Below are 144,179 nucleotides of genomic sequence, written 5' to 3' on the forward strand. Positions count from 1 at the left end.
CGGAAAATAAATTGCAAAGTCTCAGGCCATTGACAATTAAAAGTTTAACACAACTGGAAAACAATTATTTGAAGCTTAAATATCTATAATGTATTACATTGATCTAAAGCAATTGAAATAAGAGTTGTTTCAGGTTTTTGTCCTTAAAAGAAAATGTTTAGTAAGAAACACGTCTCTATAAGATGTGTGTGCTTTTTTTGGTACCATGTATCCCGGAGTTGCCCTGTGATGAACTGACAAGCTGTCCAGGGTGTATCCAGACAATCTTCAGTTAGTATGCACCAACTCTTCCTGGTTTTATGACAAAAAATAGTTATAAAACTTTGTGAATGTCATTGTTCGTCTTTCAAGTTTTTCACGTTTTCAGATTTCCTCTAAAAGGGATAAGTAACTGCATTCAGTGAGCTTTTCTAGTGTGTACAATGAATACTTCCAACCATTGCTCAGATGAGACAACATATGGAAACCCATAAGGCATGAAATCAGAATTAATCACATCAGTTTTTGAAGAGCCATGGGTCTGTAAGCAAAATTAACAAAACAGATGAGAGGGTCAATAAGAGCATGTCCTTTTGGAAATGAGGCATCATTGTCAAAATGGCCACACACAGAGACATTACCTCCTTGGCATTGTATGTCTTTCTGAGACCCAAGCAGCTGGAGTTATATTAATTAACTTGGCATTAGCAATGTTGAGCTTTTGTCAACACCAAGTGCGCAAGGGTGTTTTACGACTATTAAATTATGGCTGGAACAGGGGAATGCCTGCACCAGATTCAGGGAAAATTGGAGCCAGCTTCAGCCACGAGGGAAGAGGCGTCCTCTGGTAGCTCTCAGTAATTTAACACGGCTGTCAATCACTGTTTGTAAAGGGCCCCTAAATCCCTTGTCTGGTGTGTGGATAAAACAACAATGGCATGGTTTGGCCACAGCTCTGTTTTTCAGTAAATATTCAGCAAAAACCCTAAAAGACAATTAAACTATAAATAAATCTTAATGGATGAAAATGTCCCTTGACAGAAATCCAAATGCAGAATCATAATTACGTGTATGAAGCAAAGAGATTTATAACAAAACTGCTGCAAAAACATACTTCTACCAATAACTGCTTACCACGTGATAATTTATTTTAATAGATTTTTACCTGATTAAACACTGGTACGCTCATTACCTTTACTAAATCATTAACACGTGTTTATTCTTTACGTTCTGTTCTGTTTTGAAAGATTTGGACCCAACAGGATGTTTGATGTAGATCAGTTAGTTAACTGACTGTGATATGCTCCCGGGAATACGGATCCACATTAAAAGGTGAATGCTATACATTTTTATTACAGTAAAAAGAAATACTAATTGTTTTACAATTGTTTTCTTGTTATGGGAAAATTTGATAGATTTACGTGATAAATCAGAAGCTCATTGAAAAAAACTTGGCTATAAGGTACTCTGCAGACTTGAGCACAGAAGCTCTTTGACAGAGCCCAAAACAACATAGATTTAGTTGAATGTGATCCATTTTATACCAACCCTTTCAGGGAATAGGATGCAAAACTAAAGAGAAAACTTTTGTTGCATAAAAAGCTGTATTTACAGGATAAAGAGTTTAATACCTCTCTTTAAATCTGTTCAAAGCTGAATTTGAAGTTCTACTAATTGATATGAAGTGGTCCACAAGCCTAAAAGAAAGGTCCAAGACCATTCAAGGACAAAACAAACAGCTTCATAAAAATAAGTGGATATACAAAGTCTAAACAACACTGCTAAAATGGCAGTTCTTTTAATTAAGAAAAAAAAGAACATGAAAAAATTATTACAAAACTTTGTCCAGCTTTAATGTGATACATCTTCTGTGCAATTAATCTGAAAAAACAAACATATGTCATAGGACAAATATAAAAATACAAAAGTTGCAGCAGTCACGTAAGTGGGTGCAGGCTTAGATTTTTGCTGGCAATCTGTCAGCATCTCTCATGATTTCTTTTCAATATTTCCCAACTCTGCTTCATCAAGGTTGTTTAAAAATCTCAAAATTTAAGGACATCTCTTCTCCACAGCACTCTTCGGTGGCTCATGGATTTTCTGTCAGATTTAGCTCAAAACCCTGGCTAGGACATTTGAATTTTTTTATTTCTTTAGGGGTTGGATGCTTGATTAATAAGTATTTCTCAATAGGGCACGCCCGAAAGGAGTGGCGTGAAGGCGTGTTGGGAGGTGGGGGTGAGGGGCGCAAGAACAGCCAAGAAAAAACGGTCTGTGGGGACATAGATAAAACCTGTTAATTCAACAAAAGAACCATCTGCTGGTTCCTCTGTAACTTCAGTAGGTAGTATTATAGTGGCAAAGGATTGTGGGTAATCTTCAGAGCAATGGCACAACTGCATTAGATGACGTAGCTATGAATGTCTGTGGACAAATAATATTAATACACATCTGAAAGAGAATAAAACTTAATCGAAATGTATTCTATCATCGGTCTTAGTTGCTTGGTAATATTGTTGCAATATTTTCAGCAAGACGATTTTAGGTCTCTGTATTAATTTATTCTTTGTACATGATGACTAAAAGCATTTTAATACTATATTGTTAAAATAATATGTCAATGTTTTTAAATACCAGTTGTTAGAAACCTGTGTTGTTATAAAATATATATAACCATTTTCAAATATGAAAGGGATTCTTGATAATCATCATAGCAATGGTTTCTCTGCTTTAAGAGAAAATAAAAAAAAATAAATTTTTGACCCATTTTGTTGAAGTTTTGATGGAGGGGGGGGGGGGTCATTTTTTATTATTTAAAGGGGAGAAAACAGAAATTGTTTAGGAACCACATGCTAAAATGAAGTGTAATGTTAAAGGTTAAATCCCGTTTGTCTGTATCGTCATCCCTGCCTTCATTGTTCATGTTTAAAACAAAACTCTGGTCATACTTTTAATTTTATGTAATCAGGAGTTGCAATCAGGAAGCAAATAATACGTATATAATATTTCTATCATTGATTGTCTACTTTTTGCTTCTTTTCTGTTTACTAGTGTGTGAGCACTTAGTTTATCTTTTTGTCAATATAATTTTTTTTCTACCTATGCAATGTAAAACAACCACGGGGGAATTCATCTCAGGCCCTAATTGCAATATTGATCATTTATATCACTACACACATAAATGTCATGCTTAAGCTTGCACAGGCTTGGTACCCTCCCCCTCTAGCTGGTTATTTTTACATCTTCAGTGACACAGGTGGACTCAGCAGCAGACTGGACAGATACTGCAGCAGTAAGTTCAAATTTGACAAATTAACTGTGGACAACACAGTGCCAAACTCATCACATCTTAGACAGCTTAAGTAGTCGTAGGTGTAATGAATGATTCAGTAGACCCCAAAAAATAGTGTCAATTTGTAATGTCCTCCAAATGTCCAATCACCTCAGCCTGCAGCCACGGAGCTTACAGATTCGTCTGAAACCCGCTGTAAATTAAATTTTATTGTTGGGACTTCTTTCGCTGACTCATGTACTTTCCCCCCATCTTTGCTTTCCCCCACTTCCCTCTTCTTATCCCAGTGCTGTCACAAAATGGTCTTTCTCTCTGCTTTTATATTATCGCTGTCAGCAGAGGACCCATGGATCTATCAAGCCAAGCTGGGAAATACAGATAGTGACAGGGGTAATGTGGACCGGGTCACTTCACATGCCTTGACTTGTCCGTTTCTACAGCACTCAATCCCCCACAAAGCACAGGTTGAGAATTTATCTCCATGACTTCCTCTTACCGTTGTGTTGTTTGTTTTCCTTTCTAGCTAAACCAATAGAAGGGACAGAAAGAATGAACTGAAATACTGTTCTTGCGAAAGAGATCCTAGTCCTTGACTTTTCCCAATTTTTGCCACAAACCTCTGTGTATTTTATTGGAGTTTAATGGGGTAAACTAGCAAAATGCTGTGTGCAGTTGTGAAATCAAAGGAAACTGATGCATGTTTTGTAAATTCTTTGTAAATCAGTTGCATTTAGGTTTGGACTTACAGTGCTATTCCAGCACATGGTTATACATCGATCTAAGCTATTCCATAGTAGCTTTGGCTGTGTGTTTACTGTTGTGGTGCTTCTTGAAGCAAGTCCCAGAATAAAATCTTAAACAGCCTTTTAACTGGTTTCCTGTCAGGATTGCCCTTTATTTGGCTCCATTTATCACCCCCTTTACTCTGACCAACTTCCATGTCACTGCTAAGGAAAAGTCTCCACTAGTATAATGCTGCCAGTACCACGTTTCACCATGATAGTGATTTCAAGTGAATGAGTAGTGTTAGTGTGCTTCCTAAAAAAATGAGTGAGCAAGCGAAGGAGTGAACGAGCTGGTCAGTCAGTCAAAGTTATTTATATGGCCCCTTTCATAGACAGAAATCCCAAAGTGCTTCACAGAGAGTATAAACCTGGGAACATGGTTAAACACAAATATGAATCAAATACCAATATCTATTTTAACAGATTATCAATAACATATACAATACAACCAAATGGAATCTACCCCTAACCTCATGAAAAAAAAAACATGACAATGCAGAGAAACCAATTATTAAAGACCAACATAGCAAAGCTCATTTTGACAGAGGAACTGTTTTTATTTATTTTTATTACTTAAAAGGTACTTACGTTTTCATATAGGGTAGGGCCAGGTTGGTTTGAATATTTTTTCCATTGTTAATTTAAATAATCATTTCCTATTTACTCAGGATATCGTTGTTAATAAAATGGGTATGATAGCAGTAGAGCAGGTGCACCTTATAATGAGCCCACAGTCCTCTTTTTCCCAACATTTACTGAATGTCTTCCCCATTCTCTCTCTGTTGTTCTTCCTGTCAAGTTACTGATCAATAAAGGGCAACAGAGTGCTAAAAGCCTCCAAGTAAGAAAAAAAATTAAGAAGGTGTGAGGGGATAAATACTTTTTCAAAGCACAGTAATTGGGTTTGAGTTGGACTGGGTGCAACTGGATCTGAATCCAAATGTGCATTTTGTATGTTGTATTATTATAATATTATGATATGATAATTTATTAAATTGATTTGAATAAAATAAATGAAAAAAAGCTGTTTGTTTCTTAATTTCTGTTGAATTAGGTATTACTGGTGTTGATCTTGAAAATATCAAAAAATTTTATGTATCCAAGTTATAATTTTGAAGGGTTGAAAAAAAATGACTAAACATGTTCGGGCTATTTATGCTTCAAATTGGGTTGGTTATTATTAAGATGTTATGTGAAGGTCATAGCTTAGATTCATGTTTTTAATCATTTGCAGAAAATGTGGTACATTATTTGATTATCAATTTTAAAAGATTGATGCCTGCAGCATTTCAATTCTGGAAAAGCTCATTAACGATTTCTTGGCTTTTATTTGACTAAAGGTCTACTCGTTTATGTCGGTGTGAAATCAAACCAGGTACGGCTTTTAGAAGTTAGAAGTGAAGATGCACCTCAGCTGCAGTATGAGATTGGCCTTTTGACTTCACCCTCAAGCTGTTGTGGAGGGACTCTTCAGCCCATGTGGAGACAAATTGTGTGTTTTTTCTTCTCTGTCAGCGAACATACACACCACCCCCAACAAGTAATAGTGTTGATATGAGTTCCCTTGTACACAGACAAGGGCTGCCTGTTGTATTGAAAAGAGGGGGCTCTGTGTACTCTCATGGCCGTGGGGGAGTTTTTGCTTTCATCAACGAGGTCAGCCTCTCAGCAAGAGCTTGTTGCTGCCTAGTCATTTATCTGCAGTACATTACATGTGATGGATGGGTAATGGAGAAGCCATAGCCTTCTTATTCACAGCTGTATACTGTTTCAGATAAATCTTTGCGCTATATGTTTGTTTTTCATTTTCATGAAAAGCTTACACTGTTATAACAGTTTGTCCAAAAAGATGTCATGATGTGTCAGTGTAGCTCCTGTTATTTTTTTCTTTATCTGAAAAAGGAGGCATTTATAATGTCTGCATTGTCGTAACATATTAGACACAAAGAACCGTCAAATTCTAGATCATGATCTATAAAAAGTTATTTTACAAATTAATTTCATTTAAAATATACAGGTGTAAGGAGAAGTTTAATCCCCTTATCATTGTCATGAATGTTTATATTTATTTTGTGTATTTGGGATATAAATATTATTTTTATTATAATATACATTTCAACATTTTGTTTGTGTGAACAGAGGTTATGCGTTAGGTCACAGAAAACCGTGACAAATTGCAAAAACCTTATACTGATTATTTGTTTTACAAAAAAGTCTTTACTTGTTTAAATTAATTGTTTCGGTGTTTGAATGTATTTACCTAAGTCTTAGACTGGTAATTCTTAGCCAGATAATGCAGTATTTGTCTTCACCCAGATAATGCAGCATTTCACTGAAATGATTATTAAAAAAAAATAACAATTGCATTCTAAAGTTTGAATTTATAGTTGATATCCTCTAATTCACACATGGGTAGAGTTATACATACAGAGAAATACACCTTCACTCTTTTTTGGACCAATGTTTCTTGCAAACTAATGTATGACCACACACCGCAGCCACCAACAAACCTCTGACATCGTTCTTCCTGGTTGCTTTTCTTTTTTTTAACTTGTTGGTTTACTGATATAAACCCAGCTTGTATGGTCTGTACATTTTTTCAATAATTATGAGGTGGGACATTTCAAAAAAGTTAATGCTTTTGTGACTCAGATCAATCACTTTATTGTGTTAAAGTTAAAAAAAAATACTTAGCTTTTGATTTAAAATAAACTTAAAGAATCTGCAGGTAGTCCCTGTAACCCCCCCCCCCCCCTTTCTGTCATCCACCTCTACCACTGGTATTAAATAGTGATAAAAACAACAAAAATCTTGACTTCAAACATATGGGATGATGATTAAAGTTGGATCAGTACCAGGAAATAAACCACTTAATTTCAAGGCTTTCTACAAGCACCTTTTTATTTTTACCACAAATAAAACACATATAACACAAATACAGAACAAAAGTGTGGGTATGTCAAAAAATATTATAGGCCTGATGAAAATGTCATGGGGTGACAAAACCTACTTTCCTAGAACAGGTGTATTGAGGGATTGTGATTTTTTTATTATTATTATTTGCATCATTTACAAAGATATATGTTTTTCTTAAACTACACTACACACAGAAAGAGATGTATAGTAGTCAGTTAAGAGCTTTAAGCTATACAAATTCTGCCAAACAGAGTGGTCAAAAACCCAGAAAGAAGTTTGGAGGTTGATGGCTACAAAAACATGGTCGAGGTACAATTTGCTAATGGACATTGCATTAAATATTGGAAGGTTGTTTGCAAATTGGAGAAAATTCACAGAAAATTCAAGCATGTGCTAGTTATAGCTTTTAAAAATCTACAAAATTGTATGTTGCATCCCCATTCCACCATGAGGAAATAAGTCTCAATGGGTCATCAAAAGATCAATCTGTGACATTAGGTTTTCACTGTAATAGCACACGATGTGGTATAAAACAGTTTATCACTGCTTAGTTTTAATTTAATTAAGCTTCACATAAGTATGCATTAACCTGCCACAAACATGAAGCAGCTGTGTTATCTATATAGTTTTTTTATATCATAGCTTCATGCATTGAGTGCTTACATTATTTTATGAATTGCTCATGCATTTTCAAAATGTTGTTCACCGATACTATGGCAATGATCTGTGTGTACCAAAGGCTAAACAAAGCCCTCTCAGTATTCAAAAGATTAAGCTGCCAAACTATAAAACACTGATTTTGGTGTACAATGATTTACACTTTTTATCAGCAGTAAAAACATTGATTTATATCAAAGTATTGCTGTTTACATGGTTTATCTCACCTTGATAATGCTGACTCTGGAATCAATTTAATTCCTCCTCTCATCAGGGTCATCGCTAAGCCTTGTGTTGGCCATTACACAAAGTGTTGTTTATTTTATAGTAACCACAAAGCTGCAGTTTGGGAACTATTTATAATGTTATCATTGCCTTTTGGTGGATTAAAGAATACGCTCTTTAAGAAAAAAGTATTGTTCAATCATTTCTTTTTTTGATTGAAAATGAATAACTTGAAATATGTCACTTTAGTTAAACATAACCTAATTGAGTAGTTTAAGTAAAAAAATCCATCAGAGTTTCTTTATTTTTCAGGGGTGTGGGGGGGGGGGGTTCAGAAAAAGTTGAATGACCTTTCTGAGAAGTTTAAAAAACTTCCTTCTGTTCATAAACCTTTTGTCCCAGGATTGCAGAGATAAGCCCATACCATAATAAACAGGGCAAGATATTGCTGCCTCTGGTTTATATTCTAATACCGAATCTGTGCTGCAGCAATAGAAAGAAGGGAACTTGAGATAGCTTGAGGTAATCTGTATGAAGTATGGGGTATAGTCATCCCAAGCACCAAATAATCCTACCTGTTTTAAATATAGAATAGATAACTGCTAGTGCGACGGTATTCTGCTGGAGATGATAGACGGTGAAATGGAGTCAAAATGAATGGGCCCTTAGTTGAACAGACCTAAATTCATTCCACAGGCCCAGTGGAATAGAGTTATCTGAATCAACTGTCCTCCATGGCTGCCTGAGGGATATTGAAGACAGCTAAGGTCAAATTACAGGGGAAGTCAGCTTGTGTGTGACTGTGGTGAAATTACCTTAAGAGTTTACCGGAGCCTGACAGTCAGCCACTCTGCTACGTGACAATTTACAGACAAATGAGCCAGGCTTTTAAAAAAAAAGAGATGAAAATATTCCTGTTTTGAGTAAAAGCCAAATCATTGACTAAAACATCATCACACACTGATATGTAGACATTTTCTTTTTCTAAATAGGGGTTTTCCAGGTGTGACTTGTCACTGGCCTGAATGCAAATGTCTTCCTAAACAAAATACTGACATCAGAAATTAAAAGTAAAACAGCCACTGACATATGAGATTGCTTTTGCTGGGAAATTGTCTAAACTCATCCACACGGTTATAAAGCTTAAATGACCATGATTTTCTCTAGACACTCCCAGGTCCTCTAAAGAGACTGTGCTAAAGGTGTAAATTAGTTACACATCCTCACTCATTAAAGACACCAGAGCAGCAAATCCACTAGGTTGCTCCAGTTCCACTATACATGATGGAGATCCATTTAGGGAACATCACTCATTATTATGTTAATGTATATCAGTAAGGCTTCATGGTGAAATTAATACAATTACACAACTTAGTGGGTCATAGCCAAGAAAATCATATTGGAGTGGAGATGGCTTCCAACACAGCCATGGCTATTGCAGACAACTTTTTCAGGTAGTAACTGGTTTTAATTATTTTTGTTAAAGAACGATTAATTGGATTTGCAAATGCTACAAAAATATGTTCATACACCTTGAACATTTATACTGTTTGACACATTTTGATCTTGAACCTTCATGCATTTTAGTGGGTTTTATTGTAATAAACTAGCACAAAAGGTGTATAGATTTTAAATCTAGATTTAAAAAATTAAATTGTGGTGTACATTTGTATTTAGTCAATCTAAGTCAGTACATCATAGAATCGCAGCTGCAGGTCTTTTGAAGTATATCCCTACCAGCTTTGTGCATCAGACTGAATTTGTATCCCTTCTTTGCAAACATGTTCAATCTCAGTCAGATTGTAAGGATATCATATGTGAATATCAATGCTAAAATCATGCCACAGACCTTCAATTGGATTTAGTTCTGGTCTTGGACAGGGCCCTTCTAAAACACGAATACTTTCAATTGCACCGTTGCAGTCTTTATTGATTCTAATAGTTTGACCTTGTCTTTAGCTAAATTCATCTTCCCATCAACTCTAACCAGCTTTGCAGTCCTTGAAGAATAAAAATAATAGCCCTATAATGACGTTGCCCCTACCATGAAACACAATGGGAATGGTGTGTTCAGGGTCAAGTGCAGTGTTATTTTTGTGTTACACAGTGTTGCATTTTGGTCCAAAATGTTCAGTTTTAGTCTCATCCATCCATTTTCCAAGACGCTTATCCCTATTGGGGTCGCGAGGCAGTTTTAGTCTCAGATGAACGCAATACATTTTCCCATGTATTGCCTGTGGTATCGTGGCACACTTTAAACCTGACCTATTTTGACTTTCTTTAGAATTGACTTTTGTGTTTTTGCTCTTCCATGGTGCTCTTCCATGAAGCCAGATTTGACGACTGCACATCCAGCACTTGTATTGACAGATTCTCCCATCTGTGGTGTGGAGCTCTGAATCTCCTCCAGAGTGACTATAGGTCTCTCAGCTACCTCACTGATTGATTCTCTGCTTGTGTAGCCTGCCAGTTTAGGTGGATGGCCATGTCTTGATGGGTTTGCAGTTTCGCTATACCATTTTTTTGTAGATGATGGATTGAACAGTTTTCTGTAAGATATGAAAAGTATAGGATCATATTTTATAACATAGCCCACAACTTCCTCCCTCTCAATGTAGTGTTTCTTTCTGTTCAAGGTGTCTGTTTACTAATGTTCCTTAAGAAAACGCTTATGTGACCTTTACAGAACAACAATAGTTATGGAGATTAAATTACATGTGTGGACTCTAGTTTGTAATTTATGACTTCTAAAGACTATGGGCTCAAAACACAATTAGCAACCACCAGCAAACACTGAACAAGAATGGGCTAAAATGAAAGGTAAACGGTCCATGACAGGGACTATGATGTTTTGTTCTTCTTTTGTGGTAAATAGATGGATAAGGTCATTTGAGGAAATTGTTGAATTAACTAAATCTATTGCCAACCTTTTTTAGGTTTTCACTATATGCCCCTCTGTTCTAATCAGAGTTGTCACTTAGGAGAATAAAACGAAGATTGTGTCACGCCGGATCAGACGTAAACCTCACTAGGGACGCGACATAAATCAACTTCAGGACCACGGACAGCTTCGGCCCGCCACAGCATACTAAACGGAGACTGCAACACACCGGCAAGCGGGTTAATTAGCGCCACACTGAGACCGCTGTGCCTGAAGAAGAACTCCGGAACCCGATTGCTCTCACAGATTAATTTTAGTCGTTTCCGGGGAGATTTGGTCCCTTTCCTTCCGCCTCAGCAGAATAAGCAGATGACCCGAAGACTGCACACCCGTGGCACGTGTATACGTTTTCGGTCTCCTGTGTAATTGAGTTTTTTTTTTTTCATTATGGCACTTTTAATTAATCTATGGCTATTCATAATTAGTCAAATGATAATCATCTTTGATGTCTGTTAAGCACACATCCCTGAAATATACCTGTCAAGAAAAAGTGCCTGTGTCAGTGAATGATGCACAGTCTCTCTGATTTAATTCCAACGCGTTCCTGGCCCCCAACTGCACATTAATTATTCCCGTGAATAAGTTCAGCGAGGACCACTAAGAAGGCAACAGCTTCCCACTCTGACCAGTCGGCATCATATATTCTCCGGCGGTGATTTTGATCAACGCAATCTAAAATGAAATAATGTGCCTGGTTACGGCGCTGATCCCAGCCGCTATAATGTGTACTGTCATGCTCATTATGAAAATGCCAGCCCTCATTCGTTCACTCAGTGGCCATATCTCTGCTGCATGATGATTTAAACAGGGCTGCCTTTGGAGTGCCACTTAATGGCTCATGGTTCATGCATAGGCATGATCAAGAGGATTAGAGGTTATGCTCAACACCTTTTCTCGCTTCAAAGTAATGTGACAGCTCCAACAGATAAGGACTTAAATGTTGACATGTTCTCTGGGGGTGGGGAGCTTTTTATTATTATTTTTTTGGAGGGTAGCAATGAAACTGTTCAGGAGGGGAAATCAGTTAATGTCATTGTTCAAATCTGAAGAAGCAACTGCTGCATCGAAAGAGGCATATTAAACTTAAACTCAATGTCATTTTCCACGCAGTTCAACGTTTCAGCCAACGGGAGGAATGAAAATGACTGTTCACAAAGCGCTTCTTATTATTCCAGCCACGTCGCCTACCTCTGTCCACCCTCCTTTGGCAGCTATTACAGAGAGCTACTTGTGTTTTAAACATGTGACAAAGTGAGAGAGGGGCGCAGGGGGAGAGCTGGGGCGCTCATGCCTGCTCTGCGCGGAGCGCTGCTGACAGTTTCCTACAGGATCCGGATCCCGCGCTCCTCCACACAGCGATGCGGAGTAGGCGGATCAAGTAGCAACATACGCGGCGACCAGACATAATCCGCAACGGGATATTTAGCAGTCTTCTTCGGGTGAGCGTCTCTCCCCGCGTCCTTGCATTCCGCCACACCAGTCCGACGCTGGACCCCGCCGATTCCTAGCCGCAAAAAGTGCACCTAGAGGTCCTTCTAATCTAATCGTCACCTCCTTTCCGCTCCTGGTGGCTCTCTCTTCCTCCCCTCTTTCCTCTCTCTTCGCCCTCCTCCTTCACCACCACCCCCTCCCGCTACTCGTCTCCTCTCTTGACTCCATCTACTGCTGGACGATTTCATTCTGTAAAGTCATTATCCCCAAAAAGGTCAAAGCCTCTGCTTCCTGGAAGCTCGTTTTGGTTCGGGATAACCCTGAGAGTCACCGTGCTTTCTGAAAGTTTGTCAGTGGTGAAGAGCCGCTCAGGCTGCTGCGGCTGCTCCGTGTTTGCAACCTTTGTTTGCAAATCACTTTCACCTGTTTTTTGGAGCCCTGCACGTGCACTATTTTTGGGAAGCATTTTTTTTTTTGTTATTATTATTTCCATTATTCTCCGTGGAGTGGCTGCATACTGCCAAACTGTGAAATGAGTTTCGTTGGCATTCTGACTGCTGATAGCGCTGAGATTCTGCAAGATAATGGGACGTATTGAGTTCAACTTTAAGTGTTGTTCCAAACCTTGGTAAGTCACTCTAATTATGAATCTTTTCGTATGCTTTTAGTTAATTTTACTGTATAAGCGGCATCTATGTGGGTGATTGCTTTTCAGTTTGTTGGAGTTTGACCTTATGCATAAGATACTATGTTGCTGGTCGCAATATAAGCAGCATATTTACAATTCTCTCCATATTTGCTCCACTACGGTCTCACACATGTGCACAAACTTCTGTATTTCCTGAGGTTTTTAGAAATGTATCCACACATGCTATGCTCTGTCGATATGAAAAACACTCCTTTTCTATCTCCCTTCCTACCTATCCCCCCCCCCCTTTCCCCACCCTCTCCCCCTCATCAACACTGCCAGCCTTTATCTGCCTTTCCAAGAAACGTCTCTAATCTATATTACTTAGGGTGTATTGGCATTCTCCACTGGAGGAGGATCAGATCTCCAACACTGATGTGTGGACAGAACTGGGCTTGCAGAGTATCATCAGGGAAGGGAGACAAGCTTACTGTTATTCTAAAAAATAAATGAATGCTCTAGCTGATTAGATAATTATACATGTCACCCTTAAGCATCCCACTCCAAGGCGGAATATGAGTCAGAATAACCTCATGAGATCATCAGTGGAGGCTGTGATAGTAAGCCAAAAGCCGTCAAAGAAAGTAAATATGATTTTTTTTTTTTATGTAATCATTCTGGCAGAACAGCAGTTTGGCTTAGTTGTTGTTTGGAGTATTTTAAATTTGACCTTAAAAAAAATAACACAACATATTTTGGATACACTGTTTAGTGCCATGGTGGAAAAGTGGATTGTTGTTGTTTTTTGGTAGAGCTTTGTAACATGAAAAACAGAAACATGTAGCAGCTCTCACTGCAGCTTGCTGGGTTTGCACCGAACTGCCAAAGCCTGGTCCTCTCTTCTGAAGTGTCTGTCCCTTATCCATCCCAGGAGACCAGTGAACCTGACCGCGTCCAGGCCTGAAAGACAAACTGTCTCCTCCTGTGTTGAGGCAGATTTCTCCCATATGTGTCAGTCACCTAGACCACAAAAAAAGAGGGCTGTGAACCGGTCAGCAAATGTCTTTATTATCTAATTCCCAACTCTTAAGATATGAGGTGGGGTTACATATGTTTATGTCCTACCTTCTTGTCAGATTTGTTGTTTTTTGTTTTGTTTACTAGGGAGCTATAGACCATCTACTTGAATTTAACATAGTGTACACATAAGAGGAGACAAATTGAGCTGGCTACTTTTGCATTTAAACTGTGACTGAATTGGTAAGCATATATAGGCTTTCAGAGTAGTGCTAAAGGCAGGAATTACATGCCTGAGAGGGTTCCTTGTACTTACAGCTTAGTGTTGGGAGGCTGATAGAGCCAAATGTAGCATCATTTGTACATTTGATAGCTGGGAAAAATAAGGAAGGAATGGGTGGAAACAAAAAGGAGCTTTGCAAGCCTCCTCCCACAGAGGAAGCAAGTAATTGGAAATAATGCTCTGCAAGAGGGTTCTCCAGCTTATTTTTGGATAGACAGGTCAATACGTTTTCCTCTTCAGTGCGGTGAATAACAGCCCCTGCTGAATGCTTTGAATTAAAGTTAATCATGACTGATGTCTAATTGTATGTGGGAGTTAGAAGCCTGAGGTAAAAATGAAGCTTAAAATGGGAGCTAAATGGGGGGAATATTGGAGTCATACAAGCTTTTGGGTTGGGAGTTTATTTCAGGGTCACTTTTTTAGGGATATAATCAGTGTCCACAGCCCATTATATTATGATAATGAGCAAGCCAACAAGTTTTACTTCATTGTAAAATTGAGATGAGAGGCTGCAGGGAAAGAGGAAGATATGAAGATATGAGTAGTGAGGGAAAGGAAACATAAAGAGGGGAAAGAAGAACATCTCACTAAGGTATTTGAGATAGACCAGGAATTAAAATAGATTAGTTCATATTAAGAACAGCTGAGGCATTAGGCTAGATTCTGTCTCTGTTTACAACTGGTAATTGATAATAGAGAAATATTTTTGGAAACCAACAGAAACACACATATTTAAACTAAAAGAACAACAAAAACAAATTCATAAACGTTATTTGTGTCTGATGGTTTCTAGTGGACAGTGGACTAGCAGGGAATAACAAAAGCAAAGCAGAAACACAAGCAAGGAGAAAAAAAAGAGAGAAAGGAATCAGTCCCTGTAATTTAAGATGAACCTTTGTCCCTGTTCGCACAAGGCCACCACTAGAAGAGATCTATTTGGGATTCGCTGTGATTTATAGAAGTGTCACACTCTGTATGCTCTCTGCTGCTCAGTGATATGCTGCTATATATAAAAAAAGCACGCAAGTAAGAAGTTTACAGTCTGAGTTGCAATTGTTAAAGCGATCTTTTTCCCTTTTTGTTTTTGACTGCGGCTTTTATGTTCCATAACCTTATGATTTACAATACACTTGCGGGTGTAAACGTTGAATTTTAACCTGCTGAAACCAAATAAATAAATAGAGGATTTTCTTTGAGATCACACAAGTTATTACTGATAAAACTCACAAACACTTCTGCCTGTATTGATATAATTGACTTTGACGTTTATCAATACATAAACATTGTTCTGTCTTGGGTTTGGGATAAGAAGCAAATTTAATAAAAAAAAAAAGTAATGAGATGAAAACAAAATGAGTTGATGTTTTCTTTTGTAAAATTTCAGATTTTTCCAGCGAACACAACACTTTACAATATTCCTGATAAGTGATTACTTCATTCTACATTTCATGTGAAAAGAGCTTCTTTTTTTCTAATTTGCACCATGTTTCTTTGTTGGCCCGAGAGTTGTCTGCTGTCAAGTTTCTGACTCTTAAAGGGGAATTCTGACATTTTCAAGATCAGATTAGATTTTTTTTTTCAAAAGCACAGGGTGTTATGCTCCTTAAACACAATGACACAGTGTGCCACAGCAGAGTCACTCTGTGGATTTGTGAAAATGACGTTCGCGTTGGGTTTTTCTGCTATCTGACTCCATCTCTTATGCAGAAGTGGGAGTAGACATAGCAGCTACATGAACAAACAACACATGACATTATACTTTGCTTTTACTTCACCCCAATCTTGGTACCACCGTCACACTCAAGAATAAAGGCTTAAAAGTGCTTTGTCAGTGCAGTTGTTGATATTTCAATATGACAGATTTTGCCAATTAGTTAATCTCCAAAGAACTATTTGCATCATTGTGAAGCAATTGTATTGTTATCAGAAAAGAAAGTCTCGTTATTGGTGTTAGTGCCATAATTCCATTCTCTTTGTCCTACATTGTGGAAGCCAGGCTAAATCTTCATTTCAATGTGGTTTGCTGCATCCTCAAATCCTGCTCTGGCTATTGAGTGTAAAGGGGAAGTCCATGACCTCCTCTGTGGGTCTGTGTGTTTTTCATCCAATTTTATCTAACACAAAAAAAGATGAGACCAGAGTGATAACACTTCTGACACGAGTGCTTCATGCATTTGGAAAACCTCATTATTTCATTATTATAGAATGCTCCAAAAAAGAAATAATATCCAGTGATCAACAGTTGCCTGGATGAAAATGGCTTGTTGATATTAGAGAACAAATGAGCTATGGTAGACTGGGTGGAGTTGGTAGAGATGCAACAGTATTTAAACAATCAGTTGTTACAATGGACGCATGTGTTATACCACCTCACAATGTTTTAAATCTTCAATTATATAGGCTGTGGCAGCAGAAGACCACAATGGATGCCACTCCTGGCCACTTTGAGCAGGAAACTGTCTGTATAGTATACACAGGTTCATGAGAATTTAACAATAACATATCAAAATAATGTTGCCTGGTCTGATGAGAAATAATTTGTTGTTATCACTGTCTGACCTTAAGAATCTACAATATACTTAGCTTTATGAATTAATATTGGCTTCATTTATCATTTTAACACATTTACATAATTAGGTCACAGAAACGTTATTTTAAAAATCTTACAATGAAGTAATCATTAATTTTGTGAATGCTAGCTAAAAAAATCCACATTAAAGGACTAGACAGTGTGGTTTTTCAGTCAAGGGCTGTCGACTTCAAAATACATTACCAAACTGCTTTTTGAAATAAACCTATTTAAGTAATGGCACCTGATCATAATGCAGCAGAAAATCTGAATTATACTCTAATAATCTCCAGTATACTTGGACTTTCAACAATAAGTATGTTGAAAGCAACACAGCTATAACAGGATTTGATGCTCTGCAAAAATGTCTTTGTTTTGTCACATTTAGACTCACGCCAACATACATAGTAAGTGAATTTTAAGTAAAATCTACTTATATAGCACCTTTTTGCAAACAGATGTCACAAAGTGCTTCACAGAAAGGGTAACCCAACAATATACATACCCTAGCCATGCACAATACAGAAAACGGAACACAATGAATCATAAATGCCAATTATATTCATACAATGCAAGATAGGAAACAGTATTTGAGAGGCTTAAAGTTCACTCTGCTCCGTTTTTTAAAGAACTCGCCTTCATCTGTCCTATTGCTAATTAGATTCACAAAAACTCAGAACGTCCAAAAAAAATCAATTAGAAGGCGAAGAGTCATTCCCACACAGCTGATTGCACGAAGATCCTTTCATCCCACAACTAAATTGTTCACATTAGACTCCAAACTTTCGTTTGACCTTACGCTGACCCACATATCACTGCTTCATATCTTCTTGCTTTGGGCTTCAGTGTGTAATGATTATAAATGCATGTTGCAGCTTTGTAAATGTGTGTTTATCTGCCTGCATGTGAGCGCTTTTAATGGTGACATTTCTTGCCTTTGATGTCTTCCTCCCAGGACACCATGGCAGCTCATCCTTTGTATTTTTTGTGAGACAGCCGGATGAGTGCAACTGGCAATCATATTAGAATTTCACAAAGGCTGTGTTTTACCCCTGGTGCTGGTTTGAGAGGTATTGTTGACAGTTGTAGGAGGGAATATAACTGGGTTAATTAGGGCCAAAAACCTCATTAGTCAGCACGGAAGGAAAGTTTTAAAGTTTATCTGTTCCTGTTTCCCCGTTTTGAGGATGGTTTAAGGGCTGGCTTGCAGACAAGTTACAAAGAGGATCCTGTTAAAAAAAAAGATTGAAATGAAATATTTTAATCAGATCCCCTCCTGCAAATCGCTTGCCCCACAGTCATCTCATTTTCTATTATTGTTTTCCTTTAAATGTGTTCCAAGTGTGAGATATCACAAAAAGTGCCTCATTTCAATTTGCCCATATTCATGCCAAACAAAGACGGTCTGCGGTGGGGAGTGTTCCAGTCATGGATATTGACACAGAGAAACCACACAGTCAGGTAGATTCACACACAAACAAAGCTCTGGTAGGTGACCATCGCAGGGCTGGCATCCTCCAGTAAGTGAGCAGATGTTTAGGGGCTGAATGCTCCTTTTTGTTTCAGTCTCCAAAGAAAACGGCTGCTGAAATTTTCAAAGAGAAAAAAAAAAAGATTGGGCTTGGGAGTTCCCTCATCTCATCAAGCCTACTGTAACCTCCAGAAGACAGGCCGAGAGTCAGGACCCAACACTTGCAGACGGTAGCCAAGCTTTTATCTCTGGAGGAAACATGTAATTTTGGCTGTTACACATAGGTGTTGGAGTTGCTTTAGTGGAGCTGAAAACACTTGCTTCGAAATTTGGCTAACGCAAGTGAATTTGACTATAAGCATTGCGGGCTGTTTAAAAAAAACAACACATCATAATATATTTTAGTTTAATTCAATTAAAATGACAATATTATTGACTGAGCTCAAGAAATCTAAAGCAAACGCTTTAGGAATTACCACCAGTTGTCAGGTATAACAGCAAACCGACATTCATCAAATCTGAATTGTATTGAATGAAACGGTTTAATTTTTTTTTACTACAAGATGCTGAAACACAATTCAGATGTAGCTTTTGAACTCAACCTGGAATATATATTATTACATTTGTTTTGATCATTCAGAATGAAGACGTTACATCAACAAAGAAATTGATTTTTACACAGATGTTTCAGATTGCCGGAGGACATGTCAGCCTCGTACGGTGCACGTCAAACCAGTGTGTAACTACCAGCAACGCTTCTAATGAAAAGTGCCTTTGGCTCAACATCTTATCATTTTATTGACTTTCTTTTAATACATTTTGCCTCGAGGAAAAACATTTTCCTTCGGAAATCATCTATAAACATATTTTAATGTTTGCTCTTTTTCATTTTGAGGTAATAATAGCATTTTGGAGTGGCCCACACAGAGTCCCAAGTCAAATTCAACCGTCAATCAGTGGAAGGGGCCAAAGTTAAGGGGGCGTTCAAAAAGAGCCATTCAAAACCTGATCAGCATTTGGACTTCATGAAAGGTCAAAAACCCATTGATGATATGCAAACAGTTCTTGACTGAAGTCCTTCAAAAAGGGCTTTTCCACAGATTTTTTTTTAAAAAGCAACAAATAATTTCAAAATACCATTTATTTGTTTTCATATAAGTTAAAATTTTATTTTCAGAACTGATCCCCATTGCACATTGTATTGTCATATTTTGGGAGATACCTGTATCATTTTAAATGACAAAGATAACCTCTTGGTTAAGGAAAATGCCTTCTTGAATGCCCATAAGCGTGACCTGTAAATATTGGGGATGTAACAGTATACTAAAGTCACGGTTTGGCATGTATTCAGATTTTTAAATCATGGATAGGTATGATTTCAGTACCATTTATTCAGGAGTCTGATCTTTTGCAGCTTCTGAAATTAATTTGATTTTAAGTTCTGAAATATAAGAATAATGGGAACTATAAAACTAACTGGTTATTTGGTAGAATTTTTTATTTATTTATAAAGTTAGCAGGCATCATCAGTGCCTGGATAGATCAAGTACACAACAATATAATCACTTTACTTTGGAGTTGTTTTGATATTTCGACAAACTGTGTCCCAGCTGTACCTGAATGCAGCGATTGGGGAAATCTCACATAAACAGATATTCCTCCAATTTGCATTTCATACAATGAGCAGAGTTTGGACTGATTGGATGCTTCAGTTAGCCATTTGAACTCTAGCTGATTATTCTCCAGTAACAGTGACATTTATATTCAGCTTGACATTGTGTCAGGTGAGTCATTCAGTTAAGTGCAGACAGTATTGCTGCTGAAAAATATGTATGCTTATATAAAGTTTTGATTTGGTTCACCTTTTTTTTCTCCACTGTAGCTGCAAGAGAAACCTTAATGTTTGCAAATAGAGTTTAGTGATAGCTGTTAGGCCTCTCGTTATTGTTTTGGTGTCACGTTTTAAAGTTGCACTGCAGAATGTTGCATCATGCGTTGCATTATTTCCACACACACAAAAAAAAAAAAAAAACATTGTCCATGTGTTCAGGTAAAGTAAATTAATGCTGTATTTGTTTTGCTTTACTTTTCAATTAGAAGGTGTGTGCTGTTGAACCCCCAGTATATGTGTTTCTACATTATGCTTATGGGCTCAGAATTAAAAATGGCAGCTTTTATGCTAAGAATAGGACACAGAAAAGTATACACATAATTTAGATATATAAAGCAACTCTCTTGTATTTTATCTTTACTGGAAATATTCATAATATTTAATTGAGGACTTCAAACACATAGTTATAATGTACATTTATTCCTTAACCCATCAAGTAGATGGATGGATGGTTTTTCGGGTGGATATGATTAAAATAACTAAAATGTCATCTTCTTCTGCCTATAGTGCCAAAAATATATCTTTAGTTGTTCCTGTCCTCCTTTATTGATGATCATTCATAAGCTGTTCAGGTATAGCAAAGGGCAATTTGACTCCATTGTCATATTTTATGTGAGTAGTTTGTAGGTTTTTCAACTCTTTTGTGTCTGGAAGAACACTGTGACCTGTGCCAAATGGCCAGTCTCTTTTTGGATGATTAATGTTTTTTGAGATGCGCAAATGTGTTTATTGATTTATAGGAAAAGATTTTAACTGCCGCAACACCATAAGCAGGTTGTCTTGGAGGAAAGTTAAACTGAAAGAATATTATAACTAACAATAATTGTATAGCTAAATATTGTTTTGTCCATAAATGTAAATTTAGTCATTACAAAAACAAAATAATAAAAATTAATCTAGCATGTAACAGTTTTATAGTTCTGTATGTATCTGATACACATGAAAAAAATGGCAACAAGGCCTTTTTGCCGTGCCATTGATCTGCTAGGCCTTTAGGTAGAGTAATGACAAAACGTTGCATTAGGTAGAATGAAGAGTAGATTGCTCAATAAGTAACCTTATACTCAGAATAATACTGACTCAACAGTGTATACCAAATAAAGAGTCTTATGATGTGCAGTTGGCGTAGCGGGTCGTAGAATTTGATCCCTTGTTGGCTGTGTGTCACTTCAATTCCCTTTTGTTTCACATCACCTCCTAGGTTTCATGTTGGCACAAGAAAGCATTCCAAATAGATATTTCTTCCCTGTTGAAAGAAACAAGACAATGTCACTGGTGTCATTTGAAGGATACATTACAATCTATGTGGTTTTTCTTAACTACTTTAATAAACATTGTGTTTTTATACTGTGTAAAATACCTCTGTAAATATACGGGGGTATTTTACAAACACGGGGGAAACTATTGTCTATCAAATAGCAAGTCTAAACATATTGTGTATCAATGCAAACAGAAAATTGCTAGAAATCTCTATAATAGCTGTATTATAACCGTTTTCACAGCTAGAAAAAAAATAATTGTCAAGTCTGGCAACTGTTTTATATAATTTCAATCAAGTAGAGATGATTGTTGTTCAGAAACTTAAAAATGTAATCATGTGTGCACGGCTATGAAAAAAAATCAAGGACATAACTAACGCTCCATCTTTTGTTTTTCTGTAACCTTCCAGGAAGACAGTGCTTTTGGACTTTCTGTTTTTATAATATGAATGCAACATTTTTTCATATTGAAACAATGAGGAGATCCAGATTCAGGACACTGGAACTTCATTAAACAAAACAACTGAGCGACTTCAGAAAAAATGTTTAGACACAGGGGAGTTTTCACCTGTATTGTGAATGTAGTTTTTGCATAAATAAATTCAGATTTATCTGTTTTACCAATGTACCCAAAATCAAATAGGCAATAATAAGAAAAGCATCACCTTTTGTCATAGCTCTGCACTGATCACAACCTAAATATACGGAAATGACCTCCACTTACACATAAAGTGCTAAGTCAGGTATAGTGTAGCAATTGGCCTTAGCAAGTAAATCTCCCAAACTCCCAGCTCACTTTTAAAAACAGCTGCCTTTTAACCTGTAATAAACTACACGATTAATTAAAAGTAAGTGCTGGCTCATTTCAATTTCGTTCAGTTGTTCTTATCAGACGATTCAAACAAATATTTCAAGGTACCATACAAGACAAAGTTCTAAGCAAGTATTTCAACCTATGGTATGAAAAAAACGTAATAATTTCAGTGAACCTTTTGAATACTGGCTCTAAGTGCTTGTAGAATAAATGTGATAATGTTTTTCAAACCGTCCAACTGATAATGAAAGCAGTGGAGCCCTTTATGGCTTTAGTGAACAAAAACACTGCTGCTTTTCCACAGCACGTAACTTTTTTTTGCTTTTGACTAAAAATAGTCCTGGCATCTGCATACTTAGGAGATGCAAATCTTCATTATATTTGTGTCTGGGTAATGTCTTCCTCTTCATTTGCACTGTTGTCACAACTCCATTGAGAGGGCCTTGCACCATCAAAAATTACTTTCATTTTTATTCAGAATTTCTGAACAGCCTTGGGCTATTGCTGGCACGCTTAGTGCAAAATCACATTTGAGTGGATCTACAGGAGCCCCAGTGCTTGCTCTGTGCTTCAAATGAAATTTCTGTCCTGTTCTATCCCCAACCTTTGATATGTTGTTTCTAGATTAAGGGTTTTCTTGCCTCAAGGAAGATAGATTGAAATCAGTGTTTGCATAAGATTAAAAATGTGACATAATTCTCTTTCATAGTCCAAACATTACATCTGACATCACACAGTTTGCTGATAAAGGCTTAGTAGATAACTTTATTTGAGTAACAATGTATTACTGTACCGACCTAGACCAGCCTGAATGTTCAATGGGAAAACTGTCGCAGTAAGCGTGTAAAATGTGGTGAATGTGAAAGAAAATTGAGTTTCAGAGGTATTTGAGAGTGCAGAGGAGGAAAGTGGGCTGTTTGAGGAAAGGTGAAATAACCAGGAAAAACAAAGGATATGATAAGTCGAAAGAATGTGTCGATGAGAACCGACATGGCAGAGTTCTCCTGCATCAGCTTTTGGACAGCTGCCTGCGGGCTGATAGGATTAAAGAGTGTTTTAATGTGACCTTTGTGCTCTGTTTTTGATATTAACATGCTTCACATTTCCCAGTGTGCAAGGTCACTTTTTGTACATAACATGCACAATGTAAACCAAAATGGTTTCCACCTATAATACAAAAAAAAGTATATACAGCTACACTGTCACAGTGATTCATTATCATGAGTGTCGTCTAAAGCTAACACTGAGAAACAGTTGCCCATAACGTTGTTGTCAGATTTTGACAATATACACTCCGTGTGGCCCTTTACTGCTAAAGACACAGACATGTTGAAAAAAGATACTTGAGCTCAAGCAGAGAGCATGGCAGAAGACAACAGAAATGTTGGGAAGACAGATCTCCCTCTGTCTCAATGCGAATAAACTATTCAGCATCGGCAGAATGAGAACAGAAGCTGTTAAAGTACTCACTCAGTCTTTTACTGCTCCAACAAAACATGAAGCTAAGGAGACACTGCAGAGGATATGCTTCTTCTTATGTTGAAAAGCATTATTCTTTCCACTGTTATTTTTGATTGCACATCATTCTGTTCTACATTTTATTCCATATTAAAGGTAGGATAAAGGTAGAATTCCAGAGAAAAATGAGAATCCAGACATAAGTATCCTACTCAAGTATCTTGTCATTCACTGTAAGATATTTCCAATGGGATTTTACATATGCAATCAAGATAAGTGGGGGCAATAAGCCGAGCAAAAATTAAATTAATGTGAGTTATCTTTTGGTCCACTTCATAAGACTGATGTGCAAAACCAAAGACAGACAAGCCTCTCTTACCGCTCAGAAACCACAGTTTGTCTCTGAATAAAAGAGTTATTGTCTTTCAGTTTTTACCAACTCAAATTTTACCCCTTAGTGTGAAGTATCCAATTAAATATGGCAATACGAATAAGCAGGAATGTTGCTCTAAAAATGATTGGATTTTTATTGAAAAATATGCAATTAATGACAAAGAATCTTCTATGAGATTTTTTAAAACTTGTTTTTTTTTGGCAATTCAGATGTTTCCATAAAATTCCTAAGTATTTGGTAGAAATGCCTCTTAACCTGAGTGACTTGGGCAAACATTTCAGGTATCCTTCCACATGCTTCTTACAATGGTTTGTTGGAAATTTTGTTACACCAGAAACATGTCAAGTTCATAGGCTCTCATACACCTTTTTCAACTATGCCTGCAGATTTTCCATGGGACTGACAGCAGGCCTTTGTGATGACCATTGAAAACCACTGACTTTTAGCCTCTAGCCACTTTTAACTAATTTGGTTGTATGCTGAGGTTCATTGTGCCTTTGAAATACCCATTATTGACTAAGCTTCAACTTTTGGGCTGATGTATTGGGACGTTGCTTAAATATTTCAATACAATGTTTATTTCTCATTATGCTATTTAATAAGTGTAGTGCACCAATCCCTCTTGTTGCTGCCACCCTTGTTCACTGCCAGCACGGTATTCTCAGGCTTGCATGATTCCCCCTCTTCTCCCCAAAATGTAACAATGGTCATTAAGGCAAACAGTTAAAATCTTTATCACGCATTTACAAACTGTTATCTGGCTTTTTAATTTACTTTTGGAGCAATCCCCTCTTCTTCGTGTTGGCACAGGACTCATTTCATTGCGGATAATGAAAGTCTCATACTAATTTCAGTCAGCATCTTCACTTGTTACGTTGCTGTGTTTTGTTGCTGATAAGCACACCTCACATTAACACACTTTCAACTCTGGGAAACAAAACCTGTCATCTTTCTCTACAAAAAAAACTGCTCCTCATGCCCATCCTGTATGTATATTTAACAGATTAATGTGGTAGCTTCAGAAATCTAAAAAATTGTACTGCAGGATTTGTGGAGGTCAACAATTCTCTCCATGATTTCTTGGCTAATCTGACATTTCCATTGAGTCATATATGTTACCTTAAAATGCATTCACAGGTTCTTTGTCTAACTCAATTGGTTTCTAAACTAACCAATAAGGTTGCAAAACCATGGGACCATCATTTGGTCTTTCCCACATATTCTAAAGTTTTAGAAATCCTACTGTATGTTTAAAAAAAAGTTTTAAAAAGGTTTCTCTATATTTTGGCATTTAGCAACAAGAAGTAATTTCGGTAGTTAAAAGAAAAGAGAAAAGGTTTGTTTTAATCCAACATTACAGAAAATATAGTTATGGCTGTAGTTGGATCTCTTTGTGTACAGTGTATCTAAATAACAAGTCTATTTATAAGGAAGGTATGCTATGATAAAAAAGGAGAATGGTGTATTCCAGATTTCCATGGTATCACCAATTTGTCTTTTCAGTTGTATGGCTTTTGTTCTTACCTTTGACAATGTCTCTGCTTATATGTGATGTGCACTGGGTATAGAAATATTTCAAATGGTGCTTTTGTTGCTGTGAAGTCCTAATATACCATCAAAATATTTAATAGCTGAGTACTGCAAAAATAAAATGCTTGCAAATAAATCAAGATCAATTAAAGGGCAAGGGCAGAGGTAATTACAGTCATATTCGATAAATTAAAATATTTACAAAGTTACATCAGCAACTCAATTTACTAAGTAAAACACACAGAGATTAATTACACACAGATTGATCTTTTCAAGCTTTTATTCCTGTTAATTATGATGATTTTCCTCTTACAGCTAAAACATCACAATTAAGAGTATAGCTTGAAAAAAAAAACAGAAATTTGGGCTAAATGAAAAGCATGTTAAAACCTGATGTTTTCAAAGGATACTTTTAACCTGACAAATAATTTCAGTTTATTGGATGTGAGCATATATAACATCAGGTGCAACATTAAACCCCCTTGCACATACAAAATCAGTATGCAGTGGATTAGGGTTTTGAGTAAGGTCGAAGGGCACTCACCTCCAAGCTGTTCCCAGGCTCAGCTGTGATGGTTGCTCCGGGGTGCTGTGAGTTTTTCAGACTGCAGTTTAAATGTAGAGTGTACCTGTTAGGTAGTTAAAGAAAGGCCCTCAGATAACATTTACATAAGAGGAGGAGGATGAAGTGTATGCACTAGCTGGCAGTGGTCAGAGGGCCCGGTGGCGCTGGTGTATGGCAGCCTCGCCTCTGTCAGCCTGCCCCAGGGCAGCTGTAGCTACTAACATAGCTCACCACCGTCAGGGTGTGAACGTGTGAATGACTAAACTGTAGTGTGAAGCGCATTTGGAGGTCGTCAAGACTAGTTAAAAAGCTATACAAGTACAGGCCATTTACCATTCAGCTCATCGGGGTTCAGTGGCGGCTCTTGTATGAAAGGCATCCTAGATTAGCCTCTTCTTCTGCCACTTCCCAACTAAACAAAATGCATTGTTCTAGGTACAATGGAAAGAAAATGTTTTTTTTTCTTTTTTTATCTAGTGCTTGTGCTCCCTTACCCGGACATCAGCCCATATGACTCACACCAAAAATCAAGACTTTAGGTGTTTCAGTTCTGTAAAGTGAAGAGTTGATGTTTTCTAGAATGTGTTTTTTTTTTACTGCGGACTGTTTAGATGTAAACCTGTATTGATTACATGTTTTTTTCATGAGCTGCAGAACATCAGAACCTATGTGCAATTGCCTCACGAAGTTTGGAGCAAAATCACAGAAGCACTTTGAATTTAATGTGCAAAGGGAGACTTGCAGAGTGTTGCACCCGAAATGGAATTACTCTAATACCAAATTATTATTTTAATCTGGGTGGAGCAAGATATGCTATGATAAAAATGATGGTGGCATATTCTGTTTGCTGTGATCAAAGTGTCCCTCAGTGTTGCTGTTAAATTTGAAAATATTGGTCATTACCTTAGCTGATTAGGCATTTTATAAAACAATAGTATTTGTTTTCCATCCACAAAAGACAATTTAATAGGTTTAGGATTTATTCTCTTTTACTATAATCTTTATTATTTAATATATACTGTATGTCACAGATACACATAACGACTGGCACCTTTGAGTCTAACAAATAAATCAGACAAAAATTAATTTCTAAATTGATAGGTGATCTAATCTCATTAAAACCACTAAATCAAAGCTCTCCTAAATAGTCGAGTTTAAATAATTAACCCCTGTACCTGTCACTGTCAATGCATGGACACATAATGAACGCTGATATATTATTAACCTGTATTTTTTCTCACGATCCACCAGCTGTTGTTCATTCTACCCATGCTGTCAACTGTATTGTGTGAGTGGGGTGATTTTTCAAGTGTGCTATCCCCCCAAGCAGTCACAGGGGTGAGTTAAGTTGACAGATTGTCATCAGAATACTGCAATGGGACTCAAAACCATCCAAGATCAAAACACATTAGTTGACTGACAGTACTCGAAATGGAGATCAAGAGTATCGTGAGCTCTGGACCACAGTCTGAACTAATCGGCACTGATAAGTACACACAGGATAACATTTTACCATATGCATAGCAGCACTGGCTTGCAGAGATTTATAGTTTACCTTGCAGAAGGTAAGAATAGTTATGTATATGTTGAATGAAGAATATTCTGTATCTGAAATTTAGGTTTCAAGCATGTTTTCATGTGAAGCTATCACAGCCCTCTTTGAAATTCACCAAGCATTGATGCCACTGGTGTGTGAAACTTGTGTGTGAAATTTGCAGTTTTTGCTTAATTCTGTATTTTGTCATTAAAGATTCTGCTTGCTGGAATGAATGAGCAGTTCAATAAGTTAAACCAGAAATTAATGAAATAGTTTACTTTCAGCATCTCAAGACAGATTTGCAGTGCCTGTTACTTACAGGTGGTGTGACATTTTTCTCTTTTTTTTAAATTTCTTTTTAACCATGCAAGTTCTTGAAAAACGATATTTGTGAAAACTGGAGTAATATCCTATACGGATGACTTTATTTTGTTATGCTTACACTGGTATCGGTTACATTTGAATAGTTATCAATTTCATCAAAAATACTGAAGGACCCGTACATATGTATGTTTGATGTTTAACATTAGCTTCCCTTTATGCTTAGTTAAATAGTGTGGACTAGCATTAATGCTGTTTGTCAACCTTTAGTTTGATGGCTTGAAACTTTATTTCAATTTGTTTAGCTGACCACTCTGGAAAGAACTTCATCAGTATTTTTCCAGTCTCTTGTTTTCTTCAAAAAGCACAGCACAAGGTATTGACATCCATTTTACAAATTCACAAGGGCAGCTATGGCTTTGTGTATTTTATTTATTTATTTATTTTCAGTACACAGATTTCCCATGCATCTGCAGAGGTAATTTATTGTGCTGAAAGTATGCATGCTTGTAGCAATATTTGTTGTTGGGGACATCTGAAAATACCAAGAATATAGCCCCAATAGAGAAATTGTGGTTGAAATTTGTAAAGGTATACTTTTCATATGTCTGTTAAATTTCTTACTCAACTAAATTTGCTTCAGTGTACATATAAAGAGCTAGTTCAGAACAAAAGCCATCTCAAGGTACTTCACAAAATAAACAGATTAAGTTTGTATACAGAAATATATAGTCTGTTCACTTCATTCATATACAGAGATTCAAGTGCAATTACATACATTACACAAAAGTTTGAGAAGTTTGAGAATACTGGTCCAGAAGAAAGGAAAGGTGTTGGTGAGACCAGCCATGCGTGGTTTAAAGACAGTAACACTGAGGAAGAGACCAGAGGCAGAGCTGGAGGTAGCAGAAATGAAGAGGTTGAGGTTCTCTTAGGGAGTGACGAGGATGGATAGGATCAGGAATGAGGAAGTCAGGGGACAGCTCATATTAGGTTTTTGAAGATAAAGCCAGAGAGGCTGGACTGAGATGGTTTGGACATGTGCAGACGGGGGATCATGAGCACACCTGTAGAAGGATTTTGAGCCTGGAAGACCAGGGAAGAGATTTATGGATGGAAAAAGAGGATCTGAAGGTAGTTGGTGTGAGAGAAGAAGACGCAGAAGATAGGGTTAAGATAAAGACCAAAGGAAGAAGATTGAACCAGAAGCATTTTATGTTAAAGAAAATGGCTGCAGTGGCTTCAGTTAGGAGAGAAACAGAGCTAAACAGCTAAGCTCTGAGTGAGTATTGAAATGTATTGGATAAAAAACAGAGGCCATATACATTAGTTAGTGGCATTGTTAGGTCCTCTAATAACTTAGCCTATAAAAAAAAAGATAACGGAAGCATTGCAAACATGTCTGACTGAAAACAATAACAATCTTCACATTGCAGACAAATGATAGAATGAATCAGGGCATGCATCAACAGTTTTTCCACATCCTGCTGAGACATTAGTCCTTTAATCCTAGAAATGTTCTTCAGGTGACAGAAGGCCAACCTTGTAATTGTCTTTAGATGCTTTTGGAGGTTCAGGTCTCAATACTCCCAGATTTCGGGCCTGTTCAGTGGTTTCTAGCTGAAGCAGCTAAAGTTGTATGCTAACTTTTGATCTCTCCTCTATTGGTCCAAAGATTATTACTTTGGACCAAAACTGTCAACATATTCAACAGGACATTCCTATAGCCAAGAAGGATAATTTAACAATTGTTTCATGGCACTAACAAAAAAAAAAAAAAGACTACAACGCCAATACATAACAATACATGTCATGATCAGATAACTTTTAAAAAAAACAGAGAAGCATCTAATATTGTATTACAGCTAACATAATGTGACATTAGGATTGTTTAATAAAGTTGCCTGGTAAATTTATTATTTTGTTCTGATATATAGACACACACACATAGTGTGAGAAAACCCAGGTGGAGTATTGACAGTCACTCTGAAAAAAGTCAACTGTTTCATGTACTTATGACTGTGATTTGCAAATCATTTTTTCAAAAGGGCTGAAGCAAAATATGGAGAAAAGACTATTTATTTTAGTAGAAGTTTAGGGGTAAAACGTGCTTATTATAGGATACTATCATTATAACTGGATTCCTGTTCTGCTATTCATTTTGCAACAGTGGGGGTCCAACAAATTGATAACAGTGGGTTAATGAGTTCATCATTGAGCTTGGTAAGCTCAAACATAGTGTGCTGCTTAACAAACCTACTGCTCTAGTTTCTTAACTTGGAGACTGTGCTTTTATAGAAGCATTACATTACTAACAGTCTTCGAAGATGGTCCTTTAGTTTCCACACCATGACTTTCCAAAGATTTAGCTGTTTTTCTTGTAAACAAGAAAGATGTGCAGGAGTGACCGAGATCGTGCCCAAACAAGTAAAGGAGGGCCGCTCGGCTCAAGTCAGGGAAAACTCCTCCCACTCCTAAACTTTCCATTATCCAGGGTGAGTGGTAGCAAATTATCAAAGCGGCTCTAAACTACACAAACAGCATGGAAGATTTAAGCAGTTTTATACGGCATTTTTTACCTGTAATATTCCTTGAGACTGTTAACTAGGACATGTCTAGTCTGTACACTTCACAGGTCTGTACACTGTTCACAAGCACAGCAGCAGAACCCATGAATATGAAACAAAGACAAAAATGACATGTGAGTGTGTAAATCAAATACATAGACTTGTTTGTTTAGATTGGTACTCTAGGAAAGGTAACTTTAAACGACTTCTGCCATGATCTAGCACTATACAGCACAAAATTGACTTGGCTCTAAAGGGGGTGGGGTAAACGATAGGCTGTGAGTAACCAGGAAATTGGATTGAGATACTATCGTTTCAAACACTTTCACCTTTATAACTTCTGTGACCTTTAGCAATTCAAGCTCTGTCATTTCTGTCAGGAGGAGGTACCATAGGGAAACTCGATCGAGCAGGCTGAGTATCTTATTGGCAAGCAAAGTGTGCTTTATTGATAACTGAAAATAGCCATGAAAAATATAACACTCCAAACTGTTTCTTTCCCCTTGATATTAATAATGCACTCCTTTGGTCTTCCTCTAGAAATGATGATATATTGTCCAGCCCTTAATAAGAGGTCACCATATTGGTTAGAACACACATTTCATCCTATGTATGCAATGAAATGCATTTATATTTAAGTCTTTCAGCTCTTTATCTGTATTGTTTTCATAACGTCTCTCCTGGCTGCCATGTTGCTTTTGTCTGTAACTGTGTTTATTTTATTTTTTTTAGGTGTTTGGGGGGCATTGAGGTGATGCAGGTCCCTCGGTTATCCCAGTGGAGGAGCCAGCTAATGACGGGTGTATTTGTCTGCTGAACGTCCCCCATCACCACCAGCCTCCATCCCTCCTTCCCTCCTTCCCACCCTCCATTGCTGATGGCTCTATGGGGCATCATCAGCCTCAGCCTTCATTGCTGGGTGTGTTTACGATCCTTTGCAACAGCAACAGCTGCTCCAGCCAGCCTCCCTAATGACAAACCCGGGGGACCTCTCGACTGGCTCCTTTCAGATAAGGGGCCCTTCCACCACTCCCCAGAGTACATCGACTTTGTGGAGAAGAACCGACAGGGCTTCTCCACCAGATACAAAATATACAGGTGAGTTATGCTCATGTGATGAAAAGGTGCTTTAAACATATCTACACCTTCAAATAACATCTTCACCTTTATTAGATATTTGACAAATATCCCTTTAGTTTCACAAAATTAATTCCAAAGTTGCCTTTCAAAATATCCTATGCCTGTCAGAGCGTTTTAACATCAGTAGGTCAGTAAATATTGGAATTCATACAACTTGACATCTTTTTCTTAATCACAGGCTCTGTAGTAAATGTGAAGCCACAGCTTATCCACATCTGAAACCCTCCAGCTATTTTATTTGATTAATAAAAAGAGAAAATGACAGCCAGGGGACTTTGTTCTAAAACATTTAGTTTTTTTTGAATTAATGCAGTCATTTCCACTGAATATGTACTGCCACTGCAAACAAAGTGTAAGCTATAAGACTCTAGAAAAATATATTTTTAAGTCTGTAATATGGAGTCTGAACCATCCTGCGTCCTCCCACTAAGGCTGAACACTTTCTGCAACACTTGCTAGTTATCATCTCAGTGATGCATATTTTAAAAAGTGTAACAGAGAAAAATCCCCTTTATAGACCCCTGACCTTCCAATGTGTATTCTTCATTTTCAACAGATGGGCTACCCTATATTCAACCTTGTATGGCACAATAATGGTGTAACAAATAGATTAATAAATGTTTGTTGCAAGAATATTTAGATATTCCAAGAGTGACTTCTGCTGAAGTAGTCATACCTTCTAAAGTTCTGAAAAAAACAAACTGAAACAAAACATCTAAAAACTGTGGCATCCATATTAGATTAGATTAGATTAGATTAGATTAGCTAATATGTTATTGTCCCCATAGGGGAAAATTGTCTTGGACTACATGCGATAAAAATAAAAACTGCCACCATAAATTAGAATAAATAAACATCAAATACACATATTACACCTTACACCACAGTAAGTACAGAAAGAAAAACATGTACTGCACATTAAAAACATGAAAAATACACCAGACTGCATAAATGCCAACAACCAATACAGCAAACTAAATCATCAAAGCAGCCTTCATAAGTCCACACTCTATATGGGTACATTGTTTATTAATCTGATGGAGGTAGGAATGAATGAATATTTATAACTATTAAATTTGCAAATGGGCACACTATATTGTTTGCCAGAAGGCAGCAATTCATATTGTGAATAGAGGATATGAGAGGGATCAGACTGTACTATTTTAATGCAGACCCCTCACTCAAATCTAGTCTTCAGAAGTCACATAAGTGTTACATTTGATCCACTTTTAAGTAAGTTAACAGTATAATGCAGCTGTTCGGTGAAGGCCTCAGATGTTTAATAGAGCATATGTGAATGAACAGGATTATGAAAACCAAGGAATACACCCAGCTAGTCAGGAAAAAATTGGTAAAAAGTTGAAAGTAGGGTTAGATTATAAAACTAGATCCCAAGTGTTGGGCTGCTCATGAAAAGCATTGTTTGTTAGATCATAAAACACTGGAAACAGAATACCACAACTGCATACCTACCAAGACATGGCCGTTCTGAGTCTAGGCAAGGAGGAAATTAATCAGAGAAACATCCATGAGGGCTAGGGCAACTCTAGAGCATCTGCGGTTAAGATGGAGAAACCTGTTAACATAACTATTAGTTTTGCAATCCACAACATTTTTTATGGAAGATAAGCCAGAAGAAAGCTGTTGTTGAACAGAAGAAAGATGTTGTATTTGCAGTTTTCCTCAAACTACTAAGGCAATGAAGCCAACACATGGAAGAAAGTTCCCTGGTTACATTAGACCAAAGTTCCAGATATGCTCATGCCTCCGGTACTAGACCTGCTTGAAAAGTTTGGACTAATGTCTGGATATAAACTGAACTTTAATAAAATTATTCCCAGTTAATAGTGCAGCTACAGCCTCCCCACTTACTAGTTTACCATTCAAGATGTCACCGCAAGGATTTCAGCACCTGGGAATCCACGTGACTAAGAATTACAACTTTTTTTATTTATTTATTTTTTACTTACAGCACTGGTCCATGCTGCCAATTTCTTTAGCAGGATGGATCAGCTGTATCAAGATGAATGTGTTATCAAAATGGTTACCAATAGAGCAGGCCTCATGTAGCTCTTCTTTTTTGTATTGTCTTTTATGCCTTCCCCCAGCAACATCTCCTGTATCTTACACTAAGAATATAATTGTTAGAATATTGGCTTAGATTATGCAACATTTTGAGATTCAAGGATTACCTCTTTTATCACCAATACAATCTAATCTTCTATTTCCACCTTCACTTTATTCATCACCATTTCCCTAGTTTTCCAACAATTTCTGCTTCCACTTTGGCTGATAGATTGCTAGAAATCAGTCCCACATCAAAGAGTACCATATCAAAACTATTCAACCATCTAATGTCCAATTCAACTTCTGGGTCTAGCCGTCTTTGCGTTACTTGGTCTGACAATCTCAATATTGAGATTGATAATGAAATGTGGCAAAATATTCTAAAACACATTCACTCTTCATCAATTGCTGCACGACACAGAATTATCCACTATAAAGTAGTCCAGAGTACACTGGTCCAAAAGTAAACTGACTCGAATATTTTCTGAGATGGATTCAAGCTGTGTGAAGTGTGGTTTGGGCTCAGCCACTCTCAGTCATATGTATTGGACCTGTCCCTTCTATCCCACTTTTGGAAGTCTGTTTTTGACTCACTTTCTGTAACCACCTTGACCACAGTAGAGCCTTCTCCACTCATTGCTTTATCAATCAAGATCAAACGATCAAGAAGGTTTTTTGTCACTGTGTGTTACCATGGGGAAATCTTTGTCAGGGCATACTCTGGCTTAGGACGCACACAACAAACAATAAACAATAAGCGATGGGTGAAGGTAATAATATAACGAACAATACATACAGTTGTTGTTTTTTTTTTTAAAAAGCAGAGCATGCAATATAGTCTTTGTGGTCTGCTAGTACTCGCACTGAGCTCCCCCTTGTTCCCTAGTTAAAATAGCGTACACCCCCTATCTAACCTATAACAAATATAGTAGCCCAGAATACATTAAGTCCATTGGAAGCTCTATTTTTTTCTGTTTAATTAATTTATATTCTGTTTGTTTTATGTAGCCTCTGTTTGTTGTTCTGTGTTTATTCTTTAGTTATGTACTTCTTATCCATTTACTTATGGAATTTTTTGCTAGGTTTTTTGTGTCCTTTGTTTTATCTGTGGCTTTTGTTTTATCTTTTATTGGTTTGTGTTTATTATTCAACTTATGATTTCATATTATAACATGAATGTCTATATATTGTGTTCATTGTTATGTCAAAATAAGAAATAAATCATGACAAAAAGGAAAAAAAAAAAAAAAATAGACCAAAATGGAACTTTTTGGAATGTATGCAAAGTGCATTTTGTGGCAGATTACTTATACGGATCATGCTGTCCACACAGGGAACTATAGTGGTAGCATCTCAATAGGGTACATATCATGGAAAATCCACTTTTTTGCCCTAAATACATTTTGTTGTGTACTTCGAGTCGCTATGAATGCAGGAATTTATAATGTAGTCTGTTCACGAGCTGCGTAGATATCTTTGTATTGTTTTGGGGCCTAATTTTTCAAGCTGTTCAGTTTTACCTGTTTTCTATTACATTTTTTTAACAATTACATTGCAGTATTTGCAAAACTGCTAAACAAGGTCACAGTCCAGCTTAGAAAACTCGCAAATCTATAATTTTTAATTGTCGTAGCGATTCTGTAGTCCAAGCTGAAGAATGCCGAAACTACAAGTTGATATGTCAAAACGTTTGATTTTTCATCACACCGTCCCCCAGCATACTATAAAAAATGGCTGATCAGGCTAGATCAGCTCTGAAACCTGGAGGGAGGATGGGTGTGAAGTGCCTCCTTTAGATTTAAAGAGACAGTACCAACACAAGTTGCTCTCAGATTCACCTCAGAACAGGGGTAAAAAGGGGGAATGTGGGGGTATATTAATGAGGAATTCCGACCAAAGCATCGCAGTTCCATTTTACATAGTTCACAATGAATGATTTAAATGTGAAAAGGAAGAACTGAAAAGCATGATATTTCCCCTGTAAGCAGAGACAGGGAAGCTGGTCAGAGTTAATGGGAAGATAGATGGAGAAAAATTCAGGGCTGTCCTGAAAGAAAACCTCAGAGACAGCAAAAGACTTAACACTGAGCAATGACCCTTTGCATTCAGTTAAAGCTAAAATGGGATGGTTTATATCAAAGCTAGCACATTTATTTGATACTATAAGTGCAGTCTAATTCCATATCTAATTCAGGCTGAAATCAAAGACTTGGTCAAAAACGCTCTCCATTAGATCTAAGGCTAAACTAAAGTCATCTGCCTAAAGTGGGTAAAAACATACAAGAACAGGCTTTTAGCCATATTTAAGGTATTGGCTTTTCAAATCAGATTTTATTCAACCCAAATTTAAAGACATGGATTGTTTTTATGTACTCTTTAAGATTATTACATTAGATTGTTCCTTCAGATAATATCCCAATAAAATCTGCTGAAATTTATGATTTTAATATTACAAAATACAAAAATGTTCAAGGGTATGATTACTTTTGGAGGTTATTGTACAGTGTGTATTCTCCATATCCAATTACATTTTCTGATACCTTAGTGCCAGAGAAAAGTCCTCTTGATTTGAAATAAGTCACCATTAAGAAAATAAAATAACAAAAAACTTAAATGTATTCTGCATCCAAATGAATAATAATTTAATTAATATGGTGGGAAAGAATCAGGAAAGGAGTGTATTTTATTTAGCATTTTATTAATTACTTTTATTGCACATACATTTTATTAATTGATTTTACTATACATACTATGCACAGAGGCACATTTAGGACTTTCTGATACATTTAGAAATATTTGAATTACCTTTCCTGTGCTTTAAGTGATTTTCCTAATTAATGTCCAACTTATGGAGGCAAAAGAGAATGGAGCTACATTGCTGATATTGCAATGTGGTCAGGGTGCTTTTTAAAACCTCTTTTATGGTTGGGTTGATGGGAGGCTGCGTTATTTGGCTTGGGTCGTCATGCAGAAAAGATTCCTCACAGTCAGGGTTTACACAATCTGGCGCATGAAGACAGAATCATGATGTGTTACATGCATGCATGAGGCTATCAGATGACTGTATATCACATTCTGCTGGCTTCCAGAGCCACAAGGTTTCACGTGACCATGATGTCAAATTAGATTTGTTGATTAGTGCTGTAAAAGAAAAGAAGATTTGTCTCGACAGCAACACAGTCTGAGGTGTTTGAACACAAGCGTATTAGCTGAGATTGTGTCATGAATCATATCCATCGTCACTAAGGAGAATGTTGTCCGGGCTCCTGGAAATGGATGGACAGAATTCTTGACATCTATGGGTCGCTGTAAGGATGCTTTATTGCTCATGTGATCAGTTGCCATGTTAAAGCTTTTTAATATTTCCTTCTCTGGCAAATGGCAGTGGTCCATTGGAGCAGAGCTGCATGGGCGGCAAGATTAATAGTCTTATCATGTGGCCAAGTGATTAGTGAGCTCTTAGTACTTATTACTCTGCATTATCACAGAATCCCCTGAGAGGTTTCTGTCAGCTGCAAGGTTGTGTTTGAAGCCCACTAGATTACCACAATGCGGCACTGATTAATAGTGTTGATATTAAAAGGAAAAACTAACCTAAAAAGTAAATAGCCTGTAAATCTCCCCAAATTGAATTCACTTGGATTCAGTCCCATTCAATCTCACAAACCAAACTAGGCAGCTTTGGGATTGTAACTATTTTGGCAAATAATAGCTTCTTTTAGAGCCAGTGTGGGGGAACCATGGTGATGATTTTGTGAGGTGGACTGAACAAAGAAAAAAGGTCATTTTTAAAAATAGTTTACTGAAAATATATATATATATATATTTTATGAGAGCTGCTCTAACCCAGTAATTCCTGTAATTCTTGGCATTAAAAGTGTAACTTCCTGCAAATACTGCCATTTGCTCTCAAATGGTTTTGACTGTTTTAAGATAATATATTGTCAGTTATACTTTGGTATTTCTCTCATTGAGTTTATAAACAGTTTATATAATCAATTATTAAAACGTACAGTCTGGTTCATAATACAATTTGCACAAACTGAACCCATGAAGGAAACTCAATTGTTTTAAAGCGTCAGACATCAATCCATAATATTAAAAAGCTGTGTTTTTTTCTGAACTGTTGTGAAACAGACTTCCTTCAGTGTCTGTTTGAGATGACTGAGTTGTCACGTATCATGTTTATTGACTACTTGACTAGATTTACTCAATAAGTGTTTTACCTGGGCTTCAGTTTGACTCAAGAGTGCAAGCGTGGCTGTTTTTTAGGAGTGAAATTTGCCATGGGAGCTTATTGCAGCAAGGTCTTTTGCGATATGTAACACCTGGTGTTCCCTACAACCAAAGCCATTAAAATCACTACCTAAAGTGATTAACTTCTCTCTCTGAGTAGGAGGGCATTGCTGACAGCACAATTCTATAATTCTTGGCTGACCAGTCAGGCTTGTTGTGTTTCTTGAAGGTGAAGACATTTGGCTTAGGTGGAAATAATATTTTTTACCAACATATACAATCTGTGTGAGACAGGGTCTGAACACCGTGTTATTTTTTTTGTCTTGTCTGGGCTTTACCAGATGTCTGATTTTAGAATGCTTGTTAACTGCCTATTTTAGCCTTTCCCCCAACATGTCACCAAGTGTCTCTTTTTACACAGCACACAAAATGTTGCCACCATAGTTGTTAAGAATGCAGCTGGAGAACCCGATGTTCAGCCGAACACAGGTCTCCGTTTTTAAAAAGTTTATTGCAGAATGTGAGTAATGGCAGATGAGGCAGGTGAACAGTAATCGACAGCAGACTAGAGGATGCAGGCGGGGTGACTGGCAGAACAAAACTTCAACAGGTGCAGTAGGCAGTGACAGACTTGAACCAGAGATGAAGGCAGAAGCTGACCAGAACAGGCAATGCAGACCGAGGAACCACCAGAAGGGTCAGAACAAGGTGCTGGAACTCATGGGGAGACAGGGCAGACTTGTGCAGCATGCAGACACTGGCAGCATACAACAGTGAAGCCCGAAAACAAATAAAACAGAGGAGTCCAGCTAGCTGGGCACACAGAAACTGGTAGAGGCAATACATGAAACAAGACGAGACGTTCTGGCAGTGAGGGGATGAAAGAGGCAGGCATGTGTAGGCTGGTGAACAGGTGAGCAGAGTTGACAGTAACTGGTGACAGAAGGTGGAGCTGAACTGAGCTGGTTGACTGGAGACTGAGGAGTGGACTCAGCTGATTGGGTGGGGACAGATGGCTGTTGGCTAAGGGGAGTGAAAACTGATTAGTCTAGAAAAGTCCAAAACAAATAAACAAAGACCTAAATTATGACAATAAATATGACTTTTTAACTTTGGTGAGTTTGGGTGCAGCCGAAAATGCCAAAATATATTTAAATATAAATATAATAAATAAATATAAAACATTATTGTCTTGATGTTGCTTGGGAGTCCCCTGGTAGCAGTTCTATGCATGCATTTACTTTGGCCTCATGCTTTCAGTCTCGTTCAATAGTTGTAGGAGTAGAGACATATCCATGTCTGCATTGCTGTACATCTCAGAACTGATTAAATTTCTCATTGCCAAAAATGTTGTTTTTTTTCCTCATTGTACTACAAAGAGAGAAAAACCTATAATTTGGAATTTAAAAAATGTAAGCCTACACACAGACCACATACTTAAATCAACAGAAACTCTATAGTTTACCCTGATTTAGCATTGCATACCAAGATAATTTAAAAAAAACTGTTTGTTCTAAATGTGGTCTAAGCTTAGAATAAAAAAAATCTGTAAGAACAACCAAACGCACATGCAAAAATGGTAGAAAGCTAAAACTCAAAATCAGCTTAATTTGAATCAGTAAGAATGAACCAATCTTACCCAGTATTCTGCCGTGATGTTAAAGTAACAATATGAAACTGTGGAAAGAGAGTTGAAAATTGAGAGGAGAGTTGTGATATTTAAATGATTGCAATGTGCTTGTGGATGGTAATAGCGCACATTTCCATCTAAAGTGCTCTTAAACAATTATAGCTTCACACCTGTGCTCTAACAAGATACTCTCTGTAAATGACCAGACATGAATTTGGGTTTGTTTTGATAAAATTAAAAAAAATTCAACGTGAATCATGATTTCTACCCAAAACTACTAGTCACAGCACTTCTGAACTTATTAAAACAACTTATCAATCGGCCCAATAACACAGAGATGATGCATCTCTGGCAGAATATTTTTGTGACAGCTATATAATGGGTTTATTTTTAGTTGTGAACAAAGTTTTTGGCTAAATCTATAAAATCATCACTGGTACCAATTAAGTGTCCTGAATTTTGTAGTATAGTTGGAAACTTTTAATTGTGTGTAGCTCTTCTAGGAAAGACTGTGCTGGTAATTAAGTTGTTTTTTTTTCAAGCATAACCCATTCTAATGTTTTTGAATTTATTTTCAATCTTGACTAAAAGTGATCTAAATCGGCACTTCTTATAAAAAAAAAAAAAAAAAGAAAATTCAGATATATTCTGATCTTAAATTTTTGGTCCAACTATATCAGAATTTTCACATAGGTGTCATTGGATTACTTAGACATAGTGTATTTTAGACATGATTCCGACAAAAATAAGTGCTTTTTAAGAGGATTTTTTTTTTTATCAGTTATTCAGTAAGCACTATGCTAAGCAGAGGCCCTTGATAGAAAACAACTATGTTCGGCATACATCAATTGTAATGAGTTTGCACAAGAAATAATGATTTTAGACTTGTAGAACATTAACTTTGATGTACCTCCCAAGGTTTTAACAAGTGGCTGTGTCTTTTTTTTTCATATTCACTGCTTGCACATCAATAAATAATGAGCTAAAACAGCAGGATTCCAATAATTCACCTGAGACGATTTATTTTACAAACCTGACCACATATGGTACGCCCTCCCTCTGAGGTTGATGAGATCAAAACGAAGCAACTTTCTGTTTGATATAGCAGGCACTTCAAGTACAGTGAACAACAGCAGATTTCCTAAACCACAGGGGAGTCTGCAGAAGCTCTGAACAGAGTTGAGGTGAGAGTTTTAGAGCAGACTCTCCCCACGGTGCTTCTTAACATCCCAGTGCTACATTCTTGCTTATGTTTGTCATATCATCTCTTTTCCTGAAATCCCCTCTGAGGGTTTTAAAAGTAGTAGTTGTCACTTGAAGCAAAATGTGGTCCTAAGGGTTCTTTAAACACATATTTGACCTTAACCTTAAGACCACTTTTCACCCAATTGTTATTATTTTATAAACCTGAATAAATTATATCAACTCTTTAGATTTTAGTCACACTCACTAATTTAGTTTATTGTTGTAGGGAATGAAAGATCAATATTAACATTACAAAATACATAAATATGACATTATTAATCTATTGTACTGTTTTCATAGTTATTTAGATTCCCAGTGGTTCAGTCAGTATGAGTGACAGCGTTGCAGTTCCACACACTACTCTTAAAGACTGCACAATATTTCAGACTAAAATAATGAAATGGACTGGATTTAGTATAGACCTTTCTTGTCCCAAGGCAAATAAAACCTAGTACTTACTTTGGTGATTCATTAACTTCCCCCTAGAGCTACCAAGAACTTGGCATTTTGAATGAAACCTCCCCACACCTTGAGATTGCATTGTATTGAAATCACAAGAACCTTCTTCAGGGTGTTTTTTTATTTTATGAAATACCTTTTTTGAAATTAAAGATTACCCTAAAAAAATTAATAACATCAGTCTGAGAAATTGTTGCAGTTTTCTGCAAACTATATCATAAAGTACAAAAATTATGTTTTGCTAAATATGGGCAAATTAGATTTTTACTTTATTTAGCTCCTAATTTCACCAAGGTGCTGATGTATGGGAGCATTCAAAACATCCTTTTGGTTTTATACTTGCTTTAATAAGTATATGATAAGTGCTCCCAAACTACTAGTACTAGTACAATGCTGACTAGTATAATATTCTCTTTTTCCAGCAATCCCTATTTTATTCTCTTGTGTTCTAACACCCTGTCATACTATTTCATGTTTATCTTGCATCCAATGGCAAAAGAAGATGACTTTAAATTAATTTCACCTTGTTTGATACTATGGCTTATCCAATTAAACAGGGTCTAAAATTTCATGGTATAACCATTGTAACTTCATATATAATGTCCATAGACATCACTATTATGGACATTTTGGTAGAACTACAATATTGTTGCAAAGATGACCTGATAATCTAATGTGTGGTACAGATGCTTTCTCTTCACTCATGAAGATTTACTGACCTCTGCATAATTAATAGTTCGGTTCTTTACAACAAGAGGACAGCGGTAACTGTCATGGTGCAGCCTTGCTGACTGCACCCTGAGCATTTCCTGGCTCCTTCTTCCTCAGTGCAGCCCTGATTAGGCCTGTCAGGCTCTAATTAACTATGGACTGGCTCCACCTGCTCACTTGGCTATAAGACTCACCTCAGTTTGTTCCTCGCCGCCGGCTCCTCGTCTTCAGTGAATACTAACACCAAGCCTGTCAAGTCCTGTTCACTTATGCCTTCACCTACACCAAGCCTGTCAAGTCCAGTTGTTCGTCCGTCTCTACTCGTCTGCCAAGTTAAGTACTTGTTTTGCTGCGTTGCTGGATCTCTGCTCCTATGTCTTTGTGGTTCTCTCATCTGCTGTCCTGGTTCGGCAGCAGCCCAGCGCCTCCAGATTTCTCTCTGTTGCCCTGTAGGTTTTTCTGCAGCATCTGAGTCCAACGAACTCTGTCAAAGCTCAGTTGGGATTAATTGTTGCCCCTGCGTCCAATGAACTCTCTTTATGCTGCACCACAGGGTTTTCAGCAGTCCGCCTCAAGATCCTGTCTGTCATCTCCGGTCTGTTCCGGTCAGCCAGCTCATGCACTCTTCACTCTCCGTCTGGTAACTGTCTGGCTTATGTCGTCCACAAGCCACTACTTGCAATTAACTCTCAAACCAGCTGTGTGTGTGTGTGTGTGTGTGTGTGTGTGTGTGTGTGTGTGTGTGTGTGTGTGTGTGTGTGTGTGTGTGTGTGTGTGTGTGCTCTGTCTGGGTTCATCTAAGACAACTCATGACAGTAACAGCTTTCTGAATGATTCGGCAAACATTTATTTGACCACTTCTGGGACTTCCTGGACTGGATATGTTAATGTTTGAGTTACTACATATTAAAAAAAAACCGCAAAACATGCAAAGTATTTCCAGCTTTTTGGGATTTATTCTTAAGACACACTTCAAGCACAGATGGACACTGAGTCTGATCATTTGGGTCAGAGGAAACTACATTTTATTTGCCTGATTCTCTGGGTCAGGCAGGCAAAGATTTGGTCCAAGAGATTCTATCCAACTGGTAGGGTTGATCCAAGTTCTCTGGGTTGGACAGGGGTCAAAGCCAGGGAATGCAAGACAGGCACGTAGGTGTCTAGTGCAGGTCAGGCAGGGTTGAGCAGGCAGGGAAAGGTTGGGCAGGTAGAGCAACTGGACAAGGGAGAAAACACACAGGTTACTACTTGACTGAGGTAGATACATGGCCTGAAAGCTCAAAATAGGACAACTACATCCTCCGGAAAAAAAGTCTGCCATCCACCTGCCCAGCAAGGATAAAGGGCACTATTTTGAAGGACCAAATTGTTTTGGACAGAAAAGACAGATGGTTTGAGAGATGGCTGAAGGAAACCAAAACGAGAAAAAAACAATTTTAAACAAAGGACAGCTCATGTTTCAACTTTAAAAAACCTACAACACAGCTATATAGATTTAAGTGACTGAAAAGTCCAAAATTGTAAAAAGACTTTCAGAGGGATACAGCACTCTTGAAATTGCCAAGCTATTTGCGCGTGACCATCAAACCTTTTGCTGCAAATAGTCAACAGGGACGCAAGAAACGTGTTGAGAAAAAAGCTGCAAATTTACTGCCAAAGATTTGAGAAGAATCAAATGTGAAGTTATCATGAACCCAATATCCTCCGGCGCTGTCATATTCCAGAACTTCAACCTACCTGGAGATCCCAGAAGTCCAAGATGTTAAGCGCTCAGAGACATGGCCAAGGTAAGGAAGTCTGAAACCCGACCACCACTGAACAAGATATAAGTTGAAACGTCAAGACTGGGCCAAAAAAATATCTGAAGACAGATTTTTCAAAGGTTTTATTTATGGACTGAAGAGATGAGAGCGACACTTGATGGACCAGATGGATGGGCCTGTGGCTGGATCGGTAATGGGCACAGAGCTCCACTTTGCATTAGACGCCAGGAAGGTGGAGGCGGGGTACTGGTATAGGCTGGTATTATTAAAGATGAGCTAGTTGAACCTTTTCGGGATGCAGATGGACTCAAACTCAACTCCCAAGCCAACTGCCTGTTTTTTAGAAGACACTTTCCTCAAGCAGTGGTACAGTGAAAAGTCTGCATCTTTCAAGAAGACCATGATTTTTATGCAGGACAATGCTCCAGCACATGCCTTGAAGCACTCCACTGTGTGGCTAAACAGTAAAGGTCTTATAGATGAAAGATTAATGACGTGCCCCCTTCCTCTCCTGACCTTTTTTTTCTTTTTTGGAAATGGCTGAAATGTTTTTTTGTCTTACTTTAACAGATGAAAATAAACAAGTAACATGGGTTTCATTTTTAATTTAGTTGTATAAAAATTCTGCAAACTAATAGTTGCCCAATAATTGTTCACACATAGATATTCTCCCAATAAAGCCAAAATCTCACTTTTACTTTCTTGAAAATTCCGGTTTGAGGTTTATTGACATTTTGGATAGACCAAGAGCAAAAGGCTTTCCTTACAAAAAAGCTGAGCAAAAACAAAGCATAAAACACCAAAATAACAACAAATACGGCAGCAGGATGTGATAGTCTTTCATAAAAACGAAAGAAACCAAGGTGAGCTACTGACGTATACATTTAAAAAAAGTCAAATAACATGGCTATGCACCTTTAACTGTGGCGTTATAACATCAACTTAAAAGTTTCAGTCAAGTGGTATACATTTTTCTTTCAGGGATAAGCTGAATTTTCATAATATAAAAACTGTGGAGTGCTCATAAAAATTTAATAAAAGACATAGAACCAGAAATACATAGAAAAAATGTAGGCGGAATTTATCTTTACTAAGCTTTATTGATAAACACATGAAAATATGATCTACATGGTCTACTTGAACAATGTGAGATTTTTTTTCATTTGTAGCATATCTACGAATTTGTTCTCCAACAGAAATAAAAGGCACCTGTTTTTTTATGCAAGTATCTACTTAATGCTGATGGTAGTCAAAAAAGAAGTTCCTTTCAGCTATCAGGTACAGGAGGACATCACAAAAATGCCTTTCCAGGGTGTGGACTGCTTCTTGTGCTTGGTCAAACAGAGCACACACTTCCTCCTCCCATAGGATGCACACTTACTGGGATCATCCTGTGGAGTACAGTGCACTGGCAAATGTCCCCTCGATGCTTTGGGCATACCTCTGGTACATCTGGCACATTACCATTACAAACGAGGGGAAAAAAAGTTATCTTGTGCAACTTGCTGTACTTCACATATAGCAACTTCTCATGTCAAATTCATACAATATTTAACACAAGCCAGTCAATCTAACTGCAGTAAAACAAACTGACTTACAATAATATTATAGGCACCGTTTCTTTTTTTTTGCCAAATGTGTGAAAAAGAAAGCAACAGTGAAACTCCCAGTGAAACCTTAAAAAAGTTTATTCAAAGAAAAACTACTTCTAGAAATTTGAGTTTCACATGGTCTATCCACAAAACATTGTATTTATGTGCACAATGCTTGGATAACCTCAGTCACAGGGAAACCAAACTTTCTTTAATAGATAAAAACGAAACAAAAGAGCATAATGCATCACAGTTTTATACAGATTTACGTTGAATTTATATATTTTACTTTGTTATTTATTGTATATAACAATTAGGTTACTTACTCTTCAACTGGATCCAGAAGCACAAGGTAATCCAGCACCTCATCTCTCTTGGACAGGTTCATCTTCTTCTGCTTTTGGACGCTTCTGTATTAGTTGACCCCAGAGGCTGTGCAATATAATTTCCGGTTCAGCGAATACTTTCGTGAAGTCAAATAAATCAATCCAGTAAATGTATCACAATCTGCACAATTATGCACAATAAACCATTTGTTTTTTTGCTGATTTGATTCAGTTTTTAGCCTTTTATAGCATCTTACAAATTCCTGCTAGCATCTCCGGTCGAAGCAAGCCAATATTTTGTCCTGTAATTCTGTTTGGGATGTGCATGCTGCTCTCTGATTGGAGAACCATGCACTGCATCACCAAGATGCATGCTAGCATTGGACACTGATTTTCACGGGTTAGGGAGAGCAATCAACTTGTCAATGGTATCTGCGAAAAGGCTACGATGATAGCTTTTATGGATCAAAAGTCACATGCTAAAACGTACAAAATACTCTGTGAGGTTATATACGACCTCATAGACACCGAAGGGTTAAAGTCTTCTTGTTGGTGACATTGGTCTTTTCACGGCCCAAAAAGCAGACAAGAGTGCAGCAAGTTAGGGAATGCACATACTTCTTATTTCCTTTTAGGGATCTTCTTGTCCGCCTCTGCAAAGAGCTCATTAGGTGAACTATGTTTAATTCTTTTGGCTGTGGAGGGGCTCACGCATTACCATGTTTCATCATAAGACATATGAAAATGGCAATTGCCATTTTTGACACCAGGTGGCGTATTTCTATGCCACCTGGGGGCCATTATGCCACTGTGTGTAAAACGCAACACATGCTGTTTTCAATGTCAGATGGCATAATTTTGTGCCAGGTGGCATCATTTTATGGCGGCTTTTTATCTTATTTTGCACATCAACAAACTACCCCAATTTGAGTTAAAGACCTTGCAATACATGTCTTGATATCATGACCCAAATAAAACATGTTTTTAGATCCGCCAACATAAATGATGAGATAGTAGAAGTTGTCTTTTTAGCAAAATATGTTCTTGATGCACAATTTTGGTTTGAAGGTCCATCCTCTACTACAGAGGAAAGGTTGATTGGAAGTGACAACATTATTTTCTGTTCTGTTCCTCCTCATGCACAGTTCAGATCTCTGCTAAATTCTAATGAATGCTCAATGACAGGAGAAGATGAATTACCAGATTCAGTTCTTGCAGCTACCTCAGCAGTGATAGAGTAATACATTTTCACCATGTTATGCTGCTACTCAATTTCCTGCATTTCTTACTGATTGAATCTGAAGGAAGTTTAACTAGTGCGTTGAAGTAAATGAAGGAAGGTTTGTGTTTTTGAGGATGTATGAGCATATTTGAGTTTGTGTGCTTTGTGGATTCACTGGAAAGCATCCCCATGGCTTTGAATACAAACACAATGTGGGCCTTCCGCCTGAGCCACCTGTTCACAGCAAATGTTGCCAAGGGAAAGCTGCCATATCCACTCGGGTGAAGGTTGGAGGGATGACATAGATTTGGCCTTTTTTCTAGGTATGCTTTATTGGGATAATATATTTGATAATTTGATAGCAATACAATCTGATATTATATTTCAGACTGGAGTAAAAAGGGTGGGTAACTGTTTAGCTAGAAAAAATAGAACAAGATAAAATAACTCTTGAATGGTAAAAAAAAAAAAATATTTGCTTAATCAAAGGTAACATTTAATTGAATAATTAACTTCTTGCTTGCACCTCACTGAAAGTAGTTGCAAAATGTGCGGCACCTTTTCTTTTAACCAATAATTGTTTTATGTACTGAGTTGCTCTGTTCAGTTAACACATAAATGACCACAAAGGTTCACAGTATAAGTCTGGACAGGTGTAACATGACAATTGGTATAAAACTATGCATTTGTAATTGTTTTTTTATGTAGTATTTAAAAAGTAAACCTCAAGCTGTCTTAAAGGAGCAATAAGCATAATTGCACTACTTGGTGGACTGTTGAGCAGTGTCTGTTGACCAAAACAAGATGTGTGACGAGCCACTCCTCGCTGTACCTCCACTCTAGCTGCAACCCGGCCTCCTCTTTCCCCTCCCCTTCTCACCCATTGCCTTGTATTTGCATTTATTGTTATGCAATTATACTTGTTTAATTATGAAGATTATAAATTAATCATATATCCTTAAAAATCAAAGGATAGCTATAACAACAATAATTTAAAATGGTTGTGATCAAGGGCTATGAGCCTGTAATGATTAGCACTAACAATTGGCTTATTAATTAACAGTTAATAACTTATTTAATCCGGAAAAGGGTTATTTAACCAGTTGTTAACTGGGTTAGACTATACCTTTGATATTTCTTCAACTTTCCTATGTTCTCTTATCCTTATTTTTCCATTGTTTGGGATGGCCAATTTTATCACTTTGTCCTGTGCTGCACAATCTGGCGAGGTGATTCAACTTCCACCTAAGGAATATATATATATATATATATATATATATATATATATATATATATATATATATATATATATATATATATATATATATATATATGTATGTACACACATAACATATATCAACAGTTTCTTCAGTGTTTAAGGGATATTTTGATACATACCAACATACTGTTTGAGTGTTCTTCAGAACTGTGAATAGCAGTCTTTTTTGATTATGTTATACTTGAGTGTTCACTTCTGTTTTAGCATTTTCAAAATATATCATATAATGTGTCTTCATTACATGGCATTATTACGGTGAATATCAGACAGGCACCTGCTGCCAGTGCTGAAACTGTTCTGGACCTGAACAGGTCCACCAATATGTCCAAAGCTGGCTCTGTGCTGGCCCATGTGTAAACTGCCAATGGCAAATCAGATCTGGGCCACCAAAGGCCCGTCATACATAAGTGTGTGCTGAGCCTAAGTGTCTTGTGTGGGGCAGAACTGGGCCAGACCAATTTTGCTATGTGGGTATATATACATATTTGCTTAAGAAAAGAGAAACAAATGTTTATCTATTTTTCCTTTTATATATAGTTATACTTTAAATGTCTTTATTTAGAGCAAATTGGAGCAGAAGTGAATTCTCTTGTTTCTGTAACAAACCTGGCAATTAAAGAAAAAATGTGCATGTGGTTCTTAAAAGAAGTGCAAGCTCAGTTGATTGCTTACATTGAATACTTGATTAAAAGTACCTTTTTTCAGAACAGTGTAAACTGTCTTTCCTTAGACATAAAAATATGAGAAAAATCAACAATTCTAAGAACTTTTCTGTAAGATAGTGCTTAGAGAATTAAACTTGTGAAACTGATGTGGCACTGCAAACAGGAGCAATGAAATTGATAATAATAATGACTTAGGTGGTTGTAGGGGGATTGCAAACCCTAAAATCAACTATGTGGTGAAACCCATTTCATTTCATCCTTTTCCTGCAGGATGAACCATTTGGCCTATCGGGGTTTTAAGATAAGACAGGGCTAGCTTATCACAGTCAGCGATAACTGAAGAAACGAACGACGGCAGGGATTTGCGAATACGCTTTCTGTACCTGTACACCCTCCCACCCCTCCCAACTGCCCTCTCCCTATGTATTCCTCTTTTATTTCCTGCCCAGAACATGCAGCACCTTTAAACTTCTGCCTCCATGTTGCAAAGTGAAACTCAGGAGACACTGTGTCCCATTTGAAGAGGTCATTTATTTGTATAGCATGAAATGAGGTGGAGATTTATAGCTACACTAGTTATGTCTGAGCAAGAAATTAGTCAGAGGCTTTGTTGGAATACTACAGTGTCAGCAAAAAGGTCAACGAGCACCACATATCCATTTAACATCATTATGTTTACTTCCCACACTGCTTAGAGCTCCCATTTAATACCATGTGCACCCGTCTCATACCTTCTTAATATGTAATAATAAATTAAAACTAAAGGTGAAGCAAATCTGTGGTACCTGCTCTTTAGGGTTTCTGTGCTGTAGTTTGAATTCTGAGTGATTTACACCTTGTATCATTTAAACATCTGTGTGTTCTAGCTTTCCTCATTACTCCTGGTTTAATGTGATATATACCCTTTCAAAAGGCCACACTCCTTCCATCCATCATCTGCAGCCAAGGTTGCCCAACCCTTTTTGATTACAGCATTCAAGCTTTTACGGTGACAAGACAGAAGTGCAACATTTGACTGATTGAACAATGCAGTTCATATAAATTTACTAAAGGTTTATTTCCGGCCGCACAGTGAAGTATGACCAAAAACGATCAATCACTCATGATAGCATTAGAAGGCATCCAGATGTAGCCCTTCAAAAAAGCGCTTTTTAAATTAATAAAAACATTTTCTAATATTACTAATGGTTCTCTTAGAAACATTTTCCCTTTCATCTCACATCCAAATGATCATGTAGAGGTGTAGCTGCTTGGTCCCAGGCCGACAGGAAAAACTAATACCACACTTTGCACCTATGTAAGACATTTCGCTACCTCATTACAGCTGTGATATCTGACATTGATTTCATACTAGGAATTTTTTTTACATGTTCATGGTGAAACACATTTGTGAAAATAAAATCCATGATTAGTAAATGATATTAAGACATTTTGTTGTAAACATGGGTCCTACATTGGCACAAATACCCAAAGTCAAAGATGATTGGAAAAATAGTAGATAATGTTGAGAGCATTTTTATTGATGAAGTGGAGAAGAGTGAAGTACTACAAATTGTACAACAGTAATCAAGCAAAATCTCTGATGTTTATGTTGACATGAACATGGCATTTATTAGGAATGTCATTGATTTAGTTATTAAGCCATACACATGTAAGCTGTTATTTATAAAATGGGTTTCCCCAGACCATATGAAAACTGGTAAAATAATACCACTCTATAAAGGTGTAAATAAACAAGAATACTGTAATTATCGATCAATAGCAGTCCTTCCACAGTTTTTCTAGAGAAATTGTTTTGTTACTAGGTTAAATGAATTCAGCAATAGATATAATATTTTAAGCAACAGTAAAAATGGGTTTCGCTCGACTGCAGCAGCAATAATTCAATTGGTAGAAGACACTTCAAAAGCAGTAGATAAAAAAAAATATTTAGTCAGTATATATGTACATCTGCTGGATAAATTATACAAATATGGAATCAGAGGAGTGGCACATGAGTGGATTAGAAGTTACCTGAAAGATAACAGTTTGTAGAAGTTGATGATAGAAAATCAATAGTATACAATATTAGTTATTGGTCCTTGGACTTTTTCTTTTGTTTATTGACAATATTACTAGGGTTTCTAAACTGTTTATATGTATCTTATATGCAGATAACACAACTTTGTTTTATTCAGGAGAAACTATTTAAAAAGTACTAGAGGTGTTTGGAATGTAATTTACAATGTTACACACATGTTTTAAGTTATTTTATGTTCATCAAACAGCTCTCTGGTCTGTTAGGTATTGTCTGGTGAATATCAGGCCAATTACCTTTGATATCAGGACAATAGTTGGGAGAGTTATTAAAGCACTGGCATTCTTCTAACAGCAAACTCTGCACATATATGGAATAAATGAGTGACAACTTCTTTTCAAGAATAACAATTTATCAACAATATATTTCAATCAACAAATCTTCTCTACTAGGCTAGTGAAACTTAATTAAAACTATGAAGCAAAATCAAGATTAAAGAAACTGAGGAACAATGTACACACAAAAGAACAAAAAGACAAATCAAGATTGTTTGAAACCATCACCATACGAATGATTCAATTAATTTAGAGATCCGAAGTTCATCTTAAAGAATATGGAATTAAGTTAAATCAGCTTAACTAATTTGGTGGAACAATATTTGGTACGTGTTCAACCCATTCACAATGCCACTCCAAGTGATAGAACATTATTTGAAGAAATACCATTTTAAATAATGATTTGCTAAATAAGAACCAATAACCTTAAGAACACTTAATTTTTTATTAATGTAATTATTTATCCAGAAATTATTAAGACTCAAATTGGTAACTTAGTGTCTGAGAATGGTTGTTAGACATCCTGTCTGTAAAAAGGAGCATTACCGCAGATCATTCATCCCTGCTGCTATCAGATTATACAATACTACACAATAACTGTAACCATAACTGTAACTATAACTGTAATAACCAACGTGCAATAACTAATGTGCAATTCTATTTAATACACTGTGCAATAATCCTGAAAGAAGTGACTTCTGCTGCTATTACCACCTGAATATATGTCAATACACATGTCTATAAGCCACCGTAAATGTACATAAGACATCCTCTGCCTTATTTCTATTTGGTATTTCTATTCTTATTTTTCTTATCTACTTTTTTTTTATCCACTGTATAAACGAGGACACACTGTATATAACCGATGCACCTCGTCCTACTTTTGACACCTTCTTCTGATTATTGATTACTGAGCCAATGTGTCATGTAAATTTTTCCAATGTGAGATCATAAAGCCTATCTTATCTTATCTTATCTTATCTTATCTTATCTTATCTTATCTTATCTTATCTTATCTTGTCCCTGTGTTGCCCTGTGATAATATGGCGACCTGTCCAGGGTGTACCCTGCCTCTCTCCCATTGACAGTTTGAAATTTCAATGGGAGAGAGGCCATTTTCAAATTGTACAGTGAGAGCAGCGGAGCTACAATAAATAGCTAACACCAAAGCTAACTGGATACATAAGCACTAGAAATGTGAATGCGCAGCTAGCAAGCGAAAACTAACAAGGATTATGCACGCACATTGATGTTATGTGAGCGCGTCAGAATGATTGGCATGTGGGACAACCAATAGATAGGGCAATACCTATCTATTGGTAGCAAAGCTGATAGTGCCCACGAGACGTGGGTAGAATGAGACATGAAGGCATGTGATTGGTTCTTTCCATTTGGACTGAATGACAGGATTGGTCAGAGTTTTTACAGGCCTGCAGTTCTCACAGAGATCAAACATTTTAACCTCTGTGTTCTAAACACATAATGTAATGACTACTGTCAGGATGGAAGGACGATTTAACCTAGAATAACAAAGTCAGTGTTTCTGACCAGCACTACCAACTATACCTTAAAGTTACACAAAATACCATTGAAACAACATTAATATTCCCTATTAATGCCTACTAACGCTCGTAGCACTACTGTACCATTGCAGAGTGAAACGAAAACAAGCATTATGTTGAAACAAACTGTAGTTATATTTAAATTGTTAGTAGCAAGGCTGATAATGCCTACTAGCAGCAGCTAATGCTGTCGGACATTCTAGAGCTTATTTAAAATAACTTTTGAGCTATATTTTTTTGTAATGAGCGGACTAGAAAACACAAACATTAATCTCCCATCATTATATAAAAACCCTTATGAAAAAGAAGTTTGTGATAAACTTATAGCACAACCCAAAACACATGAGAATAGCTTTGTTTCAAAGATCACTAACTTTCCCTGCTAATCTCTGCCAAACATCTGCATTTGTGTCCATTGTGGAGACTTTGGGGCATCTAGTTGCGATTAATTTTTTAGGTTGAAAACTCAGGTTGAAATCCCTTGTTTGTGAATCCAGGCCTAGGTGAATTCTACCTAGATCTCCGGTGGGCTGCGCTCAGCCTGTGTTCACTTATGTGCTTGTGGGGTTCTCTGCACGGCTTGCAGAGACGTGGTTTTCTCAACTTCTCTGGCTGCGCCTAACTCCCTCCAGCCACAGGAAACACACAGACTCGGATCAGCTTTCCTGCAAAAGCTGAGAAATTTCACAAACCTAATTCACATACTTATATTTCTCCTGGATGCCCTACAGAAAATAGTTTCATAATAACAGACTATCTTTAAATATTGGTAAAATGAAGTTTATGATTTTTATTGTTGTAGTAAAAAAAAAGTACTGACACACAATAATATGTTGATGGAGTTGAGATACAAAAAAGGCTTTAATTAATTGATGGACCACAATAACTTAAAATGCAAGCATAAAGCAAATAAAAATGGATACCAACAAATCTTCAATATATTTGCAAAAACAGAAAGTTATTACAATTTGAAAGGAAATGAGATTTAAAAAAATAAAGTCCAGACTCAGAACGGTGAAGATGAAAATATGTACTTCAGTTAAATGTGTAAGTTTATGGAACAACATTTAATAAGCTGATGCATTGTTGTGTTATTTTTTGTTTGTTTGTGCATTTTTTGCATATTTAAAATGTGTCTGTAGTCTTTTGAGTTGAATAGCTAATGTTTATTTTATATGGACAGATATTATAAGTTCACACTTGTTTCTGCTCCTTTGAATTTATGATTTTTTAGCTATTATATGAACTACCTATGTTCATTATTCAGCGAATAAAAGAAAAATTAAATTAAACAAAATGAAGCTCCAGAATAATACTTTAAACCCAAGTTCTTATTTGCAAGCAAGCCTTTTGATTAGCTCCAGTTAACATTGGTTAACAGGGTTATTTGATGGTTGGTGAGCTTTAAAGTCCTCATATGCATACAGTTGTTTACTATAAAATATAGACAAACATTGGTTATAAAGTTGGTTCTTTTATGATTCATTAATTTGCCTGGTTCTCTGGAGTTATAGCTATTTTTCTTTAGTTGTTTGACCATCCACATTAAATTGGAAAATTTTATGTGACAATAAATACATATAACATGATACTGTGGGGATATATTTTAGTATTAATTATCATGCAGAAGACATTTAACCAAAATGAACCAAAAATTTAAAACAATTCAAATAAAACTTGTAATAGTATGACTGTGTAAGCAACTGCTGTAATATTTTGAAATTATGTTTATCCTACAATTTAAATCTATAGAACAGTTTTCCTTGTAGGATTGTTTCTATTTAGTTATTAGAAAAAAAAAGCTATGTGTTTCAAGGGACATTTAAAATTAGCTCCTGAATTGTTCCCCCATGCAAAGTGTTTTCTATGAAGATGGCAAACATGCATAAACATTTATGGAAGGCCTTGGCGGGTTTGTGTTAATGTGTATAATAATGAAGGCAAAGGTAAATGGAAGAAATGCAAACGCTTCCTGTCATATTCAATTGAGCCGTTTCCGTGGCAACAGCTGTAATTGAAAAGAGCTTTGCAAACAATACCGGACTACCTCTTAGATTGTGGCTCACATTCTTTCTTTGGAGAATAAGTCCATCTGTCATGGAAATATAGAGCTCCATTATGAGGATTTTGAGTCATCGTTGTAAATGATGGTTTTAAATACAGAAAAAGAATGCCCATGTCAAACACTAAGAATTTCCAGAATTGATATATTTCATTTAGAATGAGATTCATGATTCTATTTATGGGCTGGTTTATGGAATGCATATAAGCTTTTCTAACACATTTTAATGTCAAAAAGTCCACCACTTCCATAGGACTTAGTGTAGCTTAATAATTGAACTGTCTACATTGGAAAAGATTTATAAAAACATATAAAAAGCCATGGCAAAAGCAGTTCATGCTGGAAACTGGAGAACAGTATTTAAGTTTGAGGAACTCAGACTTTTCTTACACAGTTTCATATAATGAAGCTGTGATCAGAGAAAAGCTGCTCATATGCTTAGGGCAAGCTCTACAGCTTCCATTGATTTCAGGTAAAAAATACTTTTGGAGGCAGTTAAACAACCTAATACTGCAAGCCAGAGGCAGTTCTTGTTTAAATGGTGCCCTGGGCTTACCCTTCCTTCTGTGCCTGATACCCTTTTTATATAGCTTGACAAATTCAATTAAGCTTTCACAGATCAAAAGTGATGCCCTTGTAGATAACTAAACTTTTCTAATACCCATTTTTACAATTAATCACAGAGGCATGCAAATAAGTGGTTAGAGGAAACCTAGACATTACTTCTTTCTATTTTTGTAATGCTTGTGTCAATCCTTATGCTACGTCATCCTGAGCGGAAAACCATTATTCCATCTATCCATCCATCCATTTTCTCAACACGTCTATCCCTTGTGGGGTCGTGAGGGGTTCTGGTGCCTATCTCCAGCTGTCAATGGGCGAGAGGCGGGGTACACCCTGGACAGGTGAAAACCATTACTGCTCATATCAAAATCCATCACTGCTACAGGGCGCTCTTTTATTTGGTGATGGAAATGAAGGTATCTGCTTAGCCTTGTGCTTGCATACTTGTCCTATGTATCAACAAGAAGAAAGAACAAATTAAAATGTGTTTATGGATGTTTTATAAACAGCATGGAATTCATTATAAAAATACTATTATCTCCATGTACCCTAGAGAGTGACAGGAGCTGTCTGATATTTGGGATGTTTTTCAAACCTTGGCCTCCAGGTGCTGTTGGCTGATCTCGTCTTACTTCCTTTTTAGTTCCATTTTTGAAGCTGGTGGTGAATGGTTAAATAAGAAATTAGAGGGTTTTAGTTTTACTTTTTCACTCATCTTTTTCATGATACATGCTCTTTAAGAAAAAAAGAGTACGAATTGGATGTTTTATGCATTTGTGACATATACTGTAGGGCCCATTTATATGACTTGTTTCAAGACATAATATTCAAATGTGAGAGCCCTTACTTTCCTCATCTCTAAAAATCAGTAACGTCCTCAACCTAAGGTTTGCCCTATCTTTGAAAGTGTCAGGGAAACAAAGCACATAAAAAAATCTTTTTTTTTTTAATTCAGAGTGCTCTCTCGGCTGAGTGTGTCAGTGCTAATGAAGGGTTACAGTAAATTACAGGTCAGAGGAGGATACTTCACATGGAAATGTTTGACTTACCATGTTGAACATTTTACTGCTTGAATAACTGAAACAAATAAAATAATTTTCAAATACTGTATAATTTTAAGGGGCCCTGCCTTGGGCAAGCACTACACTGAAGGACTGGAAATGTGCCAGTTTTGGTATTATTAAATTCATGTTGTGGGATCCTTTACCTTACATTTACTGATCTCACAATGTGTGACCGTCACAATGTGTTTCATGTTTTCATTATGTAAAGCACTTTGAAATGCCTTGCTGGTGAAATGTGCTATACCAGGGATTCCCAAAGTGTGGTATGTGAGCTGCAGCTACGGGGTCCATAAGATAAAAAATGTAAGGGCGGTCTGACAGCGTTTTTTTCCCTCCACCATAGAGACTTGTAAATAAACATTTACTTTGTAAACATTAAAATCAAAAACTGTAAATCTAATAAATAAAAATATATTCACACAAAAATATATGTATTTAGAGATAAATCATTCTTCTACGCTTCATTTTAAGATAAAATATAGAAGAAGTTATACTCTTCTACACATTGTGCTGTATATGCACACCTAGCTTGTGATGTCTACTTCCTTCATTCTTGCAAATATGCTCAATTGGCTGAAATCGTGGAAACTGTCAGGCAGGTGAGACATGTAAGGTCAAAGTTAGTGGTGAAGGAGGACAGGAACCAAGAGAGAGTGAGGAATCGGAGGCAATAGAGGAGAGAATTCAACCCTATCTCTCTCCTCACTTCACGTTGTTTACGTCAGTAGAGGGAAAATTTAATACGGGCCGAAAGTTTTATTTACAAAATTAAATTGAGTGATTCTGTCTCTACCGATCGCACAGCACCTACAAACAGCGCAGCCCATGTTACTGTGACTCTGAACTGCTACCAGCACTGTTGCTCATTCATGGCCACGCCACAGCTGCTGGTGAGAAAATTGGTGGTAGATGCGGTTTCTTGACTCTGCTCAAGCAACAGAGCTGTAATACTTTTTTCATTGGATAATATGATTCAGACAGGTACAGTTCCTTTATATTCAGAGTGGAATAGGGAAACTGGAAACCGGCGGTGGGGGCTGCGGGGAGCTGAGGTGTGTTACCATTGGCGTGTTTATAACGGCCAAATAAAATAACTTTTTATTTCTCTTAAATTATTAAGAGCTTTGTTTTTGTTACTATATGCCGCTCTACCAAAGTACTCTCTCTCTCTCTTTCTCTCTCTCTCTTTGCGTTCCATTTACACTCGATAGTTATCTCGGTTACCGAGCTCGGACTGGTCTCGGCTCGGTTAAAAAAGGGTAGTGTAAACGGGGTATCTGTCTCTCGTCATCAGACACAAACGAAATTAAACCTCTTCATGTTTCTATTTTGCGGAGCGAATTATGAGTCAGACTCATCATCATCAGAATTTAGTCCGTCAATCCACCTAGAATGTCTCTGCTTAAACCTAAAACATGCAGGATGGTGGGTACTGAGGATCAAGGCTGAAGACCTCTGAGGTAAACAGAGATCTTGTTTTATAAAAAGAAGCAGTTTTATATCTACACGTGTGTGTGTGTGTGTGTGTGTGTGTGTGTGTGTGTGTGTGTGTGTGTGTGCGTGTGTGTCTGTGTGTGTGTGTGTGTGTGTGTGTGTGTGTGTGTGCATATAGTCATATTCAATAAATTAGAATATCATTGAAAAGTTCATTTATTTCCATAATTAATTTCAATGAGGTAAACACAAATAGTTAACACAGACTAAATATGTTTAAAAGCCTATAATGTTTTTGTTTCCACCTCCAGCTAATAAAACACAGCATTTAAGATTCGAATATTGCATCAGACAAAAAAAAAAGCAAAGAGGTTGAGCCTGTTTGGAGGTTGAACAAGTACACTGAAGTCAAATTAAAGGTCTGGAGTGGATAAAAGAACAGAAGACAAATAATCACCATGGAGAGAGCATCTGGATCTGGATTTGGTCAAATTCATCACTGACAATGTTTGTTCCCATGTGTAGTTAGATCCAAAGAGCACCAACATCCTTTGAACATACCTCCTCAAGTGTGAAAATATTTCCTATTCTTCCTTTTAGTGAAGAATAAAACTCTGACAGTGATACTGATTTAAAATACTCTCAGAACAGATTATCAGAGAGCAGATCAGTGAGTTCAAGCTGGACACCACAGGGTGAAATAACCTCACTATATGTAAAGGGAGAAAAAAAATACATTTCCATCTCAACAGTTTTGAACTCTTTAAATCCTTCTGAAAACTCACCATGCAGTTCTCCTAACTTGGATGGATACTTTTGGAGATGATTAGCTGATAGTGTGACTTCCTGCAGTGTTGGCATGCTATTGAGAATGTTTCCTTTTAATTAAGTTGAAAGAAACTTCAAATTTCTCATGAACGCTATCATTAAGCTGTAAATGTTGTGTGCAAAGGGGCCCTGGCTTTGCAGCTTAGTATTTAAGTGCAGTTATATCAACATTAAAGGCTAGAGATGCAGTGGATCTGAGAGCTCTGGGATGTCATTGTATTTATTTTACCAAAACTCTTAAATCTTATCTCAGGCCCTATACTTATACCTTGCCCAGACTGAGTCATCTCACAGTGATCTGGTAGTCTATGACAGTGTTCACACTATCATGCTCCTCCAACAGTGAAACAACTGTTTGTGATTCAGTACTCTTGCCCTGATGAAATTAACTGTTTTAGTTACATCAACAACTGACTTATCAACATCTCCTGACAAATGATCCATCCATCATCTATACCTGCTTATATATGCAAGGTCATTGTTAGGCTGGTGCTTATCTCTAGCAATCATTGGTTAAGAGGCGGGTTACGCCCTAGACCTGTTGCCAGTCCATCGCAGGGCAACCTAGAGACACACAGGACAAACAAGCATTCACATGCACACACACACACACATTCACACCTAAGAGCAATTTAGCGAGACCAATTAATCATGTTTTTGAACTGTACTGTAGAAAAAAGCTAGAGTACCCCAAGAGAACCCATGCATGCAGAGGGAGAACATGTAGAAAAACCCCTGACCGGGATTTTAACCCAGGACCTGGGTGCAAGGCAGCCCTACTGTCATGGGTTTTAGTCCAGGCATCACCATACGTACCTTGTTGCTGTGGTACCTTTTGCTAACCGCATAGCTGTCAGCTTTTCGGACATTTAAAAAATATTTAGTTAAACCATGTACAAAGATAAGTAACTGGGCTCTACTGGGTTGACATCACAAATCTCATTCAGAGCATTTGCAAAGGCTTATTTGTATGGTGGGAAAAATGGCGCTACTGATCCTGACTGCTGCTTCCCTGGAAGAGAGTAGTTAACCAATGTTAGATATTACATGAAGCTACTGGTAGTTATAGCTTTTGAAATCAGCTATTGGTAAAATACTAGATGATTCATATACACATTGTGTACGTCACAGATGTGACATAGATAGATATGGACAAAGGGATTGACAAACAGAACAGTTATCTCGGGACCGCATGCACACTTGGACAGTCTTGGACACCATGTTATTACACAATCTATCACATAACAACTGTGCTGATCTGTAACCATTTCTCGTTTTGATCTGCTTATTTAGATTAAAAGAGTTAAAGTAGAGTTTTCTGTTTTAAGAGTCATTCCCTCAAAAGTAGTTTTGTTATTAGAAATGTAATTGTTTTAAGGGGTGGAAAAAGAACCAGAAACGGTGCAAAGGCATCTAACCACCGTTAGGGAATGGTAGCTTTATCAGCAATCTATTAGGAAAAAACATGCTAAAAACATGTTAAAATTTCAACATTCAGTCTTCTTTGCTAGTAGTTTAACAGAATACTACATCTTAACATGAAAATATTTCCCTACTCTACCTTAAAAAAGTTCTTCAAAACTATCATATTGTGACACACCCCTTATGTCTAAAGCCTTCTTCCGGTGAACCATCAATTTTCTTGTCACGTATAGTTCTGTATTTGAATAGGCCATTCAAAAAAAATGTTGACGTTGCAGATTTGTTTGTATGCTTGAACTCCCTGTGAGGTACCAACACATTTGATAAATGTTTCATGGCACAAAATGTTCCTGTTTGGTTTTATCAATTCTGGATAATTTCCCGGGAAGATTGTGTAATATTTTAGATATGATTGTGAATACACTGTTTTCAGTTTCTGGCATGCTTTCTCCTGACTTCTTCACCAATATTTTATTTATTTTTTGGCTGTTTGTCTTCAAGCTTTGTCTCAGTCAGAAGATGATTTATTTCATAGAGTTTTTTGAAAACTAGGTTTCTACATTATGTATTATGACCCGAGTGGAAGTAGTTGTCACATGTTGACTGAACACTGAGATTATTATATTCATTTATTTCAGTCAATAACTGTTTATTTTGAACCAAATTACATATTTAAGTTTATTCTAATTAACGACTTAGAACAAGAACTTTTACATTTCCATGAAACAAAGCACATGTTTTCAATCTGTTCTTTATTTTTAACAAGCAGCAAACAATCAAAATATTAGGTTAAAAACAGTATAAATAGTTCCATGGCAGGTAATCTTGTTAGTTTGAGTTAAATTAAATAAACAAATTAAAAATAATTTAGGTAAAATAGTAACTTTTTTGTGTAAATAATTGAACAAAGTACATTATGTAGACAAATGTTTGTCTGACAATTTCTCTTTCTATAAATAGTTTCAGGTTTGATAACATTTTAAGATTAACCAATTTGGGTTTATTTGCTTTCATTTGGTTTTCTTCACTGATATTGTTGGTTCATCATTTTATGTTACTACTAGATGTAGCTGATGCGTACTTCAAATCTGGACTCCCAAGATAATATTAAAAAGGTTATTACAATGGTTTCCACTTGTTTTCAGGAGTTGAGTTAAAATACATTTTATTTAAACAACTCACATGCACATCTTTTGCTTTTGTTTTTACTTTTCTGTTTTCTATTCTTTACAGGGAATTTGGGAGATGGAAAGTGAACAACTTAGCAGTGGAGAGAAGAGATTTTGTGGAGTCGCAGTTACCTTTAACCCCTGAGTTCATCAGAAATATTCGACTTCTAGGGCGCAGGCCCACTACCCAGACCATCACAGACAGTCTGATAAAGAAGTATGGAACCCACTTCTTATTGACAGCAACACTTGGAGGTAAAAAAAAAAAAGAAAATATTACTGCTTTCCTCTGCATAAGTTAATTGCATTGTTTATAACAAAGCTGAATTGGGAAACGTTGCAGGTGTAAGATTTTTGTTCAGTATGGCAATGATAATATCAGTTGTGATAAATTCAAATATTCCTTACTCTTCTTTTTCATTTGACATTAAGACACTTTCAGCACCAACATGTTGAATTTTTAATGTCATGCAAACTGTGAGCACTTAATAATAAATAATAGCTGACAAATATTGCATTCCAAACAGTCCTTTACTATGGTAATAGTGCACACAATGATTCTGTAAAGACAATATGATATTGTACAACTGTTGTTCAGACATTTTAGGATTCTCAAGTTGAATCCAACTGGATTCCTTTGAAGGAACTATATTCACAGTGAAGTCTTGAAGTCAGTGGTGTTTCTTTGCAAGACACTGAATTGAAAAGTATCCATGATGATAGACAAGATTGTTGTATAGAAGCTATACATCCATAGGTGTTTGAGTATGAGTAGATCAATAAAAGAAAAAATAAAGTAACAGGATTCATTTTTATTTTTCTCCATGATTATCTGGATGTAACTAAACTATACCACTTGAGATGATACTCTTCCTGGTGTTCTGTAGGGAAAGGAGATGGTGATTTACATTATAAGAGTTTACAGTCACCAAAGAACACATCACAACATCATTTATTACCAAAACAGCACATGCATTGTTGTGTGCTTGTAGAAGCTCGGACAGTGTCATACTCACCCAAAGCTTGTTTTTTTTTTCTGTTCTTTTTTCCTTTTTTATAGAATGCTGAATGGTCATGCACTAATGGCTCCCTGACTTTCCTGAAAAAAAGAAAAAAAAAGAAGAAAATAGAACTTTTTAAGATGCCAGAGAGGTCGAGGCTCCTCTCGAAGAGATTTGCTTTTACAAAGCAACACTTGTCAATTACTTCAGACCTAACTCAAAGCTTTGAAAAGGTTGCTGTTGTGAGTGGCTGCACATAATGCAACCATCCCAGGCATCCTGAGCTGATGTTGCCCTACACTCTGGCCCTCAGCCAGTGTGTTAGTGTTATAGACAGAGGAGAATGAGGAGTTTGCCTTGGATATTTGCCCGAGAAATGTCTCTGTGGTTCCATATAGATTGCTTCTGTGTTCAGAAACATATGGACTTAATGAAATTAATAAATAGATTGTGATATTAGGAGTGTGCCCTTCAGCAGTTGAGTAAGAAAAGCAGTTGGCAGAAAAATGATTCGGAAGCATTAACAGTGCATTATAATGAGAAAGATGATGTGCAGTGTCTGAGGAACTCTTAAAGCATAGACCGTCTGCTAAACCCCAGCCCTTAAAGTTATGAAGAGGTGATTGCTATGATCAGTGGCTTCAGATGCAGGGTGGCACAGCCTATCCTAACTGTGCTGAAGTGTCTTTATTCTTTAGAGGTGGTTATGAAGGCTGTGTTGGTGCTTCTTAATGCTTAGAATAATCTATAATTTTGCATGGATCTCCTGAGGCAGAGCAAATTTTGGTTTTAAGGTTAAGCTGTAGATTTCTCTGGGAAAATTACACCACATTTTTGTGGTGCAAATGTTTCTTGTTTGACAGTCCATCATATCACATAAAACAGAAGCACAGTAGGAATTTAATTCCTATGACAAGAGAATGGGACATAGGACTGTAACATGAGCTATGTTCACGCTGCAGGGAAATGTGACCCGAATCAAATCTTTTTGCCCATACGCGAGCCATATCTGTCTTTCTCACAGCAGCGTGAATGGCCGAATTCCGATCTTTTCACCCCTAAAAAATCTGATATGTGCCACTTCCGTATGTGGTGTGAACGTAGCCTTAGACTTACGTTATACCTAGCTTCGGACTTGATTTAGGCTTATAATCTAACAATTTACGACTGGACTCAAACATGTGGTATGTGGACTTGAGTCAGATGAACAATCTTTACCTTATATAATCAGGACTGAGAGTAAGCTAATAAGTGTAATACACTTGAGTAAATTAATGTCTTGGTAATGTTATGCACACCAGTCATGTTATGCACAAATTTGTTAAATGAAAACAATATGTGTAGGGCCTTAGATCCAGGTTTTCAACATGTATGCAAGAAATAATCATTCATTTATTTATTTTTGGGTGTACAACATGGGACTATGTTGCTCACTGTGGGTTCAAGAGATAAAATCTCAGCTCGTATGCCAACGACAGTAAATAACAATCCAAGATAGCTGTCCCTTCAAAAAAAAAAAGGATGCTTTGTTACAATTATTCTGGTATTTAGTAATATTTTCATTCACTTAATACATTGCACCTCGTTCCTTGATTTGTACATAGGTTTTGAATGTAGAATTAGTACATGGTTTCATAAAATGTGCCCAATCCCTGAGATTCAAAGTAAGAAAAAGGGAATCCTTGAAACACTATATAATAGTAAAGTAGTGGAATTTATGCAAACTTGTTAAATGCATCAATAAGGAGCATGCACATTTCTTTCCCCAAATAAAAGCATTTTCTGTGGGATTCAGTCAGAAATTTAACACTGATAGGTATTAACCTAATTCTAATAATTTCCTTTGAACATAAATGTGTCTTTGTATTTTAGTTTTGTAACTTATAACTGAATTTTCAGAATAATTCGCAGCAAATTCTAAGTTTAGTGTTCTGAGGAAGGAAATCTTAATGTGTAACAATATATTTTCTTTTGCTAAATAAAGCTTTCATAAAGTTACAGACTAAAGCCTGTATAAAAGGCTCATTTTGGTCTTCAAAGACACAAGACTTGACTTGGCCTTGTGAACATTCCTGCATGAGACAAAAGAGATCAGATTTAAAAAAAATTATAATTTTAACAACAATAGCAACAGCATGCATAACAAGTATTGTTTTTACCATCAATTTAGATGTTTTCTGTAACATTGTTTGAAGAACTATTACATATCTTTCAAGTATGGAAGAATAGCTTGAAATCCTGAATTCATGTACTGTTTTTCAATACCAATACCAATCAAAAGTAAGATACACTTTTAGCAATATACTTCAGTCAGAAGAGTTTGTTTGACATAACTTGACATAAATTATGTTTATTTTCTATGCAGGAGAGGAGGCCTTAACAATATTTGTGGACAAAAGGAAGTTAAGTAAGAAAGCGGAGGTGAGCGATTACTCGGGTAACTCTTCTACTGTGACTCTAGAGGCTCTGCACCAGCTCGCCGCTTCTTACTTCATTGACAGGGAGAGCACTCTGCGCAAACTGCACCACATCCAGATTGCCTCCACTGCCATAAAGGTAATGCCTTTTAACATTTTTATTTTCATTATACTTAGTGCATTAAATGCAAATACTATCACACTTTCTATACACATTGATCTCATTGACACATTGAAAAAAAAAACTGCACCATTCAAAGCTATACAAAAACCTACAAAGATAGCTGGCTTAGTTTTTGTTTTTATCTCACATCTGGAAATTTTCTGTTTTCCCTCCTAACCTACAGTATGTCTGCATTCATAAATGATATTTGTTTATTTTTACTATCTTGGAACATTTGAGTCTTCTCTTACGTCAAACGTTAAGTGAGTCATCCTAATCATGCAAAGCATATTCAAATTATTAAGAAGAAATAGTGTGCTTAAGGTTTAGAGGACCATTTGAAATAACTTTGTTACATGTAGAGCAAAAGGGTGAGCACAAATAAGCATGATTTTAGAAATATTAAGCAAGATGTGGAGCCAATTACAATGGTATGGTTTTTATCGCAAAGCCACAAAACCAAATGTTTTTAAATTGTTTAAATCTTAGTTGTTTGCTTATAGATTTAGCTATTTTCCTCGAGTAAGTACATCTTGCAGACTGGAGAGAATTCAGCTAATTTCTTGTAATTTAGATGTTAAACATATCCCGTCTTAGAAATATTGATTTAAATCTACACAAATAAAATGAATGTAAATGGTTTTACCAGTTTTATTGTTTGAATTGGTTACATTCAAACTGTTAACACACATTTATCAGTTATGTTTTAAGCAAAGAACTCTTAAGCTTACACATATGAATTATAGATTCAACTTTAAAATCTTTAAGATGGCTACATGTGCACTGTTGTTAATGCCCTTGGCAAAGTAGCATTGAGAGCTAAGTAGGTAATAATTCTTTTCATTTGTCTGCTTGTGATGAAATATGATCATCAGCTGCTTTGAGCACATTGAGTCTGCAGGAAGCACCATGATGAGCACATATGGTGAGGGGAAGATAAATGAGTCCTGTGAAACACGGCTGGTGACAAGTCACTGGCTCCAGTTGTCACCTTCAGGTAGCATGGGTTAACATGGTGACAGAGAGAAGAGCGTCCCTCTTCTCTGCCGTCTTCAGTTCTTCTATTCAGTATCTATTGCTGCAGCAGAATATGAGTCTGATTCTCTATACTTATATCAAAGCTCTGCGGCTCTTGCTAGAATTTGCTCAGAGAACGATGAGTTTTTGCAGTCGAGGTGGGCACAGTGGAGGAGTAGCGGCAAATGCTTTTGTCTGTTTTATTTCTTGGGAATCGAGGACCCTTTCTGTAGCTACAGAGGGGAAGAGAGGATGTGGGGATGTGCTTTTATGGTCCAAAGACAGTCATCTGGCGTGACTGACAGGTGGGAAGGGGAAAAAGCACACATTCACCTTCATAATCACTGGAAAGTGAGTCACAGGGGTGACAGATTCTTCCACACATATGCATCCTTTCCAAAAGGCGTTGACCCACAAGATAGCTGAACAGATTGCAGCTCTCTGCATAAATTTAAAATCTAGCAAGCTGAGGAATGAATTAGAGAGGGCCGATGAGGCATTGCCTTCATGCTACCTCCATGCAAATTGCAAATTGAAGCTCATTTTTGAGGAGTATAAATGCAAGCATCACAACGTGCCTTTGAAATGTGGATTTTCTTTAAGACATGTTGGTACAAAGCATAGTCCGTGATTGGATCTGCTTGTTTGTACAAAGAGTAACGACTTCAGACCTGTCCAAGAGCAAAGTGATGCGTTTTTGTGGCACCTTACAATTTTTGTGAGCTGAATCTTTAGAGATACCTTTACCTCACTCAAATGTTATTTGCCAGTCAGTCTACAAAGAGTGATAAACAAGGCTTCAGTGTTGACCAGGGGGCCAGCAGTGGCCTTTAATATTATCCTGTCATACGGTGGATTGTTTCTGGATTTATTGTGCTCTTGTAATGTCAAACACATTTATCTGTAACCATTCTTTTACTATCAGTTGCTGTTTGTTCTATGAGCAAGCTGATTGGTACATTTAAGAAAATACACAAGTATGTCCATTCACACTTATTGTGAGCTATCTGTTTAATGACTGCACATTTCTCTTCTCATTAGTACTATTTTTCTGACACAACATGTAACCATTTTATTTTACCAAATAGTTTCTGAAATGCACAGTTCACTAACTGTACAGGTTGATGACTGTTCCTGACAATGAAAGGTCTACCCATTGAACATGACATGATGGATTCTTTACATAGAGTTTTCTTTTATGTGACTCAACTAAGTTTAGACAAAATTAAGAGCAACCATTACAACCTCACTAAAATGAAACACACAAACAATTTAAAATTTGGATGTAGCCCAATCAAAGTTTGAAAACCATCTAAAAATCCTCAACGCTACAACCCAAAGTACAACCCATAGTAGTAACCCCTATAAGTCTTCTTTATTAATTTGAAGTATGATAAATTAGCTGTGTCATTGTGTTACCATCTAAAAAAAACAAAACAAAAAAAAAAATACAGTAAATTTACAAAGCTCTGCAATTTTTTTAATATATATTTTTTTTGCACATTTTGTTGTTGCAGTTGAAAGGTAGGAACGGTGATTTTTCTGGCAGTTTCCCCAAGTCTCTTTTTTAAATAACTGCGCATGTGCCAGACAATCTTACCTTGCTCTTCCGCTTTTCAGGGGGATCATTTCAAAAAAGTCTCCCAAATCCACTCTGGTCTTATTTTTTTCTAACGAGGCCCTTCTATTTCTCTCATAAACATGAACGCGGATCACTCCTTGTCACTCTCAGCCATGTTCAAAATATATGGTGAGAGCAGAGGAGCTACAATGAATAGCTAACACAGAAGCTAACCGCTAAGCTGACCAGATACATAAACACTAGAAGTACACATGCGCAGCCAGCAAGCGGAAACTAACAAGGATCCTTCCGGCACTTTGGCATTTAAACTATGACAGCTCCCACATAGATATTTTTTTTTTAACCTCCTTTTCCTGAATACATAATGTATTAACTACTTTCAGAATGGAAGGACTATTTTACCCAGTATAATAAGAAGCATTTTTGAACAGGATTACCAACTACAGCTTTGATTTCTGCACAAAATGTCAGAACGGAAAGCGTTCAGCACAAATCATAATTTCTTCTCAGAACCACATTGCACTCATAGTTCTGTGTTTTACTGTGTCATCTTCATGACAAACAGATAATGCTGGGCTGATAAGACGTCTCTGGGGCATATCGTGAAACTTTGTATCTTTTTGGGAAATTACAGTAAATCTGCAGTAATCTGAACAAATCCATGTCCACAACAAATACCTAATAGATTTATATGGGAGTTGTGCAGTCTTAGTGTAGGTAGCTTTATGGCTCATCTACTCATAATTTAGAAGTTACAAGTTTAATCTCTGCCAACATTTGTTTATTCTTTGCTAAAGCTCATTTTGCATTAATTGATTTAGATCTCTTACATAAATCTAAACCCGATAAAAATTCCCACTAAGCTTTCACTTTTCAATTAAACAAATCCCATTTTAGGCTTCAATGACTAGTTGTAGTTTAAACATTTTTAATATATTTGTTTGATTATAAATATGTGTGTCAAACAAAATTAGATTACAAAGGTAAATCCATCCATAACCCCATAAATAAACAAGGTCCAATGTTTCTAAATAATTAAATATATTTTAAGCAATCACTGCAAAAAAAAAAAAAAAAAAAAAAAAAAATAGCCTTTTGATTCGTTCCTAATTTTCCAAACCTATCCTAATGATGCCTTTGGTATTTATTAACTTACAGATAGGTACATTTTCTGTTTGCATCTGGACCACAATAAAGAAACATGATAACTATCAGATTTTTTTAAATGATCAGTTGTGTGCAGCAATTCAAAACTTCCTTCCTTTAATTTATCAGGCTTTACTGAAGATCACATTAGTTTAACAATGAAACACCTAGGGCCTTTTTTGCTTAAAGTGTGTATCAATAGGTATGTATAATTCATAATCTGATATAATGTAGTAATTTGCATATACAGACAGCTAACAAAAGCTGATATGTTTAACGTTAAACATAAAAAGATTGAAAAAACAAAAAACATCTTCAGTTGTTTTCATTAAGCTATTTGCATCACACTTTTTGTTTTGATCTTTTACTAAAGATTCACTTTCAAATTAAATACCAGTCTATATCTTTAGGAAACTACAAATAAATGGGAATGCATGATTAAACATAAGATGTATAAGCCTACTTAAACATTATAAATAGCATGTAAATTGTTATCATTGTACATAATAGTTAAGCCTCTGCTGTAATTTGGGAACCCTGCTATTTTTTTTATTTGCAATAAAATTTATTTTGTTACTTATTTAAAATATTTTATTCTGTTGTATCTTCTTTTTAGTTAAAAAAAAAAGTCAAACTGTGGCCTCCTAATAAAGCATTTCTCTTTAATTTACCTACAATATCAACTTCTTCTTCCATCATTTTAATTTTGAGATATGAAAGATCAGTGACATATGTTGCATATTTCTGCTTCAGTGTGCATGCATGTGTGACAGCACAGTGCACAGTGCATCAAGATCCAACATCATAAGGTACAAAACACAGAGAGTAGTCTGCCACAGTATTCTTCCCTCCACTTTACCGCCACATCTTATCATATGCCTACATACAGGTGGCTAATAATGTCCTATTAAGCTTTTTGTAATATACCAGAATGTATCAGCAGTGAAAGGCAGCTGCTAAGCAAAGCGGAAATTGAATGTTCTGCTCGTCATTCAATGTTTTTCCATATGGCATATCCTATGGCTTATCAAATAATTCCTTTTATGAATTCAATATTCATGTGGTTTAGAATCCAGCATTGTGTCTCATTTCCTTGCAATCATATAAGCATTAATACCCCTCATAATTCAGGAAAGGATTAATAATGTGACGTAAATATAATATTTGAAGACATGCATTAAAAACCATGTGTTTTTTTTGCCTTGCAAGGAGGACATTTATTCACCTCTTGTATTTTTGTTCCTCTCTGTTAGTTGTTAAATTAGAAGCAGCTTATTAAGGTTTTACATACTTGCAATAAGTAGCCTTTTGAGCTCCTGAGTTTCTGAAACATCTGTCCCTATAAGAGAATGGATAAAAATGTAAAATCAGCTCTCTTCTTGTAGAATGAAGTGAGGAACGGGGCTTTGTGGCAGCAGTCATTTGAAATGTCTTTAATTAAGGGCTTAGGCAATAAAAAATAATAAAAAAATAATCCTTCTTGGCCTAAAATGAGAACCGCAAAGTGCTCCTACAGCTGTTCAGCAGAATCAAAATGTGCTTACTCGTTTCACATTCAAATGTACAATTGATTATGTTAAAATGTCTTTCTTTTAAGAGGAAAGGAATAGCCATTTACATTACCCAAGAACATTTTTTTTTCTCATCAAGCAAAAGTACTCTTTAGGTTAGTAATGCACTTTGCTAAAATTGGTAAAGTGGAGTTGTTATAAATTGCATTTTGTGGTTGTTGTTGTTGTTGCCCAGGTGACAGAGACACGAACAGGCCCTCTGGGGTGTAGTAACTATGACAACCTCGACTCCGTCAGTTCTGTCCTCGTTCAGAGTCCTGAAAATAAAGTCCAGCTGCAAGGTTTGTAAAATTTTAGCCTGATCTTTTGTATGTTTCTAAAGATAACCCATTCCTCTGCATAGTTTCAGTACATGAAGAAAACAGTAGTATCCGTTTAGCATACAGATTTACTGATTTATAGATTTTATTAAGTAAGTTATCAGCTCAGCCAGCATTTTTATGGCCCCTACACTTTCACTGTGACTCCCTACGTGCACATTTTCATGGTGGTACTAAACCCAGCTTGATTTTACAGGCTTGCAAGTGATCCTACCAGACTACCTGAGAGAAGGTTTTGTGAGGGCTGCTCTTAGCTACATAGCCTGCAATGGAGAGGGTGAGTTTGTCTGCAAGGACAACGACTGCTGGTGCAACTGTGATCCCAAGTTTCCAGAATGCAACTGCCCCTATATGGACATCCAAGCCATGGAAGAGAGCTTGGAGAGAATAACAGAGACATGGGGGTTGCTTTATAAAGACTTTGAAGAATCAGGTGAGGAAGTCCTCATAAAAAAGAAGGAATTATTGCTTCCCATCAACCTGTATGCCTCATCATGCTTGCAGAAAATAAGACTTTTGAATATAATTCATTTATATGAGGGAAGGTGGGCATGAAATCAGGTCTTTTCTCTGCACCATTAAACCTGATTGAGAATCCTATTCATATATCTCTCCCTACTCCATGATTTATAGTTGAACAATAATAGCTGAGTAAAAGTATTGAATTCTGGCATGCTATCTGCATATAGCAAATACAAAAAAACTGACATAAACAGACTAGAATAGGATAAAAGCTGAAAAAAAGAAAAAAAAACTTTCAGCTTGGGGCAGTTTACAGTAAGTCTGGAGGAGATTAATCAGCTATAAAACCCATTTATTGCTGGTCCAGCTTTTCCAATCACCGGAGAAACAGAGGTTGAATAGAAGCTCTTAGCACAATGTTTAGTTATTATTGCAGTGCTCGGTCACCCTGCCTTGGCCATTATTACTCAGGTGAAATCAAAATTGATGTCTTTTTATCCGGATTTGCATTATTCTGAAATATTACTCACTGCAATTACCTTCAAACTTTATGTTTTAATTGCTGGCTGTAAAGTGAGGGCAGGAGTGTGTCCAGAATGCAGACACCTAAATGTGCCATAAATGTGTCCTTCAGCAAGAGATATCGCAGTACAGCGCTTTATCCACTGAAGATGCAAATAACTCCTACTACTAAAACAGATAGAGGTTAGGACTAAGGAATCTTAGCATGTGCCAAAAATATAACATTAATACAAGAGCTTTAGTAATAGTATAGTGATGTCATGTTGTCTGAGATGTACCAGTTACTGCAGCCGTACGGGTATGTGTTGCATGGTATTCAGCGTCTTCAGTTGTTTTGCTAAAAAACTAAAATGTCAGGATCTGGGTATCCAAATGTACATCATTTAAATCTTTAGCACAACCTACACAACTATTTGTTTTGCAAGGGTACAACAAGGAATTGTTATGGGATTTAGAATGATAATACCTGTTTATGATGTGGTAGCTGATAAGCCATGCAAGTATATATATATAGCATGTTAGTCTCCACATAGATATATATATATATATATATATATATATATATATATATATATATATATATATATATATATATATATGTGTGTGTGTGTTTTTATTACTGTTTCCTTAGGGTTTCTTTAGAAATAATTTCAATACAATACTAATAGTGAGATTTAAGGCCATATGAATGAGTTAAGTACATAGGACTACGTTGTTCCTATTGTTCTGTTGCACTGTTTTGCTTCATAGAATGTTTGATTTAATCTTCTAAAAATCAACTAAAATATGCCTGGAATAAGAGTTTTCTCATTGGCTTCTACTTTAGGGTTTTCATATTTCATTTGATGAAAGCACAACCAAATCTGGCAAAAAATATATTTTCTACCATAAATGCATATCTTTAATATAAGCACAATTTGGTTAATAAAATTGTGGTTTACTCTTTGTCATGTCGAGCTGGTTATGGCTCTCAGTTTAAGGCTTACAGACAAACATTTAGTTTCAAGGCATAATTTCATGTTCCTCAATCTTTGTCCAAATAGGAAAGTTTCCACATTACCTTTTGAAACTGAATGAAAAATTAGGCCTCTGCTTGTAAAACATAAACAGTGCATCCAGTATGTTTTTATCAGGCCAATCTATTGTTTAAGAAATAATTCATGTTATTTATGGAGGGGTGTCCTACATGAAGAAGTAATAAAAAAGCTACTTCTGAATTTAACTGATAGAAACAAACTGTAAACATGAATGCAGTGTTGCTGGCAGGCTCCCTGTACTCTCATGACAGGGAAATATAAAAAAAAGATGTGTTTTATTTCAATGTATTTTCATCAGTTCAGACATAAATTCTTACAACCAGACTACAAACTTATTCTGTCTTGTCCTAGTTTTCTGACCCTGATAATTTTAATTTTGTTTACTGCATGAACAAGTTCCCACAACACATGTTTATGCAAGGCTCCTATAAAACAAATATGAGAAGACTTCCCAATCATTTTGAAGGTGACCTCCACTGTTCCTTTACTTAATGTTCCAATTGGTGCTAGGAAGGGTCAGTTAAACTAGTATTGCTTTAGTGTACTGTCTGCATTTTTTGTGCAGTTTCTCAATTATTATTTTTTGACAAGTATAAACTTCAAATCCAATTTCACATATCTTGACTAGAGTTTGAAATTCCGACTTAAATACATTCATGAGATACCACAGGTACTCACAACATTATGTTGACAGCTGAAGGAATAGTGCAAATAGTGTTAAAACAAGCTATTGCACACTTCATTAAATACATTTTTAGTAATCTAAAAATGTTGGCAGTCTATATTATGTCTATTTTTAATTGTATTTTCTAATCTCAAATCTGCTGCTGTTACTTGTCAGTCTAGACGTTTCAGCACCACTTTGTCCTTCAGATCTGACTCAAGCCCTGTACTGTTTGCTGGATGCTATTTTCCTGAGTGTAAACACTGTAATGATATTTACCCTGGTGATTGTTGTTGCAGATGAATTTAAGGCCTTCTTCACAAGACTTCCCCAGAGCTACTTCCTGAATGTGTCAGCTATTCAACACTTGTGGTCCTTGGACAGTCTGTTTCAGTGGCGGTATGAGCAGCTTGAGAACAGCATGCGAGTCCTCTCCAGACGAGCGCAGAGAGTTATTTTCAAGCTCTTCAGCCTCAGTAAAAGATGCCACAGACAACCTCAAGTTCAAATACCAAGAGAGCGGTGAGAGTACATTTGTATCCTTTCTTTATGCCTAAAAAGTTTGCTTTACCTTATTCTGCTTGAATAATCCCAGTTTTACAAATGTGATTTAATATGCTTTGGTTATATTACTCTTATCCAGTTTAAACTGTATATATATATATATATATATATATATATATATATATATATATATATATATATATATATATATATATATATATAATAAATGTTTTCTGTTGCTTTTTACATGACTGTCTTTTTTCTCATGCCTTTTCATAAGTTTGACACCAATTTCCCCCCGAGAAGTTGGAAGGGTTTGGCAGTTTTTATGTCATCACCTACAGTACATGAAGTTAGGGCTTACTGTTCTTTGTTTAAAAAGATATTTTTCGGTTGCAGCAAACAAGCTGCTGCTGGTGTGGTGGAATTTCACTTGTCACATTTAGTCTGTGCTGTGTAAAGCAAGCGTAAACAATGACACAATACGGTTGGTTATGAGTATGTTTTCCCCCATAATATTTTAATAGATCTTGTTAATATTATTGCTGTTATATTAAAACTTTACAGTCTAAATTTTATACAATTATTTTCAATAGAAATATTTTTAAACCATCACACCACCATAAATATGCTTAAATGGGACATTTTAGTCAAGCAACTGTAGCAAGGTATTGCTTTCTATACCTAATACAGGTATTTACAAACACTGTAAACAAAGTTTAAACCCATTTTTTTGTTCATGAAGTGACAGTAAATCAAACTGAACCCTTTCTTTTTTGGGTAATTTGGGTACACAATTTATTTTGCCATTTTTCTATATATTTGCTAAATACCAGAATAATAAATACAGATTTGTTTTAGAGAACTGTCTTTAAATACCTTCAAACTCAGAAGTTTACATAGAATTTCTTATTATTTGTTACAATATAATTCGGAAAATATATGATTTGAATAAAACCTTATGGGTATCCTTCAAACTAGCTTACCACAATGATTTGTTGTGTTTTTGGCCAATTCCTAGTTCAGAATGGTCATTAACTTTGTCAGGTCTGTTGGCCACCTAGCTTGCAAACACCCTTTCAGTTTTTACCACACATTTTCTGAGGGATTAAGATCAGGGCTATACAATGGTCACTCCAAAGCATTAACTTTGTGTTGTGCCTTAGCCACTTTGGGAATATTTTGGCTGTTTGCTTAAGGTCATTGTCCATTGGAAAGGCCAATTTGTGCCCGTTTTTTATTTCTGTCTGATGTCTTGATATGTTTCAATGTTTCCATATAATGTTTGTTTTTTTCTCATAATACCATCTACTTTATGAAATGCACCAGTTCCACTAGCAGCAAAATACTAATACAACATTGTGTGTCCACCCCTTTACTTCACACAACACATTTCCTTCTGAACAGTAGGATGGCTAGACATTCTGATGGTGTTTATACTTGCATGTAAATGTTGACCTGGTCAATGTGGTACTATCAGGGTTTTGGAAGTTGTACCAAAGGAGAAAACAGGCTTGTTTCGGTCCACAGTATATATATGATTTATTTTTATCTTTCATAGGCTGTGACACTAAAAGGTAGTGTGTTTACAGTGTTCCAGTAAAATACTTCAACATTTGCTTGTCCATTTAACTGAAATGCTGCAAATTAACCATAACCTTATAAAGCTGTGAGAACATAATTTGGATTTTCTGAAATTGTTTAAAGGCAATTTTATCTGAATATGAATAATAAAAGGAAAAAATCTCTAGAGAAGTTGGATGATTCGGGAATTTGTAAACATAGAAATAAGTTTGGTGACTAACCTGAAAAAAAAAAAGTTTAATGTTAGACAGTGAGGAAATGTTGGATTTTGTGTATTTTTTTTTAAACTTTATGTAAACATACTTTTTTTGACGAAGGTATTTATTTTTAATACACTAAAGGCACTTTCTTCGAGTCAATTTCAGCACAAACTTGGCTATCGTTACCTAAAGCTGTTGTCATATTGATATTGCTGTGATGATGACATTTACTTTATTTTGTTTCATCCATCCAAAATGATTTTCTGACAATTAAAGGACTGAAAATTAATAACCCTCCTACAAGTCATATTGCCTGAACTACCATATTTTTTAGTCTATTAAGTCGCTCAGGAATATAAGTTACCTCCGTCAAAAAATGCATCATAAAGAGGGGGAAAAAAACATATATAAGTTGCACTGGACTATAAGTTGCATTTATGTAGGAATTTATTTCACACAATCCAAGACTAAAAATCTTTAATCTTGTAAAGCAATTTATTCAGTTATACAGCTGCTTCCACAATTGGCTGAATAATATAAACTATACCTGGGAGGCTAAATGGCATAAATTAGCATAACAAGCCACCAACTCCAACCTTGAAAGTTCTTTTCAGCACATTTCAGTGTGACGGCCCATTACGCTTAAAGCTGTCAAGAGTATGCTGATATTAGACCGTGAGCGTAGCGGTGCTACAATTTAAGCTAACAGTATGACACGGATTTTTGAAAGCAACATAAAGCTCACGTGCATCAGCGTATTTGTATTACGCCCGGACAACAGACCTGTAAGCTAGCACTAGCTGTTATTAGCCTCATGGACAACCCAATAACAAGGTTCTCTTTCGGTATGGGCTCTCCATTTGAGCTGCACCACGCTCTGCTGCGTGAACGCATACTGAAACAGCGAAACAAAATACAAATGTGTTCAGTCTTTGTTGTCTATAAGTTGTTTCGATAATTTTGAAACAGTACAGGAGCAGGACATGGTTTTGACAAACCTAGAGTGCCCTCTTGCGGCTATAGATTGTAATGTTTACTACTTGGTTCATGTTGATCAGTATGATTTACCATTTAAAATTTATATATAAGTCGCACCAGACTATAAATCGCAGGAACGGCCAAACTATGAAAGAAGTGTGACTTGTAGTCTGAAAAACACGGTAATCAGAAAATAGTTCAAGCATACCAGATGATAAGGTGAATACAAACACTGTCTCAATAGTCTAAGATTAGATTTGGTAATTTTATTATCATGCAATGTGTGATATGTACTTTGTGTCACACTAATACTGCAGAAATTTGTGACTTTATAAAATAATCTGTGGCAGTTTGACAGTTTGTGTTTTCACTTTTCAGAATGTACTTTTTCCTCTGAAATGTATTTGTGACAAAGTGTTTCTAACATGTTTGTATTGATTTTGTCAATGCTACAAAACTCAGTCAGCTCTTGTGCACTGACACTTCTTAAAATTTAATTTCACCCTGTTAAACTCTTCCAAAATGATTATTTTGTCGTTAACGTCAGTGTTGTTTAGGGGTTCCTGTTTTATTTCTAGAATCAGATCGAAGTTTTAATCAGGGGCTTTATTACTTTTTGGCATCAGTGGTAAAGGTTTATTTGAAGCACGTTTTAACTCGATGAAAAATATCAACGTGTAAAATTAAACTTTCCAGAAACAGAAAGAAAATACCTGTATTAAAGTTGGACACTTGTATGTCTAGGCCACCTCAACCTCTCCCATTGCGATTTAGTGTGTTTTAACAATGTTAGGCTCCCTCAGTGTTTGCTGCTGAGTAAAGACAGTCATTATTTTTATGCCAGAAAGAAGTTACTTGTCAGTAAAACCTAGACATGCCAATGAGAGGGTGCTGAAGGGGTGTTTGCTGAAGGTGATGCATCTAGCCGTCACTGTCAGTCAAGCTACATCGGTTCAGCTCAGCTACCACAGTAATGGCAGCAGCAACGGTGGCAACAGCACATAGATCAACTGGCAGATTAATCTATAGAGGGTTCTTGACATCCACTTCCACTCTCTTCTCTCTCAGCATTCCTGCTTTTTAATTGTTCTGGTTCTCCGCCACGATACAAAACTCACATTAATCACTTATCTGTGCAGCTGATATTGCCATCCACAGCAGGAAGTTTCATTACCAGCTTCTAAAGCATGTTTATCTCAGTTATTACAACCATATAAATTTGATTCTTCTCTTAGCTTTTCTCTCTTCATGGCGATATTCATTCACTGTGCAAAGCCATTTTAAGCTGAATGTTTGCACATTTGCCTGGGGGGGGAGAGGAAGCTCTATCTTCGACGTTCTGTTTTCTACACTTGAGATTAACAAGTGATATGTGATGGATTTGTGCCGCCTCTGAATTACTTCAACAATTACAAACAAATAAAGTCAAAGCAAGGCTTTTGTTAGTGGTATAACACTGTACACCACACTTTTTGCTCTAAAATTTGACCATTAGCCCTGATGATTCATATTGTCGTTCAAATGATGGTCACATCATGATGATGTCACATTTAATGCCACTTAAATTGGAAACCTGAATGTATGAATATTACATGTTTAAATTATTTTGTTTAAATTAACTTCACTGTTGCTTTTACTTGCTTATCTTGCATGGACTGAAGAGCTTATTGATTTCACATACAATGCCTTACAGAAGGTATCCATAAGCATTGAACAGTTTCACATTTTGTCACGTCATAACCATACTTTTGATTGATTTTTGTGTTTTGTGATAGACCAAAAATGAGTAGTGTACATTGGTAATGTCGAAATGAAACCTGTTTTTGATATATTGTAACAAATTACAAGTTTAAAATGTTGGTACATGTTTTAATTCATCCCTCTGAACCGTTCTACTGCAGTCCTTGCTGTATGTTTTGGGTCAGTGCCCTGCATTTAATCAAGTCATCTACTTTTTTTTTTCAATAATTTCCTTGTATTTAGCTCCATTCATTTTCTCATAAACTCCAATCAGCTTCACAATCTGCACTGATGAAAAGCATCCCCACAGCATTATGCTGCCACCTCTATGTTATATTTCGGGAATGCTGCGTGGCGAAATAGTTTTCTGAATGAAGGGGAAGAAATAAATTTTTGTCTTATTCAATCATTTCTTGTTTACATGTATGCTATGTGCCTCTAATTTGCTTCTAAACTATAAACATGACTTCTTGTGGCTTGCTATTAGCAACTACTTTTCCCATCACTCCCCATCACCGTGAAAGTCTGATTATTGTACTGCACTTCCAAGAGTTGTCGTATGGACCGATTATCTTTCTAGATCTGTAGATATCTGCAGCTCCCCCAGAGTTACCGTGGGCCTTTTGGCTGCTTAAATGGTAATTGGCAATTGCATGACCAATTTGGTAGCCAGCCATGTAGTACTAAAAAACTTTGAAAACCACCTATCACTTTTATTCAGCTTCATAAATATATAAAAAAAATTTTGTGTATGTCTGTCATATAAAGTCCAGGATAAAAAGAAACTGGGACTTACTGGTTGTAACATGACAAAATGTGAAAAGTTCACGAGTCATTTCACAAGGCAATGTTAATGTTAATACTCTATAGATACAGTTAATGCTTTTAACTGTATCTATAGAGTATTTATAGTAGAAAATACAATATTAAAAAACATGGGATCTGTAACAAAGCAGCACAATGTGCCGGGTGTGTCTTCTGCAGGTATAACAGTAAACACATTAGTATTGGCTAAGTACCAATTTAACTACTAAAAGGAGAAATAAGTAGTAAGTATTTTTTTTTTCCTCTGTTGCAATGTGTTTGTGTCTTAGGCACATTACTTACTAGTGGCATTAAAACTGTGTCCATATAAAGTCAATAAGCTGTTTAATTGTAATGACCACAGAAATCCTCCTGTTCATTTGAAGAAGTATAATGACCCTTAAGAGTCTAGCTTCAGGGGAGGAAGGTAACAGCACAGACTCTGGTTTAATTCCTAAGAGCAAACTTCACTTCCCCTGTGAATCTATATTTAGTGGTCCTTTGTCCTAACATCCAGTCAAAGTTTTAATAAGGCTGATTTTAAAAAAATATTCTATTTTGACTCCTACTTGAATCTACTTGATGTCTCAAGTACACGAAGCAGAGTCTCATTCCCATGGTAACTAAAACAACTGATTAGAAAAATACATTTATGGAATGAAAAACAAGCTCTTCACTTATAACAGAAAGTAGTTTTAAACATTCTCTTAATAATAGGATTATTCTAATTTTACAAATGTTTAAAATCTTTTCCTTTTTTTCATGAATCATAAGGCACAGAAATACTTTTCAACAGATAAATGCTGTCTATTATTTTTCTTAATAAGTTAACATTTAAAGCAGTGCACCAAGGTAAAAAACAGCAGACATAAATGACAATTAGATGAAAAGAACAAAAATGTATAAGCAGAGAAAAAAAAAAGCTCTTGGGGCTTAGACAGAATCCCTATGTGGAATCATATTCATCATCTAACAATGCAATGGCAAGAAAACTGAAAAGAAGGACAGAAGCAAAATGGGCACGGAAGCAGCTGCAGAATTCAGCCAGAGAAAACAGACGCGCTGACAACTGAATGGGGAAAGACATGATGATAATTGCACAGAGAACTAACTGGAAAACAAGATGCAGGTGAAACAGGAGAAACAGGAGACGGAGAAAATCCGGTTATTCAAGATTAAACGCCTCTCGCCAGGAGAGCAGCGTCTAACAGGCAGCAGCAGTGAGCAAACAGAGAGCTGCAGTAAAGATGTGAAGTCTCCTGCAGCCTTCATTTTGTATAAGTCATAATATTCTAAATATTTAAGTTTCAGCACAGATATAGATATGCACATTTAAAGGGATAGTTAGGTATAGAACAGTATATAAATTCTTAGAATGATGGAAGATAACCAGCTTTTCAGATAGACCCCCAGTCCAATTTAGTTTTACCATTCAGGATTTAAAGGACACAATATTTACAATTATTGAATACAAAGCTGTAATAGTCATCTAGTCTATCACAGGAACTGCTTTATTTCTCAGCCAAACAATATCTATGTAATCATATAAAAGTGACTTTGGTTGACATTGTCTACTCTGTTGGTCTACCTTGTCAAGTGTGACTTGTCAGTCTAGTCTTAGTTTGCTGAGACGACTGACAAGTACAAGAGTAGAGATAACCTTTGGATTTTACAACAGGCTGTCTCTTGTGCAAATAGCATGGTAATATGCTATTCAAGGTTTCCTAATTCTTTAGAAAATTATTGGTGGACTCTTAGTGAGTCACAATTAGTGAATTGGTTACATAAAGCTTGCAGCCTCTGGCAAAGTGAGTTTTGCGAAGTAACTTGAGCTTGAGTAAGCAATGACAGATCGTTCTAAAAATCAACAAGAACTATCTAAAACAACTAAATTTGGGTGGTTCTTCTCCATACACTAATGCCAGTGAAGTATTTGTCTACTATACGTAAGGGAACTGCTACTTAAAATAGCTTTAAAAGGTTCTCACTTTAAGAAACAGTCTGAATCATCTCTTTAAATAATATTTAAAGTATATTACAGTTGCAAAACTTTTGTTTCCTTCCAAAATGTATCAATAATGTTCTCACGGAGAAGAGGTAAAACAGTATACTTTATTTTTATTATCTTTTTCTATACATTCGCTGCCCTTTTTAAACTCAGTAACAGCCCTTAGAGTGTTTCTCAACAAAGATAAAGTTATGCGGGCATCAAGGCAGTACAAGATCACAGCAGGACTGTAACAGAGCCAATGCAGTCTTGTCTTTGCTCTGTTGAAGCTGTTGCCTTACCAGCAGGTCCTCCGTGAATGAGAATAAATGTTCTTTTAATACAGTTCCCATTAAATTTTTTAAACATATTTAATTATATTTTTAAAATCTGTGAATTTCTGAACTTGGGCTAACGTCTCATGAAATGGAAAAGATGCTCCAAATATAATCCAACAATTACTTTGAATTTTGAGTTTCCCTCAATACAAACTCATAAACAATGTATCCCCCCCCCGCCAAAAAAAAAAAAAAATGCAGCTTTACATGCTGAGCATTTTTCCTCTTATGTAAGCAAAGACGATAAGAGGCATAAAGGGATCATAGTGGAAAAAATGCAATAAAAGGGAATCAAACTCAAATTCACAGAGGGGAATTGTGTGCATGTCTGAAACTAAGCCACCCTCCGGCTGCAGCACACATGTAATATTTATGTCACAAACTAATCTGAGACAACTTTCTTTTCTCCTATCTGTCACTTTAAAAAAAAAAAAAAGCTGTTATTACCATGTGTAATTGAGCACTATTCATTTTGCAAATTCATAAACATCCATGAAGATTTCAGAGAGCAAAAACGTAGTCTTTAGATTTTCCTGGTAAATGACACAACATGATCCAAGAGTGTCTGAAAGCTGCTAAGACTCATTTTTAGTGCCCTGTACACTTCTTTTGATCTCCAAATGACCTCAACCACGATTAGTGAAATGAGCCCTGGCTTGTATGTTTATAACTTATAATGAGCCAGCTGTATGCAATCCCAGACAGGTGTTTTATAAAGCTCCCCGCTAGTTAACCAGCTCATTTTGAAAGCGTATTCTGATTTTCTTATATCACTTTTTTTTTCTGCAGGCCTCATTCCTACTGGCTGGGACATCTCCAGTCTCTCTTGTATTGCTCAGAGAACAACCAACTTGGAACATTCTCCGAGGAGCTCCACAGCTGCAGCTGTCGATACGAGCATAGCCCCTGTCAGAGTCCCCCACCCTGCTCTGTCGGTGAAGGTTCGGCCTGTGCAGCGTGCGCATCAGACAACCACACCCGATGTGGGAGCTGCAACCCAGGATTCGCCTTGATGCAGGGGGCATGCAGACCTATGGTGGCAGACTCTACAGAGAACTACCTGGGCTTTGAGACGGACCTCCAGGATTTGGAGTTAGGCTACCTACTGCAGAGAGCAGACCGCAGGCTTGAGGTATCTCTTTGTTCCATTTTGTTTAATGATGCCAGGCTCACTGTTAGCTGAGCTGTCTGAAAGCTGGGCCTGGGAAAACGACACATGTACTCCCGGGATTGCATTGTATAATGCTCAGCTTCCAGCAAAGGAGAAAACTTATAGTTTTCACAGATTTCTGTTCTACAGTTTGTCACACTATGTTTTAATGTCTTGCTTTTCTCAACCTTAGCTACAGCATAAAATTGGTGTTCTTGATTTATCTGTTTAACCTTGGAAGTTATTTTGTCCATAAATATAGATGCACTTTGAAGTATGAGGCAGTCTGTGTAGATGTTCTATGTAAATGTCACAGTAGACTAAAAACACTAATAACATGTATGACAGGTTACATTGTTGTGGAATACTGTTCAATTATCCTTTAAATAACAACAAAAAGAAACATCTTCAAATCCAAAAAACAGCAGGTAAACAAGAATGTATGGTATTTTGTAATGTTTACTAATTTATAGAAATATAAAGCAAATTTGTTTGAGAGTTTTTAAAATAAAGCATGTGCTTTAAACACAATTAAAACATGTGCTACATCAATTGAATTAGATTAACACATCTTCAGCAAAGTTTCTAGCTGCCAATACATTAATACAAGTTGGCAGTTTGCTGGTTTGTAGAACTTTACTATGTTAGAAATAAAGACTTTAGCAAAGATCTTCCAGCAGCAATTATTGCTGCTTAATTATTCATTTAGACCTTTTGCAAGTGGATGAAAATCAAGACAGCAACCAATATTGCTTGGAGGAGAAGTGTCTTACAAGTTTACTCCAAAGTCTGACCATAAAAAAAAAAAAAAAAAAAAAAAACTACGATCTATACTCTTTTGCGGCCAGTTGATATGATAAATGTTAAAATTCCTCACGTTGAAATTAGAAAAAGAAAAAACACACTTTAAAGGTCAGGCTACCTGGTCTTGCAAGTAAAGCAGGAGCAGGATCTGACTTTTTGGAACTAAGCTGAGCTTGTTCCCAGTGTGGGTTAGATTCGGGGCTTGATCTTGTCACTGATCTTTTTCATGGGGTTCTTGAACAGGATCGAAATACCTGTTCAAAGAGCAGATGTTGTCTTGTCTCATCATTACGTTTTGCAGATGATCTGATTCATTTTGCATATTGAAACTGTGATGGGCACTGGAATGGCTATAGCAGCTCATATCCAAATTTAAATCAGCTGGAATATTAACAAGTAATTTTAACTTGCAATTTTGACCATAGTGACATAAGGTTTAGGACACCACTTATTCAAATGATGGATCTTTACAGTATTAAACTGTTCAATGGTGGAAACAAATAAAATAGTAAATTAACTGCATGTTCATAGCACTTTTCTAGTCACACTAACTAATCAAAGCACTTAGCCACATTTATATACTTGGCAATATGCAGCATGGGGTTAAATTCCTTGCCCGGGAACATATTCACATGTGGCAAGGCAAAGCTGGAATCAAACTCACAACTTTAGAATTGCAAGAGAACTCCTCTACCCACTGAGCCACAGTTACACAAAAAGCTATTGTAAACCATGGATTGCTAATATGTTTGTATCAGTATTTAGCGGTTGCTCTGTTTGTGATTATACTCCTTTGGGATATGTCTCTCAATTTTCATTCATTAAATACCTTTTATTGTTATAAACCTGATTTGACTTTATAGTATTTGTTTTAATCCAAACCCCAACTGTGACTCTTCTTTTCTCCACTAATATCACCCCAAAAGTGATAGAACACATCAGTGTTGATAAAATCCCTTTATACATTTTACAGTTTTTACTTTCATATATAGTTTGTAATGATTGTGAAGGAATCATTGGTAGCAGTTTTATAATGCAAATCAAGTGTTTTATTTTTGTGACCAGAGCCCCGCTTACACAGTCGCAGAGCAAGACCTCAATTGACACTGCTGCAGTAGAAAGAGTTATTCATCCAGTGTATGGCTCAGTCTAGTAGCCTCCACAGCGGAAATGCTCACAAAAACCATCCAGGGTAAATGAAAGTTCCAGAAGAATAACTTCTTTTTAAAATGGACTTGTGTGTCACAGTCAAGACACATATAACTTTTCTGGCCTAAGAATCCATTTGAATCTTCAGAAATGGCTTGTTTAGAAGTGTAACCAGTAGAAAGCATCTTCTTCATGAAATAAACACATAAGCACCGCTTATATTTGCAGAATTGCTTTTCTGCAAATATTTGGTAACTGGTATGTAAAAAAGAAAAAACAAATACAGTGTATAAGAATAATAACTTTTTTTCTGAAATAAATGTGATTGAATTATATTGTAAAATGCTGAAAAAAAATTGAAGCAAACTTATGGACTATCACAAAAATAAAACCAGAATCTCAGTTTAAATCAGTGTTTAAATGGATTAATCATAGTATAAAGCAGGATAATTTTGGAAATGTTTGCTAATTCAGATATTGTACTCATTAAATTGACTAACTTCTCTCTGTATAACAAGATTTCAAACTCAAAAGTTTTGTCATCAATTTTACAACTACAATCGAGCTGAAATTGAGTTGTATAACAGGAAAAGATCCAAATAAATTCAGCAAATCTTCAACAGAATGGGTGAAGGAGAAAATCCAGATGCTTCAATGACCAACTTAATCTCTGTACTAAAGTAAAATGTTTGGTGAGATGTGAAAAATAAATGCTTTCAAATAAAGCAATGTTCTAAAGAGGCCAGAAAAACATGAAAATACAATTGTGAAACAGATGGCATTTGTTACCATTAATTAATAGAAACAAATTATAAGAAATATTTTAGATGTAATGAAAATAAAAAAAGAGTCTCAACCCTGCTTCAGATTGCTTATTTTTTTTGCCACTGACTGAAAATACCTTCCTTATGTTTAGAAAACTTTGGGGCTTGAGTTTGTGACAAAGAAAACCTGTGACAGGTATCAAGCATTGTCAGAATTTTTCTGTAAAAATGTGTAGCGTGTCTGCCGCTATGACCAACATATTCATATCAATGTCCTCTTTTTCCCAGCCTGGACACTTCTACAGCTGTTTGCCTTCCCTCTTCCCTACTTTTCTCTTGCTTTTTAGAAACCAAACCTAACAGCATCAGCAATAATTTCAGGGCTTCCTATTCATTAATTATTAGACTGATATACAAAATAATTTCTAGAAATCATCTGGAATCTATTGAATATTGCATTATACAATACAATGTTACAGAGACTGCTATGAGGGTTTTTGAAAAATTTTGAAAAACAATAGCTACACAGTGATATGCATAGGTAACCTGACTCTAGCCATTTGGATTTCGCTCCGCCTAGCTCCACTTACATCCATCTGGGACCTCTCCATAGGAATTGCCTATAATGCATAGGTGGAATAATGTGTAAAATGTACAGCTTACAGAATCTAAGATAATTTCTTAAAACTACCCACATTTAAAATAAGCTACATGTTTTTGACTTAACTAATTAGATTCTGTGTTTTTCTGTCACAGGTTCATGCCATTTTCATCAGCAATGATATGCGACTTAACAGCTGGTTTGACCCATCATGGAGGAAGAGGATGCTGTTGACCCTAAAGAGCAACAAATATAAGACCAACATGGTTCATATGCTGCTTGGAATATCTCTTCAGGTCTGCCTTACAAAGAACAGCACCCTGGAACCTGCTCTCACTCTCTATATCAACCCATTTGGTGGGAGCCACTCAGAGAGCTGGTACATTCCTGTCAATGAAAATGGTTTTCCAGATTGGAAGGCTACCAAGTTGGACCTGCCCTTCGAGTGTTATAACTGGACTTTGACATTGGGTAACAAGTGGAAGACGTTCTTTGAAACTATCCACATCTACCTTCGCAGCAGGATAAAGACTCAGGACGGAGCAAATGACAGCCTTTATTATGAACCTGCCGAAATGCCGGATCCTGCTCAGAACCTGGGTTACATGAAGATCAACAGTATCCAGGTCTTTGGCTACAGTATGCACTTTGACCCAGAGGCAATCCGTGACTTGATCCTGCAACTAGACTACCCTTACACCCAGGGCTCCCAGGACACGGCCATCCTTCAGCTCCTGGAAATACGAGATCGCGTGAATCGGCTTTCCCCTCCAGGCCAACAGAAGATGGACCTGTTTGCCTGTCTCCTCCGCCACAGGCTCAAACTGACTCCCAGTGAGGTGGTTCGCATTTTTGCCTCCTTGCAGGCCTTCAGCGCACGTTTACCTAATTCAGTGGATTATGAGACCACCAAGCTGTGCAGTTAACAGCTGCTCGAAGGGAGAACTCAATGTACATTGAAAATAAGGGGAACTTTCCAGATCCTTGATGCAGATGAATACACACGTGCTTTGTCTCTGTGGATTAGCAAACTCTGTGGTTAATCATGAGGCAACCAGCTGTGGACAGCTGAAGAATGTACTTACCAGACAGTATAAATTTATCGATGCCCGTTTCCCCGCTACATGAAAAAATGGGCTGGATCTTTGAGAAAATGCACAACTGTTTCTCTAAATACTATTTCTGCCATAGAAATTCAGAAATCCCCCGAACAAAGTTGGACCATCCTGTTTCAATATGATTCTGCTCATTTATACTGTAAGTACCGATGCTAAATGAATAGACATTTTATGGTAAAAATGGTACTCTCTGTTTATTTGTATTTTTTATATGTTTCTTTGCTTTAGTGACTGTGCACTTTCCATGACTCAAAGATTGCAGTGGTGTAAAACAAGATTTTGTAGATAAATTGATATTAAAGACATCATGTTATAACAGATTTGACCCATCGGAAAGTTTTATTGGAAACCCTCTAGAGTGAACAGAAATGGTTTGAAAGCCACAAAAGATCTATGATTTCATTTTGTCTGCCTCTCAAGAGATTAACCTTGGCTTTTCTAAGACAAAGTTATAAATAAATGAATCCAAAGTAAAAACCACTAAAATGCTGATAAATACGCTTACTTGGCTCTTTATCCATTTATCCGACAATTTTTTTCTCAATCCAAGAAGTGGTTGTGTGTGAAAATCACAGTATACACCAGCAGTTTCTAAAATACTCAGAACCACTTATTTGACAGCAACAATTCCACACTGACGGTCTGTTTGAACTCCAGGTAGTTTTCTTTACCATGTCTAGATGCTGAAGTTGCTGCCATGTGATTAGCTGTTTGGCTAGTTGTAATGCAGTGGCTGGTGAGTGTATATTTCAGCTTGATTTAACAAAATGTTAACAACACAATATGTTTGTGACTTAATGAGAACGTTTAATGTTTTTAGTAAGTCACAAACACATTATTTTACATTACTTACACAAGTGAAAAGAAGAAGGAAGAAAAACAATATATTATATTATTAATATATAGGTCATATTACACATGCTTTAGTGGACTCCACCCCCATTAGCTTTTCAAAATAACATCCCAAAATATGATCTGTATTATTTAATTTTTGAATTTTAAATCCGACACCCCTTTATATTGTTTAAATTCAATTAAATAAAAAAAATAACAGTTGTGTAGTATCTATTTATAGTGCAGCTAAAGCTCTTTGTAATGCACACTGTTAATATAAATTGAAGAGTTATCTAATTGAAAGATGTCAAGGTTCTCTTTGGGAGTGACAACAATGGAAAGGATCAGGAATGAGCACATGAGACGGATAACTCATGTTCAATGTTTTGGATATAAAGCGCGAGAGGATAAACGGATATGGTTTGGACACGTACAGAGGAGGGACAGTATGTACATCGGTAGAAGGATGCTGTGGGTTTAACTACCAGGCAGGAGGCCGAGAAGAAGACTGAAGAGAAGAAATTTATGGATGGAGTGAAAGATGACATCAAGGTAGTTGTATGAGAAGAAAAAGAAGAAAAAGAGGCAAGGGTTAGATGGAAACAGATGACTTGATGTTGTAACCCCTAAGAAGGAACAGCCAAAAGAAAAAGAAGCAGTCAAGCATACAGTACAACTGGTGAGATAGTACTGATTGACTTAGGGCTCTCGTTCTATTTTTCTAATCTTCTTTGTTATTATAGATATACACAGAAGTTGCAGTACGCATGATTCTTTTCTGCTTTGCAGCCGTTGCACCAACATGAAGCCCTTGGGAGCATTTTTAACTCTCTTATGCAAACACATATGGTTGTGTGTGTAGTGTGCTTTGAGCTCTGTCAAGCAGCCATGAGTGCACAGCACTGAGTTGTGGTTAAACAGACCAAGTACAGACACTGACAGAGGACAGTAGCTGCTACCATTGTGCTGCTGACATGCAGCTTCGGCATTGTGTCCACTTTTTGAACAAATACAAATTAGCTCAGACAGCATGCTGCATTTTCTGTTCCACTCAAATGCATAGCAAACCATTAGCAAACCAGGCCTGCAAGAAATGTCTTTATGTGGTTGTGTCAGCTTGTCAAAGCACTCAGAGAAGAAGAAGCAAACGGAAGTGTTTTGTGTTTAATCAGTGTCATTCTGCTGCACTCAGTGTTGTTTGTTTGTTTGTATAATTATATTCAATCACGACCACAGAATTTCCATAACCTGATTTTTTTCCTTAAAGTATAATTAAAAATAAGCGCAACTCCTTTTGACAAAGTAATTATGAAGTTGAGTTTTCTCCTATTCACACGCATTCTGCTGGATTCTACAGTCTTGACAAATAAGCAACCTTGCAGTTTAGCTTGTTAAAATCCAAGCTGTCCGGTCCAAGCCTTTATAAGTTTGCCACAATCACTGTTATACAGGCATAGCTAGTTTTCTTTCATGGGCAACTGAAGTTTGAAGGGATATGCTCATCTGTTTTTTTAATTCTTATTTTTTTGTTTTAAAGATAATTCAGCTTGGGGATTGGTTACATTTTTCTTGTTAATTCTAAAAGCACAACCACTGAAATTGTCCTCTCAACATCCAGACCGCAGGCACTTTGAAATGCTTTGGTGAGGTTTTAAAAACTGACATACATAAGTAAATACCAACAATTTGATTTTTACCCAAATAAAGGCTTAAAATAGATAAAAAATATTAGGTTGGGTGAAATAAAACATGCATCTACTTCATGTTTTGTGTATCATAATTTCATTCACCCTGAATTTCCACATCAACTTTGAACTGTGTTGTTACTTTAATCTCCTACTGCTCAAAGTGTCACGGTCTGCACCTGTTTGTGTTTTGTTAATTATACACACCTGTGTCACATGTAGTTCACTTTCCTCTGAGTCGTATTTAAGTCCTGTTTTTTTTTTGTCCTTGCTTTTTGAGTTGTCTGTTTACCTTCCTTTTGTCAACCCCAGATGCATGTGATCCCTGCATATCCTGTGTCTACATTAAGGCCTTGTCTACATTCAGTGACATATCTGTGAAAGGAAATACATTTGAATGCCTTTTTGGCTTTTCATCCACACAAAAGCTCCATTTTACATCACTAAAAAATATATTTATGAAAATCATGTTTGTTTACTTGTGTACTTCACAAAATGAAGTTTCAGGGTCCCGCATATCATAGGCTGTGCCAAATAATGCGCAGCTGACTTCATGTGTGACCATTGTTATTGATTTGGCCATGCAGGGGAGGAACAATAAATGCTATCAGAGAGGTGCAGATTTTTACATTGGTTCAGGCACTTTTTTCTTATTTGTTTTTACATGACCAACAGCTCCAATATGTTAAGGTGCAAAGGAGAAAGAAGGCTAGAAGGTCAGCTGTTTCACACCAAATCTCCCTCTCAGTATGGAGACACAATGCTGTTCGATATCAACTATGTCTTCCTAACAGGAAGTCATGGTTGTTTTGAGTGATTCTGTTTGGTTGACATAGGTTTTAGCTTTGCGGTAAACTGATATATGTTTTGCATGTTTAAAACAACAATCAGTGGCGGATTGGTGGGGATGAAGACTATTCTGAAAACAACTTGGTGTGTATGATATTGTTTTTTTTTTAAAACAATGTGGTGGAGATGTTTCCTTTTATAAAGACCCAGCTACATGTGTACAAGGTTTAAATTACATTTATCGTACAAGCACCTGCCGATGTCCTGTTGCCGATTTGGTCCTTCACCACCTCAAACCCTGACAGAATGACTCAACCATGAGAAGGACCAGGCAACAGGCATGGAAATTATTACTCTATTTAAGTACTTCTGTCAACAAGCAGACAAACAAACACTCGTGCTAATGACGAGGAAGAGCAGTGATCACAGTTCCGGGGCTCGAGGGTGGCGATGCTTCCTCCGTGGGTCCGAGCCCAGAAATGCTCCTCCTCTCCCCCACCGCAGAGCAGAACAAGGTCATGACATTGGGGACACCAAAAGAATGGGAGTGCACTACTGGCTACAACGGAGTCTGACGTCTTGCACTTGTTTTGCAAAGCTCAGCCTGGGCCTGTGTCGACACACCATTAGCCTGATGCCGGATGGCACCAACATCTACTCACCACTGTTCCAAAGTCCTACAGCCCACACTTCGCTGCCTGTCAAAACCTACACCTGCTCCACGCTGCATCCAAGTCCTAGAGCCCACCTCATGCAGCTCATAGCACCGGAGCTCCCCCTCCTCGCCTCAAACAGCTGGTGCTGCCTCGTACCCCAGGTCCTGGGTTCTCTGACGAGGGTGTCCAACTGGACCCGCCTCATGTTCCTCTCCCTCAGTTCTCTGAACGGGTGTCCAGGTGGACCCACCTCATGTTTCAGACCCAGAGGTCTCTAATTAAAGTGTCCAAGTGGACATGCCTCATTATTCTGAGCTATTTCTTTGTTTCCTGTCTGAGCTCCTCCATGGGCTAAACTTCCGAGAGCTCGTTCATAGTATGAAGTCTCTAGAGCTCCTCCGCTCACCTGCCACCAGCCTCCAAACAAGGTTCTTCATGGGTTCCTTGCACTGCTGCCACCAGCCTCCTGTTCACCCTCCTGAAGTCTGGGCATCCTCAGGATGTCCTCCTAAGGATTATTTTTTCTTGAACTCACAGGGGCCTATGGTATCCCCTTGAGGGAAGGGTAATGTCATGATCTGCACCTGTTAATTACACCCATCTGTGTTCTATATAGTTTCCTTTAATCAAAGGTGTAATTTAAGTCCCGGATTTTTGTCCCTTGGTTTTCTCTTTCTATTACTTTTGTCATCTCCGAATTCCTGTGCACCCTTTTGTGTTCTGTGTGTACATTAAAATACATTTATTAAATGGTTTCTTTCTGAGAGAGAGAGAGAGAGAGAGAGAGAGAGAGAGAGAGAGAGAGAGAGAGAGAGAGAGAGAGAGAGAGAGAGAGAGAGAGAGAGAGACTTCTGCATATACATATAGTGCAGCATATGTGTTTGTATATAATCTTTCCCCTTTGTCATGTTGATTGCTGTTGTTTTTAAGCAGTCAATTATGAACATCTGCTCTTGTATATTGTGATTTTGTATTTTTTTTATTTTTTACAGTTTTAAAGCACAATAGATTATATGTAACATCTGTTTACAAACTGTGTGGGTGATGTCTTATGACCTACTTGAATGGAAATTATATATTTAATCTAGATAGATGGCAGACAATAACTTAAAATGAGAAACAAATCTTGAAAGACAATATTTTACTGGAGGATAAATCTGTTTCTTATCGGTCTGCTTTTCAGACCATCTAAATTGTCACAGTAAAATGTGTTCCTTTAATGACAAGTCATCTTTTAATCAAGTCTCTTTATCTTCCTGACAGTCAACTCTAAACAGCATAGTAGAAATAAATCATTGTTCTGTTTGCTTCAACATTATTAATTTATTGAAAGAGAACTCATTCTTGAGTCTCACAAAGTAAGCTGAAACTCACATAAAGGATAAATGCGGTTTGACATTTTATTACATCAAGCCTTTGTAAATCATTTTGGATGTTATAAAGTCATGGGTTATACATAACAATTTACACCCCTGAGTTTAATTTTGTAGGTTTGCCTTTGATCAAACAACACTCAAGAGTTTTATCTTTCAGTGCAATATTAATGCAAATGTCTGAAGTTTAAAAAAATATTCAATATATTTAAAGAGATACACAAGTATAAAGGCCTTCTCATTCCGTCATCAAATGCTTTGCTTCTGCATTGTAGGTCATTATTAATGCCAGGTGCAACATGCCATTTCTAATTGGAGAGCTGGTATGAGATTCAGTGACACTATGGACCAAGGGGAAGTCAAGCACCTGTGAAGGTTAACAGTCATCACCTCAATTTGTCTACTCCTCCCATAAACTCCAACCTATGTCAAAAGCTACATTGGACAAGGGCTGTTTATGGATGAGTAGTGTTTGATGAAATGTAAGTGGTGTAATGCATTCTGAAATGTCAGCATGTCTTTTTTGTCCTGAAAGAAGCAGTGTCAGTTAGATAGAATAAATGAGTCATGCGCAGGAGCAGAAGAAGCCATGCAATATTCAGAGACACACATTGTGGCTGTGTTTGTGAAACCTATTGTGACTTTGTGTGAACCTGGAGTCTGCTAAGTGTCCAGAAATGTTTTTGTTGGTTTGCAAAAAAACACAGTCGGGGGAAAACTAAATGAGATTAAAATGCTTTTGAATATCCTCCCATATCTTAATGAGAAAAGCTTTAAAAACTCCACAATCTGGGCAATTAGGGAGCTAGATGGTGTTTTTTTTTCCCCAAACATAAAAAAGGGGGGGAAAAAAAGGATATGCAAGATTTAAACATATCTATGTATTTATTCAGGCCACCACAGAGTGCATGTGCCTCCTCCAGCAAAGTAAAAAATCCCTAGGTAGTTTGCCCATAATTGCGATGTTTAACAGCACTCTGCTCATAGCGCAATTACCAGGCTGGTCCCTAAAAACTCTTCCTGTAGAGGCAGCTCACCATAATTTATTGCTGCTTGTAAATGGCTCTTTTTTCAGCAGTAACTCCAGTCTTTCTTGTGACAGTATGAGGAAAATTTTGATTAGAAAAGCTCTGAGTTTTTGTTCTGTGTCAGTTGACAATGGATTAAAAAATACAAATCCAGTTCATTGTAGAATTTTTAATATTCTTCTTTATTAAATTCTACATTTGAGTTATGCTTCAGACATTTCCCTCTACATATTTTCTGTTTGACTGGACCTGGGAGGAATTTCTACCTAAATTCAGACTATACTTTACATACAAGTGTTGACCTTGACAAGTTAACTTAACGTTAGTAAATATCTAACTTTAATTTGAAAACCAGGCAGGTCAGGCAAAAGCAAGTTGATTTAACACAGCTGACTTGCAACACGGATTTGCAAAATAGGACATTCCGGACCAATATGACATGCTTTCAAAATGATTTATCCGTGCACGGAAATAGAAACAACTAAAATATCTATTTAATTGGAACTAAGAACACTGGTAGGTTAATATTTATATGTAATATCTTCTTTTATTCAATAATGCAAACCAGTGTCAAGGGTATGTTGAAATAGGCCTTTAGCAATTCAATTTGGGTTATTTTTTTTCTTTATTTGGTAAATACAAAAATAATGACCAATAAAACTTTTTTTATATTTTAGTATTCTCCTCTTAAATTTAAGAAATGTACATACGTTTACTTGGCATAATAACTTTTAAACCTCATGAGCGAGGTCAAATGTCCTTGATATCATTGCACTAGCTTCTCAGCAATTGTTTGTTTTGAATTTTTATGGGACTGAGATAGGGTTTCACGAAGGTCACACCAAAACACTGACTTTGTTGTCCTTAAGAAAATGTATAACTAATTTCAAAGTATTCTTAGAATGATTTTGCAATCCCATTTGTGTTGAAGCTTTAATTTCTTGGCAAGTGTCTTGTAGTGCTTAATGTATCAATATATATTGCAAATATTACAACATATGTTCTATAAGTCTATTGTGGAGAGTGTGATCGCCTCTGCCTTTGTGGCATTCTCCATCAGAACGTGTCTCCAGTCAGAGGCTTCTGTAGACTGCTTTCAGACAGACCGTTAAAGCAGATCCTTCCTGCCTGCAGCCATGACCATCATAACGTCGGGGTGGGGAAGAACACAAAAAAAGTTTGTTTTGTTTTTATTGTCACTGCAGAGTTACTTGACAGCTACGATGTCACTACAAGCTGGCACTGTTTTGGCGTTGGGGGCGGAGCTAAATTGAAGGCTCCTTCACAGGCTTTCTATTTTTCCGGTACTCCTAATCATCTTACTACAGTGAATTTATGGAAAGCACCGGTCAAGTACCACTGCTCGACCACCAGAAAGGGTATTATTTTCATTAATATTATCTTCATTAATTTATACAGCTAATGATTATAGTGACATGGAGCTAAGCCAGTGACAGCAGGTAGAGGAGTACGGGAAAAACGGAAGGCCCATGGAGAGGCCTTCAATTTAGCCCCGACGGCAAAATAGTGCCAGTTTGTAGTGCCGTCGTAACTGAAGGAACTTTGCAGTGACAATAAAAACATCACTCATTGATAAAAGGATGCAGCATGAAATGAAAATATCATCATAAGTTTTTACTTTATAGCAATGTTTGACTTTTCAATGTTTGATTTGTCAGTATTTGTGTTTTCAATGTTTGTCTAATTTTTCAATGCCAAATATATTTTTTTTGCCATTGCAAGTGAGCGGAATCGGCATATTTGACTGCATACATGACCAGAGTTGAACTGCGGGACTGTGCGACTGCAGTTCCACAGATGTGTGAGACATTTCTGCTTCTCCGACCTAAACATGCCTATCTAATACTGTCCAATCACAGTACAGTAGTCGGACACCCCTTGAGAAAAACGTTCTGCCCAGACATTGTGTCGAGAACATGCAGGGAAACTCTCAAGGACGGGGCTGTGAGAACAAAATGATGTAATTTGCTGCTGGGCGAGAACAAATGTCTCGTTACTCGTAGAGTATGTAGAGTATGTAGAGTATGTAGCAGCCTTGACACCAGCATTTAATTTTCCTTTGGGATTAATAAAGTATTTTTGAATTGGTTCCTTGTGATGCTTTCTACTTTCTACTAAGTGCACTAGTCCATTCTACAGCAAAAACTTCCCACAACACCATCCTGTAACTCCTGTGCTTCACAGTTGGGATTTTGTTATTAAATATAAAAAAGAGTCATTATGACCAAAACAAGTTTTAGTTTCATCAGAAATGGAATGTCTAGAAAAATAAGATCTTTGTCCCTGAGTTCATATGCATATTGCTTTAGGGCTTTTTATATTTCCTCTGGATAAATAACTTCTGACCCTCTAACTAGACTTTCAGACAGTGTTGGTGCTACACTCATTTCACTCTGGATAATGTCTTTAGGAGGTGTTTTGCTTTTGTTTTGCAGTTGATAAGCAAATTTTGCATCAAAACATATTAATATCATGGAACTTGTCTTCCACCACAACGGTATCATGATTGGACATACTGTTCATACTTGCCTTGCAACATGACAGACCAGAGACCTGAAAATTCAGCCCAACAAACTGGGCGTTATAATTTTTTTTTTTTTAAAGAAAACTGGTGGTAGGCAGAAAGCTGCTGGAGGCACAAACAGGACCCACTAGAAAAAGAAAGAAAAGGTTTGTAACTGCAGAGGAGTCTAAGAATGTTAAAATACTTATAAATAAACCCACTAACCTTCTCAGAAGCAAGGCAGGGAACATGGTTCTGCTAAATGGTTCCTTTAGTCCTCCGGAAATCCAGCAAGCAGCACCGGTGGTAGTGATCGACGATGTCACAACAGGCTTGCGCTTGGTAATGACTGGAGCTGGCTTTAAATGCCTGGACAGTGTCTAGCAGAATGATAGAGGCTTGATAGAGGCGAGGGTCATCAACAGGTGATCAGAACAGGGCAGACAAATCTGAGGACTAGGCAAAGCTCGTGGTCATGATACAGAATTGTGGCCATGGTCCTCAGATCAGAAGCTTGGTAGAAGTCTGACAAAGTCAAGGCAAGGCACAGAAATCAAGGGGAATATTATATTATTGAATATTTTTATATTCAATAACAAAATCCCAACTGTGAAACGTCTCGACATTTACAGGCAAAAGCTTTCAATCATCATGGGGTTGTCTGCGGATAACTTGTAACGCTGAACACAGGTGTGCTTAATGAGCTTTATTACATCGGAGCCACGAGACAACTTGCTTGTGCAAAACATGAGCTTGATTAGAGTGGAGCAGGGAGGTGTGGTGGGGTGCAGACAGCCGACTGGCACAAATCATGGCATACCTATAATTTTTAACATATGTATGACACTTCTGGCATCTGCGAATTGTACCAAAGGATGAAAAAAATGTGTGGGGTCTCCAATTATCTTCCTGATATATTGTCTGATCTTTTTGTTGTTCTTTCTAATTGGCACAAGAGGAGTTTGAGGTGTGCTTTAAAATACATCAATAGGTGTTCCCCCATTCAACTCAAACATTGTGCATTACCCAGTCCGATCCTATGATGCCATGACATTATCAGTACTGGTTTTCCAAAATGATTTATGGGCATTGTGATTTGTAAATTTCTATGGTAAGAACTTGATTAAAAACATTCAACAAAATGTTAATAAATTTGTCATTTTGAGATATATAAATACTAAAAAATGATATCATATGATATCATATTAAAAACCTAATAGACTTATAACAGAAATTATAGATGATATTACTTTAGTCTACTAAATAGTTCAATCACTGAGCAATTCAAATTTGAAGCAAAAAAGGTATTATAAATAGTTATGAGCAGAGGAAATTCCATCTTCTTGTGTTATGGACACACAGTCACTTTCAAATATTTCTTTGTTGAGTAAAAACTATTTTGCCAAATAGATAATATTTAAAATGCAAATTATCCTCAAGGAGAAGATACCTCAGTAAAATAAAATAAAAAATAAAAAATAAGAATCTTTCAAAAATACATTTTTAAATGTTTTTTTTATGCTAACTATTTTTTTTTCCTGTTTTTGTTATGCAACTTTTATTGTTTGGCATTCCTAGCCTTTCTCCAAGTTAGGACTACGGTCCTGATTCTGGCGAAATGACGCATCTATCCAGTCCAAGGTCAAGATGCAGAAAACACGGGCTGCATTGTGGAATTTGACATAGAAACATGTGGATATTCATATGATTTGTTAAGTTGTGCACTTGGTAAAACAAATCCCCTAATGCACAAATTAACAAAAGCCCCAAATATTTGTGTGCCTTGTGAAGGAATCTTTACACCAAAGTTCACAGTGAAGGATCAGTAAAACTTAACTTTTCTTGTTTACTGCCATAGCTCAGCTATTCTGTTTTGTGAGCTACTCAGATGAATTTCAGTATTCCTCAAACAGACAGCCATTAGATAGAGACCTGCGTGCAGCATAACACTGTTCATTAATAACCACTGCTTGCAAGCAAGGTACTTCATTTATGAAGCAGGGAAACAGTTCTATGGGTATGTTTTAGCAGCTTTGTAAAACCAAGTTAACCCTATGTTGAAGCAAGACATGCTGTTAAAAAACTCTGAAAGGAATAAAATATCCATCCATCTATCCATTATTTATCTGTACTTGCTCATCCATACTGGTCCACAGGGAAGTCAGGGAACTATTGGAATTATGATAAATAAAATGTATCCTAATTTTTTTGGGGAAAAAACTCATTTGAATTTGAAAAGTTCTAGGTTCAGCGATCTTACAGAAACCAATTTTTTTCATGTTACTGAGGGTTGCTTCATTTTATGTTCAATTTTATTTATTTTATTCATCCGTTTAGGTAAAGTATATGCGTGAATATGTGGACATACAATTATCAAGTTCTTAATGTTGAAGTTTGAATATCTATTAAGGTTAGAAAGCACATTGCTTTTTACGGTCATAAATTAAAGCAGCTCACAGTCACAGCTAAACAGATGTAAAGTGTCTTTTGTAAATTGTAAGAAAATCTCATAAACAGACATTATCCAGAAACTAAATTCTGACCTTTTAACAAAACCTTTGAGAACCCCTGGCTCATCTCATAATGCAAGTTCACTTTGTAGGAGTAAAATATTTATACCTTGGATAGTATTGAGTTTATCCTTAATACTCTGATCTTTGATCATACTTTGTAAAGTGCAAAGGAGAAAACTCAGTGGAAGCTAAGTTAAGAACTGCTGCAACATTTTGCTGTTTGTTTCCTACTGGCTAATGTTCATAGTATTAAAGATAGACTAACTAATATTCATAGCCACGAAGCCAATATGGAAATTTTAAGTCGAGTTATTTTTTCTTCTTCTAGGGGTTAGTTTCTTTCTGTGTGTGCTATCATGTGCTGTCAGACTGTATATAACATTCTCTCATCAAGGGCTTTTGAGTAAATTTTGTGTCACTAGTATCATCTTGAAAAGGGAAGAGAGAGATAAGGATTGTGGCAGACTAAACCTGGGAGCAGAAAAATTATAAATTACTAGATGCACATTTGAAAATGCCTCTTTCTTACTGAACAGCAGACCCTGACATTATCCACTAAAATCTAGCTTTTGTTTTAGGAGACAAAAGGTGCAAGTGTCATTCAGCTGTGGAAACGAATGCATTAGTTGTGTGTATTTATCAGCTTCCACTCCAAAAATAATACCAAGGTGGAAATGCTGTTTTACTCTAAGGGTGTGAGAGTGAGAAAGCCTAAAATAACTCTTAATGCTACACATTTATCAAACGCTCTGTCTTATATAGTGGCTGCAATAGCTCTCCAACCTGCGGATAAAATAAGACATATCTGGATTTTGTAGTTACTCTACACAGTAATTCTTCAATAGGGCCAAGACTGAAATTTTCAGTAGCAATTCCTGCAGGTGGGGTTGACTTGAAACAATAGATGAAGGCATGGAAAAGTCCCTTATATCCTGAGGTACCTGCTGTAGGCTCTTCAGAAACACCCAGTGGACCTCGTTAGAGGGCATGACATCATGGACTTGCTGCAATTCCAGTTCTTTGTGAATGTAAATCTTATTGTACCCTACAGAAAACTAAACAAATTTAATCATTGGGTCTTTCAGTAGAACAATGATCCTAGACATTTGTGTAAATCAACAGAGTAATGGTTCATTGGCCAAAAAATCAAAGTTCCTCTGTAGCCATCTCAGTCCAGAGACCAAAATCCATTGGATAACATTTGTGGACAGCTCATAAGAAAAGTTTGTAAGAGAAGACCCAGGATGCTGCAGGATCAAGATAGCTTATCTAAAGAATCTCAAATATATTTCTTTCTGTAAGTCCCAAACTTTTGAAATGTTATAGAAGACTATGTACTTCCCTGTAAGTAAAAGGGGGTTTACAACGTATTAACGGGAGGGCTTCTAAAATGTTAAACACAATTATTTCTTAACATGGACTTTCCCTCCTACTGAATAAATGTACTTAAATTGAAATGTATTTTTTTTCCTTCAAAATTATAGTTTGCATAGCAAACAAAATGTACCTCATAATTGCAGCTGTAAGTATTGTACCACATTGGTTAACTTTAATAATTTCTGCTAACACTTCCAAAATTAGATATTACTCACAACTACAGCAGGTAATTTAACAAAACATGGAAACTAAGATGCCAGTTTTACTATTCGATATACTGAGGAAATAAATCAGCACATTTGCTAAGAATGACAAAGTCTCCTGCTCTAAAAACACAATTTTCACAGATATGTGCTTGTTCTGATCAATACATTGGGTAGTAGTTTTGCAGAGAGTTTAAATCCCAATGTCAGAACGGATGTGCTTTTACTTAAAGTGTAGTGCTTCGGCTTTTGTACAGACCAAACTTTTCCTCCCCGGAGACCCGACAGGAGAATGAAACACAGAACAGGAGGAGAAGGCAAAAGGTAACTGTCGCCCGCCAATAAATCAATACACTGCTTTATTACTTCAGAGAACAAAAGGCTCTGCACCAAGATCGATTACTGAGCTGAGGAGCGTCCAGTATGAAAAAAAATATAAATAAATAAAACTGCTGGCATTTGGCTGCTCCATCCCCACGACCAGATCAGCATCAATTTATTACCAATGTGATGGTTTCCGCCTGATGTGTTTTTGTATAAGCACAAATCAATCCTGAGTTTATTAGCTGCTATGATGCATTGTAAAATGACATTACTTGCGGTGCTAGATGAATGCCATTCATTAGAGGGGCGGACTGGATCGACTGGTGTGCTGAGAATAGGAGACATGGAGTAAAAGATGAATCAGAAGGAGAGGATTAGGGTATTTTTGGGTGAGCAAAACAATAAACCGATGTTCTAATCTTTAACTTTAAGATGTAACAGTACATATAATATGTTGAATAATATAAATTACATGAGCAGGAAAAACATTTACCCGCTAAAGTAAATAAAGCAAAATCAGCTGAATAAAACAACATTTCACTGTTTATGGATGGTACTTTTAAAAAGAAATCAAGCTAAATATGTAGACGTTATAAATTAACCAGTTTTAAATGCTAGGTAGGGTAGGTAATCCCATAGTCAATTCTATAGTTCAAAAGAAAATGTACATAAAGCGTAATAGTGCATTTTTGTCACGTGTGCTGTTGGAGTTTTCATTTTTGTGGCAATTTGTTGTGAGCTGAGATTCAATACAGCTGGTTAAGTGAAACAACCACTAGATTCAGGGATATGTGAAAGGGGAATGTTGAACTTTAAATCATAAAAATACACCAACGTTATCTGTTTTGATTACACGGGTATCTGTAATGTATGAGTCCGTTTTCAATTTGGGATAAAAATCAACTTCTTCAGGCTCCTTTTAGTATCGGAGTGAAGACAATCAGCCAGGAACAGGAGGAACCTCCAGTGCCAATCACTGCCTCTCGAGCTGTTGCTGTTGTTACCTCTCAGTGCACAGATGACAGCCCTCCCCTGCAAGGAGGACCTTTTGAAGTGGACAAGAAGCAGTGTTTCTCTGTGTTTTATTATTGAATATGTGGTACAATCAAGGTATTACAGTGCTATCTTACATATGTTATAATACATATAAAATTTTACAACTAATTTAAAAGCAAAGGCAAACCGTTTTTTGACAATTGTTGTGGTTTAATTATATAGTAATTTAGAGGTATTTTGAAAATTAAAACTGCACAAACTTCAGCCATTGCTTTTCATGTTACATTTTATTTATTCCCTTTTTAAGCTAAGCCACATGTGTGCTTTGGAAAATGGAAGAATAAGGTGTCCTTGTAAATTATTTCACACAGAGAGGGGGAAACAGTATGAAACAATCAGCATAGAGGACGGCAGAATGAATCGGACACTGGCTCTACTTTCATTATGGAAATATTCTTTCAAAAGTCCTCACACTACGTGGTGGTAATAAGACTGCGCAGACATCCCAGCAGAACACAAATGTTCCACGCTTCAGTGGAAGTGCAGCTCATAAACCACCAAAAGCACACTGTGAGCTCACTTTAGAGTGATACTCCACTCACATCCCAAGGACCACTGATTTATGTGTGGTACCAGTAGCAAAATATACAGAGCATTACTTCAGCTTTCCCACAATCTTAAGTAGTGCAGTAAAAGACAGTAATAGATATCTAAGGAGGTTTCTCCAGAACCGGTTCCAGTACTAAACTGGTGCCAGTGATTGTTCAGCAGCTTTTTGTGTTTCTGTCGCCACAAAGAAAAGAACATACATTGGTTCTTTCTTAGCACCAACTAGGAGCTAGACCATTGGACTAGAATACTTCCAAGTATCTTGGAAGTGTCATGTTTAAAACTTAAATTATTTTGCGATCCACCTAACAACAAATGAAAAAAAAGGTAAACACACAAAACTTTAACAGAAATCAAAAGTTCAATTACCAATGGATCAGGAAAAGATCACTGGCTGTTTCTTCTCAATGTTTGTTGCTGCCACTCATCATTAATGTTGTTAAAGTAGGTCAGTGTATCAAACAGAGTGGTGATAACAGACCATTATATTTACTAAAATGGGAAAAGCTGTTTTGTCTTAGTCGGAATTTGCCAGGTTCTGTTGATAAATCTTTCTTTAATTTTTGTTTTTTTTTACTACTGTTTTCCTGCACTGATACTGACTGGGATCATGAAGGATTCATAAAAAATGTTTGTGTTCTAAAACAGTGTTTTTAAATTAAGTTGACATTGGTTAGTGAAAAATAACAAAACAAAGCAAAAAAACGAACAAAACAAAAAAGAAAACACAACAACAAACATTTTACATTAAGCACTAGAACCACGTCTGCGCGGGAGGTGAAAGCCATTACACCGACAAGCCAGACATAAAGTACCACAATGGCCCTATCTAGTGACACCTTCACTTAACTGCCACTCCGACCTCCTCACTCACTCTTTTCCAGGCTTGGTCTTTTATGGACTTGTCTCGGTAGTAAGAATTGGTTGAGTCATACAACTCAGGCTAACCGCAGACCTCCACTATGAGCTTGTCTTCCATGTAGAATGAAAAAAATCTTTGTCTCCGCTGTAGTCCTTAAACCCATGTCACTGCCACATCTAGTTACTGATTGGTTTTCATGATGTGACAAAACACAAAGGCTCAGCTTTTAAACTCCAACCACTATTGCTTCGCATCCATCGCTGGTGTAGTGTTGCTCTGGCTTCTCTTCATGGGCTCGACACATAGGGAGCGACAAACGGCAGTGACTAATGGCTTTCATTGCCACCGCGGTGAAAACCCAAGGCAGAGTATGCGGCAGTAACGGCAACTTTTCAAATCGCAGTGTTAGACCACTTGTTTCCCAGAAATTTTATTTTGTATGAAATTGGATGGATTTTGATATTTTCAAAGCAGTTGCTGACCAACAAGGATGAAGAGTCAAAAGATATTTCTGCAATTGACTGAAATTTTGGTTTTATGTCTATTCTAAAAAAGAAAAAAAAAACAGGTTCATCCTCAACAATGAAAATTGTTCAACTTGTGTTGCGTCACAGGCACGTGTGTGCACGTTTGCATGTACGAGCTTGAAATTTCACACGCACAAATTTTGCCATTCGCTTTGGTGGAGGAGGGCCAGTGATTGTCGCCTCATCGCACAAGTTCCACAGGAAATTAATGGAGAGAGAGCGAAAGTCACTCTCCGTGTATCGAGGCCATTAATTACAAAAACTGCGCCTTTTGCGTCGCTAGAAAGGCGCCTGTTGCCTCGCTTTGCATCGTATCGCTCCTGTTTTGCACCTGTATGTAGGATTATCCTGCAAATCTTTGGCTCAGGCCAACACTTTCCCGTTCAGTGTGAACACACCTTAACTGTCTTTAAAAAATTTATAAATTTGTGTGTCAAAAACAAACATGTTTCCGCACCTTTTCAACAGTCAACATGAGCATGTGGCCCCTAGTTAATTATAATGCTACTTGGGCATGTATGTCTTAGCTGGTTGTCAAATATTAAACAAAAACAAAAACAAAAAAATCAAAATGTGTGACCCATCTGGGATTTATATAGTCCTGGTTTTACAAAGAGTTTTCCTGCATCAAACCAGAATGAGCAATTAACACGTTGACAATGACAATACTGTGTACTATTATTTTTACTATATTAGCCCATGACATTATTTTAAATTAAATTGTGATGATTACATAATGGAAGGGTTTCTTTGTTTTCTCTGGTGTTCATCTTCATTGCAAGTGATAGTCAATTCTTAGTCTTCATAATACTCTTCGGGTCTGCAGGCAGATGAGTTGAAAGACAAATGAAGGTACACACAGGAATCTGATCACCCGTAATGGGATAATTGGATGTGAAACTGTCATTTCACCTGGTGAGTGACTGTAGAAGGCGAGGGGGAACAAAAACAAGCAAAGAAAAAAAAAAAAAAAAAAAAAAAAAAACCTAATCAGCTGTCCCCATCGAGAGCCATTTTATGCTGCAACATCAATTACTAAAGAATTGCTTTAGGGAGAGTGTGGCCAGGCTTTCCATTGCTTCCCTTATTAGTCTCTCCTTTGCTGTGACATGTTCTCATCAGAGGATTCAGGCACAGCCACGAGACAAGGTCATTTATGAATTATTGGGATTGTGTCAGATTTTTACAAATATACAGCTTCACAGTCAATGTTTGGATCTGTGGATGTGGACTGTAAAATCAGCATTATTTGTCCTATGGGCAAAAACAGGCCTATGGTGCTGAAGCTTGATGAAAATAATCTTGATGACATGGTTGTAACTCGGAAATGATTTTTCTTAAACATTTTGATGGTCTATAAACCGGCTGATCTGAAAGCCTGTTTGTGTTATTTATTATTAAATATCTTCCAAATAAACAGGTTTTTGTCAGGTAGGGAACTATACTTCATCTGATTTACAACTGAAATAAGCAATTCTTCTCATGGTTACTTCTTTCATTGATGCACAACCTGTATATGATTCAGTCACTTGTCAAACAAAAGCCATGATGACAGGGAAAATGTATGTGTGTGAGTAGCCAACGGGGAGCATTGGCTCCAAACAATCCAATTTTTATTTATATAGCTGAATATTAGGTGGACCCAAATACACTTTGTGTAAATTCAGTATAGCCAGAAGATTATATTTGTGTCTATAAAATCATCATCTTTTGATTGTGCGAATATAGGTCAAAGTTGTGTCTGCATTTCTATGTTTAATTGCTGCCAACTGAGCTGTTATTTATCAAACATAAATATGGCAGAAAAATAGGTTTTATGGATTTTTATGGATATTTTACAGATTTACAGATTTGCAGGATTTAACAATTTGGACATGGGCATAGAATACACTTAAATCCCACACCAGGTTTCATATTGTGCTCATAAGCTTATGTGAATGTGCCCGTGTAGTGCAGCAGAGAAAATGAAGCTATGTCAAAGGTACATGCTTGTACAAAATGAAGTTCAGCATTTAATAACTTGCCATGGGCTACATCAAGCTGTGTTATTGCAGTAGCCTAAATATTACAGAAGGCTTAAGCAGAAAATAAAATTGTACGCTTGCCTGTTTAGTTGACAGAAAACACATCTTATTCCAGAAATAAGTTTATTTTCCAGCAGCAACAGAGCCCAGTATTCCTTAGAAAGGTGATTGTTGTTAAAAGAATGTTGCCTATATATGTTTGACCTCTGTTATTGCTGATTGCTTAACTTTGAAAAGCCTTTCAATAAATTACAACTAACCAGCATGCAGAACTGTTTAAATAGTATTTTGCTGTGGATCACTCTTGCATAACTGCATACAGGATTGAAGGTTTTGTGGGTAAAACAGATTATTTAATTATTGAATTCTGTAAAAATCTAGGAGGCACAATTAAGGAAACCCATCCACATCAAACCAAGCGTAGAAGTGCATGTGCTCTCCAATGAGGCGTTTTTGGGCACTGGGTCATTTTAGCAAGAGATTGGGAAAGTATAAGTTCAGACAAGTTGGCACAGTACTCATGGTGTACACTGAATGAGTCTGGTCCACTTTGGATCAACTGGAGGAAGGTTTGTGACATTTTTATGCCTGTGCAGTTTTGCACAAAAAAATATTACATTTTGTTCTCCACAGCATAATAAACTGATACATGTAGGAGAGTGGTTAGATCTTTTTTTAATCAGAAATATGAAATGAAACATTTGAATAGTCTCATCCAGCTTCTTCATATATACCTTCTCTGACATGAGGCAGACATTATTCCAAATCTTGTCTGGAAGGGTAAATGCCCTGGAGTTTGGTCAGAGTGCATCAGCTTGCTACAGCTGAAACCAGATCTTTACCTACACTGTATAAAACCTCAATGTGGCCTTTTTCAGACTGTCTGACATGGAATAAGGTTAAACAGTTCCTGTTCCTGTTCTAGCCCAGTTGTTTTCCATGATCCATTTATTATTTCTTCCAATTCCAGAAGTTGACATTAAAAATGTTTTACTTTGCCTTTAAAAAAAAACAGAAAAGCTGATGTTGCCATAGTTTTATAGTTCTTAGAAAAAGTATACTTCTGTTGTATACAACATCTGAGCTAGATGGAGTCACAAGTTCGGATGTATTTTAAGGCGAAATCGCAACAATACTGCTTCCTTGTGTGACATCATAAAAATCAAAATAAATCAACCAAGATATCAAGAACAATAGACCTACCCAAATCTAGAAAAGCAAAAGTAACAATTATACACAAGAGTAGCATGGGAATGTGATGATGGTATATTGGCCAGAAAGCTAAACTTACTTTTTTTCATTTTCTTCAATCTAAATTCTTTAAGTTCCAGATTTTTTTTTTTTTATTATTATTAAATCATTAAGAATCAAAGGCGGAAATATGTATGAGTACTAAGTACTCCTGTGACAGCATGGTGGTGAGAAACAGACAGTATTTATGGAAACAAAGGATGGAAAAATGCTAGTTCAATCACTTCAAAACACAAAAGGTCTTGGTCTTCTCAAAAAGAATGATTGAAGAACAGGGAAGTTTATCCAAAGAGACTACTTGTGCGTTCATCAATAAAGCTTCTGTTACAGAAAAAAACATGCCATTTCAAATCCTGACCAGCCTAGAGTGTTAAGAAATGATCATTAAGTGCCTCACTGGTACTCCAAGTGTTGCAGAGGATGCTTGTACTCACAACCTTATGGTGATGTATGTCCGTAATCAGGAGAAGATGTTGACTGAACGGCTGGGATAATTAAGGTTGAACCAGCAAACATAATCAAAGTCCAATCAGGCAGCATTGTGGCAAACCACTTTGCCTGAAGAAGCCAATGTTAATTTATGTCCCAATAGAGTGTTTGGTGAGGAGAGCAGAGGTTGGTTGTGTTTAAGTGAGCATGTGATCTGAACAAAAATAAATGTTTGTAGATTTTGATACAAACCTAGTCACAAGTGGCAACATAGATTTACACAGCACTCATGGATATATGTGTAGTTAAATCATTTACATTCTCATTAAATACTGAACAAAAGACAGTTAAAATAGGTTTTTTATTCATCTGCTATGTTGTTATGCCTTTCACTTTATACCTGCTGTCAACATAATTTAGCATCCTGCCTCAGGGGGTGCAATAGGCAGAGAAAGGATGAGCAGAACCTGCATTAAATGTACTTTAATAGCTGGGATTCAGTCAAGCAACTTGACCTCTAACTTTCATCTTTCCTCTTTTACTCCTAGGTCTTTATTTCCCAGCTGTTTCTTGCAAACACTTTTGCTAAAAGGATTACAGTGTTTACTGACTAAACTGAATATAATTAGAGTAACATGAAATACATATTGCTATACTGCCCTAACCTTTGTCCTGGAAATACTTGGTTACTCTCATTAGCCATGATTGTACCCTATATGTATCTGTTATGCCCTTGTCTTTATGCACTAAACAATAACATTCATTCACATTCAGTTTGTCTTTTCTTTAAAGGGAAAAATGCTGACCTATTTATTGCAGAAAATTCATAGAGTTGGTCTTTTGATAGTTTTTCTTCTTTCAGATTAAACCACAATAAAAACTTTTCGATAAGACTGAATAAGAGTGTTGAAATGAAAGTGTTTGGTTGTTTTATATACTGAGTCTTGCATAAGTCTTCATATCCCTTTAACAAACCTTTATACATATATGCTTTCATATTTTACTGAAATCCTATGTAATAGCACAACACAAAGTTGTGAACAATAGTAAGATGGACACCAAAATGGGGGTTTCACATGTTTTACAAATAAAACAGTGTGTGTTCATCTGCATCCATTCTCCTTTTTTTATATTTTTGAACATCAAATGAAGCACTAGCAAACAAATTATCTAGAAATGGAAACAAAATAGTGCAGAACTGGAAACCTGGCACAACACAGCTGTCCACTTAAACTGCCACATTGAACAAAGTATTAAGCAGACAAGCATAATAATCATCATAACACTAAAGGGGTAGCATAGATTCTCAGCTCAGAAAAAAAAAAAACTGTGCATTATGCTGAACATTGTATTCACCCTGTAAAACTTGTTCTTAGCAGCATCATGCAGAGGGGTGCATTTCTTGATCAAAGATTCTGGTCAGAGAAAATGGGACAATACGTTGAGCTTTATACAGCACAATCAAAAGGAAAACTTGTCGGAGCTGCAAAAGACTTGAGACTGGTGTGGAGATTCACCGTACAACAGGACAACAAGATTAATACAGCCAGGGGAACAATGGAAGGGTTTTGATCAAAGCAAATTTATGTGTCGGAATAGCCCAGTCAAACTAGACCTACAGCCAACTGATGTTCACAGTTCGCATGCTCTCTGCCCAATCTTAATGAGCAACAGCTATCTTGCAAAGAGCACTATGCCAAGATTTCAGTTTCTAAACCCATAAAAACTATACAGAGATACCCCAAAAGACTCATGTTCAATGGCAACAAAGTATTGACTCAGAGGGGCTGAATGCGTGTCCACCCCACACTTTTCTGCCGTGTCCAACAGGTGAAAATGCGCTGCAAACAGTTAAATGTGCTCCAGGCTGCCAAACGCGCAGCAGACATATGAATGATGCAAACGCAGGAACACAAAAAAATGAATGCAAAGAAACACACAATATAATGGTGCAATAATACAAAATATAATGAAACAAACAAATAAAACAGCATGCTTGCAGCATTTTTTTTATTTTGCTCCAATTTCCTGTGATTGTAAACATTTTTCTGTTACATAATTTTTTTGTTTTATGTTTTTTATGTATGTATGTATGTATGTATGTATGTATCTTTAGTCGTTTGCATCATTATATTTCTGTAGTTGCAGCATTTTCCTTTTGTCGTGTTTTTTGTGAAACATTTTTTCTTTACATTTTAAATCCATTAAAATATTGCCAATTTGAAAAGAAAATCCCTTATAGTAACTGGAAAACACATTTTTAGATCAATCGATGTAGGCTTTAAACAGTAAACTAAAATAGTTCACTGATGACTATACTGCTCCAGAATTTCCCAATCTGTTGCAATAATTCATTTTAATCAAGTTTCTATGTTAGTAACTAGGTTTAGATTCTTGATTTCTACAAAGTGTGGCGAGGTAGGTATTTAACCCAATATGAGGATGATCACTGTCTTTAGAACAAAACAAAGGAAGCAATGAAAGGTTTGCAATGATTGTGTGAGAATCAAAAACAATTTTGTAATTAAAGGAGCAATAAGAAATGTTTCACCATTAGGCGAGTGCTGTCTGTAGACCAAAACAATATATGTGACAAGCCACGCCTCTCTCTGCCTCCACTCCAGCTGCAACCTGGCACAGCTCCCCTCCCCTTCTCACCTGTTGCCTCTCATAACATAGAAATTTATTAATCTCTCAAGGAGAAACTCATCTGCTACATCAGCTCTTGTAAAATAGGTAAGAAATATAAAACAAAATTAAGAAATATATATACAAACAGACAGACAAGACAGACAGACAAATCAATAAACAAAGACAAATTAATATGTATACGCAGACACATGCCGACACACATACATGTCTATGCGTATGTACATGTACACAAGGTGACCATGGTATAATGCCAATGATTGCAGGTATGCAAATATTGCACCATCAAATATAAGGTAATGGGGATGAAGGACCTACGGTAGTGCTCCTTGCTGCACAGAGGGTGTCTCAGTCCTCTGTGCATATTTGCACATATTTGCAAAAGATCAATACACAGCAAAAAAGCATCACCTTTTGGAGGAACATGTCTAATGAAGTAGTAAGTAACTCACTAAGTAACTAACATTGTAATGCTGTTGGCAAGAGAACGTTTCAATCTGCTGGATGTGCTTGTCACCATTTTACTCCTATGCTACACTGCTCTGATGGTGGAATTTTATGTCCAGGGAGGGGCTAAGCCCTGAATGCCAGCTATTCACATTGGTGTACATGCACGTGCAGCCGGCCTTGTAAACAAGAGAGAGATGGTGTGTGATGTTATTCCATATTCCATCTAAAAAGATATCTCTAGTTCTTCACATCACTATTTTATAGTTTGTTACATCTAAAATAGTTCATGATTGCTTATTGCTCCTTTAAATGTCCTCAGTAGTTTTAAAACTTGGGGAAATATCTAAAGCTGCTAGTTTTACATTACTAAAAACAATAATTCCTGAAAACTCCAACTAAGGTGGAGATTTGAGGCAACACTGTTAGCATGTGTACATGGCAAAATGGAGTTTTGCCATGTACACATGTGATGCACAGGTCCTGTGCATCACAATCTGTGACAAATAATATGATGCTGATGTCACATGAGTCACATTTGGATTTGGTCATGCAGTAGAGGACAAAAAAATGCTATCAGACAGGTGCTGATTTTTTTATGTTGGTGTTATGCTTGACTGTTTACAATATGTGTCTTTTTCTCTCAATGTTAAAATAAACAAATTCCCTGTTTTGACATCAACGGCATCTCCAATCATTTATTTCCAAATGATGTTGCCCCAGCAACCATGCAGCGTTTGCTCTCTTTACTTTGGTATTGAGACTTTAAAGTAAAAGCATACTTGGGACGTTATAAACATTACAATTGGTTCAGACACTTTTTGGTTGTTTGTTTTTGCAAGCCCAGTAATGCTCCAATAATGCATTGAGGTGCAAATGAGAAAGAGCCCTTCCCCCTGCCAATATAAAGGTAAAATGCTGTTCAACATTGTCATTGTTTTGAAGGATTCTAACTGGCTGACATAGGTTTTAACTTTGTGGTACATTGTGCCCTTTGGCATGTTTAAAACAGCGCTCAATGGCTCATTTGCGCAGGTTTGTGTGGATGAAATCTTCTCCGAAAACAATCCTGTGTATGATATTATATTTAAAAGCGAGTTGTGGGGGATATTTTTTTATAAAGCCCGGTTATGTATATATGAGGCCAAAATCAATACTTTTTCACTTCAAGTGGTTTCATCTGAAGCAACAGAAATCAGTTTGACCCAGCGGGACATAAATGGCACTATGACAACGTAATTTCAATGTTTTGTTTTCCAAATGTATTTCCACTTATATATACCAGTAAAATAAAATGAAACAGGAGGACATATATTCTTATGATTATTGCGTGTTGCTTGTATTCGTGTTTGTAGACTGGGTTCTAAAACCAATGAGACTAGTTATTTTCTATGTGCAGTAGCTGGAAGAATTTAACAATTGAGGTTTGAGGAAGTCATGTTGTATGTGTCTGGTTTGGTCCTACTGAGATTAAGCACTTGATACATCTTGTAAAATCATCCTTAAAAAAATGATGCACCAACAATGAAGTTGTGGTGCATACGTACCAATTGTAAACATCCTATGTCATGTGGCATTTTTTCTATCTTTTTCTTTCTTTTCTTGCATAGTACCTAGTTGTTTTAGGAAACGTTTAATACAATAAGATAAGTTAGAACATTAATAGAAGAAATAATAATATTTTGGATACCATCTCCAAATCGGTAAATTGCACACTGAAAATAGCATTAAAGAAAATGTACTAATTCTAAGTGGTTATGTACACATTTTTTTCATTTAATAGTTAATGTTTTTTCTGTAATTTTTCAGAAATTTACAAAAATAATGATGAGACAGTGAGGTCTAGGTTTTAATGAATGGATTTCATCATTGTCATCATTTTTTTTCATAAACAGCAGTTAAAAGCTGTAAAACTGCTTTAGTAGGAGAGTATATTATTGATTGAAGGGGTAGATTAGAAATTAATGACCCATGTGGTCCACATTGAATAATCAATTTCAATTAATATCAATTTCACAGTGCAGCTGCTCTGTAGCAGTTCCCAAGATCAGCTTTGCCGACATTAATTTCTCAACTTCTTAGAGAGAACATGTATACACATTGAGTGGAAAGAAAAATGTAGTGGAGAGTACAGACAAAGCATGATCGCTGTTGCTGTCCTACTCCAGGGTTGTCAATCTTTGTTTAACTGTACTACCTTTTTGTCATCAACACAAACTGAACTTCCGTTTTCTCTCCCCTCCCAAGCATAGTGCAATAAATTGGAGAGGAAGGGATACAGCCCTGATTTCCTATTTGGTCCTAAGAAGCATCCATCATACAAGTCTGATTTGAAATGACAGTGACGAGGTGCTTTAATGTGTGTGTCTGTGGGCATCTGTGCATGTAACTACATGATGTGGTAAGGGACGCCTCTCCCCTGAGGGATGCAAGTGATATTTTAAATCCAAATTGCTTGGATCGGGTGATTGCTTCATGCAAACAGAATAGTGACATCTCAATAGGCATGCCCTTATCAGAAAAATAATAGGGCTAGTTTCATGACCAAAACTAGATATGCAGACTGTCAAATGAGAGGAAAAAAGGTCCAAACCAATTGAACCAAAGAAGATGCTTATTAGAGAAGTCCAATTTGCATAAATTGTGTGTCAGACACATTGGCTAAAATGTCAAAAACTAAATGAAAAAAAGCCTTTCTAATGTCTCTGCTAAAATTGCTCCCTGATCAGTGTGAACGAATTTGACAAAGCAGTGACATTATGGCTGTCTGGTGAAATACATTGTTGCTGAGACATATATCAAACATAGCAGCAATCTTGCTACCAAACAAATAAAATACTTGAACACAGACAGAAATTCTGATATTAGATACTATCCAAAGGCGAAAATTCTGATAAAAAACATATGCACATTAACGGGAAAAAAAAACCTCCGGCAGAACCGGGCTCAGTATGAACGGTCATCTGCCTCGACCGACTGGGGTTACAGAAGACAGAACAGAGACACAACAAGAGAAACAAAAAAGCACAGAAGCACACATTGATCTAGTAATCTGTTCTACATTAGATGGTAGTAGCGGGTGAGCCGTCTTCTCTGGATGATGTCACAGTTAACAGAACGCCAGACCAGGTGTACCTACTATGAAGAGAAAAGAGAGAGAACAGAAAGTTAAAGCAGAAATGACAACACATAATGCATAATTGAAGAACAGTAGAACTCAATATAGTGAGAAAATTAGATCCTGATATACTCCAGTAACCTAAGCCTATAGCAGTAAAACTATAAAGGTAGCTGAGAGTAACATGAGTCATTAGTTATAATTTTTGTCAAATAGAAAAGTTTTAAGCCTAGTCTTAAAAGTAGACAGGGTGTCTGCCTCACGGACCAAAACTGGGAGTTGGTTCCACAGGAGAGGAGCCTGATAGCTAAAGGATCTGCCTCCCATTCTACTTTTAGAGACTCTAGGAACCACCAGCAGACCTGCAGTCTGAGAGCGAAGTGCTCTGTTAGGAACATACGGGGTAATCAGAGTCCTGATATATGATGGAGTTTGATTATGAAGGGCTTTATACGTTAGAAGAAGAATTTTAAATTCTATTCTTGATTTAACAGGAAGCCAATGAAGGGAAGCTAAAATTGGAGAAATATGATCCCTCTTGTTGATTTTCATCAGAACTCTTGCTGCAGCATTTTGGATCAGCTGAAGGCTTTGAACTGCATTTTGTGGAATTCCTGATAGTAAAGAATTACAATAGTCCAGCCTTGAAGTAACAAATGCATGGACCAGTTTTTCAGCATCACTCCTGGACAGAATGTTTCTAATTTTGGCGATATTCCGGAGGTGAAAAAAGGAAACTCTGGAAACCTGTTTAATATGGGATTTAAATGACATGTCTTGGTCAAAAATAACACCAAGATTTTTTACTTTATTACCAGAGGCCAGGTTAATGCCACCCAGATTAAGTGATTGGTTAAGAAGTTTATTTTTTGAGGACTCTGGCCCAAAGATTAAAACTTCGGTCTTGTCAGAATTTAGATGCAGGAAATTTAAAGTCATCCAGCTTTTGATGTCATCAAGACATGACTGCAGTCGAAGTAATTGATTGGATTCATCAGGATTTATGGATAAATATAGCTGAGTATCATCAGCATAACAGTGGAAATTAATCCCATGCTGTCTGATAATTTTGCCTATCGGAAGCATATATATAGTAAAGAGAATTGGTCCAAGGACTGAACCCTGTGGTACTCCACAGGTGACCCTAGAGTTTGAGGAAGATTTATTATTAACATGAACAAATTGGAATCTGTCTGACAGATAAGATTTAAACCAGCCTAATGCTTTCCCCTTAATCCCTACAGTATGTTCAAGTCTTTGTAGGAGAATATTGTGATCAACTGTATCAAACGCAGCACTGAGATCTAACAGGACAAGTATAGACACAAGTCCATTATCTGAGGCCATGAGAATATCATTAGTGACCTTCACCAGAGCTGTTTCAGTGCTATGATGAGCTCTAAAGCCTGACTGAAACTCCTCAAGTAGGTCATTACTTTGTAAATGTTCACAAAGTTGATTAGCAACTACTTTCTCAAGAATTTTAGATAAGAAAAGAAGATTAGATATAGGTCTGTAATTTACTAACTCATCTTGATCAAGAGAAGGTTTCTTAAGTAAAGGTTTAATAACAGCTACTTTCAAAACCTGTGGTACATATCCATTTACTAAGGATAGATTAATCATGTCTAAAATAGTGCCACTGATCAAAGGGAATATGTCCTTAAACAACTTGGTTGGGATTGGGTCTAACATACAGGTAGAAGGTTTAGATGAAGCTAAAATTTTAGATAGCTCAGAAAGCTCTACTGCTTTTAAACAGTTCAAACACTGCGCAGATTCTAAAGATTCCTCCAATGCTGCCTCACTTACTGAGGACGAGGTAATCATGTTTGGGAGGATGCCAATTATTTTATTTTTAATGGCATCAATTTTATTTATGAAGAATCCCATAAAATCATTACTACTGAGAGCTAAGGGAATGGATGGATCAACAGAGCTGTGGCTCTGGGTAAGTTTGGCAACTGTACTAAAGAGAAATCTAGGATTATTTTTATTCTCTTCAATTAATGATGAAACATATGCTGCTCTAACTCTGCGGAGGGTCTTGTTATACAACAATAGTCTGTCCCTCCAGATTAAGTAGGATTCCTCTTGGTGTGTAGAGCGCCATTTTCTCTCCAATTTCCTAACATTGTGCTTCAAGGAACGCAGCTCTGAATTAAACCAAGGAGCCAGCTTCCTGTGAATAATCACCTTCTTTTTCAAGGGAGCTACATTGTCTAATGCAGAACGCAATGAGGAAGTCACATTGTTAGCAAAGGTATCGATTTGTGAATGGGAAGAAACAGCAATGCTGCCATCTACAGGGCATTTCTGCAATACTGAGGATATTAAGAAGGGGACAGACTCTTTAAGTTTTGATACAGCATTATCCGATAAAAATCTACTATAATGGAACCCTCTTTTGGGGGTGGAGAATTCAGTTAGATTAAACTCAAATGTTATTAAAAAATGATCAGACAGGACAGGGTTGTGAGGAAATACTGTTAATTCTTCACAATCAATGCCATATGTCAGCACAAGGTCTAAAGTATGGAGCCGAGAGTGCGTCGGTTCATGCACATTTTGAGCAAAACCAATTGAATCTAGGATAGTTTTAAAGGCTACTCTAAGGTTATCACATTCAGTGTCAACATGGATGTTAAAATCACCCACTATAATAACCTTATCAGTATTTAACACCAAATCAGATAAGAAATCTGACAACTCATCCAAAAACTGAGTGTAAGGGCCTGGTGGACGATACAAAACAACAAACAGAAGAGGTTTTATTGCTTTGCAGTTTGGATGAGGGAAACTGAGGGTTAAATGTTCAAAAGAACTGTAATTATTAGTTGGCCTGGGACTAATTAATAAATCAGACTGAAAGATAGTTGCCACTCCTCCTCCTCTTCCCACAGATCTGGGAATGTGGAAATTTGAATAACTGGAGGGGGTTGACTCATTTATACTAACGTAGTCCTCTTGTAGCCAGGTTTCTGTGAGACAAAACAAATCAATCTGATTATCAGAAATCAATTCATTAACTAACAAAGTCTTTGGAGGGAGAGACCTTATATTTAATAGACCACATTTTATTATTTTATTTTTAGGTTCAAGGTGAACCATATTGATTTTTATTAGATTTTTATGATTTGTTCCTTTTAGATCAGTTTTTGATCTGTTAAGTTTTGGCCGTGGGAAAGACACCGTCTCAATAGGATAATGGGTGGGTAACAGTACAGAAGCTGCAGAGAGGTGTGTTAAACTCGCATGTGTTGTTTTCTACCTACCGTCTTACTGGCTCTGGACCTGTACAGGTCATGGATGGATGGAAGGTCAGGCCTGATGATTCCCACTGCAGCTCTAATAATTGGGTGCAATTTGGCTCTGTCAAGTTTTGTGGATGAACTGGACTACACGGAGATGGATGAGCACAAGAGAGACTGAATGATGGCAGTGTAGAAGATAATCAGTAGCTCCAGAGGAAGGCTGTACTTCTTAAGTTGCTGCAGGAAGTAACAGTCTGAGCTGGTCCTTCTTACGAATGGTGTCAATGTGTGGCAACCATCTCCGGTCCTGTGTGAGGATGGATCCTTGGAACCAGAAGTGATCCACTGTAAGGTGATGCAAGTTTATTTATATTGCACATTTAATCTTGATTCAAAGAAACTCTTGCTTTCAGCACATTTAATGTCTTCTGGGACTTTTTTCCCAGATAAGCGGAGCATAAGACTTGAATGCTGCTTCTCCATGTCTGGTTCTGGTTCTAGGGAAGCAGAGTAGACATAAGCCAGCAGACCTGAGTGGTCTGGAGGGTTGATATACTGACAACAAATCTTTGAAGTATTTTGATTCTAAGCCATTCAGTGATTTATAGACTAAGAGGAGTATTTTAAAGTCCATTCTCTGAGAAACAGGGAGCCAGTGTAAGAACTTCAGAACTGCACTGATGTGCTCTACTTTCTACTTTCTCTGCTTTCTTAGTGAGGACGCAGGCGGCAGCGTTCTGGATCAACTGCAGCTGTCTGATTGACTTTTTAGGCAGACCTATGAAAACACCCCGTTGGAGTATTTCTACTAAAGACAAACACATGGAATAGTTTTCTGAGATCCTGCTGAGACACTAGACCTTTAATCCTGGAAATGTAGACACATTGTTGTTGAGGATACTGGTGTGGAGGGACAATTTAGGACAATTTCTGACTAAGGTTGATTTTGAAAAATCTTAAGGTTTTGGAAGAATTCAGGAAGACATGTTTTTTTCACTGGTTCTGAAAAAAAGAAGGTAAAACAGTACATCTTTGTACTAAGACTCTTTTTGCTCATAAACAATAACCAAAGTCATCTTAAAAGTCTGGCTGTGGAGTCAAAAAGCAAAAAGAGTCACTGCTAGATTTCTGCTGTTGCCATGCCATGAACTGAGTTGTACTAATTCCTCAACATTGGATTACTTATTTCCTTGAAACCAAAACTTATTTTTTTAAAATTCTAGAGGTAATACATGTTTAGAACACAAGCAACCACATATATATATTTTTTTAATCTAGATTAGAAAGATACATTAGAAAATAATTTCCATCCTTTAACTATGGAATAGACCCTCACTGAATCTGCAAGAACTAAGCAGGTCTAGATAACTGGTGAATGCAAAGAACATACTAATACTTTATAGCTGCAGACTCAACATCAACATAATAGTAAACACCATAAGACCACACAGACCGAAACCCTTTCATGTTCGAGACTCATGGCTTTTACATTTAGCTCATGCAATGAAGTTTCAAGGTTGTGTTTAGGCATAATGACATGAAAAGGAAAAGAAAAATCTTTAAAAAGAATGTAGTGGGCGGGAACAGTGCCTGCAGCTGGAAACCAGTCACAAAAACTGTGTTCTGGTTTAAGAACTTGGTAATTTCATATACTATATATCATCATGCACAGTAATTATGGGTTCTTTTACATAGTTATGCTCCAAAGGCTGTTTCTGCATCAGAACAGTCTGCTTTAAAATTCCTCTTGTGTTTTTTAAAAAAAAAAAAAAAAAAACATCAAAATACATATCCTAAGTGCTAAAGCATTAGGCAAAAGGAACTCTTCTGTTGTTTCTTGAAGATGCCATCTCTTATCCCACAGCCTTCTTAAGTTTTTTTTTTCTGATACAGCCCTTGACAGGTTTAACTCCTATTTGATGAAACCTGAGGCCACCTCCCATATTTAGTGTTGGGCTTTCATTTTTATCATAGATGGCTTCTTTCACTTCCCAGTCAAAACCACATATATTCTCAAAATCTGCACATCATTGTCTTCAAAGGAGTGTCAATTGTCTAAGAGTTCTAAATGAACCACTGAGACTTGACAAGATGAATTAGCACTTCCATGCTGGATCATTATTTTGTATAGCTGCCTTTTAGTTTTTCCGATGTAGGGGTCTGAACATTCCTAGCTGCAATGGACTGCACACATCACATCCGTGGGCTTGATTTTGGATGTTTTACCGTTGGGATGGACAAAGGTTTAAACAGTGCTGTTAGGTTTAAAAGGCACTGGAATATTATGTTTTGAAAATATCCTTCTTAGTTTTTGTATCTCAATACATCCCTCGCCTGCCATCTGATTGTTTTTTTTAAATATGGTGCAAAAAAATACATGTGAAAAAACACAAAAAGGCCAATAAGACAAAGGTTCTACATTTTATAGTGATCTTATATTTTAAGCAACTTTGATCAAATTAATCAGTGAGCCCCCAAGAATAGTATTCATGCAGTAAATATTCAGCGGATTTTCTTTGAAACATGATGCAATTGAAAGACTTCCTAACATGCTACTTTCCCGACTATCATTTCAACAACTCCCTTTTTAAAACTTCAAATCATCCTACAGATCCCTGGTTGCATTTCTCTGAGAATCAAGCTGGAGGGCGTGTAATGTCAGGCCCCTCTGACATCTATGACAAGTGAAATTTTCAGCTTATACTTGAGAATATTAGAAATCTCCATGTGTATGGCAGAGTGGTCCACACTAAATAGAGCTGTTATCATTGTCATCATCATCATTAAGCTCGCATGTGTTGTTTTCAAAAAGCAAATGTGGCAGCTAGTGAAGCCTATCATTTATGCAGGAACTGGCACCTTTTAGAACTTACAAGCATTAATTACAAATCCATTATGAGCCCAAATCTATCAGAAATGTGGACATTATGCTGAGTGGCACCTCATTATTTGGGGCCTACACTGTGTTTTATATGCAAGGGTTGTGACTATTTCTTAGGGTTTGTGTAAAAAAAAAACACAGCCATCTGTTTGCAGTGGTTCAAGATGCAGACTGAATATTGATAAGGAGAGTTGTGTTCTTGTTACTCGTGCCAGTTTGCCGATCTATCAGATAAGCCTGGGCAGCAGAGTATCATGTAACTTACATCAGTGTTATCAATCTGTCCCAGACAGGTGGAGAAATAGGGGGGAACTAAAAAAAACATTCCCTACTATGTGTTTAATGATCTATATGAGCTTCACTTTTAAAATGGAATGAATCTTCCAACACACAATAATTTCTTAAGATGCCCCTCTGATGGTCTGGTGCTTTCTGACAACGTCACAGGGGGCCGGCGGGGCCTGACCCTTTGGTGGAGCGTTGTTTATGTGGGTGCTCTAGCCATGTCCTGGAGTGATAGCCTCCCCTCTAGTAGCCTATGGCTGCCAAGGGTGTGTTGGCTCGGCTGTGGGCCACAGAGCCTGCCCTGCGCTGTGGTGGGCACAATGGAGGTGTTGTAATTAATGGCATGACAGACAATGCAAAGATCAACAAAGGAAAAAAAACAAAAAAAACAGAGTGGCACAGTGAAACAGAATTTTACTAGCACTAAAGCCACGTAACAATCTACACGTAGATGTGCAAGTTTTGCCTTATCTACAAATCCAGTAGAACATAATGAAACATAATCTGATGCCAACAATTATACGATACATTTATTTAAGTATATTCATCAATGGTAAATAGTTTTTGTGATACTTCATATCAGATCCCTTCTGAAGGAATAAAAGGAATGGGTATTATGTTAATACACTTGAAGAAAGTTTTTATTAACTTTTTCCCTGAGCTGTGTTTTCTCTCTCTCTCTCTCTCTCTCTATATATATATATATATATATATATATATATATATATAAATACTAGAATATTATATCACACTTGTAAAAAGAGCAAAAAGAAATGGGGTATGTGTTACCAGCCTAAAGTTATTTTCAACAGGTACTTTTAATCTAACAGACAAGGTTAATCAGAACCCATATTGTAATGCATACAACACATCTGGAAGTAAATTACATCCTAGTGGGTGTCAATAACATCTGGAAATCTTTCAAGTCAGGAGTCCTCCCTATGACTGTGTAGCCTACTGACCTAGACTCTGAGACCACTTGTGTCTCAGGAAACCTTTGTCAATGTTTTGAGTTAATAAGATGATTAGGGTGTCACACCATGCGTTTCCAATATTTGTCTTTTTATTTTTTACAATATTCAAGTTTTCTGTGACACTGAATTTTTGGATTTCATTATCCGTGAGAAATAACGATCAAATTTACAATAAATAAATTAATGAAGTAGTTTACTCCATGTATTATGTGTCTGTATAATATATGAATTTAACTTTCCTATGTGAGTGAAAAAAAAAACTTTTCACAATGTTCTACATGGAACTGTACTTGTGTACCTTTAGAATTTGACAGCTCTGTTTAAAGATTGGTCTGACTTTATGTTCTCTCACACAAGATTGATTGAAAAGAACCGTATCTATGATTATGACATGTAGTTGTGGCAGACCTCAACCGCATTAAAAATCCAATCCCACCCTCTATTTTAAACTCAATCAGACAGATTAGTTTAGCTGCTAAAAAAAAGCTGTGTTTGGAGTTGAGTTTCTCTAAACCAAAGAGGTTTCTCCTCTTTGCTTTACCATGCAAAAAATATTATACCTGTTGCCTACTTGACATGACACAAGCACATTTGAAACATTGTTTATATTATGCTTTTGATTTTTACTACCTTCATTTTATATTTAACTAGTCCAGCCCTGAGTGTATGGTAGTTGTGTGAGGTATTTTAGGTTCTTATCAGCGCAATCTGTTTGTTTTTTTTAGAGGATATACACCACTGCAAAAGCAAAAATGTTAGCATGTGACCTACACAACAATAAAGCTGCATATATGTCAACTGATATATGTCAACGAACAGTACGTGCTAGACGCAACTGATTCAAAAAGTTTTTTTATTCTTCTTTTTGGATCTGTTTTGAATGTTAAAGATTTTCAAAATTGTGTTTAGTCTAGTAATTACTAACCAATGTAAATAACTTGATTAGGAGGCATATATAGTCCCTCCAGCGGGTTCTGGGTCTTCCACTTGGTCACCTCCCAGTGTGACGTCCCCAGAAAACCTCCAAAAGGAGATGTCTGAACTAACAGAACTGACTCCTTTCATTGCAGAGAATCCACCTTTGTCCAGTCGAAAACCATGGCCTAAGACTTTGACAAGCTGACTCTCAACCCAGCTGCTTCACCGTCAGCAGTGGACTGCTCCAGTGAAGGTCATGGCCTCGCTCAGCAACCTCTGCCACAGTGATGGAATCACATTCTCCATAATCTTCAGCTTCTTTCATGGAGGACATGGTTACTGGATCCTCCTCAAAGTGCTCCTTTCATTGCCTGATGATGTCCTCAGTCCAGGTGTGCAGTTCTCCTCCTAAAGCATAGACAGCTTAGAATGGTCTTTTTTATCCTTTCTGAGACTTCAAACAGTTTTCCAGAACTTTGTTGATTAAAAGTCTATCTCCATGGTCTCTCTGAATTGCTCCCATTCCATTGTTTTTTCTTTACCACCCTCAGAAGCTGCAGTCCCTCTGATTGCATGGTACCTGTCAGCTGCTTCCAGAGTCCCCAAGGAGAAGCATCCCTACAGGCCTCCTTCTTCTAGTCAGGCACCGGTAACCATCACTACAAAGCTCCTGGAAGTTACACCCACAACGGCATTTAGCTTATAGATTTAAATTCCATGTCCCCAACCTTATTTGAGAGATTCCATAAATTCTCCTAGAGTTCTGAATTGGATATCACTTTGACAGGTTCCTTGGACAGACGTCTTCCAGCTCATCCTCACCACCCATAGCAAGCAAGTCAATAAAGAAATTGCAGCTGTGAATATTCCTTTGAAAGTACAAAAATACGAAGGAACAAGGAAATTAAATATGTCTATCATACAACAAAAACTGAACAGATCTTTAACAGAGCTCTGTTCCAGTGTGTCTACATTTATGTCAAGAGATCTAACGAATATTGATTGCTTTTGGAATTACTAACCTAGTTTAAGCCTGTTTAGAATTAATTGCTCCCCAGTGTGCTGTGAACAAGCATAACAGTGTGCATGGTTATGTACTCAACATTCACATTTCCACCCACACAGCCAAGTGTAAACGAATCCTTCTGTGGGCGCTGCCAGGATGGATTGTGGAGGCTGGTTAATGTGAAAGCTATCCATCATGTTTTGATCACTATGTTTTTGAGCTTAGTAGAATTTGATGATAAACTGCCACATAAGTGCTTGTAAAGTGAACAGGCGCTGCATTGATTCCTTTTTTCTTTCCTTATATGAGCAATATAATTTAATGTTTACTACAATCACCTGACAACAAGGTGTATGTTGAGTCTGTTACCCTGTTATTTATATGCAACTCACACACACTAAAATACAGTAACTTCTTAGATAGGATAAAAATATTTAGATATACTGAAGAACTATGCAGATATATGAGATAATTTAACTTCTGTAACATAATTAAATGATGATCAAGCTGTGTGAAAGTGTAAAATGTAAAGCCAACCCTATGACTACACTTGGTCAACTGGATTCAGGTCTGGACTTTGACTGGGACATTGCAACAAACAAATATGCTTTGATTTAAAACAGTGGTTTCAAACTCCAGTTCTTGAAGGCCAGTGTCCGGAAACTCCAATACGAACTCCAGATTTATTTATTTTATGTTTGCCCTGGATTATGTTACAGTAAATCCATCCCAAAATGAACTCAAAATAGGATCCATGTCTACCATTCAACAAAAGCATCCCAACAGGATTTTGTTGCAATGCCCCAAAGATGGCAATTTGTGTTTCAGACTCTGATTTGAGTCACTTTTAAGTTACAAGACTTGAGTCTTGATTCCTGCTCTGAGACTCAGGTCTTGGTAACTTCTTATCTGATTTAGTGCTAAACACTGACACAGTTATTATAGTGGGGTATAATAACATTCATGTTCACACTGAATGGGATAACCTTATTTTAGCCTTTGATACTATCCTAGATTAAATATTTTTTTCGCAAAATGTGCATAAACCAATGCACTCTTGCCTTCATACTTTGGACCTTGTGCTGACATATGGCATTGATTGCGAATAATTAACAGTATTTCCTCACAACCCTGGCCTATCGGACCATTTTTAATAACGTTGAGTTCAATTTAACTGAGTTCTCCACCCTCTAAAAGAAGGTTTCCATATAGTAGCTCTTTATCAGGCAATGTATCTTTATCAGACAACTCTCCACCGTGGCTCTACTCTCTTTCATGAGGATTGAATGATGCTTGAGAAGACTCAAAGCAATATAATGGGTTTCCTTAAATGGGAAACGTTTTGGCCAATTTGTATGATTTGATTGAATCATACAAATGTGCCTTGAGATGACATGTTTTGTGAATTGATCCTATAATATAAATAAATTGTGCTATAATATAAATAAAATTGAATTGAATGTTTGAACATTGTAAGAAAATGGTAATGTCATCTAGAGATAGCAGATGTTGTGTGTGTTTTACTGAGAAAGTCAAGTCAGGTTTGTTTGTATAATACATTTCAGCAGCAAGGCACTTCAAAGTGCTCTACATCATGAAAACATAAAAACATCAAACACTTTGAAATGGTTACTGGTTTTGCGACCAGTAACAAACATTACATTTTATCAGGTGAAAACATCAATTCTCATCAAACATGGTGGTCAATATTCCTGTTCAAAGCAACTCTAAACAGGTGGGTTTTCAGTTTTGATTGAGAAAGTTTTGACATCTGTGTATCATGGGCTGTTAATGGTTCATAACAACATGTTAGCTGTAGCTTCATAATAAAGACATGTCTCTCCAACTGAACGGCAAGTTTTCAAAATAATATTAAGCAGTCTTTAGCATGTTTTGGATGCTTAGTTAAATGTTGAAAGATTAAGACATAATGGTTAAAAATTACTAGATATAAAATTATTACAAGATGTTCATGTGGTAATTTAGTCCTAAGGATGAAATGAGCGATGCAGGGTTAGAGGTGCACTAGATGTCATGCATTTAAAGGCAAAATCTCTATTTCAGTCATATTTCCGTCATTGTGTCTGGTTCAGTCATCAGCCCTCAGTCATCAATGACGACTACATACCGTTGCCCTGACATTCCACATCATGAAGGTCCTAGGGAGACTCCTTTTGGCCCACCAGTTTAAGCAAACCAGTAGATATCAGGACCCGCACCGGTTTGCTTATCTCCGTGGAGTTGGAGTTGAAGACGCCATCATACACCTGCTTCAACAAACCCACTGTCACCTACAAAGCAGGCACTGTGAGGATCATGTTCTTTGATTTCTACAGTACATTTAACACAGTTCAGCCTGATTTGCTTGGTCAGAAACTCCAGAAGACTCAGGTGGTGGCCTCAACGCCTGGATTAATGACTGCCTAATAAACAGACTACAGTTGGTGAGACTGATAGACTGTGTGTCTAACCAGGTGATTTGCAAAACAGGACCACCACAGGTGATTGAAGTGTACAGAGCAAAAAGGAACGTTGAGAGTACAGACTTCCAGAACGAGTCTGACTCCTGTCATCTACAGAAATACTCAGATATCTCTGCAGTTGTCGCAGAGATGGACAAGTAGCTGAGTACAGAAATCTGGTGGATTGCTTTGTGGTATGGTGTGGAAGCAATCATCTCATTTTGAATGTGAACAAAACAAAGGAGATGATCAGAGATTTCAGGAGAAACAGGATTAGATCAAACCCAATTTCCATCATGGGAGAAGGTGGTGGTTGAGTAATATAAATACCTTAGTGTTCATCTGGACAACAGACTAGATTGGAGATGCAACACTGAAGCTATCTACAAAAAAGGACAGAGCAGACTGTACTTTTTGAGGAAGCTTAGGTCCTTCAAGGTTTGCAGCAAGGTGCCGCATATCTTCTATAAGTCTGTTGTTGAAACTGCCATCTCCTCTGCCATTATCTGTTGGGGCAGCAGCATCAGAGCCAGGGACCTAAAAAACCTCAACAACCTGATAAAGAAGGCTGGTTCTATTCTGGGGATGACTGTGGAACCTTTGGAGATGAAGATGCAAAGAAGGATTTTGCATAAAATCAAGAAAATTGTGGACAACCCTGAACATCTTATTCACGACAGAGTCATGAATAAGATGACTCATCTGTCAAAGGCTTCTTCAGATTGGATGTAAAATGGACTGCTACAGTTGAACTTTCCTGCCCACAGCCAGTACCATCTATAATAACACCTTGACAAAATGAGTTACATCAACATTTAATTTCCCTTTGGGATAATTTTTTTTTTGAATTTGAATAGAATAAAACAAAAACTAAAATTAGGGATAATGAATTGATACTTGAATTGGACTTGGAAAAAAAAAGACTAATGAGCATGTCTACCACCACCATATTTTATTGCGGATATTGCATGCTATTTGCAGCGTTACTTTTCTACCTACCATATTATTTTGCATGTACACTTAAAAGTTCAGTTTTCACTTCACCTGAGCCTTTTTAACATGCTTGCTGTGTCAAAAGTGTGACTTTTGACAAACCCAAGGCAAACTTTGTATGCTTTTCTTTAAACAATGGCTTTCTTCTGACAAGGGCCAGATTTATGAAGGTGACAACTAATAGCTGTCCTGTTAACAAAATATTCCCACTTGAGCTGTGAATCTCTGCAGCTCTCCCAGTTACCCTGGGCCTCTTGGCTGTTTGACTTGGACTAATGCTCGTAAGACCTGGCTGTTTATTGGATGGTGAATGAAATCAGAATCAGATTCAACTTTATTTGATACATTTTTGCATATGAACTATAAGGTACAGTAAAACCAATGCTGTTGCTATTGCAATAAACAAATGATGTAGCAAAATTATAAGGGGTGATATATTTAACAATAAACTAAACACAAATATTGTGCTCACACTGCAGGCCCTGATACTCAATTCTGTTAATTTGCTGTAACTGAATTTATTTTAGGTGGCCGTTCATAATACAATCAAATGCGACTGCCATCACACTTCTTTCTGAACAATTCAAGACCACAAACGACCCACGTGCGCACATAACAGAAGGGGAGATGGTGTTTTATGTCAGTTTTGTGTGAGGTTTTGCACTGGATGTGTCATTTTGTTCTGGCAGAAGTGACTGAATGGGACCAACAGAGCTAGGAGAAAAGTGAAGGTTAATACAGAGTTGCAAACATACTTTGAGAAGTATGCAGAAAGTAACTTTTATAAGTAACTGGAACATTAATGTACATGTTTCACACTACTTCAGAATTGTGTACCATGTTAAAATATAAAATATTAAGCTATATTAGCATGCAAGGACAATGTAGTAATTTCAATGCAATTTGGTTTATTCAATTACATTTCAATTATAACTACAATTTTCAATTAATCTAAAATCCTATATCTGTGTTTGTTTACAAATTATTCCACCGTCTTTTTTGGAAAGTGTATTTGAAATAACATATAAAATCATCAAGGTTACAATATTGTTGGGAATAGTTGTTTTTAGGCTGTCTGTTGTAAGCAGTAACAAGCAAGTGTAAATAATTTTAAGAACTTTTAACATAAGTACTGTGACAAACCCTCAGAATTAAAACCCACTAATTCTGTATTTCGAAGCAAAATAGTGGAATGCTTAGGAAGTTCACTTTTTTAACAGCTAAGTAAATGAATAGTACTTTTTTGGCGATGACATTTTAGTACAACACTAGCTGGTTAATTAGGCACATCGTTTTCTCAGCAATCCTACAAAATAACTTCAATGGAATCGTAACTTTCAAACTTAGACAAATTATATTTATCCAGTCTAGAACAAACTCGAAGATGTTAGTATGCATGTATTTAGTTTACTTTTTTTACAATTGTGATCCATTGTTCAGTAAAAACATTCCCTTTCTCTACCTCGTTTGTATTCCCTGCTAAATAGAATTTAACAATTTTAATGTATGTTTTAGCCAACAAAGAAAAAGGTGAAAAATATTATACAGGCATTGAAAGATGTTCATCACATTTGTCTGCTTGCAACATACAACTCTGCACACATATCCTTTTTTTCTCTATTTGATGTAAGCGTAATAGCACTTCAAGGCTTGAAAATATTCTCTTATATAGTTTTTGCCGCATAAGGATCAGACTATGTTACAATTTTATTGAAAATGTTTGGATCATTTTTTACAGGATATAATATAGGAGTGCAGCAGCTGAATGAGTCTCAGAAAACCTGGTTACACCAACATCAGTGTAAAAGAATTGTGTGCACCCTTTGGCAGATGCCCCATGTTATTAAGTATGAATCATAAACCCGAGTATCAATAGGAAAAGAAAGAAAAAATGAAGTGTGATAACAAGAACCATATATGCACCACTTTGAACTCAGTGCTCTTTAGTTGGCTATTAGAGGGGAAATGCTCTGCCATCAAAGTTATTCTAAACGTATTAATTGCTGGATTTGATGAAACCTGCATTTAAGTGTTGCACCTGCTCATGCACACATCCATGTAATATAGAGACTGAACTGATGTTCCCATGGAAGCATCCTGTCTGGCTGCATTTTCTGAGTCATTAAAGATGTGCTTCTACAGAGTGGGTCACCGGTTTCTGACAGTGGGAGCAACCAGAAACACAGGGGAATGGTGTACTCTCAGTAGGACATAAAGAAATAATGTCAGATATTTTTCATTTTCTGTCATTTTTTCAGAAAGTTGTAGTTTGTCTTGGTTTTCTAATTATTAGAGATGAAAAAAATGTAAAAAGGACATTAAAGTAATTACTGTGATTTTAATATCAACAATGAGATGTGCAAATTAAACCGATGTGTGTTATTTTTGAAAGCACCTTTGAGATATTGATATAAAGTTTTTTTCAAGGAAAACAAATAGTTGCATACACCATTACTCAATTATAAGAAGTCTTCCATAATGCACAGGCATTTTTGAACAGTAACATTTGCCTAGTGCTGTTAATGTTAGCCTGACAACATTTTTAGATGCAATTCAGAAAATACTTTATCAACTCTTTTATATATATTGTTTGTAAATTTCTCATTGTTATATTCATAATTATCCAACATTTTTCCTACTATTTATTTCTCCTCAATTAAATTACTGTACAAAAGCCATACCTTTAATCAGGGCACTGAAACTAAGTAATTTTTCTCTATGGGGATGATAAAGTTTATCTTATCTACATATTAATAATTGAATGATTGTTATAGAAGTGTATGTGCTTATTTCCTCTACTGTTTAGATGGATCAGCCAAACAGCTCTCTCTATTTCAACCATATCTGCTTAAGACACACTTAGGCTCACTAAAAGTCACCATGCCTAATCTTTTTTCACTTTAGGAACTGTCTTAAGGGCTAAGATGCTTTGTGAATGACTTGTACTTTATTAAGATTTTTCCTAAAATTACATAATTAAAGCTACTTTTAGTGTTAGGATTCTTTGCGAATATGGGCACAGAGCTGTGTGTGAATCCTTGAATAAGTTGCTCATGGAGTATGTTTAGATCCCGTTCTAAAGCCTCAACAGTGTTCTTGGGCAGCTTTGTGAGTATGTCCACTTCCAAGGATGTAAAGCAGCTCTTCACGCAGTTTAGAATGTCTCATAGTTGATATTATACAGGACTTATGTTGTCTGTCACCTTCAGGACATATATTTGAAAATATGTTTTAAACAATAAGTAGGCTCGTCCTTTAAAGGCATACTATGCAACATTTTTCAATTAATTAATGTGTTCCATACCGTTTTGGATGATTAAATTAGTCATTTCAGGTCGAACAAAGGTTTTCTCCGCCGCCCTGATGGTCTGTAGGGGAAATACTGTACTTGCAATTGCAGGAGCCCTCGGCCCGCACCCACAAGCTCAGAAGTCTGTGCATCGCGAGAGTCGGTCTTGCTTTACGGCGAGAACTGCTATACGCCCACAGTGAAAGGCATGCTCGTTGCTAGCGCAGTGGCGATATTTGTGCAGTTATCATGGCGGAACCAGCGAGAAAACAGCGAAAGCCCATGTCGGAGCAGGCAAGAAAGAGGAAAAGGGCTCTGGACAGAGAGAGGAGTCGTACACGGGTGAACATCGAATGGCGAGAGCTAAAAGAAAAAGTAGGCTGCAAGGCTGACGCGGACCTCGCATTTCTGCTGATGTGATTGTAAGTAACATTGGAATGGTTTTTCTCTCTCTGTGTGCATGTTCATACTTTCACTGTGTTAGTCATTGTTTGTACTGCCGTTTTTTCGACTTTTCGTTGCATTCGCCTGTCTGCTAAGCTCAAAACAACCGCGCCTGGCTTGACGGAGAAACCAGAACAGCTGAGCATCTTTACTACAGCGCACTTTTACTTTCGCCCTCTGGGGTGAGCCTCGTTGGAAAATCAACCCTGGTTGCATAGTCTACCTTTAAAGAACACACCTTTGTTGCATTTTTTTATTCTTGCAGTATCTGCAGCAAGTATTTTTTTTTTATTTTTTAGTTGTTGCAATTATTTAACTTACATCTAATCCTTCTGCCAGATAAGGAAAAGCTATTTATATTTTCATCACACAAACCAAAGAAAATTTGTTTGCATAGCACAAGTCATTGTCAAAACGTTTTACTGATTGTAAATCCTGGGAATAGATTACAATCATAATCTAACACATGTGATCACTTTGTTGTTTTTTCCTATACTACTATCAAGATAATATTTCTGGGACAGGGCATGTCGGAGTGGTAGGGTGCCCTATACATGAAGGCCATATGTCCTTAATGCAGCTGTCTGACCCTGGAATCTTTGCTGCCTATCTTTCCCACCGATAGTATTCACAATGATAATGATAATATTTCTGGGAATTAATATTACTTTACCCTTAGCTCTGTGGATTGGTTTTCACTGACACTTAAAACATGGGACAAATCTTTAAGTTTAATTTAATTAATTCTGCTTACCATCCTCTGAAACTGATGTAAAGGGCTTAGATTTGGATTAATATAATCTTCTGGAAGATTTCAAGAACACGTTCAGGCTTTTGTTTTGGAAAAAAGGATAATTGTATGTTTTGGATTAAATTTGGATTGCCCCCTGGAAATCACTTCAAAGGCAAACTATTTACATTTGAACATTACTTTTATTTAATTTATTTTAACAGCTCATTTCTTTGAAACACCACACCCACCAATTAGAAAGAAATTTGAATTTTTGTTTTAATTCTGTGTATGATGATAATGAAGAATCTATTTTTATTTCCACAACACTGCATTCTAAAATATAAGATATCTGCATTTGTATCAGACAGACATACAACATTCTGAATCAGCGTTAAAATCTGCCTCGTTGTTGCTGTGCATTAAGAGTCTATGTGAGGGAGTATTGTAAAATAAGATTTTTTTTTAAGTATTTACCAAAATATTTCTGCGTGTTTCTAGGGAGCATTTTTTCCTTGGCAACAACAGTGACATTCAGTAACATTTACATGTCAAATGTTCATAACAAAACACAAGTGTTAATAGGAAACATACTGTTTATTTCTCATTGTTCGCTTCTTTCTATTATTACAGTATTAAAGTGTAATAAAGATCACATACTTTTGAAGTGGCTTTTTTTCCTATTTTAAAAAAAAAATATTTGTGATTTGCAGCTTTTATAAAGAAATAAATGGAGCTTGAAAGTGTTGGTAATTTCTCTAAAATGTTTCATTGTGTGTGCCCCTGGCCTGTTTGCCAGAACACCAGAAGTTTAATACGGCTCTGACCGGCCCTCATCGTCTCCCATTCCAGCACCTCTCAGCTGTGAGTGTTTTCTCACCTTTCACAAAGTAATAATTAGTTTGGCTGGGAGCTTCCTCTTGTGCTGGCACAGCATCCCAGTGTAGCAGAGATTGGAGGGGGGTGCAAGATCGTTCATCTAGATAAAACAGGTTTATATTCTCTCTGTAATGTAAGTTTAAAAAAACAACACAATATTCATAATAAAAAAGATTATTACAAAAAATTCTGAACATTGAATATATTCCAATGAATTACTAAACACCAGAATAAATATTATTTTCCATCAACTAATTTAATGTTCATTTGGGGAATTTAATGTTTTTATGAATCTCATCAGCTTCCAAAATGTGACCCACTTATTCACTGTGTCTTTAATAGGGACTGACTGAAGGCTCAAGCAGCCTTAGCGTATTTGTGCCTAATGCCTGGCATGGCAGAGAACCGGACACTGTTGAGATCAGCTCTTATTCCCTCTGCCTTGAGATATTGCACTGACCTCTGCAGCCAGCATCCCAAGATTACCTTGACATCTGCTGGGTGGGTTTCTAAAAGCTAATTAATCCCTGCTGACCTTAGGTTTGGCTGTCTGTTCTAAAATCAAGTCTAGTCTTGGGGTAAAGATGCACTGAAGGTCAACTCACAGCTGCCGTATGACATTCAGGCAAAATAATGTGAAGGTTTTCTTCAACGGTTCTTTGGAAAGTCCAAGAATTTAATAATTAGTGTCAAAACCTTAGGGTCTATTTTTTAATATGTATTTACACATATAAAAAGCAAGTAATATTTTCAGCAAACGATCTCATCGTACAACCCACACTTGCACATTAGGAAAAATGTTCCCAGCATTGTTTTCTGGCCTCCTTTAGCTTACTGAATATTGTATACCGTTACCACACTGAAGCAACATTATTATTCGTGAATAATATTATGTAAAATATTAATTAGGAAAGAACACATTTCACCACTTGATACTCCAAAATGAGCTACAGAGTTGTTGATAGAGCTTGGGATTTTTCTTCAATTTCCATCATCCTTAGGTCAGACAAAAGTTAAAACAAATCAGTGATTATTACCAAAAAAAAAAAAAAAAGTTACCTCCTCTCCAAGAGACTTCATTGGTCTGAAGAGTTAAAGGTAAACTCAATCTAATAAGCAATGTCTATGCAAAGTAGATCTCCCAGTTTAAGAGTGAAAATCAAAACTTGTTGCTCACATGCAAAAGGGACTGTCAGACTATCAACCAATTGTTAGTGCTCTGATGACTACAAAAGCCCCAGGTCCACTGGTCATAATGGCTGCGCACCACACAGCTCCGCTCCATTCACTTTCAAGTGTTTCAGGAGCTGTTTTTTTCAGGGCCAGCCCGGGTACTTGAAGGTCTGCTGTAAGGCAAAAGCGAGTGTAGTCAAGAGGAGTTTGGAGTGAACACACCTCTGTTCACCGATTGATTGTGGGGTGTGGTCGGGGGGTGTGGCCGTAAGGAGCAGAGAGGAGAGAGAAACTACAGCCATTACACTTCCTGAAGAGAAGCAATGGAGTCCTCCCCAGTTGTTGTAAAATATAACCCTTGGAGCAACGATGAAGTTATGACATTTTTGAGGCTCATCAGAGACAGGGAATTTCAGTGGCAGCTGGACGGCGGCACGAGAAATGAGAGAGTGTTTGCAAAGGTGGCTGAGGAAATGGCAATTAAGGGCTTCACATGGATCTCTTGCTAGTGTTGGGAAAATCTAAAGAACCTAAAAAGCGAGTATAGGGCGGTGAAGGATCACGTCAGACCAAAAATGGTGCCGGTGGTTGACTTTAATGGACGGCATATATGGCCATCGCCACTCAAATTGTGGTCAGGATGGAGGAATGGACTCAGTAACCCTACAGCCTGATGAGTCCTTCAATGGTGAATTTTACTTAGCACTTTTCACTTTAGCTATTGTCGCTAATTGTTTATTATCTCATCATGCATGCTCCATGACTGTCCCAGATGTATGTTCCAGAACAGCCCCTTACCGTCCACAGTGCCCTGGAGGATTATGAATCATTGAATGCCACCCCTTGTTGTTGTAGTAATCTGTGTGATATTGTTGTGATGCAATTAACGGTATGTGTGAGCCATCAGTTCCACCCACACAGTTGGAAAAACCTCACCTGTTCTCAAAAAACTTTGCTATTTCGCCAAACCTTTTTTTGACATGAAAACAAATTTGGTCTGGCACCAACAGCTTTGTTCCTGCTGTAAGCCAACTTCCACAAAGCAATGACAACTCCTTTCTGTAAGGGCACACACAAACAAAATGTGGTTGTCTGATGCTGCAGTGCAGGACACATTTTATTGCACAGAAAACCAAATGTTTCTCTAGACATCCTGAAGTTCTGGATCCACTGGGACTCTGTGACAGAGGGAGCTGAGATAACCCACCACTCAGTGCTCGGCAGGAAGGTCCACACAGATGGGCTTTGACACAATCCAAGCAACATCTGAAACAAAATTGGAGTATTTTATTAAGTTAATATGTAATACATGTGGTATTCACAACACCCTTTCTTGTCCTTTGTGCTGTCAAAATCCCAACCACCTTGCCCTGGCGTGCAATCAACTATAATTAATCAGCCACACTACTAATTACCTCTGAAGATACAAACTACAGTGTAAAGTAAAACATACAACATACAGTAAAGGAGGTGAAAAGTGCCTGTGCAAATGATTAGTTATCCAGGTCATCGCAATAGCAAACCGGATTAAATCGGAAGTAACCGGACTTTCGCTCAGTTCTTTCTGAAAATGTTTTGACACCTATCCAGGAGTTGCAAGCAGAATAGTCTTTGTCAATTTTAAGGTTAGAAAGAACTGAGAAAAAGTCTGTAATGAACTAAGAAAGCGGACCCAGAATTCAGCCAGACCAGCAGAGGTTCAGTTTGATCTTCTTTTAATAACAAAAGGCAAAGCAGAGAAAAAACCAAAAAGGACCGTCAATCTAAAAGACGGCACAGAAGCGGACGGATTCTCGGGGCAGACCAGGCAGGAACAGACAGAACGGGATGGCACAGGTTTCTGGAGACAAGGTGGTTCAAAATCCAAAAAGCAAAACATAACAGAACTTGCAAGAGGAGAACGCACCTACACTCAACAAGACGACCTGGCACTGATGTCTGGTCTCGACGGTTCATATGAAGAAGGAAGCAGGTGAAACCGATCAGAGATGATTGTAACAGGGGTGGAGTAAGGGAGGTGTGCAAAGTAGGCAATCAGACCAGACATCAGTGCTGGAAAAACAAGAAATAAATCAGAAACCAAAGCTGAAAAGCCGACAGGACAAATGGACAGAAACTACACCAACATATAAAGAGACATATAAACACAAAGACATATACACAGACATATAAAGAGACAACACTGACTTGGACAAGTCACCTAGGAAGCGACTGACTGCAGGACAATGTTTGGTCATAAACATTAGCATTAGCTTAACCTGTGTCGTCTGGCGCACTCATTTCATCCTGCAACTTGCGCTGGAATCGTTTTTATAGTTGTTGTCCTCCTTCTTCTTTCCCTTAATGCATCATCCATTGCATCCCTTGCTTTGTGCCACTCATCAAGGAATCTCATAAGAACCCAAACTAAACTAAAAAAAAGTGTCATCACAGATTGCACAACCATAGCTATACTGCCCATAGCTCTGTCATCCATAGCTCTGCCATTGTATGGTCAAGAGTAATGAAAAATGTACACGTTTTAAGTCACAAACATGACGTGGGACGGAGGTGGGCCGATGTGGATGGACGAAAGGCTAAAGCAACGTCCAGAATTTCCATATTTTCCATACCTCTCTAGGCCAGTGGAATCACTAAAATGGGTGAACGTAATCTGTGCAGGGGAGGAGCCGAGTAGAGTGGGTGTAAACGGGTGGGGCAGTGGAACTGCACCTTAATTGTTCCTAGGGGTCTGAGTCATGCTCACAAAGACAGCATTGTAAGCACTTATTATGATAAGTGCCCTCTGATCACAAAAAAACGCTTCCTTTACTCCCATTTCAGGCTGAGTTTCCATTAACTCTTCAGAGTCACAAAGTCTCTTGAAGAGAAGACAGGTTCTTCAAGAAAGAAGAACCTGTCTAGAGGACCTATCCAATTTATTTTTTTTCTCCACCTGGATTATTGAGATGCAACAGGGCATGGAAAAATTACTTTATGTCAGAGGACTGATAATACTTAAAGATACCTGCTAATGTGTTGTTCTAGTTTTAAACCAAGTAAGGAGAGCCTTGAGGAAAATTAGATTTATCTGAGCAATGTTTGCAAGCTATTCTGAGGGGAACCGGTAACCCTTTCCGTTTACCATGACTCAGATGAGTGTGCTCAGCTGCTGCATCAAGGGAAATTACTGGATTGTTGTCTACATAGGAGATCTACCTTTTAAATGGGAAGGTCCTTAGACAAGCATCTCAGATTTTTTTTTATTTGCATCATGCTGAAAATGTGGTATTAGCTGTCAGTAAAGGTAAGATAGAAAGAAAGTGCTAGCCCAATATTTAAAGGATTTTATCTGTTGTCTTCTGAGCAACAAACTGTCTTCACTGTGGTTTATAGCAGGATATGCTCAATAGAATGTACTATGCACCTTGAAATACTTAAAATGTACTGCAAAGTTTTTTATTATTAAAAACCTTGCAGTATATCTGTATAATCTGTAATAATAAATATTAATGCATGAGATCTTGTCTGTCATCTTAATCTAAGAATATACTCTAGAAGAATTACAGACACAATGGAATGGTTTGAAAGATTTATTGACAATGACATGCAAGAAAACAGGTCTTCCAGGTTTGCTGCGGCATGACCTTGAGGACGCAAGGTAAGGGTTATTGTAATAATTAATGGAATGGATAATAATGGTGTGAGAACAGGTGGATAAAAATGTATTTGCCTTCATCAAGCCATTTCTATGCAAGAACGAGGAGTTTAAAGTTGTTTTGCCTGTGTAATAAAATCTAAATAAACATAATGACTGGTGTTTCATCTGCATTCTCTGCAGTCAACTTCTCAACACTGACATATGACTTTGGAAATTTACACTCAACTTGCGTAGCAGGGCAAAGACAGACAGAAAAGACAGACAAGAAAGTGCAACAATCTCTCACTATCAACATCACTGTTAATCATGAAAAATGCTTTGATGTGTAGGGCAAGACACAGGTTCATGCGCGAAAAAAAAGAATGTGTAGGCCTAAAATATAGTTTTGTAAGGCATACAAATTAGCTGTGAAAACAAAATGCTTATTACCAGTGTGGCTGACCCTGTCTCAGTCAAAAGACCAACATCCCTACCTCTTTACAAATTACACATATTTTCAGAACCGACTGCTTCTGCTGGCTCAATAGTCACTTACAAAGACCATAGTATGTAAGAAAATAAACCCAGTGATGGAATGACAACTCACCCATGTGCATGTGGCTAAAATGTGCTGTTTGTAATTTACTGGATATTTAAACTTTATCTTGACATACTTCATTAGCTAAATCACATATATCATATTTGGTTTAAATCACATTTTAAGTAGTTTCCCTGTCTTTAGTAGCCCAGCGTTACACTTTGCGTTTAAGTTAAGCCATTTAGTTTGAAATAAGAAGTAGGGGAGCTTACTTGCTCTGCAGAAATAACTACTGACCGATCACTTCCTATAACTACTGAAAGTTACTACACTCAGTAGCTTCAAATATGATGCAAAGCAGTACCCATTTGGAGAGGAGCACTGATAAACTATATAAACAGATTGCTTCTCTGCAGGCTACCTTGATGAGGCTACAGTGTCATGACACACTGCGAGGGTAATGTCTCTGGCCTTGCTTGTACAATGTACGGTTGGATGCACAAATAGACCACCGACGGCACGCCTCTTAAAAGACAGTGAGCATCCAAGTGTGTAATGATGCCAGGGGGTTGTAGCAGTTAACAGCCAACCCGTACCTTCACCCACAGCTGAGATGAATTGCACTTGATGGACTATATCCTGCCTTTACACTTGAAACAGTACACAATTTATTGGAAGACCTCTGCTTGCCCAATATGTTTGAACCCCTTATCAGAGAGGTGTCTAATTAGGCTCAATTTCTCTGTGTTTATTACTTACTCTTTATTTTATCTCAGGCCTTTTGAGGTTAAAATACACAGCAGAGAGTTCAACACCTCATTACTAATGTACCTTCAAGAGACAGTCGGCACATTCAAAACCTAGAGTTGCTGGGACCTTTTTTTCTGAGGTTTTAGCTTTGATTTTACATGTAAAACCATGATTTTACCTTTCAAAAATATTAGCAGTTTAGCATAATTTAAAGTCATATAGTTGGATATAAGAAGGTTTAAATAATATATGTATTTTTTTTTCCAGAAAGATGATGGTTACTAGAATGGGCACAAAATCTTACAAACATTCAGGAACATGACCAAAATAAATAAGCGTATGCATGCGCACGCACGCGCACACACACACACACACACACACACACACACACACACACACATACACATACACATACACATACACACACACACATTCTTTTTAAAAGTAAATTGCGGACCGTGCCTTGACTTCCATTCTATTCCAAGCCTTTTTATGGCATAACCCTGACCATAGCTCTTAACCTAAACTTGGCAGTTTACACCTAACCACAAAGTAAACCTCTTTGACACCTCAGTCTTAAACCTAACCCCTAGCTCAGAAAAAAAGTGAGGACTAAAAAAAAGGCACTTTAGTGTCCTCACTTAGTAGTAAAATGAGCAAAGAATGTCCTCCCTCAGCTGCAAGTACAAGAACACACGTGTTTATTATATTGTATGTGTGCATATAATATATATATATATATATATATATATATATACATGCATCCTTTCATTTCAAAACTCACTTGAAGCCCACCAAACCAAATGTCTGAGGTCTAATAATGGCAAACCTGCTACAAAATGGTGAGTAATGATGTCTTTTGGTGGGCCCTCATCTGATGTGTGTGTGTGTGTGTGTGTGTGTGTAATTTTAGCCATTTTATGTAGGAATAAATGTAGGGGGATCTTCATTTAAATCTTAACCATTATAACATTTTTACCACATTACACAGATTTTTTTAAGGTTTAAAACCTAGTGTTTCAACCCAGCAGATTGTATCAAGTCTTAACAAGCAGCATTCTCTCGTCCTGAAAAGAGCGTAGAGTCACAGTGCACTGTCATCTGCATTGCCGATGGCACTGCAGCAATCCCTCATACTGAGCATGCATGAAGCGACAGTGGAGAGAAAAGCTCCCCTTTAACAGGGAGGAAAACCTTCAGCAGAACCAGGCTCAGAATGAACGGTCATCTGCCTCGACCGACTGGGGGTTAGAGAAGACAGAGCAGAGACACAAAAAGCATAGAAGCACACATAGATCCAGGAATCATGTGTGAATTCTGTGTAATATGGACATGACGGATGATCTGCTTCCCCTGAATGATGTCACAGCTAACAGAACGCAAGACCAGGTGTACCTACTATGAACAGAAAAAAGACAGAGAGAACAAAAGGTTAAAAGTCGAAATGACAGCAAACAATGCAAAACTGGGTAACAGTAGGAGGACTCAGCAGAGTGAGAAAAATAGACCCTGATGTCCTTGCGCACCCTAAACCTGAAGCAGCATAACTACAGAGGTAGCTCAGGGTAACCTAAGCCACTCTGACTATAAGTTTTGTAAAAAGGAAAAATTTTAAGCCTAGTCTTAAAAGTAGACAGGGCGTCTGCCTCACAGACCAAAACTGGGAGTTGGTTCCACAGGAGAGGAGCCTGATAACTAAATCCTCTGCCTCTCATTTTACTGTTTCATGTGGTTTTATGTTTAGGCCAATGGAAAACCCTTTTCCAGATACATCAACACATGTGATACGATAAGCTCTTGTTTTGCTGAATTTAGAGGACGCAATCATAAATTGTTTTAAATACATTACAGAATGCAATACAGCGAACACACAACCATTATGAAAACAATCCAAGCACACATATTTGTCCTTTTTGGAGTAAAAGTAGAAGCATGCCTGTGGGACAGCAGTGGGGAATGGGTTTAAATTTGGAGAAAAAAATGAATAGTTGGCTGGGTCTGATAGTGTGCAAGTATGAATGCTTGAATCACCTCTAAAACATCATTGTTTTGAGCCCTTTAGAGAAAGCCATGTTGCATTGTTGTGCCACTATTGTTATACAATTCTTTACTTCTTTGCCAACACCCCAGATGCCTTGAGCCATTCTGCCTCCCCAGGGCCTCAAATATGCATAGCCTAGAGATTAAAGAGTGCAAAACCATATCTTATATGTAGTTAATTAGCATCTATGATATGAGCTAACATGTGACCTTTTTACCAGAGTTAATTTCTGTGCAGGCATTTTTATGTATCATAAGTCAAGTTGTTTCCCAGGGTCTCATTTGGGCATTATCTGTCTTGGATATCTGCATATTCTTTACTTTCAGACAATAACAGCAACAAAAATTATTATTATTATTATTATTATTAGTAGTAGTAGTAGTAGTAGTAGTAGTAGTATCAAAATGCAACCTCAAAGAGGGCAAACAGTCCTGTGTCTTATTTTGTGCCAGTTCAAAGCCTGGATAAATGCAAAATGTTGTGTCAGGATGGGGATCTGGTGTAAAACGGAAAAGGTAGAGAGTTGGCAGACATGATGCAGAAGAGGAAGGTCAAACAGGACCATACAGGGAGGACATACTGTGTGTTCAGGAGACCAAGTGGAAAAGTAGAGAGGCTAGAAGCTTAGGAGCAGGGTTCAAACTGTTCTACAATGGTGTATACGAGAAAGCAAATAGTGTAGGAGTTACCCTGAAGAAGGATGTCTGTTCAAACTCTGTTATCTGGGTCATGGCAACAGCAAAGAGCAGATGTCTGGATGCCTCTGATTTAAGCCTAAGTTTTTCTAAAAACATTTTACCACCTATTCTGGCTGCTCGCACTTGAGCAACCTGTCGTTGGAGTGCTGCTGTTTTTAGACACATGGAGGCCCATTCGTCTAGGCACATTCCAAGTGACATGCAAATCAACAACCCAACACTTTCCTGGGTCATTAGAGACAATTGCTTTACCCTTTAGACAGATTTGGGAAAGATACATCGGTATCATAATTGGGGTTTTTGTTTTGTTGCTAGACTGTTTCGAACTGATTATGTCCACTCATCTCTTTCACCTCTCAGCCACCACTCAGCACCATGTCAGCTCCATCTGCAGACATTCCACGTGGTTCTCTCACTATATATACCTGCCTCAGTCAACCACTCCCTGCCAAAATGTCTCGTCTTGTCTCGCCGCCTGTATGTGGTTTCCCCAGTGTTTTCTCGTTGCTCAGCCTGTTGTTCTTTGGACCTATTCTTGCCCTACCCTGTTATATAGAATAAAACACCAACACAACGCCACACAGGTGACAAAACAAGGATCAAAGGGTGAACAAAGTAGTGCATGTACTCAGACTGCAGGGTCCCCAGGGAGATACCATTCACGATAACACCCCTGGGAATCCTGACAGTACCAGTTATAAAACATTTAATCAAACTGATGGAATTTGACACAAACAAATCGGAGAAGTCAGACTGTACAAAGACAAAGCAGAAACAGTGTGCACTGACAGCGTGCACACGTAATACAGTTGTTGGTTTGATCGTTGCAAAATTAAACTGACTGCACGGCTATAATCATTTTCTAGCTGCTAACATTCTCCCTCCAACTGCATGGACAAGTTTTGCTTGATTGAATGGGGCATCTCCTCCCTTCGCAAGGCTGACTCCTATCATGTCATCTCTTTTGCCAAGGAGGCTCCGCTGTGCCACAACAACTGTGCCACGGACTAATCATGTTCTTCAACCTCCTTAGCGTCATCTAAAAAACGCTCCATGTGTTCTTCATGCTGGGCCCGGTGCGGTGCGTCTTCCTTCTGAATCTCGGTGAGGATCAATGAAAGGTCCTTACTGGAGGCTCTTTTCCTCATGCCTGGACAGAAGTGAGTGGTGATTTAGAAAGATATGTAATGAAAATGAACATAAAATCTAAAACCTGGTGAACAACTGTGCCAGTACTAAAGTGCTGTGTTTTATGATGAGATGATCAAAATCTATGTATGATATGCGCAGTTGTTCAACCACACTGTCATTCTATGCATTCATATGCAGAACATTTTTGTCCTGTGTGCGCCTCGATGCTTTCGTCTGCCCACTTGCTTAGCAACTGACTCACCTTAATTGTCCAACTGTGCGACAATAAAGTTGGACAATTATTTATGTTTAGATAATTCTATTCTAACATCAGCTCACAGTTCTCTCGGGTACAAAACACATAAGTAATCAGCCATGAGCCACTGTTAAATGCAGACTGCCCTTTTTGGAACAATAGAACCACCGGACATTTTTCCGCTTAACTGGAAAACTAACCCTATTAGTTAATTTAAAATGACCTAGTATATGTCATTTACCCAGAATGCATTGCAGCGTAAACAATATGGCAATGTCCACGTGACAATATTTTATTTAAATTTAGAAAATTCAACATCTTACAGTATCTATTGTATTGTTTGTACATCTAAAAAAGATTTTCTAAAATAGTATTTTGTTGCAAATAATCACAGATCCTTTTAAAAAAAAATTACATGGAGCAACATTTTTTTTTCTGGTTGGACACATTTACATTTGAAATGTAAATTGGAAAATATTTTAATCTAGCCAGTGTCACAATGATTTGAAAGATTATTCTTCATGGCACCATTTAAGATATTTGTCTTGAAATACTATTTATTTTATTATATCTTTTTTTTTTTTTTTTTTTTTACATATAATCTCTTTTAGTGTGTATTATGTGTACTTATAAAGTGCTTTAAAATATCAAAATAAGTACAGCAAACTGCATAATAAAATAATAGCACATTCAAATAGATAATGGGAAACAAAATTCATTTAAAAAAGATTTTGCTAAAGAATATTAAAAGCATTTCTGAACAAACCATTTATGGATTTTAATGAAATAAAACAGTTTTGTGAACTCCAATTACGTTGCAAAAGTAGAGCAGCGCTGTCATCACTACAGTAGTGAGCAATGGCCGTACCTATCTATGATGCTTAACCTCACCACGGGTAGTTGCTACTGTCAGGACTTTTTTGGTTTTGTGAAACAATATTTTAAGGTATGACTGGATTTTTTTTTTTAAAACCTAAACAGAAAAGTCATTGGATGACCTGACCTATTTTCTCTCCTTTCCCTAGTTTGCTGTCTACTCGACCCTGCTTGTAGACATGACTGACAGCCTGCTGAGTTCTCTCACCTGCCTTCAGGTGATCAAAAAGACAGGTGACCTGTCCAGCATAGACCACTTCGACTTGTGATTTTACAAGGACATCTCAAAGTGAAAGTAAGGAAGATGAATCTGTCCATGCAATGTAATGACATAGAAAGTAAAGAGAATGAAAGTAACAGCAGTAAAAAGTGTGTTTGTGAAACTCTGAAATGAAGTAGGAGGATATCTCAAATGTCTTCATGTTGAACTAAGAAAATCTTTTTGTTAAAATAAACTGATAGCAATAAAGCAACGGACGACTAAGTTAATTTAAGATGTACAACCTTAAAACAATGCCTGATGATCCCAAAAACAATCCAACTGATGCAGCTCTTTTTTCCCCTGTGTGATCACAAGTTTAAGAATTGTTTTTACAAAATCGGAGTTCTATCTGAAATTAATGACTATTTTAAGAGCAACACAGAATGGGTGTTCGGTGTGACCAATAAATTTGAATATTGAAAAGACCTGACTTTTATCTCATCTAATGCAGAGAGAAAGGAAGCCGGTATGTAATTTTATTGTAAAAGGATGTGCTAGATTATTAGCCAGTGACGGTGAAAGATTATGGGCTGTTAATGGCTCATAATTTGTTCATGATAGCTATAGCTACATGTTAAGACCATGAATGTATCTACAACTAAATGCTGCATTACATGACTTTGGATCCTTTCATAACAACAAAACTTTACTTACCACCAACACTCTCTCACAGTTAAGGTGGCCACAGTATTATAACGGCTCTTACATTTGAAACTATAAAAAAAGCACTTCCTTTACTGTTGATCAGAAAATAAAATAGAACCACTACTTGCGTTTATTTTTTTATTTCATTAATTGTGTTCAAACAAAACAATTAAAGCATGAAAACAAACATTCTAAAGTCCTGAATGAAACGGAGAAGAAAGAAGACTGATGTTGTCTGCCCCCTTTACCTATAGCAATACATGTACAAAGAACTTGAATGACAAAACCATCAACAACGAAATAAACATCAAAATATACATGACAAAAAAAATAGATAATGAAATTATATACCTGTCCTCCAAAACTGAAAGACACATTTTACTTTAGGTTTATTTTCTGCATACTGTTAAAAGAAAACATGGAAACTGACATGATTATTTACCATCAGGCATAACCAACATACTCACTTAGCATTCCAGCTTTTATTGTCCTTTAAATGTGAATGTTGATTGTGATTCTTTGTTTTTTTTGTTCAGATTGTTTCATAATCTTATTCCTTTCACCGAAACACAGCGCTCCCTCACTTTTGTTCTAAATTTGTTTTTTAAAGGTCTCAGTTCCTTTTAAATGATAATTGCTTTCTCGTTTTCTAAATATTTTTTTAATGTTTATTGGTAATATGTTTTTATGTGCATCAAACATTGTTTGTAAAATATTTTAGTCTACTAAATCATTACATTTCAACAATTTTAACTGAAGAACTAATGGATTTGTTGCCTCTCTATTGTGTTTTCCAATTATAATTCTTATGGCTGTTTTTTTTTGCAAAATTAAAGTTGATTGAATATATGTTTTTCATGCATTTCCCCAAACTTCTAAACAATAGGTAAGATATGGGACAATCTTACCTAT

The 144,179-nt window shown here is 36.9% G+C and overlaps 1 protein-coding gene across 2 annotated transcripts; it reads left to right on the forward strand.

Moving 5' to 3' along the window:
* Nucleotides 1-12,039: 12,039 nt before the first annotated feature.
* On the forward strand, nt 12,040-87,265 carry LOC105916645 (BMP/retinoic acid-inducible neural-specific protein 3). 2 transcript variants are annotated; one of them, XM_036141021.1, is made up of 9 exons: nt 12,040-12,854; nt 31,263-31,628; nt 61,387-61,577; nt 64,689-64,879; nt 70,395-70,500; nt 70,736-70,972; nt 73,524-73,746; nt 82,149-82,491; nt 85,983-87,265. In XM_036141021.1, exons 2-9 carry the CDS (start codon nt 31,408-31,410, stop codon nt 86,751-86,753), a joined length of 2,283 nt encoding a protein of 760 aa, XP_035996914.1. In that variant the 5' UTR covers nt 12,040-12,854; nt 31,263-31,407; the 3' UTR covers nt 86,754-87,265. The 2 variants fall into 2 exon arrangements, with proteins under 2 accessions (XP_035996914.1, XP_012706669.3); XM_012851215.3 differs by lacking the exon at nt 31,263-31,628.
* Nucleotides 87,266-144,179: the final 56,914 nt, after the last annotated feature.

Source organism: Fundulus heteroclitus, chromosome 9, assembly GCF_011125445.2.
Source record: "Fundulus heteroclitus isolate FHET01 chromosome 9, MU-UCD_Fhet_4.1, whole genome shotgun sequence".
NCBI classification, from domain to species: domain Eukaryota; kingdom Metazoa; phylum Chordata; class Actinopteri; order Cyprinodontiformes; family Fundulidae; genus Fundulus; species Fundulus heteroclitus.

What these genes read in the sequence shown, in the direction of transcription:
- LOC105916645 (XM_036141021.1), top strand. Translation starts at nt 31,408, where the DNA reads ATGGCTCTATGGGGCATCATCAGCCTCAGCCTTCATTGCTGGGTGTGT. An exon ending in TTGCCTCCACTGCCATAAAG is followed by an intron (nt 64,880 to 70,394) that starts GTAATGCCTTTT and finishes GTTGTTGCCCAG; the next exon opens with GTGACAGAGACACGAACAGG. An exon ending in GTTCAAATACCAAGAGAGCG is followed by an intron (nt 73,747 to 82,148) that starts GTGAGAGTACAT and finishes TTTTTTCTGCAG; the next exon opens with GCCTCATTCCTACTGGCTGG.